The sequence below is a fragment of the Polypterus senegalus genome, chromosome 7, assembly GCF_016835505.1.
Source record: "Polypterus senegalus isolate Bchr_013 chromosome 7, ASM1683550v1, whole genome shotgun sequence".
Classification (NCBI taxonomy): domain Eukaryota; kingdom Metazoa; phylum Chordata; class Cladistia; order Polypteriformes; family Polypteridae; genus Polypterus; species Polypterus senegalus.
In genome coordinates, this window is record NC_053160.1 from 6,454,390 (window position 1) to 6,579,699 (window position 125,310).

Genomic DNA, 125,310 nt, shown 5'->3' on the forward strand with positions numbered 1-125,310 from the left:
TCTTAAATCATTTACAAAACAACCAGCCTGACTCATAACACACATAAAAACGCAAAAAAAAAAAGTCCCAGTGTGGCCAGTTGTAACCCAAACTCTCTGATATTGTGATGAGGACCTCAAGTGATTCAAGCAGGCCTGACCAGGAGTGATCAGAGCAGGTGGACTGTTGACAGATAGTGGGAAAATGAGCTACACAGGGGGCTTAGGAGAGCGCAGCCCATACACTGCATTTATACAAATAGTTCACTGAATATGTGAAACATGTGGACGGGTGTTAAAGGCTCGTCAGGGAACATCTCACCAGGAGCCAGAAAAGGCAGAATGACGGTCATTGGCAGCCACCACTGAAGACCTGCCCTGGACTGGGCACTGACAATGGCTTCTCTTTGGCCTGATTTGTAAGTATAAATGATTACACTACAGTGTATACAGAGACTGAAAGCTGCATTTTAAAGATAATTAAATATATATACATGTATATACAGTATATATACATACATATAACATACACACACACACACACACATGATAGATAGACACTATATAATAGGTAGCTAGACAGATAGAAAGGCATTATATAATAGATAGACAAAGTGAAAGGCACTATATAATAGATAGATAGAAAAAGTGGAAGCCACCATAAAATAAATAGATACATATGAAAGGCACTATATAATACATAGATGGATAGAGTGTAAGGCACTATATAACATATATAGATAGACAGATACTGTACGAGGTAGAGGGATAGAGTGAAAGGCACTCTATAATAGATAAAAAGGCATTATATAACAGAGGCACTATATAATAGATATATATACAAAGTGAAAGGCACTATGTAATAGATAGATAGATATGAAAGGCACTATATAATAAATAGATAGATAGAGTGAAAGGCACTATATCATAGATAGATATACAAAGTGAAAGGCACTATGTAATAGATAGATAGATAGATAGATAGATAGATAGATAGATAGATAGATAGATAGATAGATAGATTCTTAATTAAATGGCATCAGATGATTATGGTTAGAGTGTCTGCTCTGTTGAGGCAAACATTGACCTCTTTGGCTGAACTCCAAGCACAATGTCTGGATAAGACCTGGCACTGCTTATCACCTGCCTAGTGCCATCTCTGTGGTGAAGCACAGTGGTGGTCTGCCATCCTGTCCAGAGGTTGTTCCTTGCGCTTGGTGCTTGCTACAGCTTCCCACAGGATAAAGTGGGTTTAGACATAAAGGGATGGATGGATGGATGGATGGATGGGAAGCTTTTGCTAGAGCATCATGCCTCAGCTCCATGACTAGGTGTTGGTGTGACTACATTTGCAAACATCAAGATTCATCTTTCTTCTAATGCCCATTTCCACCTCAAAGAGCCCCCTGTTCATCTCCCATTCCCGACTAATCCCCCTAAGTTACAACTCTGAAGAGCTCTCTGCTCAGGCAGCAGTACCCCTGTGGGTGTCCGTGTAGCACTGGACGGTGGCGACATTCATGTTCTTCGTTAAGTTTTTCTCTTTGTAGATGGTGCACTCTGCCAGGGTGCTCTCTAGTCCAGTGCACAGGACATTTACACACTTGAGTGGCTTGTTGGCTGTGGTGACCTCCGAGTACTTTAAGGTGGTGGCTTCTTTTGCACCTCTGATGGGAAAGAAAGAAAGAAAGAAAGAAGAAGGAGAAAAAAAAAGAAATTGAGTCAGAAAAGAACCTTTTATGCTTGTGTGACCAGGAGGGGGCGCCCATCTACAAACCTTTCACAGAGCATGATGTCAAAATATCCTAAAAGTTGCAATTTATTATAAAATAATACACAGAATATAATACACAGCATGTAAACAATGGTGCCATGATCAGGTTCGATTTTTATGCTTCTGCTCACTAAAATAGAAAGCCTTTATATTTTAACCATCCTTGCCACCAAATTTTGGGTCCGTCATTAAGGGTCACATCCCTGGTTTCTAGGGGCGTCGCCTATGTGGTTGTGACCTCCAGTTCATCGGCACAACGGGTTGAAAGGTCAGCTCCTCACTGCTACTTTTTTCTTTGTGTCTTTTCTGTTTTCTGGCTTTTGATTCTTGCCTTTTCTCCATGTTTTAGTCACTATTTTTTTTGTGTTTTGTTTTGTTTTATTTTGCTTTTTATGCAAATCTGAGAGAGTTCACTTCTCAATTCTGGAGCAGGATGAAAGGGAGGAAACAACGACAGGAGTAACTGCTGTGCTCTGGTGGGGAACACGAGAAACCAAACATGCAAGGAAAAGGAAAAAAGAGTAAAAATAAGGAGAAACATCAACCCCCTGCTTGACTACTACTACTCCTCCTCTTCCTCTTCTTGCTGTTGTTGAGCTTCTTCTTCCTCTCCTGCTTCTTCTTCTTCCTCCTACTCTTCCTCTTGTTGTAGTTGTTGTTCTTCCTCCTCTTCTTCCTCTTATGGTTCTTCTTTATTCTTCCTCTTCACCGAGTTCACAATAACAACAACTGATGGCCTCTTTCAAGTCACCTCTGTGTGATGGTCAAGCTAGGGTTCCATCCCCCTCCTGGTTATTAAAATGTGTCATTTTATTTTCTTTGTTCTCTTTTTATTATCGTCACAATATCATTCTGTTCACTTATTCTTTGTCTAATTATGTAACATCTGTTATTTTTATTCTCTTTAGTTAGTATGTAATATCAATGCCTGTCATGCAATTCTGTCATATTTCTTCTGTTTTGTGGGTGGATCCTCCAAGGAGGCGTGTCCATAATAGTTAAGGGCCCTGCCCCTCCAGGCTGATAACTTAAGTCCAGTGCGGTTCATTTTCAAGTGCGCTCTGATGGAATTTGCTGGGTCTCATAAGTATTGTATTTCTTCTCTTTTTCTAAATTTTATTACTTAGACTAGCAAAATACCCGCGCTTCGCAGGGGTGAAGTACTGCCTTAAAATTTTTATTAAGAAGAAAATTAAACCTTTTTAAACTGAGGGAAAATATCCCAATAATTATTTGTTAAGGATCTCTTTGTATACCACATTGTGAGTTCGGCCCTCCGGTTGTAATCTGACCAAGCTGTGTGCTGAGCTTACTCTTGAGCATGTAACGTACAGTCGGCCATGTGAACAGTAATCTTGTTTCAAATCTCACAGCTTGGATTGCTGCTGTCATAATCGCTTTGAGTTTCATGGTTTGTTTCAATGACGACAGTATTTGTAGGACTTGTGTTGAAGTGACATTCGGCATCTGTCAAGTGTTGTAAGTATACAACCGGTTTCATCGATAACTTCACATCCAGCTTTTGAGAGTTTAAACATTCATAAACATCAAAGTGTCCACTACTGAAATTGTCACCTGTCAATCTAAGATGTTTAAGAGGCATTGGCGGTTTGTGTAAAATGTTTGGCCATTTCGGTACACTTGAAAGTGACAACCGAACAATTCAGCGGCAGCCATCAACTCACATGCAGATCCATAGGTGAAGGGCTTAAGCATTTCACTCTTCTAGTGCTCCTGTGTAGTCTGATTATCTCCTGTACCGTCATCAGTCCACACCTTGAACCTGTCTCAGTCATTCAATACATAAGACACAATGTTCCTCCAGATATCAAGAGTGAGCCTGAGATGGCCGTGCAATATGTAACACAGAGAATGGAAAAGGCAGGCGCCATCTCAGGGCATGGAAACCACTCGGTAAGTGACAGTTCTTTGATCGATGGTGATCACCTCGATAGACATGTCAATGGGGGTACGGTTAGAATGATAAAGGAAATGGGGACCTGAACAATGTAAAGTAAGTCTAAAATACCTACACAATAACTATAATCGTAATAAATGAACAATAAAACAGCGGAGAAGCCATGGATTAAATCAAAAGGCTGTAGTTATCAGCAGGGAGACGTGAATCCCGTGGCGAAGCAAGGAAGTGAATGTAGAGACCGGAGCAACGGACGGCCTTATATAGGCAGGCAGCCAACAGCGTGGGAGGCGTTGGGAGGGGGGCACCAACGCCGCCTCACACGGTGACCGAGCTGCAGGCTATGGACGTATATATGTATGTAAGTAGGATTCAGTTAGCGCTGGGAACCCGCATACCAAATTTCTTGAAGTTGGGCCCATAAGTAACAAAGACCGTTGAAAAGTTCAATATGGCGGCCGACAGTGGCATCATACCACCGAAATAAGTACCAAATTCTACCTACACAGGAAGTTGGAGAATTAGTGATGTTGGAAAGTTCAATATGGCGACCGACCACCGAAATAAGTACGTACATCGGTTTCAGTTAGCGCAGGGAAGCCGCCTACCAAATTTCGTGAAGATGGGGCCATAAATAAGAAAGTTCAACATGGCGGACGTTGTCGACCATTATCGACCGTTATGACCGTTACGCGTAGAATTTCGAAATGAAACCTGCTTAACTTTTGTAAGTAAGCTGTAAGGAATGAGCCTGCGAAATGTCAGCCTTCTACCTACACGGGAAGTTGGAGAATTAGTGACGAGTCAGTGAAGGCTTTGCCTTTTATTACTTAGATTATTCTTGAAAATTTCTTTTTTTTTTTCCATTTTCTTTAAGGCACATCCTTTTTTTTTTTTTGCTCTATTGAACTTTTAGTGTGTTTTACCTGTTCTATCAATAAATCCTCCTTTAAAAAGGTTTCTTGTGGCCTTGCTCTATACGAGTCAGGGGTTGACGGTTATCCTCTTCCTTGTGTGCAGAACATATATTTTTTGGAACTTTGAGAGTGAAGCACGTCTGGTGCGATGTAGACAATAGGTATTGAGGGGAGGAATCACCGTGGTTTGTCTGCCAGAGCCGTCGCCGTTTCACGGGTTTTGAGTTATACGCGATTGTCCTTGCGTTCCTGTCTTGATTGGATAAAAGTCATGTCTCGTGCCCGTCTGCATTGTGCTTAAACGCAGCTCATCCGACACCACTTCAGAAAGGGTGGGACAAACGTCATATTCAGCTCTTTGAACCGTTCACACGATCTGCCGCTCTCCAACCTTCAATTGCACCCGATACATGGGACTGCTTCATGGACGTTGTCTTGAGTGTTTGATGTTGTGTGCTGTATTTGTGGGAAGGGCGGAGTTTTCTGCTTGTTTGTTGTTTACATTTCCTTTTTATTTAAAACACTGCACACTTATTTATTTATTTGATTTGCTGTGTTTCGTGTCTCAGTGTGTGAGTGGTACGAGTCGGGCCAAGGCTGGGGGTGTTCCTGGGATCCCCACCAAAAAAATAAACAAATCACCGTCCCTTCAACGGGGTGAACCTGAGTGGCACTGGACCACTACAGACTGAACTGATTTAAGGGTCCGAGTCCATCCTTAATCCAGGGACACACTTGGCTGCTCTTCTCTCTGTCTGTCCGCTAGTGTGGTGACCAGAACTGCTCACAATACTCCAGGGACGCATCCAAAGCCCAATGGGCCCCTGGGAAGACCCTCCCCTCCTCCGACACTGGCCTCCTCTTCCCCAACCCCGGGAATGATTCCCCCCCTCCTCTGACCCCTGGGATGACCTCTGACCCCCTCTCCCCCCCTCCTCTGACCCTTGGGATGACCCCAGGCCCCCTCTCTCTCCTCCTATGACCCCTGGCCTCCTCTCCTCTGACACCTGGGATGACCTCTGGCCCCCTCTCCCCCTCCTCTGACCCCTGGGTGTCATCTGACACTCTGGCACCCACCCCAAGAATCACCCTGCGTACATGTTGAATGAAAGTGTGTCATTCTTCCAAATGCAGATGCTAGTTGGTATTTAGAGGACATCAAATAAAAAATTCTGAAATACAGGAAGTGGAAAACCCAGAAAGCAGAACGTGGGGTCATTTAAACGTCGAAACCCCCGTCATTTACATTATTACAGTCCATCCATCAAATTGTACATAACTGTATTAAGACATTGAAGACAGTCGGGGGGTTTTGGGGCCGTTTTTAATGGAAGAGTAAAAACCAGTGTAGTGTGGGATCAGGAAATGCAATTCAGAATTTTAATGGAAAAACACGGCCGGAGTGTAGAATTGAAGGATTTCATGGAGTTTTGCATAATTGTTCAGACTTACAGGCAGGTTCATAACGTTGCAAAGTCAGCCCACTTAAAACGGAGAAACGTTCGGCACGATTTCAACTAGGAGCGGGTTTACTCTGTCAATTTGAACTTAAAGGGCGGCTGCTTGATTTTGTATGTTTGGTGTTTATTCCTCTTTTGCTCGTCTGAGTGCCACTCAAATGCCCAATGCAGGCATGTCAAATGCAGGGCAAAGCGCGGGCACAAGCAGCACACATACACAGCAGTGCCCTCTCCTGGTGCTTTAGGGAAGTTAACTAACACAGTACAAAAAAAAACTTAAATGTCACCTCTTTGGAAATAAATGGAAGGGGAAAGCAACCGTGAAGCATCAATAAGACTGAAGTGACTGAACGAATGGTGGTCTGCCGATTATTATTGTAAAGCTATCAACCGGCAGCAAAATGGCATTTGAACTCATTAATAACCCAGGAAAGGTGCAGCTGCCTCGACTGACTGAAGCACAGGATGGGTGCAAAAATGGACACTGGTGTTGGGAGGTGGGGGGCTTCAGTAGCTGCGGACCACCACCATTGAGGAGGTTGACATTTTATTTTATATATCAGTGAAAAATAACACTTGGAAACACTGTGGTTAGGATTTGGGTTGTTTAACTGACTCAAGTCAAGCAAACCAGGTGACAAAAACCTGCAATCCAATTGGTTGTCCAGCAGAGCTGCAGAGGTCTCCAGCTGCACCTGCCACCATCTTTCAGTTCCAGATGCCGCCCATCGTGTGTCATTTGCATTCCCATTTTACAATTCATCAGTTCCTTTCTAAGTTCTTTTTTATTTATATAATTCTAATAATTTACTGTTTTGTAACTAACATTAATGGTGATATGGGGAACTTATTTCAGTTCCTTTTCATCTTCCATGGTTTTGATATTAATACTGATTTTTTTCTAGTATTGGCCATTTTGTATTAACTGATATTTTTCATTTACTAATTATTGGATATGACTCTATGGGGTATACTTAAAAAAATGTAATGTTTAGGAAAATTGAACCCAAATAGTCGCAGACCCTCAACCACTAATACACCTGAGTCGATGCCATTGTCACATCACTTGCATGGGAAATTATTATTATTTTCTATTATTACTACTACTATTATTATTATTATTACTACTAGGGGGCTCTGCCCTCTGCTCGCTTTGCTTGCCAAACCCTGTGCAGACCACAGATTGTCATAGTGGTTCTCATACTATTATTACTACTCTTATTATTAATATTACTACTATTATTATTATTATTACTACTACTATTACTACTACTGCTATTATTATTATTACTACAACTATTATTATTATTATTATTACTACTATGATTATTATTAATAATCTTATTATTATTACTACTACTACTATCATTACTACTACTACTATTACTATTATTATTACTACTATTACTACTACTACTTCCACAACTACTACCACTATTATTACTACTGCTACTATTATTATTATTACTGCTACTTCCACTACTATTATGATTACTACTACTTCTATAACTACTATTATTACTACTAATACTTCCACTATTTTATTATTATATTATTACTACTACTATTATTTATATTATTATTACTACTGCTACTCTTATTATTACTACTACTGCTACTACTATTATTATTACTACTACTATTATTATTACTGCTCTTATTATTATCATTATTATTATAATTAATATTTGAATTGCACTCTGCGTTGTATGAAAGCCCCTGGACTCCATTGTACTGTGTACTGCCATTAAAAAGCGTGGAGTCTACCAACACTTGGAATTGCATTCTGTTATCACCTTTACTTTTGAATACGACACATTGTTACAAATCTGTTCAGTAATCAACAACTGAAGTAAATAAAAAGGTGAAATCCTCCAGCTTTGCTAACCATTAACTTAATCACTAAACGCACCTGAATGTCACCCCACACCAGAATTGTCTAACTTGTTGTTTTTATTTGCATTGTCCATACTGTCATATGTTTTATGGAATTGGTGTCGATAGAGCAAACCCACTGAGCCTTATCTGGTGTCCTTCTTAATGACAGGACAGTCCCATACAGTGAAGCCTGCAGGTGATGAAACCTCCAGTGAGTGCACAGTTCTCTTACCTTTCATGTCCATCTTGACTGCAGATGACATTCGCTGCTGGGATTTTCCAGGTGTCTCCACAGATGAGCAGGCTCTTGGAAGAACCAGGCCGCTGTATTTCGACCAGAGAAGTCATGTTGCCTGATGTGAGATTTAACCAAGACCGAAACTGGTCTGCGGACATAAAGCACAACACACCACATGATAATTCAGATAATTTAGAACATAAGAACACAGCAGATTTGTCAAACGAGAGGAGACCATCCAGCCTGACAAGCCTGTTTGTTTAGCTAATGGCTAAGCTGTCCCAACATCTCATCCAGATCCTATCTTTCCTAAAGATTGTCGAGGTTTCTGCTTCAACTCCATGTCTTGAGCCCCACCCAATTGGCTGCCACTCAAGTATTTGCCCCCAACACATCACCCCCCAAGGCCGTTGCTCAAGCATTTAGCCCCACCCAGTCAGCTGAGATTCAAGTGTCTATTCCCATCCAGCCTGCCACTGCACCCGAACAAAAGAACACAACACATCTGACAAACGAGAGCAGACCATTCAGCCCATTTTTTGCCCGTTTGTTTGGCTAATAGCTCAGCAGTCCCAACCTCTCATCCTGATCCATCTTAAAGGTTGTCGAGGTTTCTGCTTCATCTCCATGTCTCGGTAGTGTGTTCCAGACTCCCACATCTCTTTCCTTCCCGCCTCCAGTCCTAAATCCTCTTCCCCCTCACTTCCACTGGTGTCCTCGAGTACGTGATTCACCGTTAAGTCGAAAGAATTCTGCTGGTTTGACTTTATCAATGATTTTGAGGATTTTGAACTTCTGGATGAGGTCCCCATTCTCCGAGTCTGTCCTTAAGTCCTGGGACACACTTGGCTGCTTTTCCCTGCATAGATTCAAGTGACCAGAACTGCTCCCAATACTCAAGGGACGCATCAAAAGTCCAAGGCATCCCTAGATTTACTGCACATAAGGAGTATTTTTAAAACCCAGGTCATCCCTTCTTACTACAAATGTTTGTGATGCGCCATCTGCTAGAATGACAAATGCAATTTAAAAGAATAATTGTTTGTCTGTCTGTCTGGTTGCTATGACACCGTCATTTCAACAGATGGCGTATCACAAACCTTTTCAGTGATACAATGCATTGCATGTCTCATTCTAAAAAATGGCACATCACAAGCATTAACACTACTGTTACGAGTTCCATACCAAATGGCATATAACAAAGACATATGCATTGCATTTGTCGCTCCAACAGATGGTGTACAATAAGCATTTGTAGTAGTACATTTTATTTCAACACATGTTTGTGATGAGCCATCTGTTAGAATGAAAAATAATAAAAGGAAAAGCATTTGTGTGTCTGTCTGTGAGCCCATGTGGTTTGTATATCTCTGTCATTCCAACAGGTGGTGCATCACAAACATTTTTGGTAATAAAATGCATTGCATTTGTCAAGCCAACAGATGGCATATTACAAGCATAAATACTGCTTTTACAAATCCCATAGCAGATGGCAAATTGCATAGACATATACATTGGGTTTGTTTTTCCAACAGATGGTGCATCACAAACATTTATTGTAATGCCATTTTATTACAACAAATGTAAGTGACGCATCATCCGTTGGAATGACAAATGCAATGCATCACTTTAATGAAGTGGGTGAGTGTCTTTGTGTCCTCCCGGCTGCTATATCTTTGTCATTCCAATAGATGGCACATCACAAACATTAATGCTGCTTTTACGATTTCCATACCAAATGGCATATAACAGGGACCAATGCATTGCATTTGTCATTCCAACAGATGGTGCATCAAAATCATTTGCAGTAATAAAATGTATTGCATTTGTCATTCCAATGGTCTCCTCTTGTTTGTTAAATTTCTTATGTTTATACACATGATGACACCCTTCATTGTCCATGCATAGTAACATTGCAGCTATGATCCACAAAATGGCTGTGCCCATATCAAAACAAACATGCTGCTACGGAAGACCAACTAATATTTAAACTACTTTAATTTGCAATGAGAAGTCAAGCAAAATGACACATTTGACTGAACATGGCTAACATGGTACAACAGCCTACTACTGCAAACCATTTTAATTTCAAATCAAACAGAAGAAAATGAACTGCCGGAACTGGATAAAGTGACAATCAAAACCCCTGTAATGAACTTGAGGGTTCCCAAATACACAAGAAGTCTCTAACTAATTCTCAGAATGCCCACTAGAGGGGGAAATCACCGTCAAACCCTGGCTAGTAATGAAAAGGACCCCATAGAATCCTTAAAAACTAAAAGATTTATTTTTTAAAAAGTTATGTGGAACAAAAATAAGGTGTGAGGAGGACAGATTGAAAGACAATCCCAAAAAAATCAAACGACGTCCCAATCACAGATCCAAAGAGTATATGGTGGTCCAGATCTAATTATGCAATTTTCATTACGCTATAACTTATTACGTTTATTACATAGAAAATCACCCAAAAAATCCCAGACCATTGAGAAGTGTGCGAACTGACGACATGAAGAATCGTCTTTGCGCCAAACTGGAATCGTCCCCGCATAAATCAAAGTCATCCAGACAATCTGGATCTGCATAATTAGATCTGGACCACCTTGTAGTTGAAATCTGGAGTTCAGAGATCAAAAATCAAGAAAAGAAACACATCACAAGTTCATTCAGGAGGAACTGCAAGGGACTCTGGGTAGAGCCTGTGGGGTGGGACTGTAGGTTGGCCCCGCCTTTACAGGGCTGTGGGCCGGCTCTTGTCAGTGATGGGCAGGTGGCCCCATCTCTTATGGAAACAAAACCCACAAAACACAAGGAAGAGCGATAAAGATCTTTAAACATAAGGAAATTACAGAATCAGCGATTTTGAATCCCAGACAGGGGAAGACCCCTGGCTACAATATAACAACCCGAAAATGGGAAGATTAAACACATTAAATAAAATCCAAAAAATCAAAAACAGTACACCAGCTAAGAACCCAGTGACCCCCTTTCAAACCCATGAAAACATCTGAACAGGAAGATTCAGTTGGTAGCCCACCAAGTCTTATTAACTAGTGGCTCCCAAACAATTAGGGGGTCCTACTCAAGAGATGCTCACCTGTACAGTCATCACCGCTGTGTGAGAAATTCACATTTCTGCCATTGCAGCCCATACTCTTCACCTGACAGAAGGACCTGTAGTTTCTCTGGTCGGTGCCACAGGAAGGGGAGCCCGTGTCTTTTGGGCACTGATAGGGAAGCTTGCAAAGGCACTCTCCTTTGATGCACCTCATCCATGGGGGGCAGAAGACCTTCTGGCACGACCGGTAAGTGAATTTCTGATCCATGCAGCTCCCGAGTTGTAGATACTCATCTTTAATAGGGGGCTTTTCAGTAGTGGTGACAGCCAGAGTGGTAGCCAGAGTGGTAGCCAGAGTAGAGGTCTTGGGGGTGTTCTCCACCTCGTCATTGTCAGAACAACAGATTTTATGGATCTCTTTCTGTTTAAGGGAAGAAAAAAATGTAAAGAAATGTGAGCTGAAATTTAAAAGGCTGCGTTATCATCGCATTGATCAAAGACAACGTTCATACTATGGTATAGCTGGCTGTGCAGCAATAAATGTGTTGGATCTCCAGGGGGCGCCAATTACCTTACTAGGTTTTGGATCCATTGAACACTAGCAGGCTGGATGATCCCCTCAAGGTTATGCATTGAGCTGGCATTGGGGTTTATTCTTTTGACCTTATATAGCGCCTTTCTATAGCGAACGCCATTCCAAGCAGACATATTACCAGGTTCTGAAAACAAACACCTTTAATAATGCACTCACAATTCAACAATCAGTACTGGTTTTAAAAACTTTATATAGCGCCTCACCATCGCAAGCAGGCATGTTTCCAGTTTTACAACACTAACACGTTTAAGGATTCATTCACACTCACGCAGTCAGGGAGGACTGGGATTCTTTTGTTTTGCTTCATAGAGCGTCTTTCCATAATAAACACCAAGGAAATGCACATAAATACATACATCTGTGGCAGGAATAAAGAAAGAGAGAAATTGTTGGTAGAAATAAATAAAGAAATCTATAGAATAAATTAATAATTAAATAATATTTATTTATGCCAAAGATGCATTTATTTATTTCCAAATTATTTTTTTATTCATTTATTTCCAGATTCATTGTTTAATTGTTGTATTGATTTTCAACTTTACTTATTTATTGAGTGATTTATTGATGTATTTATTTGCAGATTCACGGATATCCAGATTTATTCATTTACAGATTTGTTTTATTGATTTTTTAATTTCTAGATTTATTTATTTATGTTTATTTATGTATTTAATTGTTGTTTTATTGTTTTAATGATTTGAGTTCCAGATTTATTTATGTATTGATTGATTGATTTCCAGATGTACTTATTTATTTATTTATTGATTTCTTGATTTACAGGTGTATTTATTTATTGATTGATTTTTTGATTTCCAGATCTATTTCTTTTTTTATTAATTTCAAGATCTATTTCTTTCTTTATTTATTGATTTTCAAATTTATTTCTTTTTTATTTATTGATTGATTTATTGATTTCCAGATTTATTTCTTTATTGTTTGACCCACCACGCCACCCAAATATTAAATAATTGAATTCAAGATTCAAAGCAATAAAAACAATATTCTACAAAAACTGAGAATGTATTAATCAATGTCAATTAATAAAATCAATGTATTTATTAATTATTAAATGTTAACATTTGGTCTCTGCCATGTTGCTATTGATTTTTAATTTGAAGATGGGCAGCCGCCATCATAGACCCTATGACCCTCAGCTAAGAAATGACGCCCCCTTTCTGGGTGGTCCTGTTTTTATTGGCCAAGGGCCAGAAGGGGAGGAGTCAGTTGTCCTCAACTGGGTAGGCGGAAGAAAAGGACAAAGCAGTTAGCAGCTGTGCCCCCTCTCGGCCCAGGGTGGCATCACATACCTAGGGTGACCCTTTGACGTGCCTGCGTGACACCCCATTGTGACGTCAGGCTATGTTGTTGGCGACTGTCTCAAAGAATGTCACACGAGGGACATCAGTGGCTACTCAACAGACCTTTCCTACTGTATTCATGCTGAAATTGTGGCTGTTTACATGTTGCTGTTACACATAATAAATATTTTTTTTAAAAATCTGCTTTTTTTTCCAGGGGCTGTGGGTGGCATAACACTAAGGAGGTTATATAAAAATATGACTGATTTTATAGTGCCTTGTAGAGATGATTTATTTTTACTAATCAAGTCAAGTTTCAAAATGGGTGGTTGCACCAGCTACACTTTAACCAAAATTTAACTGCCCCACCCCTCAAAATTTCAGATGCCCCCCCATCACGCATTTGGGGTCCTCTTCCAGGGACAAGAGGAGGGGCGTGGTTGCTAACAGAATCTTCTCTTTCCCTCCACGGCACAGGACGACGCCCAACATGCACACCGAACTCCAATCAGGAAGAGTGGCATTTGGGGGTGGCAAGTGGGGAGACCACCCCAGGCCCCGTGCCTAAGGGGGCACTGCTTTTCAGATCTGCGTGTCCCGTTTGAGCGGATTTGTCAAGTTATATTCTTCAGTATATATATACTGTATATTCGAGATGCTTCTAAAATCCCTCTCCAAGGTCAAATTCCATACAGGTACGTCTTTGAAAACATTTCATAGTCCACCTTCATCACCCGAAAAGGGTCGCCAGTATAATGTCTTCCTGAAATAGTCGCTGGGTTGGCTTCTATTTTGACTGATGGTTTGTCACTTATGACTCCTTTGTGTCCGGAGAGCCCACCATCGTTTCTTAGTCGAGTCTTTGGTTCAGTTTGCTACAGTAGGCCTGGTTGGGTTCGGTGGTAACTGGGCGACGGTCAACTCGGCGAAAAGACAAGTCGGCAAAGAAACAACTTGGCGAAATACAACTCGGCGACATCCTTTACCAGTTAGGTACTAGTTAGGTTCAAAGAGATTTTTTAATTATACAGGTCAAACTCCGTTATAACGAATATCTTTATAACAAAATTTTCCTTACAACGAAGTATTTTTATGGTCCCGACAATTTCCCCATATGACGCGAGTCTATAGAAATCTCGTTACTACGAAGTACATTCGACACAGATACTTTCATTACAGTGATCCCTCGCTATATCATGCTTCAACTTTCGCGGTTTCACTCTATCGCGATTTTTTTCTCATACACACTTACTTCACTACGCCTGCGCTTTCTGAGAACTTTTATCTAAGCTCTATGATGGCTCCTAAACGTGCTGCTTTTTCTAAGCCTTCTGATAATAAAACTAAGCGCCGGAAGAAGATGCTTACTATCCAGGAGAAGGTGAAACTCTTGGATATGATTAAAGATGGCAATACCCTACAAAAGCCTCCTCACGCATATGAAAAGACAGCGCCAGCAACTGCCTATCAAGATATTCTTCAGCTGCGCACCCAGACACCCACTGCCTACTCCTAGTACTTCTTTAGCGGAAGAAGACAACAACGCACCTGCTGAAGATACTGCACCACCTGAAGACTCTCCTACTGAGGTTGTGCCTTCATAGGTTAGTGGTTGTGTGCAATTAAATGTACAGTACAATAATCTACTATATAAAAGTGTTCGGGATTGTCCTTCCATCCCGTGAGTGCTACACAGGCGCGGAGTTTCACACACGCCCCGCCCATTTTGCAATGCACGATGGGATTTGTAGTTTCGTTTTTCCAGGTAACAGATGATTTTCTACTCCAGACTGTGTGATATCTTCTTCTTCTTTCTTACTATATAAAAGCGGTCGGGATTGTCCTTCCGTCCTGTGAGTGGAAAGCGTAGCGATATTCCGCTTATTACAGACTTACTACTTGCGGCTTGCAGTACGAAGCGACGCGATGTGAGCAGAGTTCTGGTGCTCCCATCGTTCCCTTGCTTTTGTGCGCAATGCGCTGGAAAAATAGACAAAATTATGTCTCTGAAAATAATTCATGTTGGTGGAGTACAAATGCCTCACCGCGTAGTAAATATCGGGGGAGATGGTGCTTGCTTATTCTCATCTATAGCTTATTTAGTGCATGAAACTCCATCTTTAGCGGTACAGATTCGGGCTGACATTGTACGACTTTGGACAGGCACTCGAGGGGATAAAAAAAAAAAAGATGTTATGAATGGGCACTTTGATGTTCTCATTCCCTACACTTACATGCCTGATGTACACATGGAGCGCACAAAAATGGAGGATAAAAGTCGGTCGCCTTAAAAGGCAGGTGAGCCTAGTAATAATATGATATTTGTAACGTCTAATATGTCTTATTTTCTCTTATTTTGTCTAATTTATTGGGTAATACGAGTGTAATGGTGACTAAAGGGTGTTGTTTCATGTCTATAGGGCTCTAATAATGTTAAAAAACGTATTTAGAAGGTCGTAAACAGGTTTTCTATACTCGAACTGCGAAAATATTTGATTTATAAATAAAGAATCCTACTTCGCGAAAGTTCATTTATCACGGTACAGTCTGGAACAGATTAATCGTGATAAACGAGGGTTCACTGTACAACGAAGTGCCCTTGAAATGCCTGAATGAATCACCCACAGAGCAGTTAGTTCTGTGGCCGCAGCTCAGTTGTGCACAACGATCCCCAAACACAAACACTGGAAAAACAAAATTCTTTCTTCGAACTTTCCTCGTAGTTTTTTTTTTGCCCTTTTTGTTTCCTGTGGTTTTCAGTGATACCTTTTGCTTATCGCTCGTCAACAATTAAAAAACATCCATTGGAATTTAACTCATTGTCAGCGTCCTATAGAAACAGCAGACACGAAAAAACAATAACAGTTCATATTAGGAAAAAAAGTTACAATTTTTCAGCTCTCGATTGCGGCAAAAAAAAAAAAAAGACGTTGAAAGTGAATTCAGAATTTCGCCAATGACGCTGTCAACTTTCTTGAAAGACCGAGCAAAAAAGAAAAAAAATCTCGGGTTGCAAACGTATGCGAACTGCTGCATTTGAAGACGTCGAAAAAGCCGTTTTTATGTAGTTCAGAGACGCTCGGTCAAGAAACATTCCTATTAATGCGGCACTCATTCAAGAAAATGTGAGGTTTGTAAACTCTCTTCGGGACAAAATGCCAAAGAGCATCGCAAAGTGCGATCACCGCGTCTGTGGAAGATTGTTTATCTGTTGCCAGGGCAACAGCTGGCTCAAAGGTATTCTGTGTCTCTCTGCCAAAGCAAACAGAAAAGATATCGATGGGTGATGCAAGGAACAATTGTAAACTCAGATAACAGGATTAGTTGATCACTGATCTGGCCACGACCCTGCCTGACTGCTGTGTCTGTGTATAGCAGAGTGGCAGATCACGCTACGATAAATAAGTGTGCCGTTCCTGTTTCAAGTTGAATAAAGTTGGTTTTCCTAAAGTACTGAGACTCAGCCTTGTGTTTTGGGGTGCAAGACAGGGACTTATAGCGCGACCCCGATCTTTTATGATTTGTTTCTGTGTCACTTCACTGCAGCGTTATGAGCCTGTTATTGCCCTGCCCCGGCAACGGACAAACAATCATCCACAGACGCTGCAATCGCGCTTCGGGAAAGTGAGAAAAATTCTCGTCAGCATAACTTGTAGGCAGGTGCAGAGTAAAATTAACGTGAATTAAGCTATTGAAAAGATTGCAGACGCCTGGGCACAAGTTAAAGAAAGCACTATAGTGACAAGTACAGAATCTCGTTATAACGAAATATTTTTTTGGTCCCTGGGAGATCGTTGTAATGGAATTTGACCTGTATATAAATGACAACGTGATTTAAAATGTTAAAAATAAATTTACATAATTGACGAACAAACTTTATTCTGCAGATGGAACAAACTCTAACTTACATTATCTTCTACAACCAAAATTGCTAATCCTTTCAAGTATGAGAGTGTTGTACCGTGTTAGTCACTATGAATGTCGTGAAAAGTCAAGCAAAATGACACCTTTTATTGGCTAATTAAAGAGATTACAATTGTATACAATTACTTAGAATACAAAAGGTGACCTGCGAGTACGACGTAAGGAATATCTTTACTCTCAACGTATTGGGACTCTCATAAAGCAGGTGATTCTGTGGATTTTCCGTTCCGTTGTCATTTAAATATCATTGAAAATCTCTTTTGGACCTAACTATGTCGCCCAGTTGCCCCTGAATGGCCTCGTTGAAACAGTGTGGGGAGTGTTTGGTAGTGGAACGTGCAGTGATGTCTGATTACTGGTTTAGCCGTATCGTTGTCGACGCCATGAGTGGAAGAGATCGTGGGGCCATTTTTTAATCGATTACTAGGGGGCTCTGCCCCCTCTGCTCACTTTACTCGCCAACCCCTGGCGCGGGGCTACTCACTAGCCTCTTTGTGGTTCTGAGGATGTGGATGTGCAAGCTAAACAGTGTGGAGCATGGCCCGGACACAGACAGACGGACATCGTTTAAATCACCCACACACGTTTATTTACACGATTATTATTTACAGTGAAGGACACAACCCACAAACTCCCCCAAAGTCCAGGCCTTTCTGTCCAATGCCTCTTCTCTTCTGACCGTCTCTACTCCTCTCCTCATGAGCTCTGTCCTCTTCCAGCCGTCGAACGGAGGGAGGCGGCCCCTTTTATCCACACCCGGACGAGCTTCAGGTGTCTTCTGATGAGCTTCAGCCGGCACTCTCCAGTGTGGCGGAAGTACCGGCTCCGCACCCGGAAGCACTCTGGGTGTCCCTGATCCTCTTCCCCCCAGCACTTCCAGGTGTGGTGGAAGTGCTGAGGTCCAGGGCTCCGTAGGCATCGGGGCGCCCCCTGGCGGTGACCACGGGCCCCTACAGGGCTGAGCTTCAAAGTTCTGTACCCGTGGTCCCCAAAGCCACCAGGGCGGTCGCCCCCTTGTGGTCTGGAGGAGGCGCAAGCCCTCCTCCGTTCCTCCTGGGCATCCCGGCTGGGTACCACCCCCAGCCATGTGCCACAACAGATTGTTATTTTCATGGGAATTCTTACATCTGCATAATAGAACTAACTAGTTAACATTACAGCGAGTAATTAACCAGAGTAAAACAAAATAGTAAAACGTAATCATTTGAAAGAAAATTATGTTTCATGTTGCTTTCGAGTTTTTCATTGCATAATACGATTTTGTCCTGTTTGGCTCTGAAATTAACACACAAATATTTTTTAAACGTACACTTTTAGTGTAAAACAATTTTCTGAATTCAATTTTCATAAATATCGCATTGAATTTTGATTCCACGTTTGGACTTTTCATGCAACGTATAACTGCTCGTGAATGAATTTCGTTTCTTTCTCTCTATTAAAAAAAACTTTTTCAAATGTTTGTCCCTGTGATTTGTTAATTGTCTTTGCCAAAGCTATTCTAACGGGAAACTGTAAACGTTTTAATACAAATGGCATATCAAGATCTCCTTTGGTGTCTCATGTTAGATGGACTACATTACCTTTCTTGTTGCCTGTTAAGATTTTACGTGTCAGAATTGTTCGACCAATTTTGAATACAACTGATCTTGTCGTATTGCACAGCCCATCACTCACACATAAATTATGTAATAACATTACGATATTCCTTCTTTCTACAGTAATTTGGCCGGTGGAAGACCACACGGTGTTAACGGTTGCAGATATTCTTCGTGATATTGTCAGTTGAAGTTTTCATCTGCCGCATCATCACCACCAACTGCTTCAGCAGAGTCTATTGATACGCATTTAACCAATTTGCCGTGTAGCCGATCGACAATTTTCTCGGTAATTCGTTTGACTTCATCGTTTCTCGGTGCTAGGATTGCCCACCTACTCATTGCTACTGTTGATAACACTTTGGGATGAAATTCTTCAATAAGATTTGGACATAATACGTCTTCTTTAATTGGCAACTTAAAGTGAGGAAAACGTTAGAATTTATAAGAGCTGAGAGAGCAGGAAGTGTGTCTGTCAAAAGCATTCACACCAATGAGAGGTCAGAGTACCGTCGGTGTGGTTCAATATGGTTGAGAGGAAGGCGGGACTTGAAAAAATCTCTTGAAAACAGTCTTGTCTCGTCTCAGGATTTTCTTTTTTAATAGATTATATTGTTATATTTTGATAAAGTCCATGTGTTATCTTGCAAAAATTTAGATGAATACTGTATTGAGAAAATTCGGTGTATGTTAACATTATTTTTATTAAATTCACGCTCAGGTTTTTACAGTCGTTTGACGTTACCGGCCCCGCGAGGGGTTAGTCAGCCCTAGGCCCTGCACACACCTCAGGCCGCTTCTGCCAATCAAGATACCTTGAGCAGGTCCCGCCCCTTTCCAGGCGGGACACCATAAAAAAAGGAACAGCCCCATAAGATGGCGTCTCACTTCCTACAACCAGGACTCGAGTTCATAATGAGCTCCATACAATTCTGGCTGTGAACTCTGTAATGGCAGATTTTTCATTTTTCTTTTGTTATAATTACATGGGGATTGCCAGGTTGGTACCCCCAAAAGATTCTCTCTTGTTCCAATCCGATTCCCTACTGCCAGTCAAAACTACCTACAGATTTTTTTTTGTTTTGCCGCCAGCCCCTACAGTGTGGAAACAACCCGTAAAACTCCGAAACCGAAAAAGAAGCCAAAAGGACTCACCTCTGGTTGACTTTCTCCTCTGATGACACAGATCTGTAAGGGGAGGAAGAATGAAAACAAAAGAGTGTTAAGAAACAGAAGCCGCATTTTGTATTCTGCGGTCCAGGAGAGATGAAGCTCACCCCTCAATCCTGGGATTCAAGATGGAAGCTCCAGGTCAGGGCACACCTGGCATACCAGACGACCATCTAATGGTGGCCAGTTAACATAAGAGGCACATCTTTGTGTCGGGGGGACCTAATGTACTGATGGGAATCATGTAAATGTGACCGAGGAAGTGGTCCGGGCCAGGATTTGAACCCAGAGGCCTGCAACTGACCCACCACTGCGCCATCATCAGATTATTTGAAATTGTCCCATAGATTATACAGAAACGCACACCACAAGATGGCTGTCATGAATGAGCCAGGGTCTCCATCAGGGCCGTCTTAACAGCATTAGAGCCCCCCCCCCCACCTACACAACCACACACAGGAATAAAAATGTAAAATGGTCGATAAAATTAAACAAATATCTATTGTATTGGTTCTTCCAACAAAATTAAAAAACCCGCCGTACAGCAAAGATCAGCACAAACGTTTGAACAATGGAACACGAGCCTTGAAAAACACAAACAATGATACTCCATTGTTAAACCATACAGACGGAGATGGCACAGCATGAAATGACTGTGAATTATTTATTACTAGCTGGAATACCCAGCATTGTCCGGGAGGAAGATAAACAGTTTTTTTTTATTGTTTGAGAAAAACATAATTAGAAAAAAAACAAATTTATAAAAATAAATGAACAATGAAGACTCACTAATCTGCGGTGGGCTGGTGCCCTGCCCAGGGTTTGTTTCCTGCCTTGTGCCCTGTGTTGGCTCCAGCAGACCCCCGTGACCCTGTATTTGGGATATAGCGGGTTGGATAATGGATGGATGGATGGACTCACTAATGTGCTTGTCTTGCAGTCTTGTTTGTATGTTTTCCTCCAGTTGATGTTCGGAACCGGCCGACTCTATTTAATTTCAAAAGCAACAGGGGCGCGGTGATGCACAAGCAATGCTTAGATATTTCAAATGTTTGTGATGCAATATCTATTGGAACGATAAAGGAAATGCAAATATTTTACTACAAATATTTGTGATGCACTCTCTGTTGGAAAAACAAATTCAATGCAAATATATTACCAATGATTGTGATGTACCCTCTGTTGGAATGGCAAATGAAATGTAAATTTATTACTACAAATGTCTGTGATGCCCCATCAGTTGGAGAGACAAATCCAATGCAAGTATATTACAAATGTGCGTGAAGCTTCATCTATTAGAAGGAAAAATGCAATTCAAATATATCACCAAACATGTTTGTGATGTGACATCAATTGGAATGACAAATGCAGTTCAAATATATCACTAGAATAATTTTGTAATGCACCATCTGTTGGAATGATAAATGCAATGCTTATATATTTATGCTGGCAGTCACCTCCAGTTTGCCCTCTGGTGGTCGTTCCGAGTGTCAACTGGATGATAGCAGGCATACAAGACCACAAGATCACCCACCACCCTACCCAGAAGATGTTTGGGGTGTGGGGGTTAGGGTTGATTTCACCCCAAAGTATTTTAGTCGACCAATGAGAAACATGTGTACCAAGTTTCATGAAAATCACTGCAGCCGTTCGGAAGTGACACAGGAACATACATACATGCTCACACACACACATACATTGACCTTTATATCTATCGGTTAAGTGTTCAACACAGATAGTTGCAAAATTTCTTTGAAGAGAATTGAGTTGAAGTGACGTCACATAATGTCGTGTGTGAGGTCCGTACACAGACAGGCACGTGAGGTAGCAGAGGTGACCGTGATGCTAAATCAGAGGTGAATGGCACTTGTAACACAATAACAAATATTTACAGTTTAGTAAAGGAGCTGTGGTATTGTAAGAGGAAGTCGGGAGTAGCAGAGAAGTATGTAAGAGTGGTACAGGATATGAACGAGGGAAGTGTGACCGTAGTGAGGTCTGTGGTAGGAGTGACGGAAGCTGGGATTACATCAGGGATCGCTCTGAGCCCTTTCTTATTTGCAATGGTGATGGACGGCTGACAGGCGAGATGACAGGAGTCCCCATGGACTGTGATGTTTGCTGATGACATTGTGGTCTGTAGCGCTAGTAGGGAGCAGGTTGACGAGGTGGAGATCTGCTCTAGAGAGGAGAGAAATGAAGGTCAGTAGGAACAAAACAGAATACATGTGTGTGAATGAGAGGGAGGTCAGTGGAGTGGTGAGGATGGAGGGAGCAGAGTTGGTGGATGAGTTTAAATACTTGGGATCAACAGTACAGAGTAATGGGGATTGTGGAAGAGAAGTGAAGAAGAGAGTGCAGGCAGGGTGGAGTGGGTGGAGAAGAGTGTCAGGAGTGATTTGTGATAGACGGGTATCAGCAAGAGTGGCAGGGAAGGTCTACAGGACGGGAGTGAGACCTGCTATGTTATATGGGCTGGAGACAGAGCCGGAGGTGGCAGAGTTAAAGATGCTAAGATTTGTATTGGGTGTGACGAGGATGGACAGGATTAGAAATGAGGACATTAGAGGGTCAGCTCAAGTTGGATGGTTGGGAGACAAAGTCAGTGAGGCGAGATGGCGTTGGTTTGGACATGTGAGGAGGAGAGATGAGGGGTATATTGAGAGAAGGGTGCTAAGGATGGAGCTGCCAGGTAAGAGGAAAAGAGGAAGGTCTAAGAGAAGGTTTATGGATGTGGTGAGAGAGGACATGCAGGTGATGGGGGGGTGACAGAAATATATTGAGGGAGATGATCTGTTGTGGCAACCGCTAACGGGAGCAGCCAAAAGAAGAAGAAGAAGAAGTAGAGTATAGTATTTATTCATTGACAGCAAGTCGCAACATACATAGATAAGCATGAGGCCCTTATGCTTATGGGGTCCCCAGGCAACTACCCAGTGTACCCATGCATTAAGATGGCCCTGGTCTCAACCCCGTTATAAAAAGCAGGTGCCAAGAGCAGGGGACTGAGAAACTCTGGAGACCCTCCCGGCACTTCCTGGAGGTTCTTCTAAGCAGTGATGGCGTCCCGCTCAGTTATCATCCACTCAGAAAGTCTCGAGACCCTTGGGAAGACTACTGGGGTAAAGGGTTCAGGAGAAACATCTGAGGAGCAGGAGAAAAGAACAAAGACAAAGTCTCCATTGTATTTCTTTACCGATCTCATTGTTGTCCAGGGGAAACCAAAACGACACAACGGAGATCACTCTCACTCATTTTTAAAATTGATTTTAGTCCTATGGGTGTGCTCAGAGGACACGTGACACCCTTGATGAGTGCATGGAAGCGTTCTGAGTGATCCTTAGTGGGACCATCAAGCTCTTTGTTCACCTCCCCTGTTCAAGGCCCTTCTTGCCCAATGACTCAGTTTGGATGGGCGGCCAACTCCGGTGGCATCAGACTTCTGCCAACTCACAATTCCTGAGGCCACTGCACTTCTGGGAACACTCAAAGCTTTCCCGATTGCTTGATCTCCTTGCCCCCTTGAACCCCCCAATCTCTGCTTCACCACAGTTTGACCGTGGAGGGCCACACAGAGAATTCTTTGGACTCCATGACTTGGCTCTTGTCCTGATCTGCAGTGGGACTCTTAACAGCATTATAGGCCCACCTGGGCAAAGCAGTGCACTGGGGCCCCCTGCCTACACAACCAACCACTCAGCAAGTCACAACATACAGAGATTAGGCCAAAATGGCCAAGGTGGTCCACTTCAGATGAAATCTACACCACAATGAAGTGTGCAGAAAGCAGAGGGCTCTGAAGACGTTCTGAATCCACCGTACATGGCACTCCAGACGCTTCTGCTCACGGGTTCAAGACGCAACTGCTGGGTCAGGGGGCTGGCTTTTCATGCAGATTTGCTCGCCCCATCCGCCTTCTCTTATTCCCCTGCCCACCTCTTCTCCTCATGAATGTTGAACCCTTGTCTCACACTCAACCCCAACTCCAAGCTCAGTGGTATGGCAAGGCTTGAGGTGATATCCTGCTAGAGCGCCCCCTAGTGCCCCTGGTTGTCCATGCAATTTCAATCCCCAGATCTCTTCTATCTATAGAGGAGCACATGGTCTACAGGTAGTCCCGCAGATCTCCCCAACTGTCACCTACTGGCTACCCCACCCTAATAAGATCTGTGGGACCATCCACTATGTTGAGGCATAGCCCACCACCCCTTATTGCTGGGGGCTCTACAGACACAATCAGTAGTGTGACTGGCAGTGCACAACTCACAAGGGGGTCCCACAGGCTGTCAACAACACACAAAGCTCAGTGATGTGGTTGTGGGAAGCCACAATTCAAGGCTTCTTCTCCAGAAATCACAACCAAGAGAACTCGCGTCCTCTAGTGCCCCCAGTCGTCCCTGCAATCCCAGTCCAAAGATCTCTTCTATCTATAGAAGAGCACATGGTCTACAGATGGTCCCACAGGTCACCCCAACTGTCACCTACTGGCTACCCCACCCTAATCCGCTCTGTGGCACCATCAAATGTGTTGGGGTGTACCACCCCCCTATTGCAGGGGGCTCTAATGACACCATCAATAGTGGGACTGGCAGTGCACAATCCTCGAGGGGGCCACAGGCTGTCATCCCCACAACCACCTGGTGGTGATACCCTGCTAGAGTGCCCCCTATTGCCCCGAGCTGTCCCTGCAATCCCAGTCCTAAGATCTCTTCTGAACCCCCGGACATAAAAGAGAGGAGCACATGGTCTACAGATAGTCCCGCAGGTCACCCCAACTGTCACCTACTGGCTACCAAACCCTAATAAACTCTGCGCACCATCCACTGTGTTGATACGTAGCCCACCACCCCTCTATTGCAGGGGGCTTTACTGACACCATTAATAGTGGGACTGGCAGTGCACAATCCTCAAGGGGGTCCCACAGGCTGTCATCCCCACAACCACCTCTCCCCCTCCACGCTTGGTGGTATGGTGGCAAGAAGCCACAAGTAAAGGCTTCCTCTCCAGAGATAACAATCAAGAGAACTCGTGGTGATACCCTGCTACAGTGCCCCCTAGTGCCCCCCAGTTGTCCCTGCAGTTCCAGTCCACAGATCTCTTCTATCTATAGAGGAGCACATGGTCTACAGATAGTCCCACAGGTCACCCCAACTGTCACCTACTGGCTGCCCCACCCTAATCCGCTCTGTGGCACCATCCAATGTGTTGGGGTGTACCACCCCCCTATTGCAGGGGGCTCCTACAGGTCCCCCTGCTGTCACCTACTGGCTATCGAGTCGAGTCAACCCCTCCCTAATAAGCTCTGTGGGATGATCCACTATGATCCCACCAACACACACACAATTTCTGAGGACTCTACTGGCACCATCAATAGTAGCAGCTAGAAGCTACGAGTCAAGGCTTCTTCTCCAGAGATCACAACCAACAGAACTCCTGGTGATACCCTGCTAGAGCGCCCCCTAGCGCACCAAGTTGTCCCTGCAATTCCAGTCCCCAGATCTCTTCCATACCTCCCGTACATAATATAGAGGAGCACATGGTCTACAGATAGTCCCACGGGTCCCCCTGCTGTCACCTACTGGCTACCCAGTCACCTCAACTCCATACTATTAGGTTCTGTGGGACCATCCACTATGTTGAGGCGTAGCCCACCACTCCCTAGTGCAGGAGGCTCTACTAATACCATCAATAGTGGGACTGGCAGTGCATAACCCACAAGGGGGTCCCACAGGCTGTCAACCAAAAATCCCACATTCTGTTAAGTAGCCTGTAGCTAACCGTCAAGACTGGGCTGCCCGTCACCACACATTGGCTATTCTGTGCCCCCTGGCCTTTGAACCTTACTCTTATTCGATGTTAATTAATGTTGATTTATTTTGTTTTCTTATTGTGTCTTTCATTTTTCTATTCTTTAATATGTAAAGCACTTTGAGCTACTGTTTGTATGAAAATGTGCTATATAAATAAATGTTGTTGTTGTCGCCACACATTGGCTATAAAGCGCCCGCAGAATTCGATTTTGGATGAAATGCTGAAATCATGTATGAAATGAGTCAAAGGTCAGTAAAACCGAAAAGCTAAATATTTGTATTGCACAAGTCCTGCCCTCCACGGCCATCAAATATTTGGTTGAGGTCCGTCTGGCTTGTGCCTTCAGCCCACCGGTGTCACATTTGTCTCAGTGGCACAGAGCTGCATGTCCCAGAGTGGCCCAACGTGAACCAGCACAGCAAACCCCCCTCCCCCCATCACCCAACGACAAAAGGGACAGAGCAGGAAAAAAAGCGGCACCCCGGGCTGGCACCGCAGTGGGAGTCTTGGCTGAAAACTTTAACCAACATTCTGCTGTGTGGGCAGACCCTCAGCATATTTCACCTGTTTGAATTCTGCAGAGTTAGAAAGGTCACCAAATACTGGAAAACGGCCTCAGGGATGGCACTACAGTGTCGAGACGTCATTTGGACTTGAGTTCGAGTGTACCTCACAAGTTCTATCCCCCCGGTCTGACACCCACCTGAGTCACTGACAAATCTAAGAAATAGTAATAATAATAAATGAGTGCAGTATGTATTTAGACAAGCTCAGAAGGCCTTCAGATCGAGAAAGGCGCTATATACATTTACAGTCCCCAACACCGACTCTCCCTCTCTAACCCTCAGTGAGTTCCTCATCCTGCCAGTCCTCACTCAGTCCAGTATGAAAACAAGTGCAGTGTGCAAATGGAAAGGCGCTATATAAATTCATAATGCCCACCACCAACTGTCTACTTAAATTATTTACGATGCTATACACATGGAAAAGTAATTTAGTGCAACTTATACTGTAATAACTTTACATATGCATATTGTCACGCATGAGAGTATGAGGATCCCCCACCAAGCTCTGTTGAAGCTTGCAATATCACTCCTGGTCAAGAGGGGGCGCCCACGCTAACTGTGTTATTAAATCCATCCACCGCAGCGCTAAGGAGACGCCCAGTGATGGCCAATAAGCCCCATCCAGAGGCTCCACCCCTTCCAGTCCAACATTATAAATATCGAAATTCCCAAAATGCATGACGTCAAATCAGGAGCAAAGCAGAGCCCCCACATGTCAGATACCCCCATATGTGATCTGCTCAACCAAGCAGGGCCATTAGAAAAGCCAAACAGGCAGGTAAGGCAGTGTGTATGCCATATTTCTGTTGTCATGCCAACAAATGCTACGTTTACTTCTCTCTGGTTGGTCCCCCAACTTTTCATGAGGACTCCTCTGCTCCTTTGTAAGGCACTATATAAATTCACATTCCCGCTACTCACTCTTTGTTTGTCCCTCTGTGAGTCATTTACCCTGTTAGTGCTCACAGTGCAAAACATGGAAACAAGTGTTGTGTACTCGTAAACCACACTGGAACGACCATAAAAATGGAAAGGCGCTATATACATTTATAATCCTCACCACCAGCTCTCTGTCTGACCCCGAGTGAGTTACTTAGTCGGCCAGTCCTCACACAGTCCAATATGGGAACAAGAGCAGTGTGCATATAGACAGGTTCAGAATGACTTGGAAAGGCGCTATATAAATTCATAATCCCCCCACCAACTGTCTATCTGAATTATTAAACCTGCTAGAGGTTATACTATCAGACATGGACATTAATAAATACTTAATAATTTTATAATATCTCATACTGTATTTGTAATAACTTTCATCTACAGTATATATATATATATATATATATATATATATATATATTGTCGGAGATGGCTGGGGTGGCAACCCGGCCGGGATGCCCAGGAACACCGGAAGAGGACTTATGCTCACCTCAGACCACGTGGGGGCGACCACTCTGGTTCCTTTGGGGGCCGCGGGTACAGAGCTTTGAAGGTCTACCCTGCAGGGGCCCGTGGTCACCACCAGAGGGCGCTCCTGTGCCTGGAGAGCCCTGGACCTCAGCATTTCTGCCACACCCAGAAGGACACCTGGAGCACATCCGGGTGGCTATAAACGGGGCCGCCTCCCTCCATATGATGGCTGGAGTCGGGACAGAAGGAGACGAGGTCTTAGGAGGAGGCAAAGAGGCGGCCTGAAGAAGGAAGGCATTGTTGTGGCCAGGATTTGGGGGACTTTTGGGGGTTGCTGCACTTGTAAATAATGGATGTAAATAAACGTGTTTTGGGTGACATTAACATGTCTGCCTGCCACAATATATACACACATGTATTCCATATCTTTTTGTTTTTCCTGTTGGAGCTCAGGCGGGTGACGTGTTCTGCTTGTGGTCACACGTTGGTGTCAGCGGTGGGATCTGAACCCACAACCTCAGTGTTTGAAGTCTAAACTGCTATGCCACACTAGTTGTCCATTTTAAAGCCGTTCTGCGGTGGATTGCTGGTATGACACACTTGCTTTGACGTTTGACAGGCAAAGCAACTCACTTGAAGTGAGGAGTAAAGATTTATATAGCGCCTTTGCATATTCAGGGTCATTCATATGAGGTTGACAAGGACACTGCGCTTGTTTCCACGGTCTACACCGTGAGCACTAGGAGGCTAAGTGACTCATAGAGGGGCAAACAGAGAGTCAGAAGTGGGATTGTGAACTTATATAGTGCCTTTTTTATTGAGAGGGTACAAAAAGCAGACTGGCCCTCCTCAATTACACACTGTGGTGGGAACGGTCTGCAGGGAATCCTAGTGCCACTAGAGGGAGCTCCTCAGGAGTACCTGCAGACCTTTGAGTGGCTGAGCTTATGACCCCAGTGCTGCTGCAGCACAGCTCCAGTGTCTTGGGTTCAACTCCCAGCCAGGTGACTCTCAGTGTGGGTTTTGCATGTTCCTCCTGTGCCTGTGTGCTGTTTAATCCCACAGACTGAAACGGGAAGACTGGTGGACTCTAAATTGTCCCTGCACGAGTGAGTAGGCAGGCGTCCCACCCAGGGTGGCCCTTCACTAGACACAGTGCTGCTGGGAAAGGCTCTGCCACCCATGGTCCTGAACTGGTTTTGACATGGGAAGAATGGAGTCCCCACGGCTCTCTACACGACACAGTTGTCATTGTGCCAGGAAGGTGGTTGTCCCCAAACCCCCAAGTGTCACCTCCACTCTGTTTTCTCTGTTCAAACAACCTGCCTATGAGATCTGGCTCAGGGAGGGAGGGAGATATGGCAATGTCTGGGCATCTAAGTGGCTCCCCACCGGGTACGCCTGGCACCATTTCATGGAAAAGGCACTGGTATGTATTATTATTAGTAGTATTACTACTACTCTGGCATCTCAATTCAATAAAACTGGTCTCTGCGGGTCCCATCTGAAGTGGCCCCTGCCCTTTGAGCCCCCTGTTTACTCACACTGATTTCTTAATTGGTTTCTCCTTCACTAGTGTGGGACAACTATTTTGAGATGACTGTCAGGGTCTATTTCTATTTCAGGCCTGCTTTGTGCTCATTTCACCCAATGCCAGGGTTATGCCAGCTAGGCAACCTATTGTATGCAGTATATAACATACAGGTATATACATATTGTACAGTATAACATATATATGTGTGTGTGCGAGTGTAGCCAGTCAACCCATTAGACAATATAGTCAGCCACCCGGGGTGCCATTTATTAATGGAAACAACCCAAAGACCCCAAGCCCCCACCGCCGCCATGGACGCAGAGGAGCACCGTTTTGATAAGTCGATGGCCGTGTGCTCCGGACTTTTCCATAACCATGTCAGGTCACACTATGGACACTGACTGAGGGGCACCATTTCGGTAACTTAAATCGCATGCTCTGCACCTTTATCTACCAATCTGACCCCCCATACTGTGGACACAGTGGGTAAGTCAAGAGGCACTCGCTCCGCACACAGAGGCACTCCTAACCCACTCAAAGGGGACTACATTTGTGTGTGAGTTTGTGTGTGTTGGCCTCTCGGGTAACTGCGGTGGAGTGGTGGCTCTGTGCCCGAAGTAGCTGGGCTCATAACTTGACGGTTGCTGCTTTGAATGCTGGCAGGGACAGAAGGTAATGCTACCCCGTTAGACCCTTAACCTCTATTTGCTCCAGAGGCACTAAACAATTAGCTGACCCTGTGTTCTGACCCCAAAACTCTCTAGAGAGTAAGTTGGGTTATGCGAAAAATGACAAATTCCTAATACAAGAAATTGTAAATGGTGAATAAAGGATTAAAAAAACGAAAAATAAAAAACACAACGACACCCCCACAGCATTACGTATATGTACAGTATCTGACTGGGGAGAGGTGGCAGAGAAGCGGGTGGCACAGCCCCAAACCCCCCACCCCTCTCCTACAGCACAGTTTCATTCCCATCTAGCTAGGGTGCCATGTACTGTACGACAATTTTATTTCAGGCTCAACCCGATATAAGAATTCACTGAATTGGACAGACGCACAGGCGTCCCGGCCAGGCTCAGGTCCTACTGGCACAACGGGTTACCGTCGGATCGAAAAATACAAATTTAAAATGGACGGCAGCGCAATCCCAAGCACGCCCCAGGCGAATGGAAGCCGGCGGTGGTGCTGAGGTTTACTTACCGGCATCAGGCAGATGAGGAGAAGCAGAGGACCGCGGCGCTCCGAGACTTTCATGGCTGCGCTGTTCTGTTCGTCCCAGCGCTGCAATCAGCTTTTGTAACCCCACACTCCCGCAGCCTAATAGTTAACCACCATTGATCGAGGTGGGCGGGTGGGATAGGCAGGCAGGCAGGCAGGCACGCACTAACACCGTGTTCATCGACCTCCCACCTGTTTACTCAAACCTGCTTCCAGTAAATGCTGCGCCGTTAATCCCGACACGCCCACCCGGTCCCACCGTGTAATCCAAACGCTACCCCCGCTTTCTGGCCCGTGTCTCTAGTCGTGTGTGTGTGTGTGTGTGTGTGTGTTTGTGTGTTTAGAGGGGGATTCTTAGCGCTGCCGCTGCTGTCCCAGGGCTTGAAAATCCGGGGTGTCAAAGTCCGCGACCTTCGTCATCAGAGGCTTTGTTTTTAAACTTAACATTTCTCAACAAAAGCATATTTGCTGCTGCAGCTCCTCTTACACTGCCTGTGTTTTTTTAAAGCAGGATAAAAATTTAATATGCCATTTCAAAAACAGCCTGTGTGGTTTGATTAAAAACTAGCTGTGCTACCCGTCTAAGACAAGTGGTAAACTAACCAATCGACGTAGAGCTCAGCGTATTCAGCGCTAATGTTTTTAGTGCACCGTCTGTTGGTTTGCATTTTGTAACGCAAGTATTAATAAAATGCATCGCATTTGTCATTCCAGTTGATGTCACATCACAAACATTTTTAGTGATATATTTGAATTACATTTTTACTTCTAATAGATGAAGCTTCACACACATCTGTAATATACTTGTATTGTATTTGTCATTCCAACAGAGGGTGCATCACAAATATTTATAGTAAAATATTTGCATTTCCTGTGTCGTTCATCACAAACATTTGAAATATATAGGCATATGCATTTATCATTCCAGCAGATGGTGCATCACAAACATTTGTAGTAATACATTTTCATTGCATTTGTCATTCCAACAGATGGTGCATCACAAAAAATTCTAGTGATATATTTGAACTGCATTTGTCATTCCAATTGATGTCACATCACAAACATTTTTGGCGATATATTTGAATTACATTTTTCGTTCTAATAGATGAAGCTTCACGCACATTTGTAATATACTTGTATTGGATTTGTCGCTCCAACTGGTGGGGCATCACAGACATTTGTAGTAATAAATTTACATTGCATTTGCCATTCCAACAGATGGTACATCACAAACATTTGTAATATATTTGCATTGTATTGGTTATTCCAACAGATGGTGCATCACAAATATTTGTAGCAAAATATTTGCATTTCCTTTGTCGTTCCAACCAATATTGCATCACAAACATCTGAAATATATAAGCACTGCATTTATCATTCCAACAGATGGTGCATCACAAAACCATTCTAGTGATATATTTGAACTGCATTTGTCATTCCAATTGATGTCACATCTGAAAACATTTTTAGTGATATATTTGAATTACATTTTTCCTTCTAATAGATGAAGCTTCACGCACATTTGTAATATACTTGCATTGGATTTGTCATTCCAACAGATGGTGCATCACAAAACCATTCTAGTGATATATTTGAACTGTTTGTCATTCTAAAAGATGGCACATCACAAACATTTAAAGTAACTATGGGGCTTTGCCCCCTGCTCGCTTTGCTCGCCAACCACCATCCCCCTGGACCCCCAGCCAACACTTTGTGCCAGCCACTCAGCTTCCCTGCCACGCGCGTATGTGGATTTCACTTTCACCAAACAACAAATATTTTTTTAATTCTCACAGATACGCCTCTTCATTGTGTAGAAACGCTACTTTTCCCTGATGGCAACACGAATTAGACGATCTACAAGTCTCTGACTTAAACTTTAAAGCCACACAATATCTACATACTTCTGTCATATCACCTACGTCCATATATTTGATCTCTTTTCGCTGTTCCGTTATTTCACAGAGTAATAATTTCAGTTTGTTTGTGCTAATGCGATCTTTACTATCAGTTTTTTGAGACTTTTGAATTTTAGTCCTTCCATTATCTCTAACCTGCTGTGCAAGTGTATCGCACCAACGTTTCTGAATTCTTTACGACGTTCTACTTTGTCTTGTACTCTTTGTCTTTTATTTCCGGTCCTGCTTGGAGCTGAGAGTGCAGGAACCATGTCTGACATTAGCATTCACACGTATGACAAGTGAGTGGCCCGCGGACGTGGCTGTAAATGTTTGAGGGAAGTGCTGGACTTGTCAAAATCTCAGGGCAAAACATCTCATCTCGCGAGACCTGCAATTATCTCTCACAGGAGTTCAAATTATCTCCGAGAAAGTCTCGTCCCAGGATTTCCTTTTATAAGAGAGCGATATATTTGCGTTGCATGTGTCATTCCAGCAGATGGCACATCAAAAACGTCTGTAGTAATAAAGTTACTTGAATTTGTCATTCCAACAAATGGTGCATCACAAATGTTTGTGGTAATAAAAAGAATTGCTTTTGCCATTGTAACAGATGGTGCACTACAGATATCTGTAGTAAAATAACTGCGTTGCATTTGTCATTTTAATTGATGGCAGCTCATAAACATTTGCAGTGATATATGTGCTTTGCGTGTGTCATTTGAAATAAAAGAAAACTGGTACAAACAAGAACCTACATTACATCCAGAAGTGACATGTTACACATTTATGGACCCAAACTAGCTGATGCATTGCATTTATCATTCCAGCAGATGGTGCATCACATACATTTGTAGTAATAAAATGCATTACTACAAATGCAGGTGATGCACCATCTGTTGGAATGACAAAATCAATGCATACAGTGGTGTGAAAAACTATTTGCCCCCTTCCTGATTTCTTATTCTTTTGCATGTTTGTCACACAAAATGTTTCTGATCATCAAACACATTTAACCATTAGTCAAATATAACACAAGTAAACACAAAATGCAGTTTTAAATGATGGTTTTATTATTTAGGGAGAAAAAAAATCCAAACCTACATGGCCCTGTGTGAAAAAGTAATTGCCCCCTTGTTCAAAAATCACCTAACTGTGGTGTATCACACCTGAGTTCAATTTCCTGATTACTGTCACACCTGTTTCAATCAAGACATCACTTAAATAGGAGCTGCCTGACACAGAGAAGTAGACCAAAAGCACCTCAAAAGCTAGACATCATGCCAAGATCCAAAGAAATTCAGGAACAAATGAGAACAGAAGTAATTGAGATCTATCAGGCTGGTAAAGGTTATAAAGCCATTTCTAAAGCTTTGGGACTCCAGCGAACCACAGTGAGAGCCATTATCCACAAATGGCAAAAACATGGAACAGTGGTGAACCTTCCCAGGAGTGGCCGGCCAACCAAAATTACCCCAAGAGCGCAGAGACAAATCATCTGAGAGGTCACAAAAGACCCCAGGACAACGTCTAAAGAACTGCAGGCCTCACTTGCCTCAATTAAGGTCAGTGTTCACGACTCCACCATAAGAAAGAGACTGGGCAAAAACGGCCTGCATGGCAGATTTCCAAGGCGCAAACCACTGTTAAGCAAAAGAACATTAGGGCTCGTCTCAATTTTGCTAAGAAACATCTCAATGATTGCCAAGACTTTTGGGAAAATACCTTGTGAACTGATGAGACAAAAGTTGAACTTTTTGGAAGGCAAATGTCCCGTTACATCTGGCGTAAAAGGAACACAGCATTTCAGAAAAAGAACATCATACCAACAGTAAAATATGGTGGTGGTAGTGTGATGGTCTGGGGTTGTTTTGCTGCTTCAGGACCTGGAAGGCTTGCTGTGATAGATGGAACCATGAATTCTACTGTCTACCAAAAATCCTGAAGGAGAATGTCCGCCATCTGTTCGTCAACTCAAGCTGAAGCGATCTTGGGTGCTGCAACAGGACAATGACCCAAAACACACCAGCAAATCCACCTCTGAATGGCTGAAGAAAAACAAAATGAAGACTTTGGAGTGGCTAGTCAAAGTCCTGACCTGAATCCAATTGAGATGCTATGGCATGACCTTAAAAAGGCGGTTCATGCTAGAAAACCCTCAAATAAAGCTGAATTACAACAATTCTGCAAAGATGAGTGGGCCAAAATTCCTCCAGAGCCTGTAAAAGACTCATTGCAAGTTATCGCAAACGCTTGATTGCAGTTATTGCTGCTAAGGGTGGCCTAACCAGTTATTAGGTTCAGGGGGCAATTACTTTTTCACACAGGGCCACGTAGGTTTGGATTTTTTTCTCCTAAATAATAAAAACCATCATTTAAAAACTGCATTTTGTGTTTACTTGTGTTATATTTGACTAATGGTTAAATGTGTTTGATGATCAGAAACATTTTGTGTGACAAACATGCAAAAGAATAAGAAATCAGGAAGGGGGCAAATAGTTTTTCACACCACTGTAGATCTCTGTTATATGGCATTTGAGCATGTTCTTCTAAGTGCCGTGTTCTGCACCCCCTTACCTGCTGCTTTATAGCCGGCTTCTTCAGGTATTCCCTCCCCATTGGGCATTCTGTGGCCACCTGGGGTGGCATATCCCTCCGAGGTCAATGTCAGAAAAGAAAAATTCAGTCTTCTGGGATTCAATGTTGTCAGTCATTTTCCAGCCCGTTATATCCTAACACCACTCCTACACAGAGTCATGGGGGTCTGCTGGAGCCAATCCCAGCCAGCACAGGGCACAACACAGGAAACAAACCCCAGGCAGGGTGCCAGCCCACCGCAGGACACACACACACACTCACCAGGCACACACTAAGGACAATTTAGAATCGCCAATGCACGTCAGCTGCATGTCTGTGGACTGTGGGAGGAAACCCACGCAGACACGGGGAGAACATGCAAACTCCACGCAGGGAGGACCCGGGAAGCGAACCCAGTGTGATATTCCAATAACCAGTCGGAATACTTTCTCAATTGTGAATTTATTATTTTAAACTTATTGGAAATGACAGGTGTTACGTCAAGTTACTCCTACAACTCCTGAGTTGACTTAACAGCGCTGAGCCTTTCTGCAAAACAAAACACGAGGTCCCTTGCTGCCCGGTCTGCCTGATTAATAATACAACACCCAGGTCTCCGAACTGCGAGGCAGCAGCGCTACCCACTGTGCCACCCATTCAATGTTGTATGACAAGAAAATGTCACAACGTCCAAGGGGCGAATACTTTTTTTTTCTGCACTATAGACGTCAAGCTAACGCTCAGCTTTAATCCAATACTTCCTTCCATAGGACGCAGAGAGTCTCGGCTTCATTTCAATTCTGCGCTCTCATACGGAAGCCTCAGAACTCACCGTGTGAACGCCCCGCGTATCTCGTGCTCGCTCGTCTGCCCCTTCATCACATTCCGCATTCACTTCTGGAACTCCGCTAAGCTGGAAAAAAAAGATTTTTGAACATAGTTGTTATTATTTTGTTTTTTTTTTTCTGAATTATGGATAGCACTCGTTTTTTCCATGTCAGTCCACACCTTTAGAATTGTTTTATTTGCCAGTCAGTTTTTAGTAGTATAATCTCAACTATTTTAAGTAGAGTTTACTACAATTTCTCCCATAATTGCGACTATATTCAAAAAAAGAAATCATTGAATTTTATTGTTTTATATATCATGATTTTCCACCTTAATAAATTAAGTGGTGCCTTGGTTTACGAGCATAACCCGTTCTGGAAACCTGCTCGCAATCCAAAGCGCTCGTACAGTTCGGTCCATAAATATTTGGACAGAGACAACTTTTTTCTCATTTTAGTTCTGTACATCACCACAATGAATTTGAAATGAAACAACTCCGATGAAGTTGAAGTGCAGACTTTCAGCTTTAATTCAGTGGGTTGAACAAAACGATTGCATAAAAATGTGAGGCAACTAAAGTATTTTATTAACACAATCCCTTCATTTCGGGGGCTCAATAGTAATTGGACAATTGACTCAAAGGCTATTTCATGGCAGGTGTGTTCAAGTCTGTCGTTCTGTCTTATCAATTAAGCAGATAAAAGGCCTGCAGTTGATCTGAGGTGTGGTGTTTGCATGTGGAAGATTTTGCTGTGAACAGACAACATGCGGTCAAAGGAGCTCTCCATGCAGGTGAAAGAAGCCATCCTTAAGCTGCGAAAACAGAAAAACCCATCTGAGAAATTGCTACAATATTACGAGTGGCAAAATCTACAGTTTGGTACATCCTGAGAAAGAAAGCAAGCACTGGTGAACTCAGCAACGCAAAAAGACCTGGATGTCCACTGAAGACAACAGCGGTGGATGATCACAGAATCATTTCCATGGTGAAGAGAAACCCCTTCACAACAGCCCACCAAGTGAACGACACTCTCCAGGGGTCGTGATCGATATCCAAGTCTACCATAAAGAGAAGACTGCATGAAAGTAAATACAGAGGGTGCACTGCAAGGTGCCAGCCACTCATAAGCCTCAAGAATAGAAAGGCTAGATTGGACTTTGCTAAAGAACATCTAAAAAAGCCAACACAGTTCTAGAAAAACATTCTTTGGACAGATGAAGCCAAGATCAACCTCTACCAGAATGAGGGCAAGAAAAAAGTATGGAGAAGGCGTGGAACAGCTCATTATCCAAAGCATAGCACATCATCTGTAAAACACAGTGTGATGGCTTGGGCATGCATGGCTGGTAGTGGCACTGGGACACTCGTGTTTATTGATGATGTGACACAGGACAGAAGCAGCCGAGTGAATTCTGAGGTGTTCAGAGACATACTGTCTGCTCAAATCCAGCTAAATGACGTCAAATTGATTGGGCGGCGTTTCATGATACAGATGGACAATGACCCAAAACATACAGCCAAAGCAACCCAGGAGTTTATTAAAGCAAAGAAGTGGAAAATTCTTGAATGGCCAAGTCAGTCACCTGATCTTAACCCAATTGAGCAGACATTTCACTTGTTGAAGACTCAACTTCAGACAGAAAGGCCCACAAACAAACAGCAACTGAAAGTAAAGGCCTGGCAGAGCATTAAAAAGGAGGAAACCCAGCATCTGGTGATGCCCGTGAGTTCAAGACTTCAGGCTGGCATTGGCAGCAAAGGGTTTTCAACCAAGTATTAGAAATGAACATTTGATTTCCAGTTATTTAATTTGTCCAATTACTTTTGAGCCCCTGAAATGAAGGGATTGTGTTAATAAAATACTTTAGTTGCCTCACATTTTTATGCAATCATTTTGTTAACCCACTGAATTAAAGCTGAAAGTCTGCACTTCAACGTCATCCGAGTTGTTTCATTTCAAATTCATTGTGGTAATGTACAGAACCAAAATGAGAAAAAAGTTGTCTCTGTCCAAATATTTATGGACCTAACTGTGCATCAAAGCAAATTTCCCCGTAAGAAATAATGGAAACTCAGAAGATTCGTTCTACAACCCAAAACTATTCATATAAAAATAGTAAATACAAACTATAAAGTAAAAATACATCAAACAAATGAACCTGCACTTTACCTTTGAAAAGAATTGCAGTGCAAAATTCAAATCTTTTCTCGTAGTCATCAGGATGCAATGCCGGCTTCATATGCAGACGCTGTAAGACGACGCCGTACTGCTGTTTGATGGATTTCCAAGTTGAATGCCTGCCCGTGATGTGGATTTCCTGGGGCTCCGTTCAGACACACCTCGGATACGCTCGACATTTTCCTCTGACGTGCGTGGACGGCCAGTGCTGTAACGTTTGCATATGAAACCTTCTTCTACAAATTTATGCCACTCGTAAATTTGTTTATGACAAGGCGGCTGTTTGTTGAACTGTCTGCGGAATTCACGTTGCACTTAACAATGGACTCACACTTTGCAAATGACACTGCGTTTACGAATCTCACACCAAATGGCGTTGAACAGAGACATGTGTATTGTATTTGTCACTCCAACTGCTGGAATATCATCAACATGAACATTTCTTTTAAACATCCCATACCAAATGGTATATAACAGAGACATGTGCATTGTCATTCCAACAGATGGCGCATCACAAACATTTGTAGTAATGCTGTTTATTGCTATAAATATTTGTGATGTAGCATTTGTTGGAATGACAAAGGCATTGCATCCACCAAAATAAAAAGATACGTGTCTTTGTGTCTATCTGTGTGTCCATCTGTTTGCTAGGTCTCTGTCATTCCAGCAGATGGCGCTTCACATTTGTAGTAATAAAATGCATTGCATATGTCATTCCAGCCGATGGCGCTTCACAAACATTAACGCTACTTTTATGAATCCCATACCAAATGGCAGATAACAGGGACATACACATTGCATTGGTGATTTCAACAGATGGCACATCACAAACATTAGTAATACTCTTTATTTCTACAAATGTACATGATGCACCATCCGTTGGAATGAAAAATATAGTGCATTCACCAAAACAAAAGGATTAGTGTCCGTGTGTCCATCTGTTTGCTATAACAAATCCCGGGCAGGGTGCCACATTTTGTACATTTTATCCGTACATTCAGATAATGGACAAGTGGAGTATGCGACGAGTTGCATGAGAAATGTTTTTTCATTTTTCCATGGATGTTTTTTACATCGTTTGGCACTGCCCTGCATTGATCACCTATCAAACCCATTCAGTGGGAATTTTCAATATTTAATTTATCCACAAAAACATGAGATTCTAAATTTTTCTCAGCCACCACAATAAACTACATGGGATAATATTTTAAAAAAATAATTTTTGGGTAGAGTATTCCTTTAGGTCTAAAAAACGCAATGGACAGTACTTTGCTGCCATCTTGTGGATGAAAAAACATCCTACTGCAAACTAAAATCGAGATGCATTTTGCCACTCTAAGGTACTTCATCAATATTCATAAGTGAGGCGGAGCCTTCACCCAAAACACACCGTGGCATGTAAATGAGAAGCTGTAAGGCCAGTTTTAGAACAAACTGAAGCTGAAGCACAAGTCGAATGGAGTGATTGTGACGACGATGTGAACTGGACATCAGACGTTGACACCGATACATACGGCACTGAACAACCAAACCGCCGTGATATGCCAGGTAACTTCAGCCGTGTGAAACTAGCAAACTGAGTGCGATCTGGTGAATGGACAAGAAAAGTGTTAGCCCCCTAAGCACTGCTCACAATGCAGCGACTGTTAATGTTTGTGTTGGAGAAAATGTGAAAGTCACTAAAACCTGCACTGTGGCGTCGATCGTGCAGATCAGGCACTGACATGTGACCCTCCCATGAGCAAGCAACTCAAAAAATATAAGAAAAGAGCGCAAAGGAAAAACGGTGCCCTGATTACAACATCAGGCTGTGAACATTTCAAAACATATCACATATAGGACTCTAGACAAACCTTACCTGCTGTGTGTATGTCGACATTTTGGTATTTACTTGTTTCCATTGTGTATAATATTTTTTTCTTGTTGAAAAAAAGAAAAAAAAAAAAACTTCAATGTTTTCGGAACTATTTTTCCAGGGTTAAAGATAACGGTAAGGATGTTAAAGAGTAAAAGATGAAATCGGACGTGTAAATCTAATGGGCTCAGGGCTATGTAGTCCATGTTCAAAAAATCGGGAGTGGTCTCCTCTAGACTTTCCCATATACTCAGATATGGGGATGGATATTTGAGAAGTAAAACACAAGACAATGATTATAATTTTTATATTATGTACATTAAAGAACCATGAACAACAAATCAAATCAAATAAATAATATATTGAACAATTATTATAAAAGGAAAGTTGAACAAATCAGACTCTGCAGCTGCAGGAATGAAAGGTAAAGTACCAGTTCCGGTTAGCAGAATTTGCCCAAAAGTTGACAGAAATCTATGTTTTGTACCGAAAACTTGTATGCAAAATTTGGTTGACCTAATTGAAAGCGCACTCAAGTTATCGTGTTTACACAAACACACACACACACAAACATAACTCCAAAAATGGTATTTTCAGACTTGGGGAGGTCTAAAACGTTGAGATTCCTGAAAATCTCAATATCGAATCATTGGATGATTACAATAATTTTCCTATACTTCGTAATACGAGAAAGTCAGGGAGGTCCAAAACGGCGAGATTCCTCAAAACCTCGACATTGAATCTTTGGACAATTACAATACTTTTCCTATACTTCGTAATATAAGAAAGCCAGGGAGGTCCAAAACGGCCGAGTTTCCTCAAAAAAGTGACATTGAATTTTTGGACGATTACAATACTTTTCCTATACTTCGTAATATGCGAAAGTCAGGGAGGTCTAAAATATCGAGATTCCTCAAAACCTCGACATTGAATCTTTGGACGATTACAATACTTTTCCTATACTTCGTAATACGAGAAAGTCAGAAAGGCCTTAAACGTTGACATTCATCAAAATCTTAACATCGAATCTTTGGACGATTACAATACTTTTCCTATACTTCGTAATATGAGAAAGTAAAAAAAAGTGGGCTGCAAAAAAAAAAAACAAATCATAAAAATTCACTCCACCGTGTACATTCACACTCAAAATAATTTTATTTTTAGATCTTTTCCAAGGGATTTAGTACATTAAATATATTTCACAGTTAATAAATTACAATGGAGCTGGCCAAAGATTTATTGCAATTGAAAGATGATACAAAAAAGAGAAATAAAGATCACCCGTTTGGTTCAGGTACAGCTGATATTGTGCCACATGCACAGGAAGTCAAGGATAAAACAGCAGAACGTGTTGGAACAGTTCAGAGGTGAAGGAGAAACATGCAACAAGAACACAAACAGAAAATCTACTTCCTTCATTTGATCCTTAATATAAGGAATAAATACATTTGTCATACTTGATTTTCCATAAATACATATATATATATGTATATATATATTTCTAATAATAGAAGGCTACAGAGTCGCTCTTTAAAAAGTTTCAAGTCAAGGTTTTTTCTAAAATGGTTAATTCTGCCAAGTAGGGTAAAGATGATGTAAACAGAGGTTAACCGACTCTATCATAGGGGGGCAGATGGGGGGCTGCTAACAAACAGTCTTTGATGCGACTTGTGCCTCCCGACTCCCAACGGGCCAACAGGACACCCATCGCCTTCTGAAGATCCGTCCAATACACCAGATTCTCGCGCGTTTGGATGCATTTAAAGTCACAAAACAAATCTTCTCCTATTCCGGTGAACGCTTTCTAGAAACGCGGCTTTGAATGGCTTGCGGTTTACGTGGTCCTGGAGTGTCGTCGTCTGCCATTCCACACACGAGTCCGAGGTATAAAGCATTCGCTCATTAAGCAGATTTTGGCCTGTGCGGTTAGGTGGACAGCAGGACTGCAGCCGGACTGGATTGGGCTGCTTTTCCAAATGGCAACTGGAGCATTTTTAAGCAAGCATTACAAAAAAAAAGGGGGGGCGGTCTTGTCTTAAAGAAAAAAAGGTTTTATTTATTTATTTATTTTAAAAAATGACCTCATGCTTTATTTGTAAAGGTCTGGAGTAATAAACACGGCCATTTATAATGCTTTCCACCTTTGCAACCAAAAAAGTCAACTCAACCCCCACAACAATTTGAGAAAGAAGGAAGGGGGGCTACACGCCTGTTTGTGTAACAGAAGCACAGGCCGCACGATTACGGCGCAATCCTGAGCTCTTCATTTAATCTCAAGAAAGATGGTGGCAGGTTGGTCTTTTTTTGGGGGGGAGGCGCAGGTTTTTTTTTTTGTTCCCGTGTGCTCCATTTGCCCTCTCGTCTTTTTTATTTTTTTATTTATTTTTTAAATACATAATAATTTTGCTTCCTGAGGCTTCTACAGCTTATTTGATATCATCAGATATTAGTCCACATTCATTTTTTTTTTTGTTGATCTCGATAAAACGGCACTAAAACAAAATATTGCACTGTTTGAGTAAGCTATGTATATCTATTTTATACACTAATATAGATTTATTTTAAAGATACAATAACTATCAAAAGCTTTAGAATGAAAATATGAATATATGTGACAATCTACGAGTGTGTTAATGTAGGCTTTTATCTTTTTGTCATTTGAGAGAACCTGCCTCTGCCACAAAAGGGTAGCAAACGAAACCGAGATTGAGGGTTTAGTCATGCGACATTTAAGTTTAATTTTGGGTCTAAAAAATCTAATTTAACAACAAACCATTCTAACGGACAATTCAAAAAATAAATGAATAATTAAATGACTGGCATTGTGTGCCTGATGGACCCAGAAAGCCCAGGTTGAAACATCTCTCTCTTTGTATTTGGTTTCTTGAAATAGTTGTGGGATTCTTGAGAGGAAATGGTGCACAACAAGGACGTGTTTTCCATCCAAGTTAAAAAAAAAAAACATCCATAAAGAAAAATTCAGCAAGGCATTTGGAGGGAGGCCAAAGAGATTTCCAACATAAGGCTGCTATACCGTTTGACGCTGTCGCAAATAAAGAATCCAGGACAAGACACAAAGAACAACAGGAAGCAGAGAAGGTGCGATCATCCTCCTCGGAAGAGATTATTTAGTCTGTCCAATTCCTTACAATTTTCCATGCCCATTATTTCTGCCTTTTTCCGCAGCCGTTCATCTCTGTACACTTTGGCTGCATACAGCAAGTCAGTTTCTGCAAAAAAAAGAAAAACATAATAAATAAATAACAATAGCAATGAATAAACCTACAAATACATCAAACTCAATTACCATGAAGACAATGCAGTGAGACACAGTCAGGTCCATAAGTATCTGGACAGTGACACAAGTGTCATCATTTTGGCTCTGTACGCCACCACAATGGACTTGAAACAAAGGAATCAAGATGTGATTGAGCTGGATTCTATTGCGCCACGGAGGCAGTCATAATAAACGGGTGTCAATGTCGCTCGCATGTTAAGGCGGCTTTTTGTTTCTGCAGTTATATTTATGAATAAAAGCGCAATTGTTGTGTTAGATTTGTACCTTTTGTGAAAGTGTTTCTTTGATATTTGGACTTCAGGCTTCATACATTACATACAGTGGGTACGGAAAGTATTCAGATCCCCTTCAATTTTTCACTCTTTGTTATATTGCAGCCATTTGCGAAAATCATTTAAACTATTTTTTTTCCTCATTAATGTACACACAGCACCCCATATTGACAGACAAAAAAAAGAATTTTTGAAATTGTTGCACATTTATTAAAAAAGAAAAACTGAAATCTCACCTGGTCCAAAGTATTCAGACCCTTTGCTCAGTATTTAGTAGAAGCCCCCTTTTGAGCTCATACAGCCATAAGTCTTCTTGGGAAAGATGCAACAAGTTTATCACACCTGGATTTGGGGATCCTCTGCCATTCCTCCTTGCAGACCCTCTCCAGTTCTGTCAGGTTGGATGGTAAACGTTGGTGGACAGTCATTTTTAGGTCTCTCCAGAGATGCTCAATTGGCTTTAAGTCAGGGCTCTGGCTGGGCCATTCAAGATTTCCACTCTAAAACTCCAATTCATCCCAGAAAAATCAATCAAGGCCTGAGCTGGGAGAAGTTTGTGCACGTTCTAAGTCGGTGGGGGGATGGAATAGCCGGCTACTTGCAGCCTGAGTTTATCAGCACATTTAGATGACAAAAGACGCTGGTGGAGAGCTGTGAACGATTTTAAGAAGCGATTTAAGGTGGGACAGATTTACGAGTTTTTTCGTAGGCTCTGGTAATTCTAGTGTTAAATGTTGGGGATAAAAAGTATGCAGTATACCTTGGGAAGTGCGTCCACACACACTGTATGATTTTCTATGATCTTGCTATGGGAAAACATTTCCTGAAAAACATTACCCATGTCCTTGCATGATTTCTGTGTATAATGCTATTCACAGAATAATTTACACCAGGGGTCCTCAATCACGGTCCTGAAGGGCCGCAGTGGCTGCAGGTTTTCATCGCAGCCATTTTCCTAATTAGAACTCAGTCCTTGAAGATCATGAAACTTGGTGTTTAATTCTATTCCTTGTTAGCCCTTTCATTCATCAAAGTTAAATTTTAGTTATACTGTAGATCAGAAGTACTCGATTACAGTCCTGGAGGTCTGCTATGGCTACAGCATTTCTCTTCAACCAATTTCTTAATTAGAACCCATTTACTGTTTTGTGCCCTCCCCCACCATAGCCTAACATCTATGGGGGAGGAGTGAAAGCTTTAGATTCGTCAAAAATTTCGACCTCCAGTTTTCAAAGGATCTCGACGTTTTAGGGTACCCTGATACCGACAACATTTATATCTCAATGATTGGTGTGTGTTTGTTTGTCTGCATACGTGAGTCTGTGTGTCACAGTTTCTTGAGGATGGTCTAGAGCTAAAAAACGGCTGGACAGAAAAATGCCAAACTTGAAACTTTAGCCTGCTATGCTATGCTATATATATATATAGCATTTTTAATGTAGGTAGATCATTTTGACCTGGTCATTTTAAAAGTAGCTCACATGCCGAAAAAGTGTGGGCACCCCTGTTCTAAGGTACGTCTCGCCTGTGCTGGTTGGTCTGGTGTGATGTCGATGTTTCTGCTTCTGTGCATTGGTGTGAGTATGTAGGCCAGCGGGACCGTATTTGTTGGTCGCCACTATGCTGGATGTGCCTTTTCATTTTATCGAGAGGCTTACTTTGAAGTGAAGGAAAAAGGAGGTGTAAAATGGTGTCATAATACAGTTTCAGTCATTAGCAAAGTACTCACTACACAAACAGTCAAACTGAAGACTTGAATATAAGCCTAAGAGGGACACGGATTCCCCGCTATTGTTGTGGAGCGATAGAGTAGATGTGGCAACCGTTGTTTATATCGAGAATGGATGGACACAAGCGAAATAATATATGGATGTGGGTGTTTTATTGGTGAAATAATAGATATTTTATCTTATGATATTTCATTACTGGAATGCACCTTTATACTTCCAATGACTTTTAAGTACCACTTACATTTTTTTTTTTAGAATTTCTAAGACTTTTCAGTACTGGATTTTGCCTTGTTAATTTTTCATGACTAAAAATGCAATGCTGGTACATCCTAGACCAGGGTTGAGCAAAGTCAGTCCTGATGGGCCACAGTGGCATCAGGTTTTTGTTTCAACCCAGTTGCTTAATTACAAAACAATCCTTGCCAATAATTTAATTTCATGGCTTGTTAGTACTTTAAGTCTGCCATGTCAGGTCATTCTCATATCCTAGAATTTTTTCCCTTTCTAAGGATATCATCCAAATGATGTGAAGTCTAAAATGGAGGAGTAATTCTCAGTCCTTCACTTTCCAAGTATTTAAACTAAATAGTGCGTGATTAATACACACAGAGGTGTAAATGGACTGTAGAAATGCTGGTTCCTTTTGTCATTTGCATCTTATTGCTAATAAGGAGAAATTATTAACCAAGAATGGAGCTGTTTAAGACTAAAATACCGTATATACTCATGATTAAGTTCTCCAGTGGATAAGTCGAGGCTTGAATTTACCGTGTAATTTCCGGTATTTTATAATGTTGGCCGTATAAGTTGAATGCGGAAAACTCACGCTATTGGTCCAAGAGATTATGATAGGCTAACGGCCACTGAGAGAGTAACCACGGAGCACACTGCCTTTTTTTCCTATGTATTGTGATATGTGACCACACGGTAATACCCAAACTATTCTGAAGCGACGTTGGCACTGATTTGTGTTTTTTGTATATTGCACCCTCCTACATCTTTATCGTAAGAGCATCCCTTATCTACGATGGAGCATTTGATAAGAAGAAAATATGAAGCTGGTTTTAAAATAAAAGTTGTTAAGTGGCGAAAGAAATTGGTAACTGCGCTGCTGTAACAAAATTTGATGTGTCTGAGAAACTGGTGCGAGATTGGAGGAGGCAAGAAGATAAGTGTCGCATTTTTGAACAGGCATACAAGTCGGGGTCTGATTTTATGATCGATTTTTCAGGTTTCAAGACCCAACTTATACGCGAGTATATACAGTAAGCAATTCGGGTTCAAAATCTTAACTAGTGAGACAACTAAAATAAAGCAGAAGTGTTGCTTGAGTAATAAGTGTTTCTTATTAAGCAACCAAGGATGCAAGAAGCAACGGGATGTTTCTAATACTCTAATTTCTGTCGGCTGTCCAACCTGCCGGAAAAGTAGTATAACATTACACAGTGCACAGGCAAACATCAAGCGGCCCTAAGGTACACCTACAGGGTGGTCCAGATCTAATTATGCAAGTCCAGATCGTCTGGATGACTTTGATTTTTGCGAGGACGATTCCAGTTCAGCGCAAAGACGATTCTTCATCTTGTCAGTTCGCACACTTCTCGATGGTCCTGGATTTTTCAGGTGATTTTCTATGTAATAAACTTAATAAGTTATAGCATAATGAAAATTGCATAATTAGATCTGGACCACCCTATAGAAGGCCTCTCCAAAGTCCAAAAATCAACCCAAGAACTTACTCGTTTGTCTCTCTTTCCAGCAGTTATTTCGAACATTGGTAACATAGTCCTCTTCAACGCTCTTCTCAATCTGTTGTAGCGCAGCCCCTTTATATTCTGATCTAAAATCTTTAGAGACAAAATAAGCTATGTGCAAGTTCTCTGTCTGGCGCTTGATCGTTTGTCCCGTTGCCCTGCAAATAAAAAAAAGTTTTTAGTTAAAATCTTTATAATTGAACTCGTCAAAAAAAAAAAAAAAAATGAAATGAAGAGGGGTCCACTCACGGTCTGGAATAAAGGCTGTAAGGTGGAGTTGACACCATCAGCTGGCTTAAAACAGAGATCAGGATGAGAACCACAATAGGCATCAGCTGAATGAACATCGAAAAACCACCCTGGTGGAGAGAAAAAATAAATAAAAATGAAAGATCGGCCTGAAAGATGAGAATTGACCAAACACATAATTAATTAAGGATTACTCCTTCATCACACAAAATAACAGGTTAGAGTAAAAGATTTTAATCTAGAAAGTAAGGACATGAGAAAAGTTTTTACTAATCCACACAACTGAACCTTACTTAACTTATTACAGTAATAACTTGGTTGACAAAATAGATGCATTCTGGGATTTCAGATAATTAGAAGATGAGATAATTATAAGAAGCAACACTTACAACAGTTTACGTTCCCAAACTGTGAGACAATACAAGCCAGGATCCTTAGCACGACTTGCTGGTGGTCGCACACCAAGACTGATGGACCTGAGCAGCAGAGGAGAATCTCAAAAGTGCTTTCTAGTGAGTGTCGTGTATCTGAGCCTTCTCTCTCTTCTATTCTCTGCGCCCGCTCCTAACCCTAATGATCCTTCTAAGTGGCATTTTACCTTTTATTCAGCCCTCTTTATAATGTGCATTTTAGTTTTTATTAATTCACATTTTTGTGACATACTGGGCAAATATGCTTAATACTTTCTAAAAAGTATTGATAACTGCAGTACACAAGAAGAGCAGCTCTTTATAGAAGCACTCTCTTTTTTAATTTTCTTCTATTCATTTTTGATAAACTGTTTTTTTTTTTTTTAAATTACTGATTATTAACTCTTTGAGGGCTGAATATTTTTTCTAAAAAACAGAGTTTTCTGAAAAGCACACAAAGCAATAGTTTCATACATAAATCAACATAAAACTGTGATGCTGTTGGTGCAAGTTCGTCATCTCTGGCAGCAGTGGCTACGCAGGGGCGCTTTGATGGCCAGCAGGAATGCACGATGGGCCGGCTACCTGGCTGTGTTCGAACAGTAGGTGCACAGTGGTGTCAGTCGCATTGTGACACAATATGGTTTGTATCTCTTGTCACCCAGGTGAATGCTGCTGTGGGCGTATCAGCACCACGATCAGCTGGGGACTGATCAGCCAATGCTTGTACCTCACTTTCGTTTTTGATCTCCAGATCACTTGCATCAAATTCCAAGTCCGACAAGTCAGAGTCCGGTTCAGTGATAATATGTGAAGCATCCATGGAGTATTTTAATTTGCACATTTGCATTAGTTTCTCGCCAGATGTCGATGCCATTTAAGAGGCTGTTTGCTGTTCGCTACTCATGCATGCACAGGGAATCAAAGTTAAATCAGCGATGCTACTTAACTTTCCTTCTAGCAAAGAGAGTCGAACTAAAACATAAGGGCGTGTTTTCTCACAGTTTAAAGCCGATTACCATCGTCTACCCCTGAATTTCGACAAAAGTCGACATCAGCCCTGAAAGAGTTAATGTTAAGATTAGATGTGATCCGGCATCTGGCTCATCCGTATATATCTTTAAAATGGAAGATATGCCGCAGACATTGCAAACCCAAGCACTGGCTCATCTCAAAAGACTTTCGAGCAAGCTGTGATCTTAAGAGAAGGTTTCCTTACTGTAAAAGAAGAGAATCGGTACAGTAGACAGTGATGCCTGGGTAGGAACTTCATTTTATTCAGTTTCATTCCAGTCAATACCCAAAACTCATCACCAGAAATGCAGACTGACCAGTAAAATCAATGTCTTTGTTGGAAGAGTAAGCAGCAACTGAACTGCCATCATCTGGAGCAAAGCCTACAGTAACTACTGCTGCCACATGGTGTTGGCATATAAAGAGGACTTCATGCTTTTTCAACTGACTTGAGTTTTGGTAGCTACTGCTCTTCACAAACAAACAGAAAGCCAGTTTGAAACATAAAATGAAACAGGCCTCAGATATGACAGTACTAATTATATTACTATATCACTACTGTTACTGTAAGGCGAGGAACCTTATCAGAATTGTCCGATGTTAAGAGTGGTGTTCCACAGGGGTCAGTGCTGGGGCCGCTGCTATTTTTAATATACGTAAATGATTTAGATAGGAATATAAGTAACAAGCTGGTTAAGTTTGCAGATGATACCAAGATATGTAGATTAGCAGATAATTTGGGATCTGTTATATCATCACAGAAGGACTTGGATAGCAGACAGGCTTGGGCAGATTTGTGGCAGATTAAATTTAATGCCAGTAAATGTAAAGGGGCGCAGTGGGTATCGCTGCTGCCTCACAGTTAGGAGACCCGGGTTCGCTTTCCTGGTCCTACCTGCGTGGAGTTTGCATGTTCTCCCCGTGTCTGCGTGGGTTTCCTCCGGGTGCTCCCGTTTCCTCCCACAGTCCAAAGACATGCAGGTCAGGTGCACTGGTGATCCTAAATTGTCCCTAGTGTGTGCTTGGTGTGTGTGTGCCCTGCGGTAGGCTGGCGCCCTGCCCAGGGTTTGTTTCCTGCCTTGTGCCCTGTGTTGGCTGGGATTGGCTCCAGCAGACCCCCATGACCCTGTAGTTAGGATATAGCGAGTTGGATTATGGCTGGATGGATGGGTAAATGTAAAGTATTACACATAGAAAGTAAAAATGTCAACGGGAGGTCTGAAAATCGAGAGTCCATCTCATGAGAAGGATTTGGGAGTCGTAGTAGACTGTAATCTATCAACTTCCCGACAGTGTTCAGAAGCCATTAAAAAGGCTAATAGAATGTCAGTTTATATAGCACCTAGATGTGTGGAGTACAAGTCACAGGAGGTTCTGCTCAAGTCTTTACAACACACTGGTGAGAGTTCATCTGGAGTACTGGGTGCAGTTTTGGTCTCCAGGCTACAAAAAGGACGTAGCAGCAAAAGAAAAGGTCCAGAGAAGAGCGACGAGGCTGATTCCAGGGCTACAGGGGTTGAGTTATGAGGAAAGATTAAAAGAGCTGAGCCTTTACAGTTTAAGCAAAAAAATATTAAGAGGTGATATGATTGAAATGTTTAAAATTGCTTAAACTACTTACATCTGCTCTCTCGTCGTCTCGCTCTGGTCTTGTTTGGTGTCCATACTGATTGGTGTATCTGGTGCGACCATTAGCAAAAGTAGAGGCGCTGCCTGTAGGAACAGGAACAACAATGTCATTGATGGCGTAGTCATAGGTAAACAAATAATCAATATGACACAGAGATGCCTTAACTGCTACACAGCAATGAAATGCCATAATGATAAATGGTACATCCAATGAGAGAATTTTATTAGAATCGAGAGAATAGATTAAAGATTGTGGAGGAGTACTCAATGTTATTCACTAGCTGTTCAAATTGTTCTTTATGCAGTTTTCAGTCAGTCATTTTCTAACCTGCTTAGTCATGAACTGGGATGGGGGGTCTTGCTGGAGGCTATCCCAGCTAGCATAGGGCACAAAGCAGAAACAAACCTTGGAGAGGGCACCAATACATCATAGCTTTCAGTTAATTCAAAATGCTGCTGCAAGAATAATTACAAGAACTACAAAGTACAAACACATAATCCCCTGTTCAAGTCCTTACACTGGCTCCGAGTTAAGCTTAGGACTGATTACAAAATCCTCCATTTAATATACAAAAACTTAACTAGCCAAGGCTTTGTTTACCTATCTGAACTCATAATTTACAACCCAAAGTGTGCATTAGGATGTCAAGATGCAAGTCTACTTAAGATTCCAAGGATTAAAAAAACAACAGTGGGAGTTTGAGCTTTCAGTTACAGGGCCAAAATGCTGTGGACTGATCAGGTTGCTATTACAAGCTTTTAAATCCAGACTGAAGACTCACTGCATAGCCTCCTTAGCGTTACATTTTTTCTCAAAAAAAAATGTAAAAAGCGCTGCATTTTTTGGCTTGAAAAATTACATTTTTATTAATTCTCATCCTTGTACTGTAAAATGTACAAAACACTAAAGGTACTAAAGTCAGAAGTGTAGAAAGTATAATAATGATAGAAAAAATAATGATGATGATTATTATTAATAATAATAATATGAACAGAACACTGCACATGTGTGAGTGACGCAAGGGTCACTTTCAGATTCCCAGAATCACCTTTGGTTTCACTGGCCGTTTCAATATCACTGCCTGAAGATAGATTTGACTTTGTCATCAATGGTGATGAGAGGAGTTCTTATGGGACACCATTATGGAGGAGACACGTCAACACCGTTGCCTGAGTAACGTTCGGCACTAACACCGTTAATCCTGAGTAATCCTCGGGTCTTACGCAAGATGTGTCTATACATTTGCCCAAGTGACCCTCGGGACTAACGCATTTAGCACTGTTTTTACAGCCTGAGTGACACTCGGGTCTAACGCTAAGGAGGTTAAATAGTCTAGCCAACCCTGACTAGAGCTGCTGATTAGCTGTGCATACTGCATCTTTCTTCGTTAGTCTTATTTCAATCAATCAATCAATCAATCAATCAACATTTATTTATATAGCACATATTCATACAAAAAAAATGTAGCTCAAAGTGCTTTACAAAATGAATAGAAAAATAGAAGACACAATAAAAAATAAACATAAGTCAACATTAATTAACATAGAATAAGAGTAAGGTCCGATGGCCAGGGTGGACAGAAAAAAACAAAAAAAAACTCCAAAGGCTGGAGAAAAAAATAAAATCTGTAGGGGTTCCAGACCAAGAGACCGCCCATTTCATTTACTTTTAACAGAATCCAATTTAATCTCTAATAGCACAACCATTAATATTTCAACAATAATGTATTACAATAATCATAAACTGCTACTAACCCTCCTCTATTCTGTTTCTTTTTGTGGTATTTTGTAGCACTTGGCGCCAATTCTCTACTGTCAAGTTGTTCTCCTGCTCATGGAAAAGTAATCTTATATCCTGGGAGCCTTGGAATCATCGGAGGGAAATATTCAGCACGGACTCTACTGCTGAATGTCCAGGAGGGACGAGTGGCTAATTGACTGAGCTCTCTAGGACTCTGACTGTGTCAGACTTTCTCTGTTATAACTCACCGTGGACCCCTCAGAGGTTTATTCTCCCCATGTATGCTGCTAACTGAGTTTTTGTTTTCCATTTCTCTACTGTCAACTGGTCACAGATCAACAATTAATTAATTAGTGGACAGGTATGGTTGTTTTCTACTTATGTTAATCAGTTTCAAACTAGTTTGTTTTGCTGTGTGTTTAAACAAACTTGAGTCTTAATGTGTACTAATTCATTATTTAGTAATCTGTACAATTTGTACTTGCATTGTTTCTGAGAATTTGTCAGAGCACTCACTTCTGCTATTAGGGCAACAGGAAGTTCTATTGAAACAATGAACTTGTAAGATGCCTGACATTTGTACTTGTCCTAACCTTACTGGTTATCCCGGGCAATCAGTGTCTCTATTGATGTTTTCTACCTTCAAGCCTTCTCAGTCGAGAATGGGGTCCACCTCCCAAGAAAGCACTTTATTTCAGGCAGGTCTCCTGCCATTGGCTGCAAGTTACACTATAATGTGTGATACGGTCTTTGTTTACTACATTTACACTCAATATTTTCTTTTTGCATTTTACTTATGCATCACTGACTGAACAAAATGCAAATATGAATTCCAGTATACGTGTTACAAATGGCATACAGTTGTGCTCATAAGTTTACATACCCTGGCAGAATTTATAAGATGTGTACCACACTTTAAAAAAAAAAAAAAAAGATGACTGATCAGGCAAAACACATTTCATTTACTTTTAACGGAATCCAATTTAATCTCTAATAGCACAACCATTAAACAAAACATAATAATAAGGAAAATAATGAGATGGTCCCTGTTCAAAAGTTTTTGCATACCCTTAGTTCTTAAAACTATGTATTGCCCCCTTTAGCATCAATGATGGCATGCAGTCTTTTGTGACAGTCGGGACATGGCCCTTGATTTTCTCAGGTGCTAGAGCTGTCCACTGTTTTTGGCAAGAAGCCTCCAGGTCCCGTAAATTCTTGGGTTGCCTTGCATGAACTGCACGTTTGACATCTTCCCAATGATACTGAAGTCAGCAGACTGTGATGACCACTCCAGCACCTTCATTTTGTTTCTGCTGTTGACACTGAAGCGTCGACTTGGCCTTGTGTTTTGGATCATTGACATGTTGGAATATCCAAGTGTGTCCTATGCACAGTTTCTGGATTGATGAATGCAGGTTGTCCTCCAATATTTTCTGGTAACATGCTGCATTCATTTTGCCATCAAGTTACCTGTGCCACTGTAGCTCATACACCCCCAGAATATCAGAGATCCCCCTCCATGCTTCACAGTAGGGATGGTGTACTTTTTGTCACAGGTCTTGTGTTCATGGTTGTGACCATAAAGTTCAATTTTCATCTCAAAACTCCACAGGACTTTGTTCCTGAAGTTTTGAGGCTTGTCTAGAAGCTGTTTGGCATAGGGCACTCCATCCTTTTCCGGCTGAAGACCAATGGTCTCAGATTTGGAGGTGCTGATTCCCATCCCACCCAGCTGCTTCACACTTGGCTGCGAACCGTTCCAAAGAAAGCTGAAGATCACAGCCTGATGAAGCAAACAGGACAAAATCATCTGCAAAAAGCAGTGACCCAATCCTGAGTCCACCAAAACAGACCCCCTCAACACCCTGGATGCTCCTAGAAATTCAGTCCTTAAAACTTATGAACAGAATCGGTGACAAAGGCCCTGGCAGAGTCCAACTTTCACTGGAAATGGGTTTGACTTACTACCGACAATGTAGACCAAGCTCTGACACCGGTTGTGCAGGGACCGAACAGCCCTTATCAGGGGGCCCGATACCCCATACTCCCGGAGCACCCCCCAAAGGATTCCCTGAGGGACACGGTTGAACGCCTTTTCCAAGTCCACAAAACACATGTAGACTGGTTGGGCAAACTCCCATGCACCCTCTAGGACCTTGCCAAGGGTGTAGAGCTGGTCCACTGTTCCACAACCAGGACGAAACTGTTCCTCAAGAATCCGAGGTTCAACTATCCGACGGATCCTCCTCTCCAGAAACCTCGAATAGACTTTTCCAGGGAGGCTGAGGAGTGTGATCCCTCTGTAGTTGGAACACACCCTCCGGTCCCCCTTCTTAAAGTGTAAGTATTTAGTTGTATGAAATTAAATCAAATGCGAAAAACTGCCTGTGCACAAATGTGGGTCCCCTTGTCATTTTGCTGATTTGAATGCCTGTCACTGCTCGATGCTGATTACTTGGTTGGATCAGCTCGTTAACCTTTGAACATCATAGATAGGTGTGTCCAATCATGAGTGGTCAAAGGTATTAAAGGTGGTCAATTGCAAGTTGTGCTTCCCTTTGACTCACCTCTGAAGAGTGACAGACAGCACGGGATCCTCAAAGCAACTTTCAAAAGATCTGAAAACAAAGATTGTTGAGTCTCCTGGTTTAGGGGAAGGCTACAAAAATCCATCTCAGAGGTTTAAACTGTCAGCTTCAACTGTCAGGAATGGAATCAGGAAATGGAAGGCCACAGGCACAGTTGATGTTAAAACAGCAGGTCTAGCAGGCCAAGAAAAATACAGGAGCAGCATATGCAGATGCAGGATTGTGAGAATGGCTACAGACAACTGACAGATCACCTCCAAAGACCTGTAAGAACATCTCGCTGCAGATGGTGTATCTGTACATCGTTCTACAATTCAGCGCAATTTGCACAAAGAACATCTGTATGGCAGGGTGATGAGAGAGAAGCCCTTTCTGAACTCACACCACAAACAGAGTCGCTTGTTGTATCAAAAGCCAGATTCATTTTGGAACAAAATGCTTTGGACTGATGAGACAAAAATGGAGTTATTTGGTCAGAACAAAAAGCACTTTGCATGGTGGAAGAAGAACACCGCATTCCAAGAAAAACACCTGCTACCTCCTGTCAAATTTGGTGGAGGTTCCATCATTCTGTGGGGCTGTGTGGCTAGTTCAGGGACTGGGGCCCTTGTTAGTGTCGAGGGTCGGATGAATTCAACCCAATATCAACAAATTCTTCAGGATAATGTTCAAGCATCAGTCACAAAGTTGGTTATGCAGGGGTTGGATATTTCAACAAGACAATGACACAAAACACAGTTGGAAATCTACAAAGGCATTCATGCAGAGGGAGAAGTACAATGATCTGGAATGGCCGTCACAGTCCCCTGACTTGAATATCATCGACAATCTATGGGATGATTTGAAGCAGGCTGTCCATCAAATTGAACTGAAATGGAGAGATTTTGTATGAAGGATGGTCAGAAATACCTCCATCCACAATCCAGACACTCATCATAAGCTATAGGAGGACAGCGTCTAGAGGGTCAAAGGAGCAAAAGGAGGCTTGACTAGTATTGATGTCAGATCTCTGTTGAGGTGCCCAAATTTATGCACCTGTCTAATTTTGTTATGATGCATATTGCATATTTTCTGTTAATCCAATAAACTTAATGTCACTGCTAAAATCCTACTGTGTCCATAAGGCATGTCGTATATTAAAAAGAAGTTGCTACTTTGAAAGCTCAGCCAATGAGAAACAAAAATCCAAAGAATTAAGAGGGGTTCCCAAACTTTTTCATATGACCGTATGTGATAATAAATTGCTTCGCCTGAACACAAGTGGTCAGAATGGTGGTTCTGAGGCTTGAGATCTGCACTGGTAGTCGGAAGGTTGCCGGTTCAAAACCTGTAAATAGCAGAAGTGACTCCACTCCGTTAGGCCCTTGAGCAAGGCCCTTAACCTGCAATGGCTCCATCCTGGGTATGACATTAACCTGCATCCAGCCCTGCAAGTAGGCCCTCCAATATGCAGGGAAAACTTGGGGGTTGGTGGCAGAATTGGCACTCCAGCCACCATAAAAAACCTTACAATGTTCCATTCCATCCGAACTTGTGTGATGCTGAGGTGTCACCTGTTGCATGGCTGCACTCGGGTCCTAATCTGGGATCCTGAGGTGGTTTGTCATGTGGCGGGTGTGGCAATGCGCTGTATCACCGTATGCTTCTAACCTTGAACACATTATCTAAATAAAAAGAAAGCTTTCTGCATGATTACTTCTATTTTCCAAACAATGGCCAATATTTTACAAATTCTGCCAGGGTTTGCAAACCTATGAGCACAAATGTATAAAGCAATGAAGTTGAACTTCTCCCATATAATACACTACACGCAAGTACCACTTTAAAGCTAAAAATGATGATAGGCCTGCATTTGCAAAGTAAGAGCAACTCAGATGCTGCTCTGTCTACTGAACTCTTTCAGCCCTTAATAAGCCAATAAGCTAATGAACTTTTATTTTAAGCAGCTCAGATTAGGAACACTGCTATTAGAGGGGCTTTAAAGAGGTCAGTTTGAACACAGCACAGTGTCCAGGCCTATCACATTATGGGAAGATGTGTTTTTCTTTACCTAGTTTGAGACCAGCATCACTTACTTGAAGGGAATCCACCACCAAAAAACATGTTAAAGAGGTCCTCGGGGGTGATGTCAGCTTCAAAGCCTCTATGGAAATCGAATCCTCCACCACGACCATGAGAATTGTTGGCGACATCTTCACTGCCCGTAAGGTCGTATTGTTTTCTCTTTTCTGCATTACTGAGCACAGCATATGCATTTCCGATCTCTGAAATTGACACCATTGGAACATTCATTACTTTACTCCTCACAAACTAATAAGCATAACAGTCATAAACCATCTCAAATTTTGGATTGCAAGTGGCCATGAAGTTAGGTTATGCAGCATGATGTATACAATACAAGTTAAGGAAGCAAACATTTATGTTATATAATTCACTAGTTAGCGTCTTCTGGAGTACTCTGTGTAGTTTTGATCTCCATATTACAAAAAAAAAGATGCAGTACTACTAAGAGAACATGCAGAGATGAGAAACCAGGCTGATTCAAAGAGGTATAAGGTACAGTGGCAAGAAAAAAGTACATGAACCCTTTGAAATGACCTTTTCTACCTAATATTTGTATGCAAAATTTGGTTGACCTAACTCAAAGCATACTCAAGTTATCGTGTTTACATACGCACACAGTTGCAAAAATGGTATTTTCAAATTCAAGGATATCTAAAACATCAAGATTCATCAAAATTTCGTAATCGAATTACAGTGGAACCTCGGTTTGCGAGCATAGTTCGTTCCGGAAACGTGTTCGCAATCCAAAGCACTCGTATATCAAAGCGAATTTCCCCATAAGAAATAATGGAAACTCAGATGATTCGTTCCACAACCCAAAACTATTCATATAAAAATGATTAATACAAAATATAAAGTAAAATACATAATACAAATTAACCTGCACTTTACCTTTATAAAGAATCATGGCTGGTGTGAGTTTCTAAACTCATGAGGGATTCCACCCAACGGGACAACACGCGGAAGAGTGTCCCAAAGCAATCGCAGTCTCCCAGCGCTGTAGCAGTTCGCCGTATAAGCGCATCCAAAAAGATCGCAGACATGCTATAAGCGTCTGTCGTCAATGAGTCATACAAGGAACATTATAAAGATCCCGGTACAATAAATAACAGCGCTGTTGCTGTTTCAAGCCGAATAAAGCTGGTGTTAAAGTACTGAGACTCAGCTTCGTGTTTTGGGGAGCAAGATGGGGACTCGCACTTCACAGCGCGCACACACACACACACACACACACACACAGTCACGGATGACTATATGAGTGAGGCACGCAGACTCAGACGGAGAATAGGAGACGATTGCCAGAGAGAGAGAGAGACGCGCTGGGTGAGCGAGCGAGATAGATAAGGAGAGAGAGAGAGAGAGATGCGCTGGGCAAGCGAAATAAGGAGAGAGAGATGTGCTGGGCGAGCGAGCGAGATAAGGAGAGAGAGACAGAGAAAGAGACCGCCGGGCGAGATAAGGAGAGAGAGAGAAGAACCATTAGCTCAGTTATGATCACATAACGCTCAGCAGACAAAGTGTATCCTTACTACTCGCATTGCAAGACATCGCTCGTTTATCAAGTCAAAATTTATTAAAAATTTTTGCTCGTCTTGCAAAACACTCGTAAACCAAGTTACTCGTAAACCGAGGTTCAACTGTATTGGACAATTACAATACTTTCCCTACGAGAAAGTAAACTGGACCCAGGGAGGTCTAAAACGCCGACATTAATCAAAATCAAATTTTTGGATGATTACAATACTTTCCCTATGAGAAAGTAAATCAGACTCAGGGAGGTCTAAAATGTCGAGATTCATCAAAATCGAATTTTTGGACAATTACAATACTTTCCCTATGAGAAAGTAAAATTGAACCTGGGGAGGTCTAAAATGTCAAGATTCATCAAAATCACGAGGTCAAATTTTTGGACGATTACAATACCTTCCCTATACTTTGTATACGAGAAAGTCAAAACAACGAGAATGTGGGGGAGAACTTGTAATCTCCCAGTACACAATAACTGGGTGTGAGAGTCAAAGCAGCATTAACGGCTTAACTGTTGTGCTACACTGTCATATGTATCAATAAGGAAAAGAAACTAGCAATTGTGATAGAAAATAATATCTAGCATATAGGCTAACCATTTTTTAAAATTTATTTTTATTAATGTCAAACAATATCATATTTTAAAATATTTAAAGAGGCAGGGAAGTTAATGTCTAACAACATAAGCTGCATAACCAGTTGTTGCTCTGGCTCACATATGATCAGATAACAACTCCTGCTCAATGCTTCTAGCCATCCATGAAGGGGAGGTGGAGAATTGACCAGAGTGGCTGTGAGGCTGGCGGGTAGTTTGTATGAGCTTCAATATCAAAGACAGGCCACCCTCCCAGAAAGAAAGCCTATAGTGGAAAGGACAAATACATTTATAAGTCTGGTTTGAAGAGGCAGTTCACGACTTAGTTACCAGTATATCCTTTGTTTCTGGTTTGTCTGAAATTGTCTTTATTCATCCTTTGAAAATGGAGACAGGAACAAGGGTGGAGAAATGGATGACTCTGTATGAGCCTTTTCATTGGGAACTGTACACATCCACTGATTCAAGAGGTGTGTCAAGATTTCATTAAATTAAGGCCAGTCTCTCTGCTATTTTCCATCCTGAGGAGACTCTGTCACTCGGCAGCCATGTTCAGATAGGCCATGCCTGCCGCTCTGTTCATAAGGCATGTGGGAGCAAAGACCAAGCCAGACAAATCAACATAATATTATTAGGTTGTATTAATTAACCAACACTCATCGTACTATGGTACTTTGGGCATACCTATAACATATGAATAATGTGTAAGTTTCTCTGCTTGTTCAGGTACTCTAATTGCCTGGGGTTTAAGTGTAAAAGAAATTGGCAAGTGTTGAAGTACAGTAGCAGTCAACTCTGTTAGCGTGGCATGAGTATGGGATTTGGAGCTTTGTGTTAAAGTGTACTTAATAAGAGTCTAAAGGGTAAACTAAGGCCACCTTAGGAACCTACCAAAACAAAACAGCAATATATAATTTGGTCATAATATTAATCAAAAACAGAAATTCGGAAGACAACAAGGCCCAGCTAGTAAAGTAAGTAGTATATCAGTCAATGTTTAATTTATACAGTGTTTTATCATAGTAAGCCTCATCGTATGACAGCTTAGATAGAAAAAACAGATACGATTCCAGGTGGGGTTATTTCTGAACTGTGAGCATTGGATTCTTCTCTATAAAAAAATACAAAAAGACTGCAGACTTTACTTTTGAATGCCTCTGTTGCTCCAGGTGCATGGTTCTTGTCTGGATGAAATTTCAAGGCAAGCTTTCTGTAGGCCTTCTTCAAATCCTCCTCACTGGCATCTTTGCCCACTCCCAGGACTTCATAATAATTCTTACACTTCTTTATCCTGTAGACAAAAAAAGAGAAAATCATGGAGGTGGGTACAAGCCAGAACTGAAAAAAAAAAATCAAACTCTGTGTTAAATGATGTGTAAAAAATGAGCATAAGAACGTCAGTCTTATTCTGGACTCCAAACCAGGACTACATTAGTGTTGAACAGTATATCGGTACTAAAAAATGGATTCAATTACCAAATTTCTAAAACGTTACTATACCACCATTTTAAAAAATTCAAAGTCTTACTACTTGAAACTGGGGTGTAGCAGAGAAAACTGGCGGCCCCCCCTATACATAAGCAGTCTCTGTGGGCCCCTTCCTCTCAGAAACAAACTTCTCATTCCAGGCTTCAAGGGTCTCCAGTGGGCTCTGGGTAATCATTACCCACTTTCTCCCCCACTACGACATCCAAAACTTGAAAATATGACTGAAATTGCTTTACGCTGCTTCTACTGAAAGGTAAGCTCTTGTGTCTTTAAAAAAAACAAAAAACAAAACACACACTCAGAGTACGGACCAGACTTGCTGGATGCTGGATGTGTGGAGTTAGACATTTACAAAATGAACAAGAACTTCTGTCAGTAATCTAACTGCTTAGCAGTGCTGTGTCTGTGACGCTGGCAGGAGGCAACACATCAAATCGTTCCAAACATTTATCCCTTGCTCACCCTGATATTTTCCAGGGACTCAGAACTCAACATGTATGAAATAGTATTTACAGTAAAAACAAGAAACGCTAAGATGAATACACTTCTATGGGTTAACAACAGTAGCATTTTCACATAGCGCGAGTCAGAAGAAAAACTAAATACACCCTAATAGCTGGGAATTGCCTCCTCAAGTTGGCATCTACTATACTGTCGACTAGAAGAAAAGGTTTTCCCCACAACTTCATGCACAATTCTTTCAGCTGTGTGATGTTTGAGGGGTGTTTTGTGTGCACGTCCCATTTCCATGATGGGGTGGGATTCAGTTCTGGGCTTTGACTCAACTATTCCAGAACCTTCCACTTTTTTTCTTTTTGTAGACATAGCTTAGGGACATTGACAAATTGCAAGATCTTCTGTTGGTTGAGCATCAGTGTTCTGACAGTTGGTCTCACATTACCGTCAAGCTCCCTCCGTTACAATGAAGAATTCGTTTTGGATTCTATGATGGTGGGCTGCCCAGGCAGTGATGCTGCCCCAAACCAGTGAATTTTCACCACATTTTAACAGTTGGTATCAAGTTCTCCTGTTCAAATGCTGCCTTTGCTTTAAGCCAAAATGTCCTCTGATGCTGTGGCCAAATAATTCTATCTATGCCTTGCCTGTTCCAGAGCACATTGTTCACAGGCAAACTTTAGTCATGCCCTGATCTTCTTTCTTGTTTCCTCCTGGCACACCTCCCATGTAGATCTAATTAATGCAACGCCTTTCTAATGGTTGACTTGTGCACTTTAAAGGTAACCTGTTGGTCGCATAATGAATTTATAGAATTCTTAGGGCCTTCTATCAGTATCTTATGTAGATAAGCAGGAAGTTGTTTAAAAATCTTCTCCACTTGCAAATGGTCTTCTGGACAATGGAATGGGTGATTTCCTATTGTTTTTGTAATCTTCTAAAATCCCTTCCCAGACTCACAATCATCTGTAACTTTCATACCAAAGGCCTCAGAGAGCTCTTTTGATCTAGTCATGGTGATAAGACGACAACAACAAACAGTAAATGTCTGACTGAGTTTGAATAACATGGGGTCAGACAAGATCCTCACTCGTGATGCTCTAAACATCTGCACTGGACCCTAATTTGATGTAGTGATAAGTGTAGGGATGTACTTACTGTTTCCCCCCACACATGAAATATGCAATGTCACAAGAATGGACAGGAGACATAAAGCTTCAGGGCAGCCACCTGTGTATTATGCCCTGGCTGCAAAAGGGTTCAATTTTGTCAGGTTGTGTCTAGTTCAAAGTCCAAAACAGAACTGAGGACATGTGGTGAAGATGGCAGCTTTAAAGGTCTGGACAGGAAGTGAACTCCTTGTTGGTGTCAGAACCAGAAGTGACATCATCACAGGCGATGGAAACGGAAGCGACATCATCATGGACGCCGGAAACGTGAGTGACATCATCACGGGTGCCGGAGCCCTGTGGGATTTCCCATGAATAGTCTGCAGAGGATTGAGAGAAAAAGTTAGCGCACCTCACCATCCCCAGGTCAGGCACGGAATTGTCACTATTCGGACCCTTTAGCTGCCTCCTATGCGCATGTGTGTGACTTAACTTATACAACAGTCTACAAAATGCAGATTTTTTGTTATATCACCTTTAACTATAGATACTGTTTAAATGAGGATCAATCTTGATATGTCTACACATGTTAAAAAAGAAAAAATATTGGTAACAAATGTGAACTCACTTCTTCACGACTGCATGAAGCATTTACAAATAACGGCCTTTTGCTTTTATTCGTATTTTACATCCTGTCCCAGCATTTTTGGAAATAAGGTGATATGCTCAGAGGGATGTACTCATTTATGCTGTATAGTATACTTTATATCAATCAGGAACAGCCAAAATGTGACTAAATATGCATTATACACTACCGGTCAAAAGCTTTAAAGCACCTCAGAAAAAAGGAACTTTCAGAATATTACAAATGGGCCTTCTTCAGGGAGCAACTAATCAGTTACAATGTACAGATATTCTGCAGCAGTTAAAGTAAATGAAGCCTTGCAAGTTGAAGCAAACAATTTGCACAGGTGTCCCAACTTCTACTGATTACTTAAAGGCAGCCTGCACTGTTAAGTTGTGTACCTCAGAAACTTGGCTTCTGATTATCTTGTGACTTTGGCTCTGCCAGATCTCTTCTTATCAGAGTTTCTTCCCGTTTCCAATTGCCTTCGGATTGTGTAGGACACCACTGGACTGACACTTTGATTATTTTTTTGCCATTTCTTTAAATGAAATGCCTACACCTCTAAGGGTAATAATGCTCTGTCTCAAATCATTCGTTAATTGCCTTTTTCCTGCCATTATCACTGGAATATTACCCAAGTAGGACTTCAGAGGATGTAGTAACACAGTCTGTTCCAACTCTGCTTTGAGACACACAGAAAGTTTTCCAGTAATCAACAGAAGTTGGGACACCTTGTTTGCTTCAACTTGCAAGGCTTCACTTACTTCAAGTGCTGCAGAACATCTGTAGGTTGTAACCTATTTGTTGTTCCCTGAAGAAGGCCCAATTGTAGAATTCTGAAATTTCCTTTTCTCAGTTTATGCTAACCTAAACTTTCAATTTAAACCTCTGCCAGATTAGTGCTTACCTTTTCACCATTTTAGGTCATTAATTGCATTTCAACTACTGTATATACTCACGTTTACGTTCTCCCGGGGATAAGTTGGGGCATGATTTTACCGTATAATTTCCGATTTTTTAGAATGTTGGTTATATAATTTGAATGTGTACAATTCACGCTATTGGTCCAAGAGATTATGATATGCTGAAGCCCACCTGAGAGAGTAATCACGGAGCACACAGCCTTTTTTTTCTATGTATTGTGCCTACATGACCATACGGTAATACCCAAACTATTCCGAAGTGACATTTGCACTATTCTGTGTTTTTTGCATCTCACACCCTCATACACCTTTATCATAAGAGCATCCCTTATCTATGATGGAACGTTCGATCAGAAGAAAATATGAAGTTGGTTTTAAATTAAATGTTGTTGAAGTGGTGAAAGAAATTGGTAACTGTGCTGCTGCAACAAAATTTGATGTGTCTGAGAAACTGGTGCGAGATTGGAGGAGGCAAGAAGATGAAGAAAAAAAAAACAAATCTAAGTGTTGCATTTTTGAACAGGCAGTCGGCGTCTGATTTTATGATCGATTCTTCGGGTTTCAAGACTCGACTCATACATGAGTATATACGGTAATTAAATATGAAGAAAAACAGGAAAATGGAGGTGTTCTAAAATTTTTGACCAGTAGTGTAAGTTAAATAAAAAAATTGTATTATGCAACAGGTCCACAAACTTTCAAGAATGACTGTATGAATAAATAATCTGACCCTCTTACTATGCTGCACCTGCTCTCAACAATAATGGGCCCCTCTACGCATGTGACTGTAAGTAAAGATAATTGACCCTTACAGTAAAGTATAATGATGATGGCGTGCTTGTGGTGCACACAGATGGATACATGGCAGAGCTTGGACATCAAGTGGGTACTCCCACCTCCCTGTTGATCTCCCTTCACCCACACCACGGCATAATTTATCAACCCCTTGATGTGCAAGTATTGAGCGATGAATACCAATAACTATCTGACTAACCACAAAAGCTCCCACTAACTCTCCATACACTCCCAGCTCATCACTGTTCATAGCTCTTTGCTGCTGTGTACAAATTTGATTAATAAAAGCTGGCCCGCTGTCCTTGCTGTTATGCTCCATTTGAAAATATTTTGAAGCATGCAGCATCACAATGGCAATACAAAGGCACTTAATCATGAATCACAAGAGGCACTGGCTGTGTTCTGCTCATGTAGTGTAATGCCTAAATATGGTACGGGGTACTGGAATATCCTCCAAATATCATCAGAATACTTAATACACCAGTCTCGCCGAAGCTAGACGTATAAATTATATAGGTGTTGTGATGTGAGATTTTGCATACAAATTGATAAGTATTTTGTATGTCTTTATTTGTAATTTAGGCAAAGCAATGTAATATTGGTGTTACATTAGTGAGAAGCATTCATGTTTGCCCCTGCCTTTTGGGAATGGGTCTCTTTGAATTTTACGACAGAGTTGTGGGGAAGTGCCTTAAACGAGTTTGGTAAATGTTTCTCTGAAGTCTCTCAGTCAACCCCAATAGGAACGTCAGGCTGCCTAACTGGCAAACTTTAGCTCAACAGATGGTTTTGGGGGGTGGCAGGTGTGAAGATGTTCTATTCATCTATCTATCTATCTATCTATTCCCCCATTGGTCTGAAGTATGGCTGTTTGGAACTGGCTTGTATCAGAAGCCTTTATGTACCATGATGCCCTTGTGGACCTAGGGGTTGGGCAGAGAATCTATACATTTGCTCACTCCCTCACTCTTACCAAACTGATGCATGAACTGAAAAGGACAACACAATGAAGAGCACAGCTCGGCAGCCATATTGAGACAGGCATGCGGCCTGTTCTGAAGAAAGCTGACCACAAATGACGCCTTAATTCGAGACATTTTCAGTAACTAACAGGTCTGTGTGCCGCCTGAAACTACACATCAACATTTATCAGGTAGTATGGTTGCCAATATTCAAATGTACTTTGCATACTGTTATTATTTATGAATATTATCAATAATACATTATTTTATTTGTAACTTAACTCCTGCTTGTCTTTTTACTACATCTAGTTGCCTGAGGTTACATGTAGAAGGGACGGTGGGGAGAAGTTATATACTATAGTACCTTATAAACAGTGGTAAGTCCATGGGATTTAAAGCATTCTGACAAAGGCTACATATTAATAATACAAAAGGGGAAAGCAGAGCAATATAATACTCAACCAAGACAAAACAATAGGTCTAGGAACGATCTTCAGTGAATTGTGGTTAAACCTGGGTGGGAGCAATTAGACATCTCACTAAACGCAGGGCACATGGAAGTCAGCATGTGTGAAATGTGGCCATCAGGTAACGTAGCGACGTCTATAATAATTGTCGGAAAACGCAATTTGTTGCATAAACGTTATTGTACGTGAAAACATTCCTCTGTGTGTGACCCAAAAGTACCTGTATGTTTAACGCAGGTTTCAATGTAACTCTGGAAAATGTCATGTACAACTGGCCATGGTTAAAAACAGGGCCTGGAAAATAAACTCCGACATTATTAAATGTTTGTCGTTGTGACTTAGTAATAGTCATACAATATTGCTAAACGAACAGAGAATTGCCTATGCCGTAATATAAAGAGAATATCTTGCTTTGAGTTGTCAGTGTCACGAAATTCCTGTAGTTTTTCCATCGTAATATTTGTCGTCTGGCAGTTTGCAGCTGCTCTTCAGAAAGGTTGTGTGTGTAATTCACTTCCGTTCACTGTCTAGGTGCGAGAATTGCTGCCACTAATCTTCGGATACTCTGTGACAAGGTTATTATAGTTTTGCGTTTTTATTTCTATATTTTTTCTGACCTTACTTGGAAATTCAGTTTAGTTTAAGTTTTCCTTCATCGTGTATTTTTAGTTTTAGTTTTGTTTTTATTTCACAAAGACATTTCTATTTTATTTTTATATATATTAGTTTCAGTTTTAGTTTTAGTAATTATGGCATGGAGCGCCTACAGAGTTTAGTTTTGTGTCACAATCAGACAGAACTGTACACTTAACAGATTTGGATATGAGTTTAATATTAGTGGAAGCTTACTACACTGCATGGTTTAATATCTGGTTTTGTTTTTGTCTGATAAAAACAAGCATAATCAAAACTAGACACTGAATATGAATAATTTTACACAATTTTATAATTTTTTTAAATATCTTCTTATGAAAATCACGGGGGTTTAGGAAGAACAGGGCTCTTAGACTTGAATGAGTGTGCAGACCCCATCTCGCTGTATTGAGGGAAGCAAACAACAACAAGCATGAAGTGTCAAGGTTAGGGGTGGTGAGTCTTGAATAGCCCAACATAAGAACAGTAACCCATAATGAGCAGAGCAAGAGCAGGCAATAAGAGTACAGACAGGCACAAAAAAATAGAGACAGCGTCTGAGATTAAGAACAACATATACATTATCTAAACCTGTTTATCCAGAGCAGAATCACAGGAACCTGGAGCCTACTGCAGCAGGTTTGGATGTAAGGCAGGAAAAATCCCTGGTATGCAATACGTATGATAAGGCTGATGTTAAGAACAAAAAGAATATGATATTTCAACTGTCTATTTTGAGACAGAGAGAAAAACATTGAAAAAAGGGAGACAAATATTTTAAAATATAATTCTGCTAATGGATTACTTTCACAATATCAGGTATTTTTAGTTGTGAATATAAACTAAAAAAGATAAATAAATATATAATAAATACAAAAACCCATTAGTATGTTTAGTTTTTCATCACTTGTCAGACTCTCTACCTTTGTTTGTATCGCTTCATTGTTAAACGATGCTTTTAAAGCAAAAGTGATTGGTCAGCAACAATATGCTGATCTTGTATGATGACCTAGTCAGTCTCTCGATTTTTATATTATGTACATTAAGGAACCATCAACAATTAAAGTAAAGCTGAATAAATCGGACTCTGCAGCTGCACAAATAAAAATAAAAAAAAATCAAGTATGTGTTCTGGTAAAGTACCACTTCCAGGTGATGGATTTGGCCCAAAACTTAATACAGATCTACAATTGTGGCGTAACAACCACATGCCGAATTTCATCCATCTATCTAGTTGCGTTTTTGAGTTATCGTGTTTATAGACACACACACCCACACAGAGAGACACACATGCGTGCTCAAGTACACACAATTCCAAAAAACAATATTTATTGTTGGACTCTGGGAGGTCTCTAACGTCAAGATTCATCAAAATATTGAGGTTGAATTTTCTTCATGATTACTAAACTTTCTCTATTCTTCATATATGAGAAAGTAACAACGATTTCTCCTGTGCGAAGTGGCAGGTGGATTGCTGTCAACTAAAAGCAAACACTTGAGAAATAAACTGAAACGTTACTCAGTCGAGATTTTTCTGTCCATATGGTAAACGTTTTGTTGACCAGCACATTCTGATTTCAGCCGTTTGAATTACATCTTGATATACAACAAGTGCAAAGAAAGGCAGCATGCAATCGCTTTCTATTTCACACTCTTTACGCACCCGCACTCAGCTTGTTCTGTCAGCGCAAATGCTGTGTAAACAGCCACCCTTCGTCACCAGCCGCCGTTCACTGGATGAATACGAGGTGTGGCAGAAAAGTAATGAGACTGGCAACACTGCAAGCGATCTGGCAACGCTGCGATGTTTGTCCTTGATAGAGCACGTGTATCAGTCCCCTCCCATAGCTCAGTGCGAGTTTCAACGCCTTCCATTAACTACGTGATTTTTGTGACTGCTATTAGCGAAGTTGTGTTTTTGGTTGTGCGTCACGCAAAATGGAACAGCGGAATTTGGAGCAAAGTTGTGCCATTAAACGGCAAGTGTGACGTTTGAAAAGTTAAAACAGGCCTATGGGGAACATTCTTTATCCCGAGCTCAAGTTTTTCGCTGGCAAAAATCATTTTTGGAAGGCAGAAAACACGTTGAAGATGAACACCGTTCAGGGAGGACTTCAGCTTCGAAAACCAATGAAAACATCGAACGTGTGAACACTCTTGTGAGATCAGACCGTCGTTTAACATTAAGAATGTTGAGTGAACAATTAAATTTGAACTGATTTACCGTTCATCAAATTTTGACTGAACATTTGCACATGTGAAAGGTCTGTGCCAAAATGGTGCAGAAAAACTGCCCTCTCCATAGCAGAATTTTTGACCTCAAAAGGCATTCCTGTGGTTCCCCAGCCCCCTTATTCACCTGACCTCAGTCCGTGTGACTTTTCCTTTTTCCTAAACTGAAAAATGTCCTCAAAGGACGTCATTTCGGGACTTTAGAAAACATCCAAAAGAGTGTAACGGACATGCTGAAGACCATACCGGTTGAAGACTTCCAGCGCTGCTACGAACAGTGGGAACAACGTCTCCATCGGTGTATAGCTGCCCAAGGGAACTACTTTGAAGGGGATAACATTGATGTTTGGAAAAAATAAAAACTTTGGTAAATAAAAAATCAGTCTCATTACTTTTCTGCCACACCTCGTATGTGCGGGCGGCTCGTGGTGGATGACTTTCTGTTTTAGAGTTAAAACTGACAAGGGGTAAAGACTAATAGCAAGAATATTCATTCAAAAACGAAAACTAAAAAAATTTTAGTAAATTATTATTTTATTTCAGTTAGTCTTTCCAGCTACTTTAATAGTTTAGTTTTAGTTTTTCATTTCGGTTTTGTTAATTATTTTATTTCAGTTTACGAAAATGTTTTTTTAATAATAGTTTCAATTTTGAATTTAGTTTTCATTAGCTATAATAACTTTGCTCTGTGGTTTGTCATACGTTGTTGTTCTAAGGCATCCCCGCCTGTGCTGGTTGGTCTGGCGTGATGTCGATGTTTCTGCTGCTGTGCGTTGGTGTTGAGTATGTAGGCCGACGAGACCATTTCTGTTGGTTGTAGCTACACTGCATGTGCCTTTTCATTTTATCGGCAGGCTTATGTTGAAGTGAAGGAAAAAGGAGGTGTAAAATGATAGTGGCATAATGTAGTTTTGTTCAGTAACAATGTATGCACCGAAAAAACAGTCAAACACCACAGTCGATAATTGGTGACACTGAAGAATTGAAGTCTTAAAGATAAGCCGAAGACCAGAACTCTACCAGGAACACAGATTCCTTGCTATTGTTATGGAGGGATACAGTAGTTGTGGCAACCGTTGTTTATATCGAGCATGGATGGACACGTGAAATAATATAAGGATAGTCTCTTTTATTTCAAAAACTGATTCCACAAAAAAAAAAAAGACTGAACGGCATGTGTGGCACCACAATTTAGTTATAAAAAGTAGCCCTGGCCACTTCAGGTTTGAATAATTTTCAGCAAATGCTATTTGAGTCCACTGATGTTAACCTGTTAAATAAATAAATAAATAAAATCACTGATTAGGTTAGTATGTAACTTTATTAACAACACAACATTACAATCTGGGCTCACTTAGTGGATCCATTATGCAACTGATTTGGCTCATTGCGTCTTAAAGTATGTGCCCTGTGCCTCTCTAATTTGTACCCTGGGGGCTCACCGTTGAGGCACTTGATGTGCGGTACTTTCACAGCTACACCGTCAGCACATTAATGTTCTAATTTTAGAAATCTGTCTTTGCTCTTTCTGGGTTGTCATCATCATTTATAACACAAACAGGACAGACAGGTGGAAGGAGTGAAACACACTTCACTTCAAATAAAAGGTCTTCTTTTTGTTACTTGTCCAGAATATACAGTGGCGTGCAAAAGCATTCAATCCCCTTGAAAGTCATCAGAATTTTCTGCATGACAAAAGGCTGGCACACATATGTATCCATTCAGAGTTTTAATCTGAACTCTTATGCTGTAACAATACATATCTGTAGATCACATTTCTGTAGATATTTAACTGAAGAAGAAAAAACTCAAAGGTTCGTGTTTGCCTAAGTGTTTAACACGCTCTTTCCGTGTCCAGGTGAAATTTTCCCCCTGTGTGGGTGTACTGCATATCAGACACAGACAAACGTGGAGGATGCCGTGATCTCCATGCTCTGGGCGCCTACTCTGACTTGGACAAAGCCGGCACCACAGTTAGGCTCGTGTTCTTTGATTTGTCCAGCACCTTAAACCAATTCTGTCTCATCAACTGGTTTGGGAAAAAGCACAGACCTTTGTATCCTAATGCCCCCCACAATCTCCTGGATCATGGCCTACCTGACCAACAGTTTGTGAGGCTCAGGGACCGAGTACCAGAAATGGTAGTGTGTAATACTGGAGCACTTCAGGGAGCTGTCCCATCTCCCTTCTGGTTTTCCTCTACACAACTGACTTCCAGTACAATACCAGCACTTTCCACCTACACAAATTCTTCAATGACACCTCCATCATAGGTTGCATTAATAATGGAGACGAGTCAAAGTACTGGAAAGTTGTGAAGGACTTGGTCTTGTGGTGAATTGAGAACCACCAACAACTTAACATCAGCAAGAGAAAAGAGTTGGTGGTGGATGACTGGCATGCCAAGGAGCCTCTGAGATCAATCAAAGTCCAGGGGTAGGATGTGCAAGTGGAGCAGAGCTACAGGGACCTCTGGGTTCACTTAAACAAAAAACTGGAGTGGCACGACAACACAATGGTACAAGACAACAAGGGCCGAAGCAGACTGGACTTCCTAAGGAGATTCAGGTCTTTTGATGTGTGCAGCAAGCTGCTGGAAATGTTCTACCAGTCCATAGAAGCCAGTGTAGTGTACTGTATGCCACAGTCTCCGGGGTGACATGATCACGGTTGAATTTTGGGGTCTTATAGCCTTTTTGCTATTTGTTTGCGAGACATGGATGCTATCCAGTGACCTGAAATAAAGACTGGACTCCTTCAGTACTGTATCTCTTCGGAGAATCCTTGGGTACCGCTGGATTGACTTTGTGTTGTTCATGGAGTCCCAAATGAGGCACATGACCTGCATTGTGAGGGAGCGTTAGTTACAGAACTATGGCCATGTGAAGCGATTACCCGAGGGTGATCCTAATTGTTGAGGACCTGAGTGGCTGGACCAGGCTAAGGGGACCCCCATGTAACACCTGGCTGCGGCAGATAGAGGGTCATTTCTGGAGGGTGGGACTGGATCACGTGTTTGCCTGAGGGGGGGTTGCCAACAGTGATCCCAAGCTGTTTCTTCAACAACACGCTGTACCAGTGCATGCTCCCCAACTTGACCTGACCTGATAGCCTCTTTCTACAGTGGAAGCCATTTTGCATAACCGTTGCTAGGATCACATCCTGCATTTCTAGGGGCGCGGTCTCCAGGATTGTGAATTCTCGAGTTCATTAGCAGATGGTATAAAAAGTCACCAGTTGCACTAAGCTTTATCGAATCTGTGGATAAAACCTTCAAAACCCTTATAATAATTCTCTTTGTGGTTGATTTTAGTTTTCGGCTTCTTGCCTGAATTATGACTGTGATTCTTGCCTCTTGTCTGGGTTTTCGATCGCTTCATTTTTATTTCTTTTGTCTTGCCTTTTGGTTATTGGTACAAACTGGTTATCTGTTTCCTGCCAAGCCAGGATACTAGGGAAGCAACATGAGGTCAAAAGATGCCTAAAGTAAACTTGCAGGAAAGTCTGCCCCATCACAAGGTGAACCCTGGACACACTGGAAGCTGTGGTGGAAAAAAGAGGGAGGTGGCAAAATTGGATGCCATCATGAAAAATCCCCTCCACTGGCCTCCAGGAGGCGCTCTCTCTTGGAGCACTTTGAGCAACAGGCTGATTCCACCATGCTGTGCTAAGAAGTGCCTCTAGGGGTCTATTCTGTCTGCTTGTTACCAGGCAATTCAATACCTCCCTCCAATGTACTCCTTTACATTCATTTTGAAGTTTCTGCACAACTCACATTTACATATCTGACTGACGCCAAAATGCAAGGCGACTTACAACATTTATGATACAATTGGATCCATTTCTTTTTGGTTTTCCAACAGGAGCACAGGTAGGTTAAGTGACTTGCTCAGGGTCACACGGTGGTGTCAGTAGTGGGATTTGAATCCACAACCTCAGGGTGTGAAGCCCTAACCAATACACCACATTTATTTATCTGTCGATTGATTGGCTGTATTATCTATCCTGTGACTCCCTACCCTTGTTTTCTATGTTTCTGCTGCTGTATGCATGTGAATTTCCCTATGGGCTTAATAAAGTTTATCTAACTTAATTTTTTTTTTTTTTTTTAGGATTAGTAGAGTGGATACTCGCCCAAAGGCAAATGCATGGGTACACTAGTTTCACACATAAACTCATATTTAAAAGGTATATGCACCTATTCTATGAAATGCATCCAAAAAACCTTCTAAAACCCCATAAAACCTGTCCTAAACCTATCTATACATTACAATTTAGATAGATAGATAGATAGATAGATAGATAGATAGATAGATAGATAGATAGATAGATAGATAGATAGATAGATAGATAGATAGATAGATAGATAGATAGATAGATAGATAGATACTTTATTAATCCCAAGGGGAAATTCACATAATCCAATAGCAATTAGACTTGTTATGCTGCTTTATCTTTTCCAGCAACATACCAAAGATGTTAAAGTCAGACAGATTATGAGCGTGTTTATGAATATGAACTGTGATAAGACATCCAGAGTTGGTTCCTGCCTTGTAGCTCATGCATCAGCTCTTCGTAACCCCAAACTGGATTGAATGGGTCTGCTAATGGGTTGATGATTTTGCTGCAGGTAATAGTGGAACACATACATGCTCCTCATTACAGGTGCATCCCAATAAATTAGAATATCATCGAAAAGTTAATTTCAGTAATTCAATTCAAAAAGTCAGTCAGTCATTACCCAACCTGCTATATCCTAACTACAGGGTCATGGGGGTCTGCTGGAGCCAATCCCAGCCAGCACAGGGTACAAGGCAGGAACAAATTCTGGGCAGGGTGCCAGCCCACCGCAGGGCACACACACACACCAAGCACACACTAGGGATAATTTAGAATCGCCAATCCACCTAACCTGCATGGCTTTGGACTGACGGAGGAAACCCACGCTGACACGGGGAGAACATGCAAACTCCACGCAGGGAGGACTTGGGAAGCGAACCCTGGTCTCCTTACTGCGAGGCAGCAGCACTACCCACTGTGCCACCGTGCTGCCCCAATTCAAAAAAGTGAAACTCCTATATTATACAGATGCATTACAGACAGAGTGATATATTTCAGGGTTTATTTCTTTTCATTTTGCTGATTATGGCCTACAGGTAATCTTCTTCAATTCCACGCAGGGGGGTAAATATTAACATTATACAAAGTTATTGTCTGTTATACCTGCATTTTTATCACTCTTTAATTTATTGTTTTTTTTTTATCAGTATGCTTTTGCTGGAGTGTGTGAACTTCCTCTTGGGATTAATAAAGTATCTATCTATCTCTATCTTCTTCTTTCGGCTGCTTCCATTAGGGATGCCACAGCGGATCATCTTCTTCCATATCTTTCTGTCCTCTGTATTTTGTTCTGTTACACCCATAACCTGCATATCCTCTCTCTCCACATCCATAAATGAAAACCCAAAATTTAGCATCTCAGAAAATTTGAATATTGTGAAAAAGTTGAATATTGGAGACTCCTGGTGTCCCACGGCACTCAGCTAATGAACCCAAAACACCTACAATGGCGTCCTGAGCCTTTAAATGGTCTCTCAGGCTGGTTCAGTAGGAAACACAATCATGAGGAAGACTACTGACTTGACCGTTGCCCAGAAGACAGTCAGTGAGACCCTTCACAAGGAGGGGAAGCCAAAAGAGGTCGTTGCTAAAGAAGCTGGCTGTTCATAGAGTGCTGTATCCAATCATATTAATGGAAAGTTGAGGGGAAGGAAAAAATGTGACAGACAAAGGTGCACAAGCAACAGGGATAAGCGCAGCCTTGAGAGGACTGTGAAGAATTGGGGGGAGATTTCCAAGGAGTGGACTGTGGCAGGAGTCAGTGCTTCAAGACAGACGTGGGTATCCGGGACGTGGGCTACAACTGTCACAGCATTCCTCATGTCAAGCCACTCCTGAATCAGAGACAACGTCAGAAGCGTCTTACCCGGGCTAAGGAGAAAACGGACTGGACTGTTAATAGCTCAGTGGTCCAAAGTCCTCTTTTCAGATGAAAGTCAATTTTGCATTTGATCTGAAAGTCAAGGTCCCAGAGTCTGGAGGAAGAGTGGGGATGCACAGAGTCCAAAGTTGTTTGAGGCCCAGTGTGAAGTTTCCACAGTCAGTGATGATTTGGGGAGCCATGTCATCTACTGGTGCTGGTCCACTGCGTTTTATCAACTCCAAAGTCAGCGCAGCCGTCTACCAGGAAATTTGAGAGCACTTCATGCTTCCCTCTGCTGACAAGCTTTATGGAGATGCTGATTTAATTTTCCAGCAGGACTTGGTACCTGCCCACACTGCCAAAAGTACCAGTACCTGGTTTAATGACCCCAGTATCACTGTGGTTGACTGGCCAGCAAATTCACCTGACCTAAACACCATAGAGAATCTATCAAGAGGAAGATGAGAGACAGCAAAACCAACAATGCCGACGAGCTGAAGGCCACCATCAAAGCGTCCTGGGCTTCCAGAACACCTCAGCAGTGCCACAGGCTGATCGCCTCCATGCCACGCCGTATTGATGCACTCATTCATGCAAAAGGAGCCCTGAGTGCTGACATGGACAGACTTTTCAATAGGCTAACATTTCTATATAAAAATTTTTTTTTTTTATTGGTCATATGTAATATTCTAATTTTCTGAGATAATGAATTTTGAGTTTTCATTAGGTATAGGCCATTATCAGCAAAATGAAAAGAAATAAACGCTCAGCAAAAAAAGAAACGTCCCTTTTACAGGACTGTGTATTTCAACAATAATGTTTTAAAAATCCAAATAACTTTACAGATCTTCATTGTGAAGGGTTTAAACAATGTTTTCCATGCATGTTCAATTAACTATAACCAATTAATTAACATGCATCTGTGGAATGGTCGTTAAGACCTTAACAGCTTACAGAAAGTAGCCATTTAAGGTTACAGTTCTAAAAACGCAGGACACTAAAGAGACTTGTCTACCGACTGTGAAAAACACCCAAAGAAAGATGCCCAGGGTCCCTGCTCATCTGCGTGAACGTGCATTAGGCATGCTGCAGGGAGGCATGAGGACTGCTGAATAAATTGCCATGTCCGCACTGTGAGACGCCTAAGACAGCACTACAGGGAGACAGGAAGGACAGCTGATCATCCTCGCAGTGGAAGAGCACGTGTAACAACACCTGCACAGGATCGGTACATCCGAATATCACACCTGCGTGACAGGTACAGGATGGTCACAACAACTGCCCGAGTCACACCAGGAACACACAATCCCTCCATCAGTGCTCAGACTGTCCGCAATAGGCTGAGAGAGGCTGGACTGAGGGCTTGTAGGCCTGTTGTAAGGCAGGTCCTTACCAGACATCACCAGCAACAACGCCGCCTATGGGCACAAACCCACCTTCGCTGGACCAGACAGGAGTGGCAAAAAGTGCTCTTCACTGATGAGTCACGGTTTTGTCTCACCAGGGGTGATGGACGGATTCGTGTTTATCGTCGAAGGAATTGAGCACGTCTGGGACCTGTTGGATCGCAGGGTGAGGGCTAGGGCCATTCCCCCCAGAAATGTCCAGGAACTTGCAGGTGCCTTGGTGGAAGAGTGGGGTAACATCTCACAGCAAGAACTGACAAATCTGGTCCAGTCCATGAGGAGGAGATGCACTGCAGTACTTCAAGCAGCTGGTGGCCACACCACATACTGACTGGTACTTTTGATTTTGAGCCTCCCTTCATTCAGGGACACATTGTGAAACATTTTTAGTTTATGTCTTATGGTGTTGACTCTTTTAGTGTTCATACAAATATTTACACATTAAGTTTACTGAAAGTAAAAACAGTTGAAAGTCAGAGGACATTTCTTTTTTTGCTGAGTATATATCACTCTCTGTGTAATGAATCTATATAATACGAGTTTCATTTTTTGAATTGAATTACTGAAATAAATGAACTTTTTGATGATATTCTAATTTATTGAGATGCACAAGTAAATAACATGCAAATATAGTTAAGTAACAATGTTAAGTCTCGTCTGTTCTGCTTGCCAGAAATGCAAGTTTGTCCTCGGATTACTCTTAACTTAAACAAACAGTGAAAATGAGTCCATGTGTGCCTGCGTGATTCACTTTTTCATTAAGTACGGGCTGCAATTTTAACCTGTTATAAAGGACCTTGGGAGTTGCTATATTTAGGCAGTCCCAGAAGAAGCTCAGAGCATGGCTTTAGTGGCATGATGAAACAGGGAGAAACTGCTAGTCTGAAAAGCTTCCTGCTCACGTCATGGGCTCTGGCCAGAAGCAAAAGAAGGGTTGCTTCTGTAGGGCAGACATCTATACTTATTAGGGATGTGCTAGACAGACTGCCAGAGAATATTAAACAACAGCAAGAAGTGAAACTCATAAAGTAAAGAAGGCTTTTAGCAAAGTATTCATTCCCAATGTTGAGGCCCACATAATTTATGTAGTGTGGCGCCCCACCCGGTGCCTAAGCAGCGACAGTATATTTGAGGAATATACAGTACATCCTGACTCATTTTTATATTCAAGTACCTGGAAGGGTTCATAGATTGATGTTTGGTTAAAGGCCCCATTCCTGTGCATAACCTTTCCAGTCCCCACTGTGCTCGTCAACTATGTAGTGCGACATCCCCACAGGGGTGCGGAAATCCAACGCCCGACACGGGTAAATTGACCATCGGACAAGCGTGTTTTTCTGCTTTCAGTTGTCCACGGACAAGTGCAATTTTTTGGAGAAAAAAGAATGAGGCCTATGTGTGCTGTGCAGGGCACATTTTTACCACTACTTTCATATTTTAGACATTTGAGTACGTACTTCGTGCGGAAACAGTCTACTTAGGCATGTTCGTCTCAAATTGATCTTCAATATTGTTTACAAAATGATGGCTGATTTTTCAAAGGGGAAGCACTCTTACAGTCTTACATAAGTATTTCATCCTACTATTTACACGCTTGGAGATGCGGTCATTTTTTCATGCCGGCATTACGATGTAATCTGATGACTTTTCATTATAATCGATAACGTTTATATATTATTGATAGAATTCATTGTTTCTACATAAAAATGTGGTCATTTTACTTGCAATGCAAATATTTTCACCACATAACAAACCTTGTTAGGCAGTTAATCTTTCCTGAGTTCGCGTCATAGGTTGTGATATATTGAGGAGTTAAGAAATGAATTGCGTGACAACATCAGTTTTGATGAGCTGTCTATAGATCGTATTTGATTAGAGAATTTTTCAAATAAAACAAGTTGGTTTCGCGTTGTGAGTTTATTAAAAATAAAGAAGAAAAAATTCTAATGGTTTCCAAATGCAATGAAATATCTATAAAAAATCTTCACTTACACGTGATTATTTTTCCCGACAACATCGGTAATATTTACTTCTTTGAAAATGTACCATCTTGCGGAATTTCGAATATGTCATTAGGAATTACCTGCGTAACCCATAATGCACTGCGGTAAGCACGTTTTTCTCGCTATATGCGCGTTGCTGAAAATGAAGCAAGTAGCATCGCGGATAAGAAATGGATCACTTCTTGATTAAAACTGGCACAACAGGCCCTGAAAAACCTGACAGTGAGGGCAAGAAAAGAAAAACAAAAGCTAAAAGGGACCGTGTGTACGATAAAAAACGAAAACGGTCTTTTCAATCGCAATGGCTCAAAGAGTTTCCATGGATAAATGCAGACGACACGGACTCTGTTTTTTGCCAAATTTGCTGTCAGTATCCACTTATTGCCGACAAAACAGCCACATTATTTACCGGCAAGAAAGTCGACAGAAAAGACACACTACTGTTGCATCAGCTGTCTGCGAAACACATTGCCTTTATGTCAAAGCGTGAGTCTAAAAGGAAGTTTCTTCTTCCACAGCTTCTTGTGAGAGATTATTCTCCAATATGAATTTAGTAAAGAGTTCCCTAAGGCAAAATACTACTCCCTGAAAGAACTTTTTTCAGTTTTAAAATGGAAAGCAGTTTTGGTATCAATAAAAGAGATCAGAAAAAATAAACTATTTTTCACTTTTGTTATTTGTTTATGGCCAAGTGAATTTAACTGGCGGACAAGTGGATTTTCTAAGTTTACTTGTCCGTGGACAAGTTGAAAAAAATTTGATTTCCGCACCCCTGCCCCAGCAACTCAGTCAGACCGGTCTGCAAGTCCCCCTGATATCTGATTTTGTTTTAAGTCATTGGGGTGGTCTCTATATATGTGAGGGCGGGCAACCAATGAGCACTCACCTGGTAATACCATATTTCCCCAAAAATAAGCCCTAGCATAATTGTCAGACTGCTCTGTAATACAGGGTGACACAGAAAAATGGGAACTTTTGAAATGCGTAGTGGCAGCCATGTACAGTTGGCAGCACTGCGGAACAGGGACCTTGAGCTGTAAACCATCTCGCCATTTAATAATCATGGATCAGTGGAACGGTCAACAGCGTGCTTTCGCCATAAAAATGTTTTACAAACACAATGATAGTTTGGAAGGTGCACAGAGGGAGTTCCGATGTTTTTTCATCTTAGGGCGTCATGGTTGGTTCCCTCGAAACACGTGATAAAAACTTGGATTAAAAACTTTCAAGAGACAGGATCTGCTCTAAAAAAGAAACCGACAGGACGAAATTCGTGGTATCCCAGCCGAGAGGTTGCAGCGATCGATGGGGAACCTCAACAGCAGATTGCAAGAATGCATACGTACAGGAGGATGCCATCTACAGGACCTAATTTTCAGACATTGATAATTTGGATTACTGTCTCTTAAAAGGGAAGTTGTAGTGGTTCAATTGCTGTCAATAAAAATTTTTTTGTTGATTTCTTCTATTTTATTGGGTTTTTCAAAAGTTCCCGTTTTTCTGTGTCACCCTGTATAAGCCCTACCCCAAAAATAAGCCCTAGTCAAGATCGTCAGCTGAAAAGTAAGTCGCCTAAGGCCAGGTTTACAGTATACTTCACGTGTGCCCGAAACATCCATTAAATTTCGAGGACACCTTGCCACAATATCTCTGAAAAGGATGTTTAATGATTACATCCATCAATTGTGGATCTGTCTTGTGCCCAGTAGAGGAGCATCGGCGCAAGACAGAAACAAAATCCTTGGATGCGGCATCGGCTCATCGCAAGGTGAACACAAGCACACAAATACACTGCCGTCATTGTAGCTTCACCAAATCCCCAAACCTTCATGTCTTTGGATGAAAAACGAAGCACGCTGTGGAAACCCACCAGGAAAACATGAGAACTCTAGGCAGGGATCACAAGGGACGTGACTCCCTGTGAGACAGCAGCGCTACCACTCTGCCAGCCCAATATGAGTAACTATTAACAGTGGTGCTGGGCGATATGACGATATATATCGTGGGGACGATAGAAAAGTGTCTATCGTCCTATTTCTCTTCTATCGTTTCTATCGTTTCTAACCTAATTTTATCAATTACTAAAGAAAATATTGCATTAAATAGGCTATGACAAATGAATGATAATGTCTTGTCGCTATGCAATGCATACTCTATTCATCTCTTATATAAGTGATAATCAAGAATAAAAATGAACTTTTTCGCAAAGAAACTCCATCTTGTGGTTTTGTGACAGTTCAGTTAAATGTCACTTCAAAATAAAGTTGCAAAAAAAAGTATGCAATGATATTTTTGTCAAACTTTTCAGAGAATAACTGGAAGATATTTTTGTCAAACTTTTCAGAGAATAACTGGAAACGTACTTTATTGTGGGTGGTATATCGTGATATATATCGTTATTGTGATATAAAATAATCCATATTGTGATATATGATTTTTCCATATCGCCCAGCACTAATTAACAGTATTCATTATTTAAACAAAGTTAACGATTTATCTGTAAAATGTAACATACATATTTTCATGCATTTCATCATGAAAGTGATATCAAGTATAAATCAAAGAATTGTAAATGTGCAGAGAGCTGGAATATCATAAATGTATTGTGTTCTGTGTGGCGATGCTGCTTGTTGCTGCTGTTAGGTCAGGAGGAAGCCCCAGAAGTGCATGAAAAAATTAACAACTGGGTCGGTTTTAAGATGACATTTACGACGATCTACTTTAATGATAAAGTAAACTACGGGATTAAAGAGGACATTTTGAGTTTAAAGCTGAAACTTCTACTTTAATCACAAAAGAGACATTTTCATTATGTCCTTATTGGTTTTTTTTTTTCTCTGTGGCTCAAATATGCCGCCCTACATTCTGATGGTATTGTGATGGTGCAAAAACAATGAATAAAAAAAGACGCCACAGAAGATGGTATGTGAGACTTTTAAAATATAACGTGTGTCACACACGTGCGCATGGGAGGCAGCTAAAGGGCTTGAGAGAAGGCAGTTCGGAGGCATGCCGGGATGTGGTAGAGTACACGGACTCTTTTTCTCCCTTCCCTGTAGACCATTTCCGGGGGAGTCCACCTGGCTCTATTGACATCACTTCCGGGACCGAGCCAATGGAAGTCGACCTCACCAGCTCCGGCCCCTCTGACGTCACGTCCGGCTGTGATCCAATGGTTGAAGATCACATGCTCGATCCTTATGACCTCACTTCCTGTCTCCCCCTTTAAAAACCTGCCCCTTTTCCCTTAGTCTTGTTTTGGACTCGTTTGTATGCCCTTCAGTGCTGTATATTCTGATAAAAAGAACGACTTTGCAGCCGGGATACCAGATTATACGGGTGGCTGCCCCAAATCTTTATCTTGAGTATGTCTCGTTATTGTGACACTCGGTATTGTGACACGTGTCATTACTTTGGGGAATATACGACGCTTGAATATCAAAGCAACATGATAAGCATACATTTGTATGTCGGCATTTTGCTTCACCACATCGAACCCTTCATCAAACATCGAAGCACTGGAGGATCCTAAAAGCATAGCAAGAAATTCAGGCTGCAATTCAGACTTTGAATGTGGAGAGTTATGACAATATTCCAGAAGAAGATGACAGGACTAAGCTAAGCTCGCATATATAGCGTGTAAAAGTGTAAAAATCGATCAAGAAATAACAGAGTTATAGTTGAAAATAATTAAGTGCCATGGTTTTTTGGGCCACAGTGTAGTGTTTTGCAGATTGATTCAGTCAACCAGCAGCAGTCATCAGTCTCCCGGCACCCACTAAGATTGAGCACAGTGGACTGGGAAGAGTCTGCACTTTGCAGCTCACGAATGCCGGGACAGGGCAGACTTCATTGACGTCTGTCAGACAACAGCAATGAACAGCAACTTGAAATTGCAATGCGTCAGTCTGTTGCATCCGCATTATCTGTGCCAAGAAACTTGCTATCACAGAATGATGACAAGAAATTGGATGCATCAGTAAAAGCTGAAATGGCGGTGTTTCAGAGCAATGCAAGCGCGGGCGTTGTTTAGAACAAGTGTATCAGTATCTGATCGGGTAGATCGCATTGCATTCAAAAAATTTTTTTTTAAACATTAATCTATCATATATCCTTCCTATGGCATTTGCCACTTGATTGACATACAGGGCGGCCAGGCTGAGATCTCTAACATACTCTTTCTAACATACTGGTCATCCCACATGCACCCATACAATCAGATTGTGATTCAGACTACGAATGCCATGAATGTAATTACCCCGATCTACATGCTGTCAAATAAACGAACCACGCGGTGGCCGCCTCTGACGCTGGCGTGCAGTGAGTGTGTACGCCTGATGAGCCCAGAATTAGGGCGAAACACGTGTCGCGTAATCTTTGCATTAATTGACGTAAAACTTTGCAACATTCTATGATCTGCTTCTCACAACTGAAGAGGGCAGTGTGGTGGATGTTTGCCGGCAGAAGCGTTACCTGGTAGGTAACCACCCATACAATCAGATTGTGATTCAGACTACGAATGCCATGAATGTAATTACCTCGATCTACATGCTGTCAAATAAATGAACCACATGCTGTGGCACAATGTAAAGGGCGAAACACGTGTCGCGTACTCTTTGCATTATTTGACAGTAAAACTATGCAATATATATATATATATATATATATATATATATATATATAACATTTTTAAAGTAGGTAGATCATTTCGACCTGGTCATTTTAAAAGTAGCTGGCAAGCCGAAAAAGTGTGGGCACCCCTGAACTAGATACATGTACTTATATGACAGCATGAACTGCTTGTAGATAAAGTTGGTCTTTTATTGGTGTCAACATATTGCAGTAGTTTTATTAAAAATAAGTGTTGGTCATTCTAAAACCATTCACATGTGAGATGCCCGTGCACTGTGTCATCCCCGGGCGCCTGGAATTCCCGGGAATGACATGAGGGATTCCCAAATTACCAGGAATGGATAAACCCATCTGGGAATGGATTCCCTAGACAGGACTATATTTGGATAAATGTACATTGTTGTACATGAATAAAATATAAGATATCCCCTGAAAATAAGCCCTAGTGCATCTTTTACAGCAAAAATTAATATAAGACCCAGTCTTATTTTCGAGGAAACAGTACAATATATATGATGGCGTGCAAAACTATTCAATCCCCTTGAAAGTCATCATAATTTTCTCCATGACAAAATACTTGCACACATCTTTATCTATTCACAATTTTTAATGTGAACTCTTAGCTGTACCAATATATTTCCAAATAAACCATTTTCTGTAGATATTTAACTGAAGAAGAAAATCTCCTAAGTTAGTTTTTGCCCAAGTATTTAAATCTCTGTGCTTTGGAAGCTCTAGGTTTAAACAATTGACAAATGAATCAGAAACAACACAAAAATGACAGTCATAATTAAACATAATTTGGTCCTACTTGGGAGTCGTTTATATCTCTCTGGATATACAAAAGCCCCCTTTGTTAAATAAAAACTGCAAAAATGAAGACAAAGGAGCATTCTGCTGATGTGAGAAACAAAGTCATTGAAATGCACAAGGCAGGAAATGGCTACGAAAACATAGAAGAGTCAGAACGTCCCATTAAAAACTGCTGGATCCATCATCAAAAAGTGGGAGGTCTATCACAGCACCAGACAGGCCGTCCCTCAAAATTAAACATCAGATTTAGGAGGTGACTAATGGCGCTTTTCCACTGCATAGTATGGCACAGCACGGTTCAGTACAGCTCACCTTGGTTCGGCTCAGTTCGGCTCGGTTTGCGTTCTGACTGCAGTTTAGTACCGCTTTAGAGTGGGCGGGATTATTCAAGTGTCGTTATAGTTGCGCCGCCTCTACTGCCGTGACACCGTGGAACTTTTACAACAACACACAGACAACGACAACACTTTAGCTCGACAACGCGCAAGGGTAAGCATCTAAAAAAAAGCACATCACTAGCTAACTTTTATCACTGTTGCAAAGCATAAAATGAACTTAACTGCCAGTGTAACATTAAAATGCTGATTCTGTATATTACAGATCTTCCACATTTTGCAAAAAAGTCGCTGCAACAGACCATCTGTTTGGACATTTAACCGTGCTTCAGAGTGGTGGGATGTGATTGTTCCCGGTTTTACAAACACTCAGTGGCTGGAGAACTTTCGAATATCTGAAGAAACATTCATCCACTTATGCAACAAACTGCGTCCAGCGATGGAGAGACGGGACACAAACTTCCACGTGTGTGTACCTTTAAAGAAAAGAATAGCCAGAGACGCAGTAATGACGATTTTCTCCGGCCAATCAGTGACCAGCAGAGTTTACACGTCACGCTTTGGTAACGGTTCAGCGCGCTTGGTACCTCGGCTGAGGTGGTACTAAAAAAAGGACCAGGTACCAGGTACTGTTCCCAGTGGAAAACCCCCCAAAAGTGAGGTGAACTGAACCGTGTTGTGCCGTACTATGCAGTGGAAAAGCGCCATAAAAATCCAACCGTCACTCTCAAAAGACTGCAATGCTCTTTGGCTGAAACTGCAGTGACGGTGCAGGGGTCCACAATTTCAAGAGCGCTCCATAAAACAGGTCTCTATGCAAGAAAGAACCCATTTCTTAAGATGGTCACATTGAAGTACATATGGCATGAGAAAGTTAAAACGTGGGAGAAGGTTTGATGGTCAAATGAGACCAAAACAGAATTTTCTGGTCAGACTTCAAAAAGGTATGTGTGGCGTAAAACTAACAACATACCAGCGGTGAAATATGGTGGTGGCAGCATCATCATGCTAAGCAGTGCTTCTCAATTATTTTCTGTCATGCCCCCCCTAGGAAGAAGAAAACATCTCGCGCCCACCGCGCAACTAGTATCATTTGTCTATAAAATTGTTATAAGTACAAGTATAAAAAAGCATGTTCCCCGAGGTCAAACGCGCCCCCCTTGACGGAGCCACTATTTGAGAAGCACTGTGCTAAGGGGATGCTTTTCATGTGATGGGACTGGGAATCTTGTCAGAGTTGAAGGGACAATGGATGGACACAAATAACACACAATACTGCAGGAGAACTTGTTCCAGTCTGCTATGAATCTACGGCTCAGGAGAAGATTCATCTTTCAATGTGACCATCACCTCAAGTGACACTTGGAAAGGCTCAGAAACAGTAAGGTGAATGTTCTGGAATGGCCAAGTCAAAACCCTGAACTTAACCCTATTTTGACTTTGTAAACGTATTATTACAGCATAAGAGTTCACATTTAAATATTGAATGGGTAAACGTAGGCACAGATGCAGAAAATTAGGATGACTTTCAAAGGGATTGAATACTTTTGCGCGCCACTGTATACATTGTACTTCCAGGTGACTGCTTATTGGTATTGCCACTTTTATCGCATGTCACACAGGTGAGCTTCAGGGGGCGTTACATGCGTCTAAAAAGGTTACAGGGATTGCGAGTGAATTGGTGCACAAGATAACACAATTTGTGTTTTTTCTTTTTTTAGAATAATTCTTTACATTTGTATAGTGCCTTTTCTCAAATTATCTTTGGATGCAGAAAAAGCATTTGATACGGTTGAATGGTACTACCTATTCACCACTTTGAAGAAATCTAGGTTTGGCCCGAACATATGTGCATGGATCAAACTACTGTACACCAGTCCAGAAGCCTCAGCTTGTATTAATAACATTATTTCAGACTACTTCAAACTAGAATGCGGTACTCGACAAGGATGCCCCCTGTCACCACTGCTATTTGCAATCTCCATTGAACCACTGGCTGCTCACTTTCTATATCCATTCATCTTTCAGCATGACAATAATCCTAAGCATTATACCAAAGTGGTGCTGGAAAGGCTCAAAAACACTAAAGTAAATGTTTTGGAATTGCCCTGAAGTCAAAGCCCTGAACGTAACCCTATTTTGACTTTGTAAACGTATTATTACAGCAGAAGAGTTCACATTTAAATGCTAAATGGGTAAACGTGTACAGATGCAGAAAATTAGGATGACTTTCAAAGGGATTGAATACTTTTGCACACGACTGTACACATTGTACTACAAAGTGACTGCTCATTGGTACTACCACTTTTATCGCATGTCACATAGGTGAGCTTGAGGGGGTGTTATATGCATCTAAAAAGGTTACAGGGATTTTGACTGAATTCATGCACAAGATAACACAATTTCTGTTTTTCATGGTTTTTTTTTGTAAGAATAGTAATTCTTTACATTTGTATAGTCAAATTATCTTTGGATGCAGAAAAAGCATTTGATACGGTTGAATGGGACTACCTATTCACCACATTGAAGAAATTTGGGTTTGGCCCGAACATTTGTGCATGGATCAAACTACTGTACACCAGTCCAGAAGCCTCAGCTTGTATTAATAACATTACTTCAGAGTACTTCAAACTAAAATGCGGTACTCGACAGGGATGCCCCCTGTCACCACTGCTATTTGCAATCTCCATTGAACCACTGGCTGCTCACTTTCTAAATCCATTCATCTTTCAGCATGACAATGTTCCTAAGGATTAGGCCAAAGCAGTGCTGGAAAGGCTCAAAAACACTAAAGTAAATGTTTTGGAATGGCTACGTCAAAGCCCTGAACTTAACCCTATTTTGACTTTGTAAACGTATTATTACAGCATAAGTGGTTCACAACATGACAAACCAAAGCGCTCACATTAAAATACTGAATGGATAACTGTGTGTACAGATGCCGAAATTTAGGATGACCTTCAAAGGGACTGAATACTCTTGCACGCCACTGTATACGTTGTACTTCCAGATGGCTGCTCATTGGTTGTCACACTTATGAGGAAAAATGACAAACCTAACCAATTTAAAATTAAATATACAACACAGTCAAGTGTGCAGAAAGTGAATGGGTCTGAATACTCTCTGAGTCCACCGTAGCTTGAACTTAAAATCAAGCAACCAAAGATGCCGTACCTTTGAACTCCTTCTAGCTGTTCCTGTGTGAAAGTCTTTGCTGCTTCTCCAGAGCTTGGTGTTGCGTTATCAGTTTCAGATTTAGACTTTTTCCCATTACAGCTTTCTTCGGCTTTTCGACAGCGGGGACCATTCCCAGCAGATGTTCCATTACTTGTGAGTGCATCCAGCAAAACTGCAAGCAAAAATGAAGAAAATGCATCACTGATTAGCTGATAAAGTCCAAAGTAAAGAATCATAAAGCTGCACAGGATTTATAGTGTGTCATGCTTAGGGAAATGGGCAAGGGACAGAAAAGATCCAAACAGAGACTGTAGCGTTCAAGTGCTACTGCAGCCTATGCAAAGCAGTTTACTAAACAGAGACTGTGACATATTTAATATTATATTAAAATGAAAGAAAAACACAGGCTAACCACACCAGTAACTCTCCCTGGAGTACACCGACAGACTCAGCCTTGTGCTATGGTAGATGCACATACTGAACAAGGTGTGATGTTGAAGGTAGACACATTGATTTTGATAGCCAACAGCAGCAGGGATGCCACAAGAACTGATATTATCATACTAACTCAATATAAAACCTCTGAAAACCCAATGGTACAAGCTTTTTTACATTAACGGTAGTACAGAGAAAGTCAGTACTGAACTCATTTGTGACAGCAGGTGACAAACTACTCCAGAAGGCACAAAAATACGTGAGGTAAAACCATGAGCAAAAACTACCTATGGAAATGGCGGAGACTGGTGACGCTATAGCACTGCATCACCACAGAAAGACAGCAGACGTCATATCTAGAAATGCGTTTGTGCTCATCCAGGAGAATTTCACAGCATGAGATTAGGAATTGTACTTTTTTTTTTTTTTTAAATAATAAGAAAAACACACACATAGGCGCACGTTATTGCCACTTTTATCGTATGTCAAACAGCTGAGCCTCAGGGTTGTTAGGTGCGGCTAAAAAGGTTACAGGTATGTCACTTGAATTGGCACACAAGATTAAAAAAAATTGCATTTAAGAATAATAGTTCTTTACATTTGTATAGTGCTTTTTCTCAAAATATCTTTGAATGCAGAAAGAGCATGTGATATAGTTAAATGGGGCTAAATGTTCACCACATTACACAAACCTGAGTTAAGACTGAACATATGTGCATTGATCAAAGTACTCTATACCAGTCCAGAAGCCTCAGTTTGTATGAATACCACTATTTCAGACTAATTCAAACTAGAAAATGGTACTCGACAAGGATGCCACCTGTCACCACTGCTATTTGCATTCTCCATTGAGCCACTGGCTGCTCACATTCGAAATGTATCTGAGATAAAGAGGATTATCACAGAAGGACTTGAACAGAGAATATAACTACATGCAGATAATCTCTCTCTCTCTCTCTCTATTATATATATATATATATATATATATATATATATATATATACACACAGTGATCCCTCGCTATATCGCGCTTCGACTTTCACGGCTTCACTCCATCACGGATTTCAAATGTAAGCATATCTAAATATATATCACAGATTTTTTGCTGGTTCGCGGATTTCTGCGGACAATGTGTCTTTTAATTTATAGTACATGCTTCCTCAGTTTGTTTGCCCAGTTGATTTCATACAAGGGACGCTATTGGCGGATGGCTTAGAAGCTACCCAATCAGAGCACGTATTACATATTAACTCCTCAATGATATACGATGTGCTTCCCGAGTGGTGCTTGATTGTTTGCTTTTCTCTGTCTCTCTCACTCTCTCTGACATGCTCTGCGCCTGACGGAGGGGCTGTTTGCCTAAAAGATACGGACGCTACTCTAAAAAATGCTGAAAGACTACCTTCACATTGCTCCCTTCTTTGCGGCAGCTTTATCGCGGTGCGCATACTTGTGTCTTGTGATGGAGCACAGATGGAGCACAGTTTAAACTTTTGACTAAGGGGTGTTATTTCATGTCTAGAGGGCTCTAATAATGTTAACAGTGTGGGAGAATTTATTAGGGCTTAAAATATATAAAAATAACCATACAAACATAGGATTTTCACCTATTGCGGGGGGTTCTGGAATGTAACTCCCGCGATTGAGGAGAAATTACTGTGTATATATATATATATATATATATATATATATATATATATATATATATATATATATATATAGAGAGAGAGAGAGAGAGAGAGAGAGAGAGAGAGAGAGAGAGAGAGAGTTGTGCACATTCATTTTCCTCAATAAATAAATGACCAAGTATAATATTTTTGACTCATTTGCTTAACTGGTTTCTCTTTATCTACTTTTAGGACTTGAGTGAAAATCTGATGATGTTTTAGGTCATATTTATGCAGGAATATAGAAAATTCTAAAGGGTTCACAAACTTCCAAGCACAACTGTGTGTTATATATATATATATAATTCCAAATTCAACTGAATCACTCATCATGAAATCTCCAGGGGCCTCATGTATAACGCCGTGCGTAGAACTCGCATTATAACATGGCGTAAGCACAAAAGCCGAAATGTGCTTACGCACAGAAAAATGCAGATGCAGGAATCTGTGCGTACTCCAACTTCCACGTTCTTCTGCTACATAAATTCCAATCAGCGTGAAAACTAATGCTCGTGCACGCGCTTTATGTAACGCCCCAACTCCTCCCAGAATTACGCCTCTTTGAATATGCAAACCAATATAAATCGCCCTTAAACTCAGCCTTCTGTGAAAAGACAATGGGAAAAGCACGGGGGAAAATATAAGAATTTCAGCGAATACCAAGTGGAGGCAAAGGAAAAACATACCATTTGTTCAAATAAACCGTGGTATAATCAACAAAAGGAAGTTGATCGAGTGACATAGCGTGTTGGACAAACTTGAAAGGTCACGTTCACAAAATCGCACGGTGCCGGAAATAAAAAAGAAGTCACATATCAAAGTCGCCGTGAAAAGTCGAGTTGTAGCCCACCGTCTGAGTGTCATATGAAAGCTTATTAGGGTACAGAGAAAAAAAGGCACACGGTGGGGAAAAAGCACGAAATGTCATTTTCAATCTCAACATTTCCACTTCAATCACGTAGTTTATTTTGCCATTAAAGTAGAACATCATAAACTTCATCTTAAAATCGTTTAATTAACCAGTTTCTCAAATCACATCGTAATTAAAGTAGCACGTTAAATGCTTTGTTTTGTATGTGATCTTCTATGTGCTCTGTGTGTGTGAATCACTACTTGCTTCTTAAACCGGCTCTCTTCCTCCAACTGGACACAGAATCCATTACATTTGTGATATTACAGCTCTCTGAATAACTAAAATACTGAGATGTATACGTGATGTCATTTTCATGATGATAGGAGTTAAAGCACGTTATTAAACATGTGTTTCACTTAGATGAAATCATTTATTGCAGCAGTACTCAGGGGCGGCTCTAGGCTTGTGGTGGCACTGGGCAGAGGAAGAATCGGTGGCTCCTTCGCCCGCCCGTCAGTAAGGTAGCTTAGAATAGGGTCAGGCTCCTCAAGTGGACTGTGAGGAAGAGGAGGAGATTTTCTGGAAACAAATGGATGAAGAGCTTAGGGCACTATGAGAGTGAGAAAAAGTGATCTAAACAGGCCTGTGGGAAATAAATAAATATTTAAATTGTAATGAAAAAAAAAATACAGCAAGTTCAAATGTCCCATTTCACAAACAATAGTCCTAATTACGTAAGTCTCTGATGTAAGACTAAAGGCCAGTGCCTAGTTGTGTTAATACTAGTGTGAAGTTCAGCTGAGCTATCATACAACCTGACATTCACATACAGGTAGTCCCCAAGTTATGGACATCCGACTTACGAACAGGGCTGTCTGAGGGACGCGACTCACGCTCCTCAGTAATTGCTGCTCCATCATCTTTGGCCTGGGGACGCTGCAAGCTGTGGCTGGAGGGGGTGATTATGATGCTCGCGCAGTGTAGCGGCTCCCCCATTCATTCGCAGTGGGCGGCGGGATGTGTGGCAAGCGCTCGTGTGCAGGATGGAGGCGTTTCACTGCCTGCCCACCACACAGCCTTACAGTGTCCTACAAAAAGGCTGCCCCGTTCGTTCTCTGTGGGCAGCTGGTGATGCTGCAAGCGGTGACCTGGTTGTGGCTGAACAGAGGCGAGGGGGCAGCACTGTAGTGTGCCACAGGTGGCTACCTGTTGAATGGGGGCGGTGGAGGGCGACTGACTTTGGTTGCACCCTGTTCGATCTCGGTGGGCTCATACTGTATGCAAGTGGAAGTGGCTGTGGGGTGGGCGGGTGGTGAACCACCCCTTGCTGCCCCCATTCATTCTCAATAGCAAGCCTGCTTGAACTGTTACCTACATTGCAGGAAGTTGTCTCTTGTCAGTACACCAGATGTGCCTTCCTGCTGTGATAGCGTGTCCAGTGCTGTGCAGAAGAGCTCATCTTAACCTTTTGTTTTCACCCTTCAACAATGTCTCTGAAACACAAATCTGGCGTGTGGTGAAGCTGGTGATACAGTAAAGAAGAGAAAAACCATCACCATTGAAAATAAAGCAGAAATAATAAAAGGGTCCGAGAGAGGTGAAACTCCATCATTCATGGGCAGAGCACTTGGTTACAGTCGGTCAACAATAGCATTTATTAAAATGATGTGCCTGTTCTGGCTTAAAAACAAATTCAATTTAAGAACAAACCTACAGTCCCTATCTCGTACGTAACCTGGATTATGGTACATTACAAGAGGTGTTTTCATTTTATTTCAGATATAACATGTTTAACAAGTTCATTTGAGTGTAAACAAGTGTAATGATGTACGTGGAGGTGTGTGCTATGGCCTGATGTGTGTGTGTTCAGAGGTTCTTGTCTTTTGTTTAAGCTGACCAATCCGGTAGAGAGTCAGCTTCCTAGCCAGTAGTTCTGTGGTTAAATGGCGACGTGTATGTTGCCTTCCTTCAATCAACATGGAAAATACATTAGCATATTAAATGCAGAGGAGTTGGCATCTCACTCCTAGGAGGTTTCATTTTGCCGACATGCTCTCATCATTCGTTCATTAGTGGCTAAGCAACTTAGTCGTTCTTCTGACGTTCTGTTTTGTCGATGTGCTCGCCTCGCTTCTGTAATAGTGGATATGCGAGTGACTCTCTCTTTGGAGGCTTCATTTTGTCGACATGCTCGGGTCGTTTGTGCTTTAGTGGCTAAGTGACCATCTTTCTTCGGAGGTTTCGCTTTGCCGACATGCTGGCCTCACTTGCCTATCCTAGGGAGGTGGAGACTTACCCAGATTCCACCTCTCACTTCTGGGTTGGACAGACAGACACACTTCCACGCATAGACGTTTATATTGTATATAAGATGTTATTGATGAGATCCTGCCAGGTTTTAAACAAAAAGTTTTGAACAGATCCTTTAAGTGAGAATTAGATTTTATTTTTACAATTTGAAGTAGTATACTATAGAACATCAGTTCCCCACTGACTTAACAGAGGTGAGTTAAGATTCTTCCAGTTGAGCAAGATAAGACTGTGTGCTAATAGTGAAGTACAGGAAATTAGTGTGTTTGTCCTTCTCCACTTTAAACCCACCCACCAAACACAGCTGTTAATGGGTTACGAGTGACTGGAACACCAAGGCTGTCTGATAGGCATGCAAAGATTTTGCTCCAAAATGATGTTAATTTGTTGCAGGCCCAGAACATGTGGCCCAGTGAGGCTGGAACTCGATTGCAACGTTTACAGATTGGCTCTCGCCCTGGAAACATTTTGGACAATTTTAAACAAGACAGATGTGCTCGATTTATAATTTTAAGTTGAAAAATTATATGCTTTGTGCATAAGGAACTCAAGCGAATTCTGTGCATGGCTGCCTTCCACTCCTTTTCTGAGATGTTGAGTGAGAGATCCTTTTCCCACCGTCCTCTGGGATCTTTGAAAGGGAGGGACTGTAAAATGGTTTTATATATTACAGAAATGCTATCTGTGTCCTCAAGACTGAACATTTTTTCTAGAACAGAGGTAGGTGGGAGGTGAGGGACATTGGGCAGGATTTTATTATGATTTACAGTGATACCTTGAGATACGAGTTTAATTCGTTCCGTGACCGAGCTCGTAAGTCAAAATGCTCATATCTCAAATCTATTGTCCCCATTGAAATTAATTGAAATGAGATTAATTCGTGCTAGCCCCCAAAAAACCACCCCAATTTTTTGTTAAATGTTTTCAACATAAGAAAAATGGATTTACAATGAACAAATATTGCATACAAACAAAATAAAACCTAACACACAAAAGAGAATCTAAAGAAATAAACAGATGCTGGCGAAGCCTATTAGCGTATTGTAATGTTTTTTTCTTTCACTTCACTTTTGCTTAACTTAATTTTCTTCTTCACTAGTTTTTTTTCTTTTCTGCCACACTTTCGTCACTTTCATTCGCAGGGCATTTCAATAGAAACCTGTCCAAGGAGCTTTGTTTAGTCCTCCCCTTTAGAATTTCTGAAATGAGTTAGACAAGTGTCATTAAATAGCGCCGCTGCGCGATCAGCTGTAAGTTTTTCAGGGTTTCTCTTCAATAAAGTCAAGCGTTAGACGAGTGACATTAAATAGTGCCTCTGCACTATCAGTTGTAAATTTTTCAGGGTGTTTCTTTTCTTTAAAGTTTGAAACTTTTTCCCACATTGCAAACACTTCCTTTATCGCACTTTAAGAGATAACCTCCTCCGCGTTACCGATCTCCTGCAGAACCTCCGTATGTTGCTGCGTCTATAGTTTCGTCAACTCCTCAGTCGTCAGTTCCTCGGAATGTGCGGCGACAAGCTCTTAGATGGCTCGTATTTCGAATTTTGTCTCGTAACTAAAGGCAAAAAAATCGACCAAGTGACGGCTCGTATCTCAAAAAACTTGTACATTGGGGCACTCGTATCTCAAGGTACCACTGTATTATAAAAGTCTTTGATTTGTATTTTTTATAATAAAGCCTCTGTCTTGTAGTGGTGTAAAGATGTTCAGATTCCCACTGTCCTAAAACCGTGATTTGTTTAGTTTTTTTTTTTTTTTGTTTCCAGGGACCCCTGAAATGCAACCAGCCTTGACCCAGCACACACACTCACAGATAGAAATATGGTAACACGAATGATTTAATAATAATGGATATATTAAACAACTAAAGAGAGAAAACAACAATAAGCAACATATGATGCCAATAATTACTTCTCACTAAGCACAAAACTGTAAAAGGTTAAAAAATAATTATACAGTCCATAAACAGTCCAGTTCCACAGATGTACTGTAAATGATGAGGGTCAAGTGAACTTCTTCTTCTTTCGCCTGCTCCTATTAGAGGTTGCCACAGCAGATCATCTTCTTCCATATCTTCCTGTCCTTGTCTTCTTGCTCTGTCACCCCCATCACCTGCATGTCCTCTCTCAGCACCTTCTCTTGGGCCTTCCTCTTCTCTTCTAACCTGGCAGCTCTATCCTTAGCACCCTTCTCCCAGTATACCCAGCATCTCTCCTCTGCACATGTCCAAACCAACGCAATCTCGCCTCTCTGTCTGTCTCCCAACTGTCCAACCTGAGCTGACCCTCTAATGTCCTCATTTCTAATCCTATCCATCCTCGTCATACCCAATGCAAATCTTAGCATCTTTAATTCTGTCACCTCCAGCTCTGTCCCCTGTGCCACCATCTCTTGCCCATATAACATAGCTGGTCTCACTACAGTGCTGTAGACCTTCCCGTTCACTCATGAGGGTCAAGTGAAGAGCCCCTGAATCTTATGAAAAGTACTGTCCTACCAAGTCGAGTTCCAGTTTGAACTGAGTGGGACGTGCTTCAGATGAAGTACCCAACCAAGATGAAATCACACAAACAACCAGGCACAGAATAAGAACATAAATCCAGAAAAAAACGTATTTCAAGATGATAGAGAGAGAGAGGGGTTAGGAGCAGGCACTGATACAGCGCATTGCCGCACCCACCACATGACAAACCAACTCAGGATCCCAGATTAGGGCCCGAGTGCAGCCATGTAGCGGGTGAAACCTCAGCACCACACAAACTCAGATGGAATGGAACAGTGGGAGTTATTTTTATTTTTTTTTACGGTGGCCAGAGTGACAATTCTGCCAATTCTGCCACCAACTCCCCAAGTTTTTCCCTATAGGTTGGAGGGCCTACTTACAGGGCTGTAATTCAGATTAACATCATATCCAGGACGGAGCAATTGCAGGGTAAGGGCCCAACAAAGTGGAGTCACTTTTGGCGTTTCTGGGATTCGAACCAGCAATCTTCCGATTGCCAGTGCAAATCCCTACCTCAGAGCCACCACTCCGCCCAAGATGGCTGCATTTATAATCCAATTGAAGGTAACGCGTTGAAACAGATAGACATACTGCAGATCATCAACCTACGGCATGCATGCCAAGCGTGGCAAGCGGAACAATTTTCAATGGCACTCTGATTGAATTGAAATATAGCAAAAAAAATTATATTTTAATTACTGCATTCGCGCCCTCGCATGTAAATGGAAACCATGTATTCAGTGCAGGCCATGGTACGTTAAAACAAACCTCTTGCTATTATTAAGTAATATACTGCCCTAAAATGACTCATAAAAGACAAAAACTTAATGTTCGCTCTTTTCAAGACTCTTAAACAAATACATTTGGATTTGTACAACAAAAGGATCGTGCTGTGTATGCGTTATGCTGTGAAAGTGTTGTGAGTGTCGTACGTCAAGTGTACAAAGACATCATCAAACTAAACATCAGGCCACGTTTATAAACTCTGATGAGAAAAGTGAAGCTATAGAAAGGGCTGATTCTGACTTTAAGAAACAAACAACTTATTTTAGTCAAGTAACTGGAACTAAAAATAAAGCCACCGAATGTGGTTATACAATTGCTTTGCATTAATTGATTAATAGCTCTGATTAATAATAATGAGTGATAATTCATATTAGAATTCTTTTTCTTATTCAAAATATGTATTTTGTATTGAAAAAAATGTGTAATTTATAATTTGTAATATAATTTTTAATAAATGTGTTGAAAATTAAAATTTGACAAAACATTCTTTTCACATATGATCCTATATATTTTAAAATATTGAATGACCAATAATATAAGCTCTGGGTTATAATGGGCTCCAAAAATATATACTGGACCAATTTTGATACTGTATACCGGCAGTGTCCGGGTTACTTACGAGATAGGGAATATAGGTTTGTTCTTAAGTTGAATTTGTATATAAGTCGGAACAGGTCCATTATTTGAATAAATGCTATTGTTGACCGACTGTAACCAAGTGCTCTGCCAATGAATGATGGAGTTTCACCTCTCTCGGACCTGACTTTATTTTCCATGGTGATGATTTTTCTCTTCTTTACTGTATCACCAGCACTTGCATCAGATTTGTGTTTCAGAGACATTGTTGGAAGGGTGAAGACAAAAGGTTAAGATGAGCTCTTCTGCACAGCACCATACAGTACACGCTATCACAGCAGGAAGACACATCTGGTGTACCGACGAGACACAACTTCCTACTATGTGCGTAACAAGCAGGCTTGCTATTGAGAATGAATGGGGGCAGCGAGGAGCAGTTCACCACCCGCCCACCACACAGTCACCGCCACCTGCATATAGAATGCTGCCTGCAGCGTCAGCCCACTGAGAATGATCAGGGTGCAGCCAAAAGGCGGGTAGTGGATCGCCCACCATTGCCCCCCATTCAACAGGCAGCCATCCGAGGCACACTACAATGCTACCCCCCTCTGTCCCATTCACCCTCAATGTCCTCCATTCAGCCACAACAGGGTCACCGCTTGCAGCACCACCAGCCGCCCACCGAGAACGAACGGGACAGCCCTTCGAGGGACACTGCAAGGCAGTGTGGTGGACGTGCAGTGAAACAGCCCCCTCCGTCCCATCCAGCCTCCTTCCAGTCAGAAGCAGTAGCTACAGCGGCGAGGTGGGCGGGCATCGAACCGCCCCATCAAGCCTCCGTCCTGCACACGAGCGGTAGCTCCGGCCCCGGTGACTATCGACTCCGGGTCATTGCTTGCCACACATCCAGCCACCCACTGAGAATGAACAGGGTGCGGCCCCCACCGCCCCATTCATCAACTGGAGTCATCCCGAGGGACACTACACTGCGCGAGCAGCAAAACCGCCCCCCCTCCAGCCACCACTTGCAGCGTCCCCAGGCCGAAAATAACGGAGCGGCAGTTACTGAGGAGCCTGCGTCGCATCCTTTAGACAGATGAAGGAGCCGCTGTGGCCCCCGTTCGTAAGTCGTATGTCTGTAACTCGGGGACTACCTGTATATAACAAAATTGGTTGAATTATGTCAGCACACGGAATAACATCATAACAAAGGTTTGGCACGACGCCGCTGAAAGGTTGCCGACTCCTGCTCCTGCTGATCCTTTTCAGCGTCTTACCGCGGCTTTTTAAAAGTTACGCCTCTTTAACTTTCTACTTCCTAGAAACCCCTGTGGCAAATCCGATGTTGTCCAACAGTGCAGTGCTTCTGGTGTTGCTGGGAATTGTAGTCCATGCTAAGTAATGCTGCTCAAGTTCAGTCTTTGGGGGACCCTGTGGCTGCAGGTTTCTGTTCACATTAATTTTCCCAGTTGGTGACTCATTTTACCTCAAACTGATCGCACAGTTTAATTAACTGGATTATTTTCAACACTTATTCTGTATTGTGTAAAGAATACTGAGAAATTTATATTCATAAAAAATGTAGAAACATTTGTATCTCTGTCACGGTTTTAAACTCTTTGCTCTCTTTTGTCATTTTCCTTTTAAATCACCTTTTTCCATGACGTTTGGGCCCTTAATTATATCGTAAAATGACAATTAACTAGCAGACCAGACACCCGGGCTAACAACAGGGAATGACGCGAGGCTCCAGCTGCTTCACTGTCAGACTGACTTTCATGCTAATTCATACATATTGGACTAACTGCCCAGAACACATCAAACAGGAGAATGAAACTCAGGGTGAGGAAGATAATCTTAAAAACGATCCCCATGTTTAACACACATACTGCAAATGCTTGCTGCGGGCCAATAAAATCTAACAAACCCAGCTTTGTAGTTTCTGGATTGACACCAAAATAACACCTTGATGCATAAAGGTAGGAGTTGGCAGTTGAGAGGGCGAGCAGATTCCACTGATCACTGACTGACTTACGTGGACACAACACATTTTGGCTCAAATCAGCACCTCTAGTTCCTCAGATGTCAGACGGCATGTCACATTTGGTAAAACATTACAGAGGGTGGTGAAGGTGGCACAGAATATGACCGGGCACCAAGCTACCTCTCATTCAGGAAATGCACAACACACGCTGACTTGGAAAGACTAACAGGATCATTAAAGACTTTACCCATACTGCACTGCCACGTTTTCTCACTCCTGCATGTACACCACCAGCTGACTCAGGGACACTTTCAACCAAATGTCAGACATGTGAGCAGACGGGTGTGCCGTGTGGGTATGGTATTGATTAAAACTACGGGTTTTAAGTCTTTGAATGTAACACCTACTGCTTTGACTCGATTTCCGTATGCCCCAAAGCAGTGCTACTCAACTTCGTATACTTCAGGGGCCAAAAACTGGGAATTAGCCTAGCTAAAGGGCCGCAATGCAAAACAAGTTAACATTTTCTGACATTTTTGGCGTTGTTTCCCTATAGATTTACCGTATTTACTCGTGTACGACTGCACCCTAATTTTTACAAAGAAAATCGCGAAAATCGTTTTGCCCCATGTACGAAGCGCATTGTGATTGTATACGAAGCGTTTAGAAAGAGCGTGATCGAGCGAGAGAGAGAGCGCGAGTGTGTGAAAGCGTGCGAGAAAGAGCGCAAGTAAGTGAGTGAGAGAGAGAGCGCAAGCAAGCGAGGGAGAGAGAGAGCGCAAGCGAGCTAGGGGGAGAGAGAGAGAGCGCAAGCGAGCTAGGGGGAGAGAGAGAGAGAGCGAGCGAGCGAGCACGCAAGCAAGCGAGAGAGAGAGAGTGAGCGAGCGAGCGAGAAAGCAAGCAAGTGAGCGAGCGAGAGCAAGCGAGCGAGTGAGAGAGAGAGAGAGAGAGAGAGCAAGCGAGCAAGTGAAAGAGAGAGAGAGAGAGACCAAGCGAGCCCAAGCAGAAGAAGTAAACATTACAGAATTACATTTCCTCGTATATAATGCACACCTGATTTTCTAATGCTAATTTTCGGTAAAAAATGTGCGTGTGGTACACGCGTAAATACGGTAAGTTAGAATGTTTTAAAACTAGCCAATCTATTTATCAAATTTTCTATGCATTTGGGGTTACATTTAATAAACAATCCTTCGAAAGAATAATACATGTAGAAATTAACACTTTAAATAAAGTTGAGCTAACATATGACTTCTCTTGTTGTAATCATATCACTGGTGTGACGGGGGTCCCGGCCGGATGCCCCTTCAGCATATGTTCCAGGGGAGCAAGCATGAGAGACCCAATACCTCCCCCTGGACGCTAGATAGCAGCCTCCCTGGGTTGCAGCGGTGCCTCAGACTCCCTCAGAGCTTCATGGGAGTTGGAGTTTGTTGCAGCCCAGTTGGATTCCACAGGCGCCACCAGGTGCTGCAGCGGGAACCCTGGGATCTTGTGGGCAGTATTTTCGCCACACCCGGAATTGCAGCCGGGACTCAACCATCAAGCACCTGGAGCACTTCTGGGTGCCTAATAAAAGGAGCCAGTGGCCACCACTCGGGAGGAGGACGACGAGTTTGCCTGGGAGGAGTGGTGGAGGAAGAAGAGTGTGGTGTGCTTTATTTTGATTTATTGTGTTGGTGTTTTGGGACTATGTTAGGGCTGAGGGACACGAGAAGACGTGGACCTCAGCTGAAGAAAATAAAATCTTTTGTAGATTTTACACATGCCTCCGTTGTGAGTCTGTGTCAGGTCGGGTGCATATATAGCGCCTTTTACACTAGATAAGAACAATTTAAACAAATAACATTTATCTGAAAATGGAAGTAAAAAATGCATCTTAAAATAACTATGAAAGCTATTTGAAACTTAAATGTAATTTAGATCAGTTAACATTTTATTGCCCCATCTACTTTTGCTCTTTAAATTAAATGCCTGCATATAAGGCTAATATGCAAGAGACATATGAATACTGCCATTCTCCACCATAAATACAAAAAGGTTGTTTATTAACATTCCCTCTTGTCAACAAATATCCTCTTCTCTTGTTTGACTTTTAAGTGGAAGAAGTGTGAGTATTTCCTGAGTAAGATCCGCGCCATTACAAAATGTGCACCCACACAGTGACCTGGGCCACCATGCCTGATATATCGGTTAACTCGGCCACACTAAAATGTTCTGCGATTGATCGATCGATAGATACTTTATTAATCCCAAGGGGAAATTCACACACTCTAGCAGCAGCATACTGATAAAAAAACAATATTAAAGAGAGATAACAATGCAAGGTGGAGAATGCGAGGCTGGTGTCTATAATCTTGTGTAGTGGTAACGTTTGTTAAAAGGAAGTTGCTACTTTGAAAGCTCAGCCAATGAGAAACAAAAATCCAAAGAATTAAGAAGGGTTCCCAAACTTTTTCATATGCCTGTATGTGTGTGTGTGGGCAAGAGTGGCCCCTATGATGGACTAGCCTGTCCAGGCCAGTTTTGAAGCCTTCTACCCAATCCCAGTGAAACAGCTTTTGGCCACCAAAACCCTGAAATGGTTTGAAAAGGTTCTAGAACAGAGGTGGGCAAAGTCATTCCTGGAGGGCCGCAGTGACTGCAGGTTTTTGTTCCAACCCAATGGCCTAATAAGAAGTACTCATCGCTCAAGTAACACTTCTGTTTCCCTTTAGTTATCTCACTCATGAAGATTTTGAACTGTTATGCCTTATTTTAAACAGCTGTATTCTCAGTTTTTAATTGCTCCAAATGACAAAAGAAACCAGAATTTCTCCATTTCGCTTGTTTCCATTTAAACCTCTGTGTGTATTTATCGTGCACTGTTGGGTTTAATTAAATACTTGGAAGGAGAGTGAAGAGAAAAAAGTGAAGGACTGAGAATTACGAGGTGTGGCAGAAAAGTAATGAGACTGGCAACACTGCAAGCGATCTGGCAGCGCTGCGCTGTTGTCCTTGATAGAGCACGTGTATCATCAGTACCCTCCCATAGCTCGGTGCGAGTTTCAACTCCTTCTGTTAACTACGTGATTTTTGTGACTGCTATTAGCGAAGTTGTGTTTTTGGTTGTGCGTCACGCAAAATGGAACAGCGAATTTGAGCAACGTTGTGCCATTAAACGGCAAGTGTGACATTTGAAAAGTTAAAACAGGCCTATGGGGAACATTCTTTATCCCGAGCTCAAGTTTTTCGCTGGCACAAATCATTTTTGGAAGGCAGAAAACACGTTGAAGATGATCACCGTTCAGGGAGGACTTCAACTTCGAAAACCAATGAAAACATCGAACGTGTGAACACTCTTGTGAGATCAGACCATCGTTTAACATTAAGAATGGTGAGTGAACAATTAAATTTGAACAGATTTACCGTTCATCAAATTTTGACTGAACATTTGCACATGCGAAAGGTCTGTGCCAAAATGGTGCCGAAAAACCTCACAATTGAGCAAAAGGACATTCGAAAAAACAAGTGTCTTGATCTTCTTGACAGAATCGCTAATCAGCAAGATTTCTTTAGTCGTGTGATCACAGGTGATGAATCATGGATTTTTGAATCGTACGATCCTGAGACCAAGAGGCAAAGTCAGGAGTGGCACACTGCAAACTCTCCTCGACCAAAGAAAGCTCGAATGAGCAAATCGAAGATCAAATCAATGCTGATTTGTTTTTTTGACAAAAGGGGAATCGTCCACAAAGAATTTGTTCCTCCAGGACAAACTGTCAACCAAGTTCTTTATAAAGACGTCCTTGAAAGGCTCAGAAAAAGGGTCATTCGCGTGAGACCAGACATTGCAGACAAATGGATGCTCCATCATGACAACGCCCCATGTCACACTGCCCTCTCCATTTTTGACCTCAAAAGGCATTCCTGGGGTTCCCCAGCCCCCTTATTCACCTGACCTCAGTCCGTGTGACTTTTCCTTTTTCCTAAACTGAAAATGTCCTCAAAGGACGTCATTTCGGGACTTTAGAAAACATCCAAAAGAGTGTAACGGACATGCTGAAGACCATACCGGTTGAAGACTTCCAGCGCTGCTACCAACAGTGGGAACAACGTCTCCATCAGTGTGTAGCTGCCCAAGGGAACTCTTTGAAGGGGATAACATTGATGTTTGAAAAAAAGAAAAACTTTGGTAAATAAAAAATCAGTCTCATTACTTTTCTGCCACACCTCGGTACTCCTCTGTTTTAAGGGCTCGTTTATACTTCACGCTCAGAACACGTACACGCCTGCATCATGGCTGCCATGCGTTCCCAGCGTTCATTTGATGCGTCCTCTGAGCAGGTCCTCAGAAATTAACGTGAGGCATGCACGAGTTGCAGTACCAACAAAAAGTCGGGGGCCGCAGTGTGCTAAAAGTTGGAATGTGACGTCAGAGTCTCTGGTTACTATCTACATGTGACAGAAAGCCACTTTGCGGATCCTACGGAATCGATGTGCGCGCCAATATACAGATGCATTGGTGGTGCTTTTATATTCAAGCAGAGCATATTCCTGATCGTAATGACACGATACATTTGAAAAGTCTCACATACCATCTTTTGAGCCGTCTTTTTTTTTCCTGGGGCTTCCTCCTGACCTGACAGCAGCGGCAAATACCAAAAGATCGCCACACTGAGCACGTTAAATGTATGATATTCCAACTCTCTGCACATTTAGAATCCTTAGATTTATATTTGACATTATTTTTGATCATGAAATGCATTAAAATGTGTATGTTACATTGTACAGAAAAGTCATTAATTTTGTTTAAATAATAAATACTGTTAATAATTACACACATGGGGGTGACACGGTGGCGGAGTGGTAGCACTGCTGTCTCGCAGGGAGTCACATCGCTGGTATTCCCTGCCTGGAGTTCTCATGTTTTCCTGCTGGATTTCCTAAGTGTGCTCTGGTTTCCTTCCAAAGATATGCAGATTTGGTGACACTAAAATGACGGCAGTGTGTATGTGAGTGCTTGTATTCACCTTGCGATGAGGTGATGCCCGTTCAGGGGTTGTTTCTGCCTCGTGCCCAATGCTAGCTGGAATGGACACATCCCTGGATTGATGGATGTCACCATTAAACATCCTTTTCAGAGATATTGTAGTGAGGTGTCCTCGGAATTTAACGGCTGTCCAAGGCAATTTCACAACACAGTGATGTTGAACCCGTTCTGACCGTGATGATATCTCATACTGCCACCTGCTGGATTCTTCCAGATTTACGTCAAGTACACGCGCAAATATAAACAGTAAAACGCTTGCGTAGGAGGAGCGTCCGCTGGAGCATGCGTCGCTTCGCGTGAAGTATAAACCCGGCCCAAGACTTCAAATCACTTGGATGATATCCTTAGAAAGGAAAAAAAAAGAAATCTTGACATATCAGAGTTAAAGTACTAACAAGCCATGAAATTCAATTACTGACAACTATTGTTTTCTAATTAACTCTTTCAGGGCTGATGTCGACTTTTGTCAAAATTCAGGAGTAGAGGATGGTAATCAGTTCCCCTTACGTTTTAGTTCAACTCTCTTTTCTAGAAGGAAAATTACATAGCTTTGTTGATTTAACCTCGATTCCCTACACATGCATGAGTAGCGAAGAGCAAACAACTTCTAAAATGGCGCCGACATCTGGCAAAAGACCAAAGCAAATGTGCAAAGCAAAATACTCCATGGATGTTTTACGTAATTCCGGTGAACAGGATTCTGACTTGTCAGACTCCGAGTTTGATGCAAGTGATCTGGAGATTGATATCAAAAATGATAGTGAGGTACCAGCATCATCTGATCGGTCCCAGGCTGATCGTGGTGCTGAACACTTTCGTGTAGCTGATGTGCCTACAACAGCGTTTGCCTGGCAGGACCACAACGTATGATGACAAGAGGTACAAACCTTATTGTGTCACACTGAGACCACTACTGCCACTCACTTGCTGTGCGAAGACAGCCTGGCAGCTGGTTCACCGTGCATTCCTACTGACTATCGAGGTGCCCCCACGCAGCCACTGCCACCAGAAATACCGAACATGTGCCAACAGCAGCCACAACAAATAGCAGCAGACATTTTATGTTGACCTATGTGTGAAACCATTGCTTGGTGTGCTTTTCAGAAAACTGAGTTTTTTGGAAAAAATATTCAGCCCTCAAAGAGTTAAGCAACTGGTTTGGAACAAAAACCTGCAGCCACTGCGGCCCTCCAGGACTGACTTGGCCCACCCCTGTTCTAGAACCTACCTAGTGAACTCCATCCCCTGACGGCTACAGCCGCCTGCACAGCCCTCGAACACGAAGGAATGTTACGCCACGCGCACTTTTTATATAATATGGAGAGCACAGTCACAGTTCAACGATAATGTTTGTTCCGTTTATGTTAATCAGGTTGGAGCTGCTTTGTTTTCCTGCGTGTTTAAACAGCTATGCATTTTGTATGAATTATGTAATTGGTAATGTGTACGGTGGCAATTCAACTTACCTGTGAACTCGTTACTGCACTCAGTATACAAAAATAAACTGAACTGACCCGTACACAGTACCCCAGATGTGGCCTCACTTGTACGTTATATAGCTTAAATCGATATACCGAACATACTCCCGTATAAGTCGGGTCTTGAAACCGGAAAGATCAATCATAAAATCAGACCCCGACTTATACGCCCGTTCAAAAACGCGACACTTACATTTTTTTTTTTTCTTTAAATCTTCTTGCCTCCTCCTCCAATCTCACACCAGTTTCTCCGACATAATGAATTTTGTTGCAGCAGCGCAGTTCCCAATTTCTTTCACCACTTCACCGATGTTTAATTTCAAACCGGCTTCAGATTTTCTTCTGATCGAACGCTAGATAAGCGATGCTCTTACGATAAAGGTGTACAAGGGTGTGAGATACAAAAAACACAAATCAGTGCAAACGTCGCTTCGGAATAATTTGGGAATTACCATGTGGTCACATAGGTAGCATACATAGAAAAGAAAAAGGCTGTGTGCTCCGTGGATACTCTCTCAGGTGGGCAGGCGTTAGCATATCGTAATCTCTTGAACCAATAGCATGAGTTTTCCACGTTTAACTTATATAACCGACATTATAAAATACCGGAAATTATACGGTAAAATCAAGTCCCAATTTATCCGCGAGTATATACGGTAATTTCCTCTTTATTTATTCTCTACACGTCACCCTTTATAACGTAACATCCTATTAACCTTCTTAATGGCTTCTGTAAACTCTCTTGATGTACAGTCATGTGAAAACATTAGGACACCCTTTGAAAGCATGTGGTTTTTTGTAACATTTTTAATAAATGGTTATTTCATCTCCGTTTCAACAATACAGAGAGATTAAAGTAATCCAACTAAACAAAGAAAACTGAAGAAAAGTCTTTTCAAGATCTTCTGTAAATGTCATTCTACAAAAATGCCTATTCTAACTGAGGAAAAAGATAGGACACCCTCACATGTATTCCCTCTTAAATTGGCTCAGATCTCACACAGGTATATCACACCAGGTGCACATAATTAGTAGATCGTTACTCTGCATGTTGAATGAGGCTTGCCCTATTTAAACCTCAGACATTTAGTTTGGTGTGCTCCTGACTGTTGAAGTGAGAGTGAGCACCATGGTGAGAACAAAAGAGCTGTCAGAGGACTTCAGAAAAAAGATTGTAGCAGCCTATGAGTCTGGGAAGGGATTTAAAAAGATCTCAAAGATTTTGAAATCAGCCATTCCACTGTCCGGAAGATAGTCTACAAGTGGAGGGCTTTCAAAACAACTGCCAACATGCCCAGGACTGGTCGCCCCAGCAAGTTCACCCCAAGAGCAGACCGCAAGATGCTAAAAGAGGTCTCCAAAAACCCTAAAGTGTCATCTCGAGAACTACAGCAGGCTCTGGCTACTGTTGATGTAGAAGTACATGCCTCTACAATCAGAAAGAGACTGTACAAGTTTAACTTGCATGGGAGGTGTGCAAGGAGGAAACCTTTGCTTTCCAAGAGAAACATCGAGGCCAGACTGACATTTGCCAGAGATAAAGTTGACAAAGACCAGGACTTCTGGAATAATGTTCTTTGGACAGATGAGTCCAAAATTGAATTATTTGGACACAACAGCAGAGGACATGTTTGGCGTAAACCAAACACAGCATTCCAAGAAAAGAACCTCATACCAACTGTGAAGCATGGAGGTGGAAGTGTCATGGTTTGGGGCTGCTTTGCTGCAGCAGGACCTGGTCAGCTCACCATCATAGAATCCACGATGAATTCTACTGTGTATCAGAAGGTGCTTGAAGAACATGTGAGACCATCAGTTAGAAAATTAAAGCTGAAGCGGAACTGGACCATGCAACATGACAATGACCCAAAACATACTAGTAAATCAACCAAAGATTGGCTGAAAAAGAAGAAATGGAGAGTCCTGGAATGGCCAAGTCAAAGTCCAGATTTGAATCCCATTGAGATGCTGTGGGGTGACTTGAAAAGGGCTGTACGTGCAAGAAACCCCTCAAACATCTCACAGCTGAAAAAGTTCTGCATTGAGGAGTGGGGTAAAATTTCCTCAGACCGATGTCGAAGACTGGTAGATGGCTACAAGAACCGTCTCACTGCAGTTATTTCAGCCAAAGGAGGTAACACTCGCTATTAGGGGCAAGGGTGTCCTATCTTTTTCCTCAGTTAGAATAGGCATTTTTGTAGAATGACATTTACAGAAGATCTTGAAAAGACTTTTCTTCAGTTTTCTTTGTTTAGTTGGATTACTTTAATCTCTCTGTATTGTTGAAACGGAGATGAAATAACCATTTATTAAAAATGTTACAAAAAACCACATGCTTTCAAAGGGTGTCCTAATGTTTTCACATGACTGTAGATAATGACAAGTCCTCTCCAACTGCCTTTTCGTAAATTGTTAATTTCAAGTTTCAAACCTACCATCGTGTATCTGGATCTAACGTTTTCACTTCTGATGTGCCATAGCCTTACATTTAAGTGACATTTGCTGCCAAAGCCTGTGTGCTGCCCGTGTCCTTCTGTAATGATTCGACTGATTGTAGATCATCAGCCATTCCATCTAGTTTAGAAATGAATGTCGCTCTCCACAATGTCTGTAACAGCACTGCTGTCCACTAGCACACCACATCGCTTGGTGGAGACCGGTAGCCAGCTTGCCTGTCTGGGTAGTCCTCCCAGGTGAATGTCGCTGTGTTCATCACTATGATCGGCTGATGCAGGTACCTCACTTTCATTTTTGATTTCAAAATCACTTGCATCAACATCCGATAAGTCAGAGTCTGAGACCACAATAAATCCTAAACTGTCAACAGAGTAGATTTTTTTCCACATTCACTTTGGTTTCTCACCAGATGATGATGCAAGTTAAACTGCTTTGTCGAAAACAACTACAAAAATGTAAGATGTTGTTTACTCTACCCTACTCTGCCCATGTGCAGAGGTTTGGGGTCAAATCAACCAAAGTCGAACTATAATGCTATGGCAACTTTTGTTGACCTGCCGCCCTCTGCCCATGGATGTCAACTGCCTTCACCTGCTGATGTCGACAGCCACCTCCAAAGAGTTAACTGTTCTTTTCAATGACTAGCATAGCCCGTAAACATCGCTGGCACCAGCGTCCACTGCCATTACCTGAGCCCAGGGTATCACCCAGCACGGCTTCCTTTGTCGATTTCCCACAACAGCTCTAAGCATCATTGGCATAAGAGTCGGAAAATTCACATAAACTGAGCAGCAGCAAGCACCACTCTGGCCAGTACTACAAGAAGCAGCAGTAACTGGTATCTCCACTGCCATTACACCTACTTCAGAAATAAGTGTCACCCTCTACAATGTCGAAAACGGCACCAAAGCACCTCTGTCTCCACCATTTTCTTCTGTTGATAGCATAGCCCATAAGCATCACTGGCTTCAGAATCCTGAGCTCTGCATCACCTGTGCCCAGGGTATCACCCAGCACTACTTCCTTTGTCCATTTCTCATGACAGCTCTAAGCCTCATTGGCACAAGAGTCGAAAAACTCACATAAACCCAGCAGCAGCAGTACGCACCAGTCAGACCAGTACTACGGGAAGAAGCAAGCACTGTTATCTCCACTGCCGTTCCACCTACTTCAGAAATAAGTGTCACCCTCTACAATGTCAAAAACAGCACAAAAGCACCTTTGTCTCCATTACTTTTTTCTGTGGACAGCATAGCCCATAAGCATCACTGGCATCAGAGTCCAGAGCTCTGCATCGCCTGTGCCCAAGGGATCACCCAGCACGGCTTTCTTTGTCCATTTTCCCAGGACAGCTCTAAGCATCCAAAGCACCAGAGTCCAGAGATTCACATAAACCCAGCAGCAGCAGTAAGCACCACACTGACCAGGACTACAGGAAGCAGCAAACACTGTCATCTCCACTGCCCATGATAGCCCAAAAATAGGACAGTCCCCCTAAAGAGGCAATTAAACTCGATTTTTCCAGTGTTCAATACCAACCATATTAATTATCACTGGACCAGTAATTAAGATAGCAGCAAGAAACCAGTCTGTGTAGTTCTCAGCATGGGTCTGAACCCAAAACGTACCCAAGGAACCAATAGGGCTAGTGCCCCAGACCACAATAAGCACTAGAGCGCTGGTTCTCAAAGGCATTTGGTCTGAGGACCGTTTTCACAAAGTCAAAGATATCGAGGTCCACCTATGACCAACAGTCACTTTTTAGCGTCAATTCCACCTTATAATTATCACATTCTATACTTATGTGTAATACATGTGAAGAAGAAGAGATGGCAAATTAGCAGGCCTGATCATGGTTGTTGATTGGTCAATAACTCCTTAATTTAAGTGTCCATGTAGCTCCCACTGTTATGCCTTCGGGAGGTGCCCTAAGAAAGACAACAAAAACCCACCATAGAGAGACGTCGGTCAAACCCGCACTGCTGCTCAGTCTCCTGTACTGCGAGCCTATGATCTGCCATATTGATTCCTCTTTTGTTAGTTTTATTCACCCACAGAGGTCTCTCAGGTCTGGGTGGCATACGCCATCCCCAAGGCCAGCAGAACGGTATATGGAACTCCTAGGCTACATTGACCAATACTGCTCCCTCAGAGGAAATGGCCTCTTTAAAGTGATGTTACAAAAAGTGTTACAGTTGGACAAATCACTGGCGGCACTCTGTGTTGGTGGTGGGTTTGTTTCTCCTCATGGTAGGTTATTACTTTTAAATGGCGTATTAGTCATTGTGGAGTCTTCATGAAAGTAAGTGTGCATTGATTTAGTATGATACAGCACCACAGAGCCCCACGCTTGAAAATCGTTGCACGTTCATAATCATAACAGTACAGTGATCCCCCTGCTGTATTGCGGTTCAGTTATCGTGCCCCCGCTATATAGTGTAAAAATTCAATAAGTACATCCTTCCTGTAGTGTACTTTGCAGCCAAATCATAACAAAGCATATGGTTTTCAGCAGTCACAACGGTAGACAGAGAATTTCACGTTACGGTACCCAGATAATTTTCTTACAAGGCCCATTATTGGCTGAAAGAGGAGACTCAACCAATCAGAGCAGGATTTTCATTCTCTTGGGCTCTGATTGGCTGCTGCTAACGTGGTGTAATCTCGCAAGAACAGTTCTCTTGCTTGTGGTCCAATTGTCGAGAGCAAACTTTTGGTGAACTTTTCGTTTTGTTTTAAGCCCTACGATGGCTCCCAAGTATCCTGCATCTTCTAAGATGGGAAGGGAAGCGTTATACTGTTATTATTATTATTATGTTACTCGTTTCCTTAGCCCAACATCCACATATCATGTGTGTTTTAATAAGTTTCAAGCGTTTAAAGCGTGTCGGAGGGGTATTTTAAGGCTTAAACTATAAACAAAATGTTTATATGGTCTTTCTATATGGCGGATTTTCACCTTTCGCTGATGGGTCTGGGATGTAAGACGGGGGATCACTGTATATGATATTCAAGAGCCTTGGGGTGGGAGGGTGAGGGGGATTTCTCCTTGAAGTTACAAGCAACGCAATACTGTGACAATCGGTCAAACGGGGAGGGGGTTTGCCTTGGCGTTCCCCCAAATCATGGCACCGCTTAGAAACAGACATACAGTGTAAGAGCACTTGAGGGCGCTGTCGCCCCATGAAACCCAACAGACAGACGTAGACACAGGGTAAAAGCAATAAGAAGATCTTTAAATTATTCTTCTTTCTCCAAAGTGCCTTTCAATTAAAAGTGCCTAATTTTCTCCTCCACACCTTCCAGCAAGCTCTGTCCACTACCTCCCGACTCCGGGTCGCTTGCTGGGTCTTCAGTAGTCATTTATATAGTCCTTGACCCGGAAGTGCTTCCGTTCTTCTGTCCCTATGACTTGCCTGCATTTCCGGGTCAGATGGAGGACTTGAGTTTTTTCTTCAGCCCGGAACTACTTTGGGGCTTGGGAATACTTCCAGGCTATACGGGAAATACAAATCCCCAGATCTTCATGCAGCATCTCCTGACAGCACCCACGGTACCCGGCAGGGCTGTGATGCCGAACTACAAATGCCACAATGCCCTGCGGAAATCTGGGGCACCGCTATGCTGCAGGGAACTCGCCATCCGGTGTCTTGGGGGAGCCAGTGTCCCAAAGTAACTTGCCTTCCCCCATCCTTCTTTTCTTTGGGCGTCCCGCAACAACAGACAGACATTGGTGCTCAACATTAATTATCTAGAAGGAAAGTCAACATTACATGGCTAACATTCAAACATTTCTGTGCTTAAGTTTAAATGACCAAGATTTTGGTTTTCGGTCGGTGTCATGGAACAGTTTCTTGTGGCTTTATCTGGAAGAAAAGTTCTTCTAAGGAAGATCACTGGGTCAGCCCATGTGCTACACTTTGACAACCACTTCACTGGAAGCACCGATTCCCAGGACAGCACCAAAGAATCACTGGCACCAAACCCTAGAGCTGTCAATAAGCACCAGTGCCCAGAGAGGTGCACATGTAGTAATGTCAGGCTTGTACTGTTGACTTTCTTTCTAGGTGGTTAATGTCGAGCACCAATCGATCTATCTATCTATCTATCTATGGCACCAGTACAGCAGACTTCATTCTGTCTGGTGCCCGAGTATCACTAGCATTGGTGCCTAAATATTACTTCGCCGTCATGTTCCAGTGGGGCCCGGGGTGTACCGAGAACTGACGCCCAGCTGGCAGATCACACACTGGCACCTGACCCAGAGGACAGCATTTGTCAAAGTATAAAACTAATAAATGGTTCTCTACGTGAGATGACAGTCAGTGCAGTGAAACTGAGAGAACATCGAAAGTACTAGTTAGGACCTAATCGGCGACTACGTGTCACGCAAGCATGTTGTCGCGCTTTTTCGGCTATTTCCGAGCCCGTGACGCCACATATCGAGATCTCGGTTACACGAGTAGATCGACTAGGAGATAAAGGGGTAAATGCGATAAGTCAGGCCCCGATGGAAAGCTCTCCAGCCGCGCACCTCGAGTTCGCCTCTCCCCAGGTCACCTCCGCTTCGTCGCCGGTACTCCATCAATGATTTAAGCTGAAGCCGGACGCCGCATCACCGACACTCACTTACCTTTCGCCGTATCCGTGGGGAACAGCTTCTGAGCTTTGTTTAAAAACTTGAGCGCTTTGTCTCTGTCGCCGGCCTCCAATGCATTTCTAGCTATGTTGATACATTTCTCCGCCTCGTCTCTGTTGCCTTCCATCTTCCTCCTCTTCCTCCCCTCTATGCGCTGCGCCTCAGCTGATTGTGCAACTCGCGACGTAACTCCGCTTCCGCCGACGCACATTCGCCACAAGCAACGAAGAGTAAGCGACCTCAATACAAGAGAATTCAGTTTGGCCAGATTGTTCACACTAAGCAGCTCTGACCCTAGTTAGTTATTCATCTCTTTCTATTTTTCTGTTTAGTGTTTTATTATGGAAACGTTAATAGCGAATAGAAAGACTCGTTTATGGCGAACGGGCGGGCTGCGAATATACCAAGAACGCCCGCGCGCGCCGCTAGGTGTCAGGAGCGACGAAGTGCAACGCGGCGGAGTGAAGTAAATCGGCTTTATTACTACTGCCTTATACTGGAAATTACTTTATAAGCATCATTTTCCTCCATACCAGCGAGTGACTACTAAACAAAAGGTATATTATTTTAATTTAAAAAATCCTTCAGTAACTCCAGTATTAAAACAGTTTGGTCTAGACGCGGATAAACTTAAAACCATTTAGCCTATCTCGCACTTACCTTTTCTGTCAAAAGTTCTTAAGCGGTTTGTAGATTCCAACTCACCAGTTACATAACTTCTAATAATTTGACTGAACCCTTCCAGTCGGGTTTCAGGGCGCAACACAGCTGTGAAACTGCCCTGCTTCAAATAACCAATGATTTGTTTATGGCAGCAGACTCTGGACAAGCCAGCATATTAATTCTGTTAGACCTCAGTGCAGCTTTTGACACCATCTGACTTGACATTCTATAGGTTGGTCCAAATCTAATTTGGCAGTTTAGGTTGGTCCAAATCTAATTTAATTTGGCAGTTTTCATTACGCTATAACTTAAGTTTATTACATAGAGAATTCACAAAAAAATATTTTTGTTACAGAAAGATGGCAGCGAAATCAGTGAATTAATTCAATTGTAAGTCCATTTTCATTTATTACAAGACTGGATATTAAGCCCGTTACAATAACGGGCGTTAGAACAGTAGTGCATAAATATCAGTAGGAACAGTCGATATTAAATGGCAAGGGACCTTGTATGTGGCTGTAATGTGCGTCACTGTATTGTGTGCATTTAATTTTCTCTTGCAGTAATACTGGTTTGTATTTCCGTAAAATGCCTATAATTTTCACTGGTTCATGGCCATAATTCGTTCCAAAACCCTGGTCGAAACCCGATTTGGTCGTATGAACTGTATGTAAATATATATATATATATTTTTAAGTTTTTAAGCACAAATCTAGTTAATAATACCATAGAATGCACAGCGTAATAGTAAACTAAATGTAAAAACATTGAATAACACTGAGAAAACCTTGAACAACAGAGAAAACTAACACTGCAAGAGTTCGTGCTATAGAGCTACGAACCGCTCGCTAAAAACACTTTTTTAATGAATTTTAAGCACAGGGAAAAAAATGAACATTTGAAAAACCCGTAATTTAATAAACAACCAAGAAAAGTAACATTGCAACAATGCACGCGTGCGCCTGTGTGTGTGTGTGTGTGTGTGTGTGTGTGTGTGTGTGTGTGTGTGTGTGTCTCTCTCTCGCCCGGCGCCTGTGTGTGTGTGTCTCTCTCTCTCTCTGCACATGGAGAGACTGAACACGTGCTGTGTGGCCCCGCGCATGCGCACTTCACCAGAAGACACACACGGACACCTGGATGCACACAGGGGTTTTATTAAAGAGGATATTTTGAACAATTCTTTTGTATTGTTTTCCTGCATTGCGTTAAAAGTTGCATAATTAGATCTGGACCACCCTGTACTGTCCAGAACCTGCTGGGTATCTCTGACGCTGCCCTCCAGTGGTGTAAGTCCTATCTGACTGACAGGCACAAGTTTCTTAGTCTTGGTAACAGCAGGTTCAGCTCAGTGTTGGTCACACAAGGGGGCTTCTCACGGCTTGGTCCTCGACCCTCTGCTCTTCTGTATCTACTGTATATGCTTCCCTTGGCCATAACATTTGCAGCTATGGACTGGGTTATCATTTTTATGCAGATGACACTTAATTCGATTTCAATGTCAAAAGTGAATCCTCATCAGAGCTTTCTCAGCTCACCACTTGCCTCAGTGAAATTAAAACCTGGATGGAGCCGAACTCTTTAAAATTAAACTGCAACAAAACCTGAACTCTGACAGATTGACACTAAAGTACAACTTAAGAAAATGACCTCCCTCTCAGTCACTCTTGTCGATGTTCTCATCACACCTTCTTCTATTGCAAGGACGCTTGGTGTCATTTTTGTTTCCCCCTTTTCTTAATCCACCCTCATACAGCGGGGAAAATAAGTATTGAATGCGTCAACGTTTTTCTCAGTAAATAGATTTCTAATGGGGTTATTGACATGAAATTTTTGCCAGATGCCGGTAACAACCCAAGTAATCCACACATACAAAAAAATCAAAACAAACAAGTCCATAAATTAAGTTATATGTAATAAAGTGGAATGGCACGGGGAATAAGTATTGAACACGCTTACTGAAATGTATTTCATACTTGGTAGAAAAGCCTTTGTTGGTGATGACAGCTTCAAGACGCCTCCAGTATGGAGAAATGAGTCGGATGCATCACTCAGGTGGGATTTTGGCCCAAACTGTCGTCAAATCTTGAAGGTTCCGGTGGCCTCTTCTATGAACTCCAATCTTCAGTTCATTCCATCGATTTTCAATTGGATTCAAGTCAGGTGATTGACTCTGCCATTCTAGCAGCTTCTTTATTCTCTTTCTCTGACACCAACTGGGAGTTTCCTTGGCTGTGTGTTTGGGATCCTCGTCTTGCTGAAATGCCCCCCCTTGTTTCATCTTGTTCAGCATCCTGGTAGATGGCAGGAGATTCTTATCAAGAAAGTCCTGCTACATTTCTGCATTCATTCTTCTTTCAATTCTATGAAGTCTGCAAGTATTTTAGGGTGTTTTTGGCGTGATGTGCAGCACCGTTTCTCCACCAAACATGTGGTGTGCAATGACATCCAAAGAGTTCAATTTTTCTCTGCTCTGACCAGACTCTACTCTCCCAGTATTTCATTGGTTTGTCCAAATGTTGGGCAGCAAACTTTCCATGAGCTTCAATGTCCTTTTTCTTCAGTAGTGGAGTCTTACGAGGTGAGCGTCCATAGAGGCCGTGGCAGTGGCGTGCATTACTTCTTGTTTTCTTTGAAACAACTGGACCTTCTAATTCCAGGTCTTTCTGAAGCTCTTCGCCAGTGGTCCTTGGCTCTTGGTCAATTCTTCTGATTATTATTTTGACTCCTCTGTCAGAAATCTTGCAAGGAGCACCTGGTCATGGCTGGGTTATGGTGATGTTCTTTCCACTTCCGGATTATGGCCCCAACATTGCTCACTGGAACATTTAGAAGTTTAGAAGTCCGTCTGTCACCAATGCCATCAGTATGTTTTGCGAAGTTTTTGACAGAGCTCTTTGTTTTACCCATCATGAGATGCTTCTTGTGTGACCCTTTCGGAATGAGAAACCTTATAGAGGCCATCAATTAGGACTAAAGCAGCTGATATTCATGTGCACTGATGGGGGGCTATCAGGATTGACAGACGTCAGCTGCTTTCTTGGCTATCCAGGCCATTTTGCACCTCCTTTTCTTCACGTGTTCAATACTTACTCCCTGTGTCATTCCACTTTATTACACATCACTTCCTTTATGGACTTATTTGCTTTGATTTCTTTGTATGTGTGTATTACTTGGGTTGATACCAACATCTGGTGAACATTTGATGTCAATAGTCCCATTAGAAATCTATTTACTGAGAAAAACGTCAAAGCGTTCAATACTTATTTTCCCTGCTGTAAAGCACATCAAGAAACTTTCTTCCTTCCACCTCTATAACATATCCCGTGTTCACTCTTTCCTCTCCTTTTCTAATACTGAGGAACTTCTCCATGCTTTAATCACATCCCAAATCGATTATTGTAACTCCCCACTAGTGGGTGCTGCTTCTAATCTTATATCACAGCTCCAGTTAATTCAAAACTGTGCTGCAGGAGTCCTAACACAGACCAACAACAGCGAGCACATCACACCCATCCTGCTTCGCCTCCACTGGCTCCCTGTGTCTTACAGAATCGAATATAAAATTAAATTAATCTATCTATCTATCTATATAAAAGCCAAAAACCACTGACTCACTCATCATGAAATCTCCCGAACCATGAGGACTTGGAATGTAGGTTACCCTTGGCCCATAGGTGCTCGCTAAGAAACGGTTGTAAAAATTTTGTGGTCCAAGCACAAAATTTCTTATAGTTTTTTAGACCCATTTGTATGTTTGTCCGCTTTTCACGAGAGAACATCTTAACGGATTTAGATCGGGGTTTTTTGTATAATTTGCTTGAACATTCCGGTTGATTTTGCGACTTCTCTCGTTGTGCTAAGAATCACAGTTCGCTTGCAGGAGCAATATATTCGCGCTAATCCAAGAGAGAGGCTGCAGGCTGAGGAGAGGAGGAAGAATGACGTCAGGAGTAGAGAGCCGACCTCACTGTCCTGTTTCACTAATACGCGGGCGAAGCCGCAGGAGGATGGCTAGTAACCTATAAAGCTTTAAATGAACTCACACTGGACCACGTCAGTGACCTCCATCACTCTGCTCCTGTTCACCCACGGAGGTCACACACAGGGGTTTTATTAAAGAGGATATTTTGAACAATTCTTTTGTATTGTTTTTCTGCATTGTGTTAAAAGTTGCATAATTAGATCTGGACCACCCTGTACTGTCCAGAACCTGCTGGGTATCTCTGGCACTGCCCTCCAGTGGTGTAAGTCCTATCTGACTGACAGGCACAAGTTTCTTAGTCTTGGTAACAGCAGGTTCAGCTCAGTGTTGGTCACACAAGGGGGCTTCTCACGGCTTGGTCCTCGGCCCTCTGCTCTTCTGTATCTACTGTATATGCTTCCCTTGGCCATAACATTTGCAGCTATGGACTGGGTTATCATTTTTATGCAGATGACACTTAATTCGATTTCAATGTCAAAAGTGAATCCTCATCAGAGCTTTCTCAGCTCACCACTTGCCTCAGTGAAATTAAAACCTGGATGGAGCCGAACTCTTTAAAATTAAACTGCAACAAAACCTGAACTCTGACAGATTGACACAAAAGTACAACTTAAGAAAATGATCTCCCTCTCAGTCACTCTTGTCGATGTTCTCATCACACCTTCTTCTATTGCAAGGGTGCTTGGTGTCATTTTTGTTTCCCCCTTTTCTTAATCCACCCTCATACAGCGGGGAAAATAAGTATTGAATGCATCAATGTTTTTCTCAGTAAATAGATTTCTAATGGGGTTATTGACATGAAATTTTTGCCAGATGTCGGTAACAACCCAAGTAATTCATGTCAGTGACCTTCTCCATCATTTTGCTCCTGTTCACCCACTGAGGTCCTCCGATTCTGGCCATCTTGTTGTACCCCACACTAACCTGCACTTTATGGGTGACAGCAGGGCCTTCAGCTCCATAGCGCCCAGACTTTGGAATGACTTCCCGAAATTAATGACATCAGCTGACTCACTTCATTCTTTTTAAAAACAACTTCAAACCCATCTGTTCAGGAAGACCTTTACTTTAACCCAGTCTCTCTGCTCCTTCTTTCAGTTAACCTCTCTGTCCTGATGCTCAGGAGAAATTCTGTGTGCGATATATCATAAATGATGCGATTTGTTCAGGCATTTCTTTTAGTATTGAATTTCGTACACTGTAACCTCAGGTCACAAACGTCTCGGACCATGTACAAATCGGGTTACGACCAAAAAGTTCGCCAAACTTTTGCATCTGTTCACGACCACACACTCGGGTGACGAACAAGCCAGTTTCCCTTCCGGTTTGTATGCGCCGGTGATTTCTGCACGTGTTCAGTCTCTCCCTGTACAATACATTGTTCTCGGTCAGACATGCTACATGCAAGGTTAGTTTTCTTGGTTGTTTATGGTTAGTTTTTGTATAAATTAAGGATTTTTCAAATTTTCATTTTTTTCCCTGTGCTTAAAACTCATTAAAAAAAGTGTTTACAGCGTAAACAGTACAGTTTACACTCGTAAGGCTGTAGCGTGAACTCCTGCAATGTTAGTTTTCTCTGTTCAAGGTTTTCTCAGTGTTATTCAATGTTTTTACATTTAGTTTACTATTACACTGTACATTCTATGGTATAATTAACTATGTTTGTGCTTAAAAATCTTAAAAAAAAAATATATTTACACACAGTTTGTACATTCTGGAATGGATTAATTGTTTTTATATACAATCCTATGGGGGAAATTAGTTCGGGTCACAACCAAATCGGGTTACGACCAGAATTTTGGAACGAATTACGGTCGTGACCCAAGATTCCACTGTATTATACTCTTATTATACTCTTAATTTAGCATTATCTTCTATTTAATGCTTTTGTATATTGTGTTTGTTTATTGTTCTATGCAGAAACTATTTATATCTTTTTATTTTAAGAAAGGGGGTGGCACGGTGGCGCAATGGTAGCACTGCTGCCTCGCAGTTAGGAGACCTGGGTTCGCTTCCCATGTCCTCCCTGCGTGGAGTTTGCATGTTCTCCCCGTGTCTGCATGGGTTTCCTCTCACAGTCCAAAGACATGCAGGTGAGGTGCATTGGCGTTCTTAAATTGTCCCTGGTGTGTGCCTGGTGTGTGTGTGTATGCCCTGCCCTGTGCTGGCTGGGATTGCCCGTGACCCTGTAGTTAGGATATTGCGGATTGGATAATGGATGGATGGATGGATAGATGTTTTAAGAAACCTTGAGCATGAGAAAAGCACTATCTATCCATCCATTATCCAACCCACTATATCCTAACTACAGGGTCACAGGGGATCTTCTGGAGCCAATCCCAGCCAACACAGGGTGCAAGGCAGGAAACAAACTCCGGGCAGGGTGCCAGCCCACAGCAGGGCACACACACACCAAGCACACACCAGGGACAATTTAGGATCACCAATGCACCTAACCTGCATGTCTTTGGACTTTGGGAGAAAACCAACGCAGACACAGGGAGAACATGCAAACTCCACACAGGGAGGACCCGGGAAGCAAACCCAGGTCTCCTAACTGCGAGGCAGCAGCATTACTCACTGCGCCACTGTGCCGCCCCAGAAAGGCACTTAATAAATAAAATGTATTATTACTATTATTCATTCTTTTTTTATGATTTTTGTGCCACCAAACTTGTGTACTGTGGCTTGAGTTCAGTACCTGGGGGTCGTCTGACGTATATTGATGACTGTTGGACCCAAAAAGAACAATTTTACTCTCATCAGTCCACAGAATGCTTTGCCATTTCTTTTTGGGCCAATCGATGTGTTCCTTGACCAATTTTAACCGATTCTGCATGCGCCATTTTTTTCAACAAGGGTGCTTTACGGGGGCTTCGATCACACATCTTCTGGCTGTAACAGTACTTATAGCTTACATTACGTTTGATCTTCCTGGAGTTGGCGATTGGTTGAATCTTTGCCATTCTGACTAGTCTTCAATCTCTTTTAACAGCAGTTGCTCATTTTCTTCCGGGTTTTTGTTGCCATTTTAAAGCATTTGAGTTCATTTTAGCTGAGCATCCCTTAATTTGCTCTACTTCTTTATGTGTTTTCTCCTCTCCAATCAACTTTTTAAATCAACTTACATTGTTCCTCCGAACAATGTGGACCATCTTAACATCTGGGTACAGTGGAGCCCACGATGTTTCTGATGTCAATGTCGGCTTCTGTTTTGCTCGGGTGCCAATGATGCTGTTAAGATGCTCCTTTTGGAACTTAGCAGTTCAGGAGGAAATATACAGTATATTTAAAACAACATGTGAAACCTTTGCTTCCCTTCTTCCTTAATAAAGGACAATTAATGACACCTGCTTTTTCACAGAATTAAACTCTGCACTGCAGTTGTTTTGAAAGAGTGAGTCAGTTCCTCAGAACAAGCAGCATGCCTGTTGTGACAGTTGGCTCTGTTGTCTTTCTGTTTACACTGCTACGTCTACAAGCAAATTATTTGCAATGCTGAAATATCACTACTGCAGTGTAAAAAAAATGGCTGTGAATTTTACAGTGTAAAACTGTTAAATAGCAAAGCTAAACAACTGTAAAATGTAAAACGGTAAACAGCAGTTTCAGTAACACGGAAGCATTGAAATGAAACGTTCAGATCGTTAAAATATTTTTTGTATCATTAAACTGTTAAAAATGTAAAAAATGGTAACCACTACACCAAAGAGTGAGATAAGGCCATCGGAAAGGAAATCATATTACACCTTCTGTTATATTAGAACATTAGAACACTCTGGACGAGAACAGGCCATTCAGCCCAACAAATCTCGCCAGTCCTGTCCACTTATTTCTTCAAAAACTCAAGCCAAGTTTTAAAAGTCCCTAAAGTCTTACTGTCTACCACACTACTTGGTCACTTATTCCAAGTGTCCATCGTTCTTTGTGTAAAGAAAAACTTCCTAATGTCTGTACGAAATTTCTCTTTAACAAGTTTCCAACTGTGTCTGCGTGTTCTTGATGAACTCATTTTAAAGTCACCGTTTTGATCCACTGGACTAATTCCTTTCATCATTTTAAGCCCTTCAGTCAGGTCACCTCTTCATCTCCTTAAGGCTCTCTTCTTTTAATCTTTCCTCATAACTCATCCCCTGAATCAGCCTAGTCGCTCTTCTCTTGACCTTTTCTTGTGCTGTTATGTCCTTTTTGTAGCCTGAAGACCCAAACTGCACCCTCTACTCCAGATGAGGCCTCACCAGTGTGTTATAAAGGTTGAGCAGAACCTCCTGTGACTTGTACTCAACACATTAGGGCGCTATATAACCTGACAGTCTGTTAGCCTTCTTAATGGCTTCTGAACACTGTCTGGAAGTCGATAGCTTAGAGTCCACTGTGACTCCTTGATCCTTCTCATAAGATGGACTCTCAATTTCATTTTATGTTAACCTCACTGTCTCTATCTACTGCACTAATTCCCTTCATAATGTTAAACACTTCACTCCGGTCTCTTCTTCATCTCCTTTAAAGGCTCAGCTCTTTTAATCTTTCCTTATAACTCATCCCCTGTAGCCCTGAATCAGCCAAGTTGCTCTTCTCTGGACCTTCTCTTGTGCTGCTATGTCTTTATGGAGACCAAAACTGCACCCAGTACTCCAGATGAGGACTCACCAGTGTGTTATAAAGCTTAAGCAGAACCTCCTGTGACTTGTACTCCATACATCAAGGCGCTATATAACCTGACATTCTGTGAGCCTTCTTAATGGCCTCTGAACACTGCCTGGAAGATGATAGTGTAGAGTCCACTACAACTCCTACTACGCCGAGCTGTTTAATGAAAAGCTGCAATTTCTTGACTTTGGTTTGCTCTAATAAATACACAGTCACATGGTGGCCAAGAATGTACATTCTGTAACTTTAAACTGCTAACCTTACATTACTTTACCTGTAGATGAGCGCATGTACTGGCTTTACGGAGCGGTCTTTTCAATATGACTTTAAATTAATGCGCACCCCAAGGTAAATTAAGGTTGTGTGGTTGCTATTTAAAATGTCATTCAATTTTTCAGCACTTTAACATTTTCTGTTTTTTTTGCTGAGCTGTCATCCTCTACACTCGGGTCCCAATCCAGGTGGTCTGTCCTGTGGTGGGTGTAGCAACGCGCCGTAATCAGCACAAACTCAGAGCCTTTCTTTTCCTTGGCACCGATTTCTATATTTGCATACAGTTATGATATTTGCATAAGGAAACGCCCCTTTCCCCATATTGTTCCTGCTGACCCCCACACCTTTGTACAGCTTGGGTGGGGAACTTAAAGGGAGGATTTGGCAAACTTACTTTTCCCCACCAAGTGCTGAAGGGTTTTTTGAGGGTATGAAAGCTGGTTAATGGTGGGTTGTTTTACTGGCAAACCCGTAACACTCCATACGCCACAAAAGCAAACTTTATTCCATTACCAGACAACATACCAGAACTCAATTAAGCATTGTATTATTTTCAGTGTGTGAAATTAAATGGCATAATGTTTATTACTGATTGCTCTTGTTTTACTGGTTTAATCTGTTGACTGTTCTGTGTGTCTGACAGCATTTTGATGGTTTAATAATTGGCAAGTGTTTTACTGTGTGAATTTCAGAGGGAGAGAAATGAACTTCAGTTTATGGTAAAATCCTAATTTCAATTGTAATGTGCTGCAAACAAACAAAAGTTATTTACTGTATAAGACGGTTGTGGTGAGCGCCCTCTTCTACATGGTGGTGTGCTGGGGAGGCAGCATAAAGAAGAAGGACGCCTCACGCCTGGACAAACTGGTAAGGAAGGCAGCCTCTGTTGTAGGCACGGAGATGGACAGTTTGACATCCGTGGCAGAGCGACGGGCACCGAGCAGACTCCTGTCAATCATGGAGAATCCACTGCATCCACTGAACAGGATCATCACAGGACAGAGGAGCAGCTTCAGCGACAGACTGCTGTCACCATCCTGCTCCACTGACAGACTGAGGAGACCCCACACTATGCGACTCTTCAATTCCACTGGGGGGTAAATGTTAACATTATTCAAAGTTATTGTCTGTTATACCTGCATTGATATCACTTTTTAATTTAATATTGTTTTTTGTATCAGTATGCTGCTGCTGGAGTATGGGAATTTCCTCTTGGGATTAATAAAGCATCTATCTATCTATCTATCTATCTATCTAAGAAACAGCTTCAAAACGTTATACTCTAGACCTTGTGGCAGATGACTGGGGACCTTGCCCCACTGGGACGCCTGGAAAAGGGAAGAACCGGAAGAGGGGCAATATCTTCCCCAGGGCACAAGAGGGCAGTCCCCTTGGCTTACATCAGGGCCACAGATTGGGAGCTTGGCAGCTCAACCCGGTTGGGGTCTGTGGCCACCACTGGATGCTCTAGGAACCCTGAATGGCAGCAATTCTGCCACACCAGGAAGTGCTGCCAGAAGTTCATGAGAATGCACCTGGAGCACATCTGGGTGCAACATTAAAGGGGCCGCCTCACTTCATTCGGGGAGCTGGAATTGGGAGGCAGAGGACAGAGTTTGCAAGAGAGGAGTGGAGGCGGCAGAAAGAGAAGAGAGAGAGAGAAGAGTAGGAAAGGACTGAGTTTAGGGTGAGTTTGGGCATCGTGTGGTGCTGTTAAAAACAAAAGAGGAAATAAAACGTGTGTGATTTTGGACTTGGCTGTCTCAGTGTCTGTTTGTGTCCGGGCTGGTCTTTCACAACCTAAAAAGTGCCACTGTATTTTTTATGGTGTAATTCTGATAACCACAGCTGCCAGTTTTTTTACCATAAATGTATTCTTTTTTTACAGTGTGAATTTGCAGATTTGGGTACGACTGCCGATCCTAATGTGATGTGGGAGACCTTCCGTGACAAGACCCTGAAGGTTGCTGAGGGTTGTGTTGGTGTTACAGGTGTTCCCAGAAGGAGGTGTTTCCTCTTGCAGGGCACCCTGGGTATCCTCGAGAGGAGTCGCAGTGCACGGCTCAATGGCAACTCTGGTCTGTACCGGGACCTGAGAAGAATGGCTGTAAGGGCTCTAAGGGCAGATAAGGAGATGTTTGTTAGAGGAATCTGTGAACAAGTGACACACGATCTGTGGTCTAGTGACTCACGTCCTGCTTACAGAGGAATCGAAGCATTACGCACATCTCAATCTGTTCCTCGGAGAGTCACGGTCAGGGTGGTTGATGGAATGGTCCTTACGGATGACACTGCAGTTGTGACCCGCTGGGCTGGCTACTTTGAGCAGTTGTTCAAAGCTAGGACGTTGCATATTTCTGGTCCACGGTCCTTGAAGCTGATCCTCCAATTAGCTGTGAACCCCCCTAAGTCTCACTGAGATTGCACAGGTGGTGAACCAGCTGAGAGGAGGAAAGGCTCCAGGGATCTGTGGTCTCCAGGGTGAACTTCTTCAGGCTGGTGGTCAGGCTGTCCTCCTGGCATTGCAAGCAATCTTTGCTTCCATTTGGGAGACTGGCATCATCCCAACTGACTGGAAAATGGGACTTGTCATCCCTGTCTGGAAAGGGAAGGGTGATCGCCTGGATTGGTGCAACTACAGGGGGATAACGCTGCTCTCGGTGCTGGGTAAGGTCCTCATTATGGTCGTCCTCAATAGGATCTGTGATCACTTGCTCACCTTCCAGAGACTGGAACAGTCTGGTTTTACACCTAAGAAGTCTACCATCGACCACTTCCTAGCACTGAGGGTTCTCATGGAGCGCAAACGCGAATATCGGCAGAGTTTCTTTGCAGCCTTTGTCGATTTTCACAAAGCGTTTGACTCAGTTGATCGAGCTGCCCTGTGGGACATCCTGAGGGTTCGTGGGATCCCCTCGAGGTTGCTGGATATCATGGCCAGCCTGTACACTGGTACTGGGAGTGCAGTGCAGAGTGAAGACAGACCCTCTGCGTTTTTCCCAGTTGATTCTGGGGTCCGTCAGTGGTGTGTTCTGCTCCTACTCTGTTCAATGCTTGTATGGACTGGGTGTTGGGCAGGGTGGTGGGGTCCAGCGGCTGTGGGGCATCTGGGGGTGAAGAAAGATTCACGGATCTTGACTTTGCTGACGATGCTGTGATCTTCTTGGAGTCAGTGTAGGCTCTGATCAGGGCTCTCGAGAAATTGAGTGAGGGGTCCGAGAGTCTGGGCTTGTGAGGGTCCTGATAAAAACCAAGATCCAGGCCTTTAATGACCTCTTGGGCACGGCCATCAGCAGTGTGTCTGTCTGTGGAGAGAGTTTTAACTTTGTTGAGAGGTTTACAGTGATCCCTCGCTGTATTGCGCTTCGACTTTTGTGGCTTTACTCCATCACAGATTTTATATGTAAGCATATCTAAATATATATCACAGATTTTTTGCTGGTTCGCAGATTTCTGCGGACAATGGGTCTTTTTATTTCTGGTACATGCTTCCTCAGTTGGTTTGCCCAGTTGATTTCATACAAGGGACGCTATTGGTGGATGGCTGAGAAGCTACCCAATCAGATTATGTATTAAATAAAACTCCTCAATGATATACAATATGCTTCCCGTGAGGTGTTTCGCATACCTAAAATCCTGAACGGCACCTGATTGTTGATTGTTTGCTTTTCTCTCTCTACTCTCTGACATTCTCTGCTCCTGATGGAGGGGCTGTTCACACCCTGGCCTAGAGGATATGGATGCTCTTCTGAAAAATGCCGAAAGACTACTTTCACGTTGCTCCCTTGTTTTCGGCTGCTTTGGCGGGTGGTGCTTCGCATACTTAAAAGAACCTATTGATTTTTGATTGTTTGCTTTTCTCTTTCTCTCTGACATTCTCTGCTCCTGACGTGCACTCCTTTGAATAGGAAGATCTATTTGCATTGTTTTAATTGTGAGATGGAACTGTCATCTCTGTCTTGTCATGGAGCACAGTTTAAACTTTTGAAAAAGACACAAATGTTTGTTTGCAGTGTTTTAAAGTCCCTTTCTCACGCAAAGAAAACCATAAAGTGCAACATGTCACTAAAGATTCAGTTTCTGCATTCACACTTCTTCCCGGCTAATCTTGGAGCAAGTCAGTGAGGAACACGGTTAAAGGTCTCACCGGAATGTTGCAATGGAAAAAGGAAAAGCGAGATCAGGGAAAGTGGAATACATCGATGCTGGCTGACTATTGTTAGACAATGAAACGAGAAGCATCAGGAGGAGGGTGCGAACAAGAGTCTGCCATGAAACATTTTTAGCTCTTTTGAACCAACGCATTGTGTCCACATCATTAAGTGAGTAAACACAGGTCAAGTCAGGTCAGGTTGGGGGGCATCCACTGGTACAGCACATTGCCGCACCCACCACATGATGAAACAGCTTGGGATCCTTGTTGGCAAC

The 125,310-nt window shown here is 42.0% G+C and overlaps 2 protein-coding genes across 2 annotated transcripts in view; both read right to left on the reverse strand.

Annotated features, from left to right (window-relative positions):
* The window catches only part of cfi (complement factor I), a 70,804-nt gene extending 40,340 nt beyond the window's left edge, over positions 1-30,464 (reverse strand). The window contains exons 1-5 of the mRNA XM_039758187.1: positions 30,324-30,464; positions 19,787-19,819; positions 11,259-11,640; positions 8,159-8,312; positions 1,459-1,646 (exon numbers count right to left, since the gene is read on the reverse strand). Of these exons, the coding sequence (XP_039614121.1) occupies positions 1,459-1,646; positions 8,159-8,312; positions 11,259-11,640; positions 19,787-19,819; positions 30,324-30,377 (811 nt within the window). The 5' untranslated portion in view covers positions 30,378-30,464. The remainder of the gene's footprint in view (positions 1-1,458; positions 1,647-8,158; positions 8,313-11,258; positions 11,641-19,786; positions 19,820-30,323) is intronic.
* Positions 30,465-40,818: 10,354 nt separating this feature from the next.
* Positions 40,819-111,539, reverse strand: dnajb14 (DnaJ heat shock protein family (Hsp40) member B14). Its single transcript, XM_039758196.1, has 8 exons — positions 111,309-111,539; positions 86,590-86,764; positions 59,696-59,841; positions 56,440-56,628; positions 50,028-50,119; positions 46,983-47,092; positions 46,719-46,891; positions 40,819-42,909 (listed from the first exon to the last, which is right to left on the reverse strand). The coding sequence occupies exons 1-8, from the start codon at positions 111,523-111,525 to the stop codon at positions 42,785-42,787; spliced, it is 1,227 nt and encodes a 408-aa protein (XP_039614130.1). The 5' UTR covers positions 111,526-111,539; the 3' UTR covers positions 40,819-42,784.
* Positions 111,540-125,310: the final 13,771 nt, after the last annotated feature.

Bases quoted from the DNA above. Each gene is read 5' to 3' on its own strand.
- dnajb14 (XM_039758196.1), bottom strand. From the start codon at position 111,525: ATGTGCGTCGGCGGAAGCGGAGTTACGTCGCGAGTTGCACAATCAGCT. The intron at 47,093-50,027 runs GTAAGTAGTTTA...TCTCTCCACCAG, and splicing joins GAGACGACGAGAGAGCAGAT to GGTGGTTTTTCGATGTTCAT. The intron at 42,910-46,718 runs GTAAGTTCTTGG...TTTTTTTTGCAG, and splicing joins CTGGAAAGAGAGACAAACGA to AAACTGACTTGCTGTATGCA.